The sequence below is a fragment of the Rhinatrema bivittatum genome, chromosome 5 (assembly GCF_901001135.1).
Source record: "Rhinatrema bivittatum chromosome 5, aRhiBiv1.1, whole genome shotgun sequence".
Classification (NCBI taxonomy): Eukaryota; Metazoa; Chordata; class Amphibia; order Gymnophiona; family Rhinatrematidae; genus Rhinatrema; species Rhinatrema bivittatum.
Genome location: NC_042619.1, coordinates 251,625,288 through 251,735,727, shown reverse-complemented (window position 1 = coordinate 251,735,727; position 110,440 = coordinate 251,625,288). Strand labels below are relative to the sequence as shown.

Genomic DNA, 110,440 nt, shown 5'->3' with positions numbered 1-110,440 from the left:
ATTCTCTTGCTCACTGGGCTGATATCTACATTACCTACCTGCCCCTAGTGTTATCATCCCCTGACTCACACTGTCACAGTGCCCTCTTCTGATCCTATCACCTTCTGTCTCACACCCCTAATCACAGCAGCCCCTCCTCTGACCATATTGCCCCGGCTTGCCCCACAAGCCCAAGAACCCCTGTCCATTATTCCACCTTGCACCTCCAATCACAGTGCTCTCTGCCTCCATGAACCCCCTGCTCTCCTTCCCCTGGTGCTTCTGTGCCATGTCCTCTACCCCTTTCACTTATCACCAGCTGGGTTCCTATTACTATTGATCGTAGCACCCCTTTGTGCAGCTTCTGTTCCTGGCACCCATTCTGACTGCATGCCCCGATTCTAGTACCAACAGCATTTGCTCTCAGTCCTAGTGCCCCCTTCCTGCACCTCATTATTCTCGTGCCCACTGCCTGTGCCTCTGATCTAGGAGAGCCTGTCTGAACCGTAACCCTAATTCTCACTGCCTCTGTCCCTGATCCTAACACCCCTAGCTCTTAGTGCCCCCCATTTACACCCCATAAACCCCTGGCTCCCTGCTCTGTACCCCTGGCTTAAGCCCGTTTTCACACCCTCAGCCCTGTAACCCCAGCTGAGCTCCTATTGACCCTGACCCCATGCCCCCCAGTTGTGCTACTAGTGTGTCCCCTGCCTATGCCCCTGGTCCTTGCATCCCCAGCCCCAAATACCCCCCTGGCTGTGCTCTTAGCGACCCATGTTGACATTGCAAGCCTTGCAGCTAGGGTCCTTCTTAGCATTGGCTGTAGAAAGGCTCATAAGCTGGTGGCCACTGATCTCACCCAGGTGGCCTAGTGCCAGGTCCACAGGCTCCGTGTAGATGATCTCCAGTATGAGGTCTTGTGCATGATGAAAGACGAGCTCCGGGCCCTCGGCAATGCATGTCAGGAAGCGGTTGCAGGTGATGTCGAGTTCTGGGAGCCGTGTGCGACAGAAGAGGTCCCCTGGGGAGCCGCGGGGTGCCAGCACCAGCACGGCATAGTGATAGGCTGTGTACATGCAGTACAGGTCTGCAAAGTACAGGGAGGTGCCAGGGTGGAAGAGATGCTGGGCAGGGATCTGGAAGCGGTAGCGGCCGTAAGGGGAGTCCTGTGGTGGCTGCCCTGTATTAAACTCAGTGTTGCAGCTGAAGAAGATGCCACGGAGTGTGCCGCTGATGGGGGAGCCGTGGCTGCCGCTGTTATCTTTCAGGTAGGGCTGCATAACCTTCCCACAGTGCTGCCTGAAGTTGGGGTAGGGAGGAGGGGGCAGAGAGGGACAGGAAGGGGGATAGGGAGAGACATCCAGAGAGGGGGAGAGAGAGATGCCCAGAAAAAAGGGAAAGCCAGAAAGGTTGAAATCTTGTTAGCAATGCAACTGTTCATCATTCCCTTTCATTTAATGTCTAGTTAAACCTTTTGATGGAGAGATCCCTTAATCCGGGAAAAAACTGCCATTTTTCCCTTAATTAGCTGCTCTGGGGTTTAGTAGTAAGTCCTCAGTCTCCAGCAAAAATGCAGATGAAGACTCCAAAAATATCAATAAAAGACTCAGAATCCCTCAGCGAACATACAGTACCTCTCTGGTTCGGCGGCAGACAGTGTTATCTCCTGCAGTCACTGCCTCTACCCTAAATATCTCATTAAGTAAAAGGAGGACTTTGGGATTACCCTTTTACAGCCAGAAATGCATCTGCTCATTTATTACCTAACAGAATAGCTTCCACTTTGTTATTTACAGTGAAATTGAATTTAGGGTGGAATCTCTGCTGCCCAGGTGAAACAGACAAGATGATCAGTGTACAGTGATGTGAGTGGATGGACTGTGTCTCTTGGGGTACCTCTTCCACACTCCCTTGATGTACTGGAAGGTCTCCTGGCATCTCCCACACTCCACTAAAATGTAGGAAAGAATCTTAGGGGTCTCCTACACTCCCCTGACACACCGGAAGTACTCCTGGGGTCTCCCACATTCTGCTAACATGCTGGAAGGACTCCTGGGGTGTTCCCATAGTCCCCTAAAGCAGAGGTCAGGTGGGCAAATTATGGCCCATGGGGCTCATTTATCTAGCCCCTGCTGCCATCCTAAATTGAAATGCAGGTTGTCCCAACAGTGCTGCAGCTCTTAAGCTGTCCATAATGATTAAACATTAAGGAGCAGCTGAACTTTTACAAGGAGGAAAACAGAAAAGCTGAAAAACATTGTACAGGATGTGGAGCATACACAAAAGAAAAAAAACACAATGTTCCATGTTCCCTTGGAGTAGAACAGCCAGGGGAAAAGTTTGGTCCCTGCAGGCAATAGCTGGGAGAAGGGAAGGCTAAGGCTGGATAGGAAAATTGGTTCTTACTTCTTACCTGCTAATTTTCATTCCTGTAGTACCAAAAATCAATCCAGATTCCTGGGTTTTGCCTTCCTTCCAGCAGATGGAAACAGAGAAAGTTTTGCCAACACTGCCACATAACACGAGGTGCCACCTGCAGTCCCTCAGTATTGATCAGTACCCAAGCCAAGATAACAATCATGTCAATACCAAAGAGAAATAACAACCCCCTGAACGAGCAGAGGGAAGAGAAAAAATGTTTAACAACCATGCCCACACCAAGAAAAAATGTGCAGGACTAACAAAACCTGTGACAATCTTCAGATTCTTTAGATTAATAAAAACAGATCGAGTGGATTCTCCCAATCTCCCCTTTCTTCACTGGGGTGGGACTCTGGACTGATCTGTGGTACTACAGGAACGAAAATTAGGAGGTAAGAACCAATTTTCCTTTCCCTGTACGTACCCGGATCAGTCCAGACTCCTGGGATATACCAACTCTTTCCTAAACGGGATGGGACCTTGAAAGCCCTGCTTGTAGCACACTCTCCCCAAACCTCATGGCTTCTGGGGTCTGGACATCCAAAAGATAATGCCAGTGAAAGTGTGCAAAGACTTCCAAGTAGCTGCCATGCAAATCTCTTGCAGCAACACTTGCTGACATTCGGCCCAGGACGCCACCTGAGAATGCGCCCGCAACCCCTCCAGGACAGGATGACCCTTACAGATATATGCTGAAGCAATAGCTTTCTTCAACCAGCGAGCAATTGTGGCTTTTGATGCTTTATGACCCTTTTTTGCACCATGCCATAGAACAAAAATAGATGATCTGACAACTGGAAATTATTAGTGACCTTAAGATACTGCAACAACGCCCACTTCACGTCTAAACTCCACAACCCCCTCGCCTGAGGTGCCAAAGCATCTAAACTCTGAAAAGACAAGAGCTCCACCGATTGATTTAAGTGAAAATATGATACCACCTTTGGTAAAAAGGAAGGAACTATCCTTAAGAACATAAGAAAATGCCATACTGGGTCAGACCAAGGGTCCATCAAGCCCAGCATCCTGTTTCCAACAGTGGCCAATCCAGGCCATAAGAACCTGGCAAGTACCCAAAAACTAAGTCTATTCCATGTTACCATTGCTAATGGCAGTGGCTATACTCTAAGTGAACTTAATAGCAGGTAATGGACTTCTCCTCCAAGAACTTATCCAATCCTTTTTTAAACACCACTATACTAACTGCACTAACCACATCCTCTGGCAACAAATTCCAGAGTTTAATTGTGCGTTGAGTAAAAAAGAACTTTCTCTGATTAGTTTTAAATGTGCCCCATGCTAACTTCATGGAGTGCCCCCTAGTCTTTCTACTATCCGAAAGAGTAAATAACAGATTCACATCTACCCGTTCTAGACCTCTCATAATTTTAAACATCTCTATCATATCCCCCCCTCAGCCGTCTCGTCTCCAAGCTGAAAAGTCCTAACCTCTTTAGTCTTTCCTCATAGGGAAGCCGTTCCATCCCCTTTATAATTTTGGTAGCCCTTCTCTGTACCTTCTCCATCGCAATTATATCTTTTTTGAGATGCGGCGACCAGAATTGAACACAGATTTCAAGGTGCGGTCTCACCATGGAGCGATACAGAGGCATTATGACATTTTCCGTTTTATTCACCATTCCCTTTCTAATAATTCCCAACATTATGTTTGCTTTTTTGACTGCCGCAGCACACTGAACCGACGATTTCAATGTGTTATCCACTATGACACCTAGATCTCTTTCTTGGGTTGTAGCACCTAATATGGAACCCAACATTGTGTAATTATAGCATGGGTTATTTTTCCCTATATGCATCGGAGTCCCCCGAATCCAAGATCCTCAAAAAGGGCTTTCTGCAGGATAAGGTCTGAAGCTCCGACGACAAGCCGAACAAATAGCCACCAGAAAAACCACCTTTAAAGTGAGGTCCTTCATAGTAGCCCTTTTTAAAGGTTCGAATGGTGCCATATACATGCCCTTAAGGACTATATTAAGGCTCCAGGAGGGACACAGCTTCTGAATCAGAGGCACAAATGCTTCAGCCCCTGAAGGAAACACACCACATCTGGATGCGCAGCTAGAACCACTCCCCGAACCTCACTCGCAGGCAGCCCAAGGCCACTACCTGAACCCTGAGGGAGTTAAAAGATAAACCCTTCATCAATCCTTTTTGTAGAAAGGCCAAAATATGTGCCACAGATGCCCACATAGGATCAATACCTAGTTCTTCACATGAGGACTCAAAAACTCTCCATACCCTCACATACACCAAGGAGGTGGAAGACTTTCTAGCTTGAAACAGAGTAGAAATCACTTCCTCAGAATATCCTTTCTGCATTAACCGCTTTCTTCTCAAAAGCCAAGCTGCGAGACAGAAGCGATCCGCCTGATCTGAAAAGTTGGGGCCCTGATGCAGAAGCTTTGGCAGATGAGACAGGCGTATCAGACCATCCAACACCAGGTTGATCAGATCCACAAACCACGGGCGCTTCAGCCACTCCGGTGCTACCAGAATCACGTCGCCCAGATGGAGTTCTATCTGCCACAACACTTTGCCCACCAGCGGCCACGGCAGAAACACAAACAGAAGAATGCCTTGTGGCCAAGGCAGCACCAGGGCATCTGTTCCCTCTGCTTCTCTTTCCCTTCTTCGACTGAAGAACCGAGGAGCCTTGGCATTTTGGTAAGTGGCCAGTAGATCCATGTGCGGTCTGCCCCACCTGTGACCGATAAGGCTCATTGCTTCCTCCGACAGCTCCCACTCTCCGGAATCCAGCTGTTGACTGAGAAAATCTGCTTATATATTTTCCATGCTGGCTATGTGAGAGGCCACTAACAATGCCAGATGCTTCTCCGCCCAAGCGATCAATTCCTGTGCTTCCTGTGCCATCACCCGACTCTTAATGCCACCCTGTCGGTTGATGTAGGCCACTGTCATTGCATTGTCCGACAAGATTCTCACTGGTTTCCCCTGCAACCAAGTTAGAAAGGCCCGCAGGGCCAATCGCACTCTTCTCGTCTCTTAAGCGATTGATGGACCACGCTGCTTCCTCCACTGACCACTGCCCCTGGACAGACTGATCCTGACACACTGCTCCCCACCTGGAGAGACTGGCATCGGTGGTAACAATCATCCAGTCTGGCACTACCAACTCCACTTCCTGCCTCAACTGGTGATGACCAAGCCACCACAAGAGACTGGATCTGGCTAACTGTAAGAGGCAACGGAAGCTGGAACTGCTCCAACAATGGGTCCCAACGGGACAGCAGTGCCGACTGAAGAGGTTTCATATGTGCAAAGGCCCAGGGAACCAACTCCAAGGTGGAAGACATGGACCCGAGCACATGCAAGTAATCCCAGACCCTGGGCTTCTGTTTTCTCAACAATCCGTGGACTTGCACCTGCAACCTGAAAATGCGCTCCTCAGTGAGAAAACCTTCCCCACTTTGGTGTTGAACCAAGCCCCCAGAAAATCCAGGATCTGAGTAGGGGAAAGATGACTCTTGGACATATTGATTATCCACCCCAGTGATCTCAGGTATTGAAGCACCAAGTGCACTGCCTGCTGGCAAAGGACTTCTGACCTTTTTAATCAGCAAATCATCCAGAAAAGGGTGAACCAAGAAGACGTCACTCCGAAGGGCCACTGCCACTACAACCATCACCTTGATGAAGGTCCTGGGAGCCATCGCTAGCCCAAATGGAAGGTGCAAAATTGAAAATGCCTTCCCAGGACCATGAACCTTAAATATCTTTGATGATCAGGCCGAACACAGGGTCTCCATTCGAAATCGAGGAACTTCTGCCTAAGATGGGGCAGAATGTTCTCTCCTTTTTGGGGACTATGAAATAGATGGAATAGCGGCCTGTCCCCTGTTCCTCCAGAGGGACTGGCCGAATGGCTCCCAGCATCCGAAGGTGACGTACGATTTGCTGCAATGCCAGCCTTTTCTCCTTGTAAGCGCACAGGGAGACCATTAACAAGTCTCTTAGCAGCAAGCAAACTCTAAAGTGTAACCTTGTCTTATCACACTTAGAATCCACTGGTCCGACGTGATCTTGGTCCACACCTTGTAAAAGAGTCAACCGAGGAGGCGACCAAGGAGTAGACCAGCCTCACTTCATTGAGTGGGCTTGGCTCCAATACCACCCTGGCTGGAGCCATCTCTATTTGGCTTTCGTCCGTGAAAGGACTGATTCCAGGATGATTGCCTCCCCGAGGACTGTCTCTGAATGCTACTAGAGGCTCTGTAAGGTCGAAAATGCGTATTCCCTCTGAAGCGAGAGTGTGATGGAAAGATCCTTTCCCTGCTCTAGGCTTATCCTCAGGTAATTTATGACCTTTGTTTTCTCCAAGATGTTTGATCAGCTCCTCCAAATCTTGGCCAAAGAGCTGCTTCCCTTTAAAAGGTAATGCTCCCAACTGAGACTTAGATGACATTTCTGCTGATCAATTCCTTAACCAGAGGAGTCTCCTGGCTGATACTTCAGACATCACTGTTCTGGATGAAGTCCTGATGAGGTCATATAGCGCATCCACTCCATAAGCAACCACAGCCTATAAGTGCTTTGCCTTCTTAGTGTTATTATTTGTAAGGGTTTTGGGTGGATCCCTGGACCTGTGGCAGATGACCACGCCCACGGGGGGAAGTCCCGTGAGGGGCCACAGTTCAGGCTCAGCGTAGGAGACACACACACACTAGTTCTTTTATTATACAGGATTGGTGAACCACCAGAGGTGGCAGTAGTGAGCTGGAAAGTAGCCCGGTTGGGCTTGTAGTCCCTCAGGCTCTGGAACAGCGATCCCACAATGGCTGTGCTGTAATAGAGAGAACTGATATTGTGAGTAGTAGCAGGATATGCAGAGTTCAGGAATAGAGCCTCGTTGGTAATGTACTCACGCAGCGGTCTCTCAGTGTGGAGCACAGGAGCTGGAGTAAAGGCAGGCCCTCGAGGAGCGAGTACCTGGTTCCAGGGAATAGCTCTGAGAGATAGAGATGGTAACTCACAGATGTTATAGGCAGCGGTGTCTTCCTAGCAGAAGTGGAGTCCAAGTAGCGAGTCCAGGAACATGGGCCCTTGAGGAGCGAGTACTGGTTCCAGACTGTGACCTGAAAGATAAGAAAGAGAGAGAGGCCCCCGAGGAGCGGGTACCCCAAATAGAGTAGGTCCAAAGGAGGCAGAGTTGCAAGGTACGGAGAGCGAATCCCATCCGTTAGGAAACCTTTGCTAACTCGATTAGCTAGCAATCGCATAGGCCTTTTGTATCCTGGATGCATGACGTCATCACAGGGGGACGCCCCTGAGGTTCGCGCCACTGAAGGTATTTGAAGCAGGGCCGCGCGGCGTGCGTGCCCTAAGGCAGCTGAACAGCATGGCGGGAGGCAGTGCCCAAGCCGGTCTGGGGACGCTGGAGAGGACGGCAGGCAGATGCCGCGGCAGCCAAACGTCCGTCAACCGCAGGAGGAGACGCCAGAGAGGTAAGGAGGGCGGAGTGGAGACGTCGGGCAGCGACAGTCGTAACACTTAGCCTCTGTGACAGACATGGGTTTGTCAGCCTGCAATTGCTGCACTCATCGTGGACCTGCTCTCAGCATAAAGCTGCTGCACACTGCAGCATGCATGCCGAGAGCAGATACCTCAGATATCTTCTTGAGATGAACTTCAAGCTTTCTATCCTAGAGGTCCTTAAGAGTGCCAAGCCTGCTACAGGAATTGTCATTTTCTTTGTGACCGCCGAGACCAAAGCATCCACCTTCAGAATCCGAAGGAGTTCCAGTGTGTCCTCAGGCAAATGATACAACTTATCCATTGCCCTGCTGACCTTTAAGCCAGTCTATGGAATGTCCCACTCCTGGAAAAGTAACTGCTTGACAGACTTATGAAAAGGGAACACTTTCGCTGGACCTCAGAGGCCAGCCATGACTGGGTCCACGTCCTCCTGATCTGACTCTGTCATGGACCCTGCCCGCGGGTCCCCCCGCGAGCAGGCCCTGCTCACCTTTGCCTTTTTCTTTGCGGCGCAATGCCGTCGATGTCAGCTCCCCTTCCTGCGCGGCTGGAGCCGCGGACTGGACTTCCCCTGCGGCCTGGAGGCCGCCCATCGAGGCTCCTCTTCACCGCGGCCGGAGCCGCGGACTTTGCCACCGTCCATCATGGCCAGAAGCCGCCACCGACATCACCGTGTTCCCCCGGGGCTGCAGGCCGCATCCCCGGGCACGATTGGCGGCTGGAGCCGCCCCCGGGCCTTTTTGCAGTGGCTGGAGCCGCTGCCGTCTTCGGGGCCTGCCTCCAGGCCCAGCCCTGCGTCTCTGGCGTCTGATGTCGGTGCAGACCACTGTCCGTGGTCCTGCACAACTTCTTCCTGCTTCCTTAGGTGCCGGCGCGCGCCTCTCTACTGGATTTAAAGGGCCAGGCACAGGAAGTGTGCTGGCCCCACCTAAGGAGTGGACTTCCTGCTCTAGCCCTATAAAAGGGTTGTCTTCACAGTACGTCTTCGCCTTGTATCGGAGTTACTTCACTCTGGAGGCTCCTGCCTGCCAGAGCTCCGTCAGGTCTTCTTCATGGAGCTCCGCTTCATCTTGTCAAGTCATGTTCGTGCCTGAGGTCCCTGTCCAGGTGTCCTGGTGTCTCGTCTTGATCTTCTGCTTCCTGATGTTCCAAGTTCCTTGGTGTCCTGCCCTTCTTGGTGTTTGCTTCAGCGCTCCTGAGCCTTCTGGTACCTGTCAGGCCGTGCTCTCTCGGATGATGTCTTTCCCGAGCGTGGAGTAGCCACAGGTGGACTGGTGTCCTGTGCTTCTGAGCCGTCATATCCTGCCAGCCTTTGTGGTGCTTCGGGTGACATCTGGCTCCTTCGTTGAAGTTCTGCCTTGGTTGGATTCTTCCCTGCGCTCGTCCCGTTCTCAGCGTGGTCCGCGACCAGCCTCCTCGGACTGTGTAGGGCGCGCAGTGGGACAGGGTGGTCCGTGACCAGTCCCGCGGGTGGACTGTGTAGGGTGCCCTTAGAGACAGTGCCAATGTCCTTCCGCCCAGCTTCTCGTCTCGTCTGGACTTCGTCAAGTTCCTCATCTCTTCCTGGATGCCGTTGCATCAGTCTTAGTAACATGTCAACGTCTTGTTCCTGATGTCGTCGCATCGACCCTGGTCCGGGATGCCGTCACATCGACCACTGGTCCATGATGTCTTCATATCAGCTTTGGTGTCATGTCTTCGCATTAGCCTTGGTGTCATGTCTTGTGCCAGCCCTCGTCTCTGATGCCGTCCACATCAGCCTTGGTGTCATGTCTTCATCTGCGATGCTGTAGCATTGACCCTGGTGTCATGTCTTCGTGTCAAGGCCCGTCTGCCCTCGACCTCAGGCCAGGCCTGCTGCTCCATGCCGATCTAAGCGGCAGGTCCGAAAGGGCTCAGAATGGTCAAAGGACCATTCACATTCCAACATCATCCTGTTGTTGGCCTTGGGAGCTTGCAGGCCTGGCAGAGGGTAAGACCGTCAGCCATGCTGGATCATGCCGTCAACCCTCGGTTCGGTCCTGGATCCGTCTGGGGTCGGGCTGAGGCCCATGGGCACACTAAAACACCCCGCATGTAACAGACTCCTCTTGCAGGACCTTTATCCCCAATTCTGCCTAAACTGGGTGAATCAGGGGGCCAGCTATTCCCTATGGAACAACCGCACAACCTTGGGATCATCCGCCTCGTCCACCAGAGTGGATTGCTGCAGCACTCGACAAACCCTCGTCACTCCCGCAGCTCGAGATGACCTGAACTTCTTACTTGGCTGGGGTCCCAGGGTTGCCCCCTGCTTAGCTCTGCACCAAACCGTGGACTTCCTAGCCTTATAAGCCCTGTGAAGGAGCAGGACAAAAATCTGAAGAAAAGTCCGAAGAATTACTAGAATCTCTATTAACGGAACAAAGGAGTGGACCGGCCTCACCTCATTGGGAAGATTTTGCTCCTACTGTTCCTTGGGACGAGCCATCTCTGCCAGGCCGACAGCCATGAAAGGGCTGACTCCACGACTGCTGTCTGCCCAAAGTTTGCCTTGAGGAAGAAACTGATGATCTGGATGCCTGAAACATCTGATTTCCCAGAAAAGGAACCAAGAGAGCAGCAAGCTCCTTGACTTCGGCTTATCTTCAGCAATCTATGAACCTTATTCTCTCCAAGGGATTTGATCATTTCCTCCAAATCCTTGCCAAATAGCAACTTTCCCTTAAAGGGCAAAGAACCCAGCTGCGCTTTGGAGGAGACGTCCGCCGACCAAGTCCTCAACCACTACATGGTTCTAGCCAAGGTTGAAAGTAGATCGCTCAATGAGTCTGCACTGTAGGCTACCATGGCTTCCAGCTGCTCCACCTGAAGGGAGTCTGAAGCCACCAAGGACTCATCCACTTGCAATTGCTGCACCAGTGAAGGCCCGCTCTTAACATAAAGCTGCTACATATAGCCGCCATAACTCCCAGAGCTGAAACCTCAAATATCTTCTTGAGATGATGTTCAAGCTTCCTATCCTGAAGGTCCTTAAGTGCTGCAGTGCCAGTCACTGGGATAGTAGTCTTCTTAGTAACCGCTGAGACTGCAGTATCCACCTTAGGGACCCTGAGAAGGTCAAGCGCCTCTTCCAGGAGAGAGTATAACTTGTCCATCCCTGATGGACCTTGAACCCTGTGTCTGGAGTATCCCATTCTTTATGGATCTACAGCCCCCAACTGAGTGCCCTCCTGGGGAGCCTCAATACCCAGTTCCTCCAGAACTACAGGAATAAGGGGGCCAATTCCTCCTTGCGGAACAAGCGAATCACTTTGGGGTCATCCCTTTTGACCATCAGCATCTCCGCCAATGCCTGTTCCGGGTCCTGGTCTGCATCTGGGTCCACTCCTTGAGGACCCTTGGCGAGCAGGTCATCTTGGGTTGAAGCCTCAGAAGAGGAATCTATCGCAGGCTGGGCTACCGAGGTTCGCCGGAGACTTTTCAGCCTCGTGACCCCCCACCTGCTCCGAGCCCCTAGGTTTCATGGCAGCCAAGGTCCCTGCCTTCTCAGGGGCTTTGGGCTTCTTAATCGCCCTGAAGAGAGCCCCCTTTTCCCCATGTCTGTTAGTAGATCTCCTGGCCTTAAAGGCCTTATGCAGCAGGAGAATAAAATCAGAGGAAAAAGAATCTGAAGCCTCCCCAGGTTCTCCATCGAAAGAAACATCCTGCTCCCTCACGATTCGGACCCCTCTGGAAGCACCAGCCTGTGGATATAAGGGAGGAGGGAAATCCCCCTCCCCCCATGGGAAAAGCAAAAGCAGCGAAAATGGCCTCCATTCCTGCACTAAACTGGTACGGGTCCTCTGGGGGCTGCTGCACCAAGGAGAGCCTCCCAGGCTTTCGGTGTGAGGATTGTTTCTCCCCCCCACCCTCCCGGAGTGCTTCCCGAATGCCCTCCCCACCGGGGAGGCACCTGTAACAGATGCCGCCGCGTGAAAGCCATCCCACAAGCGGAGCAGGCTGAACTACATGGCATTGGGAGCAGCAGGGGGTGGTGAAATCGGCAGGGGGGCGGTGAAACCAGCAGGAGAAAGACACCGGGGGGGGGGGGGGGCCGGAGAGAGAGAGAGCCTCCACAACGGGCAAACGGGACCCCAGCCACCGCACTGCCTACCTGCTCTTTTTCTTCCTGACTTTTCTCTTTTTTTACCAGGAGAACAGGCTGCAGGCTCAAAGAGATCCCTCTCAGGGTGAGTGAACCAGGCTCCCCGGTGTCAACCCTGACTGGCCACCAAGAGAGCGAGCATCTGAAGGTCCCCGACCCTTTGCTCAAATGCCTCAACTACCAGGGGGGATGGTCCCACCAGGACCTGACTACCCCCCTGGGAGGCTGTAGAATCTTCTGCCTTTAAACTGTTTTTTTTTTCTTCTTCTTCTTTTTTTTTCAGTCAGACTGCAGGTTTTGCACCTCCACCATCTGCTAGAGACAGAGAAATATTGAGGGACTGCAGGTGGCATCTCATGGTATAGGGCAGTGTCAGCCAAAACTTCTCTGTCTCCATCTGCTGGAGGGGAGGCAGACCCCACGAGTCTGGACTGATGCGGGTACGTACAGGGAACTGCTGTTATGTTCTATGGAAGAGAAGAAGAGGGGAAGGAAGAGGAAGAAGATGAGTGGAGACTGTAGGGAAGTGGAGGTCAGAGAGGGTAGGATAAAGAAGGAAAGGGTAAGGGACTGAGGGTGAGATGAGCTAGAAGAGAGCAAAGGGGAAGGGTGACTCATCTACCTCATGCAATCATCCAGTCAAACATGCACACAGAGGAGACACCCCCCCCCCCCCCCCGCCAAACCCCTGGCGGTCACCAACTAGATCTTAGAGAGGACCAACCCCCACACACCATTCCTGATTCTTGGTACAAGCAAAGAAAAAGGTTGCCCACCCCTGACCTAAAGGACCCCTGGGGTCTGTCATACTCACCTGACGTGCTGGAAGTATTCCTGCTGCTGATTCCGGTAGAAAACAGAGAAAGGTAGCATGCGTCCTGCCATGGCCTCTGCCTTCTCCTGCAGCAGCTGCAGGTGCTCCTTAGCATAATCTGAGAAAGAAGGCAGAAGAGCTAGAAAGTCACAGCACCGTCTGCTCATCTATTAACTCTCACATCTGACTCAGACTGAATAACTGGCCCTGATATGGACCAGAAGGAAGCAAGAATGTAGCACAGCTTCCGGGGGAGTTGGTGGGGGGAAAGCGTGTGTCTTACAGTACAATTAAGGGTCTTGTATTGATTCCTTTTTTCCTCACTGGACCATGGACTTACTAAATAATTGAATAAATAGGGTGCGGGTTCTTGTAATCTGCATTCCTTCCCACCAGAATCTGCAAACAAACTCACCTCCAGTGCAGAACTCCACCGTCTCACTCCAGCCAGACACCTGATACTCGCCATCACTCTGCTTAATGGCAGTCTGCACTGCCACACTGTACTCTGTCCGGGGACTCAGGAACCAGTGGCCCCTCACTGTCATGGGCAGTGGCACCGCCTTAGCTACCAGCTTAGTGGGGACATCCTGCAGAAACCAGAGAAGAAACCTGTTATCAGGTTTTAGGCCTGGCCTATTACATCCACAAAGTCACACCCATTATAGCCTTGCCAGAGTTTAGGGATTATGCATTCTGCATTTTCACTGGAGGTCAGTGATCATACACAGAGCTGCAATTCAGTCATGCGTCCTGCAGCTTTGCCAGATGTCAGTGATCATACAGAAATCTGCAACTCAATTACACACCCTGCTGCCTCGCTGGAAGTCAGTGATCATACACAAATCTGCAACTCAGTCATGCGCCCTGCAGTCTTGCCACAGATCACCGATCATACACCAACCTGCAACACGGTCACACGCCCTTCAGCCTCACTGGAGGTCAATGACCATTCACAGAGCTGCAATTCAGCCACACACACACTGCAGCCTTGTCTGAGATCAGTGATCATACACAAACCTGCAACTCAGTTACACGGACCCTGGCTCGCCGCTGCCACAGGCCTCTCCCTTCTCCGCGGCTCAGGAGCCGCCACCGACGCTGTCGGTTTCCCCGCTATTGATGTGGCCCCACGCCACCTCGGACCACTGCCACTTGCTGCTCCCACACGGCCCAATGCCGCTGTGCGTGGCAGGAGGGGCCGCTGCAGTCTTTACTCTTCGTGGCATGGAAGCCACAGCCTTCTGGCTCTTGTCGCGGAAGGAAGCCACCACCAACCCTGCCTCCCCGTGCGGCAGGGGAGCTGCCACTGATCCTCTTCTTCTCGTGGCAGGGACGCCGCCAGCGATGCTGCTGTCTCCACCTATCCTTGGGCTCCTGCATAGGCGCATGTGCGCCTCTTCTCAACATTTAAAGGGCCAGTGGCAGGAAAAGCCTCGCAGCCCCAACGGATGATGTCATCAACCAGTTCTGTCACTAGCCCTATAAAAGGGCTCTCCTCCACTTCCTTAGCACCTTCACATGGATACTCACAGTTGTCTGTGTTTCCTTCACCGTGCAAGGTTCTCCGTGGTCTCCGCCTGTCTTGATGGTCTTCATGTTCGATGTCCTGGTCTCCTAGTCTTGTTCTTTGATGGAGGTCCTTTGTCGTCTCTCTGGTGTTCTTGATGTTACATGTTCCTGATGTTCCTCGTCTTGATGTTCCAAGTTCCTGCTGTTCCAGTCCTGGTCCTGATGTTCCAGCTTCCGGCTTTGTCCCGCTTCCAGGTTTCCTGCTCTTCCACCTTTCCTGGCGTGCCACCGTCGTGGTCCATGACCAGCCCTTGGGGGGCTGTGTAGGGCGCTTTGTGGCACAAGGCCTGTCTTCACATCTGCAGCGCAAGCCTCCAGAAGGCACTTGCTTTTAATGCCGAGGTCTGTTCCTGAATCCAAGTTCTGATTCCTTGAATCCTGAGTCTTGAATTCTGAGTCTTGAATCCTTGAATCCTGTTCCCGGTCTTCGGAGTTCCTTGTTCCTGCTTCCGTCCATGCCCTAGACTCAAGCCAGAACCTGCTATGCTTCAGCGTGGTCTGTGACCAGCCACGGGTGGCTGTGTAGGGCGAGCCTCAGTGCAGGCCTCTCCTGAATCTTCATCATGTTACCAGCTCAAGCCTTCATCTTCTCGTCTGGAGTCTGCTTCACTTTCAGCATAGTCCGCAACCAGCCATGGGCGGCTGTATAGGGCGCACTGCAGTGCAGTACTCACCCTGTACTACTGCCTGAATCTTGAATCCTCATCTGATTCTTCCAAATTCCTCAAATCCTCATCTGATTCTTCCAAGTTCCTCGAATTTTCGTCTGGGTCTTCCAAGTTCCTCGAGTCCCCGTCTGAGTCTTCCAAGTTCTTCAGTTCCATGTTTTGTCATGTTCCTGTCCTCAGCCTCCGTCTGACCTCACACACTCATCGTTCCCAAGCGGTGGGTCCAGAAGGGCTACCGAGTGGCCGGAGGGCTACTCTTGAGACCAGCATATTGTTGCTGGGTCTCACCTGTGCATGCAGGTCCAGTGGAGGTCTGAGCCTGCCTTGTTCCAGTTCCTCAGATGTTCCACATCTCGATCCTGGTCCAGCCTTGTTCCAATTCCAGCCCATGCTTGGACACTCTTGCCTCCCACGGTGTGTATCTTGGGGCTCCTCCCTGAGTCGCGCCGTGGCCCAAGAGCCCACATCCCCCTACAGCAAGTGACTGCAGCCCCGCGTTTGTAACAGTATGCGAAGACGGTTGCAACACATACCCTGCAGCCTCTCTGGAGGTACTACAAAGTCAGTGATCATACACAGAACTGCAACTCAGTCACATGCTCTGCAGCCTCACCGGAGGTCAGTGATCATATACAGAGGTGCAATTCAGTCACATACCCTGCAGCTTCACTGGTGGACAGTGATCATATACAGAGCTTCAACTCAGTCACACGCCCTGCAGCTTCACTGGTGGTCAGTGATCCTACACAAAAAGCTCAGTCACACACCCTGCAGCTTCACTGGTGGTCAGTGATCATACACAAACCTTCAGCTCAGTCACACGCCCTGCAGCTTCACTGGTAGTCAGTGATCATACACAAACCTGCAGCTCAGTCACACGCCCTGCAGCTTCACTGGAGGTCAGTGATCATACACAAACCTTCAGCTCAGTCACACGCCCTGCAGCTTCACTGGAGGTCAGTGATCATACACAAACCTTCAGCTCAGTCACACGCCCTGCAGCTTCACTGGTGGTCAGTGATCCTACACAAACCTTCAGCTCAGTCACACACCCTGCAGCTTCACTGGAGGTCAGTGATCATACACAAACCTTCAGCTCAGTCACACGCCCTGCAGCTTCACTGGTAGTCAGTGATCCTACACAAACCTTCAGCTCAGTCACACGCCCTGCAGCTTCACTGGAGGTCAGTGATCATACATAAACCTTCAGCTCAGTCACACGCCCTGCAGCTTCACTGGTAGTCAGTGATCCTACACAAACCTTCAGCTCAGTCACACGCCCTGCAGCTTCACTGGAGGTCAGTGATCATACACAAACCTGCAGCTCAGCCATGTGTCCTGCAGCCTTGCTGAGTCCCCAGCATAGCAGAATGGGCAGTTAGAGGTGAATTGGGATGGGGATTTCCCTAGCCTAATGGTACACAAAGGCTTTACCTTGCTTTTCTTTCTGCACCCCCTGTCCCACTGGCAGGGCCCAAAAACACTTTCAGGGTTCAGACTGTTCCCACAGCAACAGAGAACATGGAGCAGTCAGGAGACAAACACCATATTAGCCAAGAAAATATATTAAATAGAGCATTACCATAGCAACCTTCATTCTAACAAGGCTGCAAAAGGATTGAGCTCCCAAGGGATGCAGCTAGCAACCAACTGGGGCTTCCAGTTAAAATCTAAATCTCCAAAAGTCAGAATCCTTAATTTTTTTCTCTTAGTTGAAGAGAAATTATGAGAGTAATATTTCCTTCTCCCTCCTGCCCACCTTTACCAGGGAATGGGGGAAGTTTGTGGGATTGGCCCCAGACTCCTATTGACTGGGGCAGGGAGAGGCAGGTGGGGTCCGACTGTAAGGAGTGCCTGGGGAGGGGGAGGGGGGGAGGAAACTGACTGCCTCACCCTGTGCTTGAATTTATTCGCATTTTTGTTCTCCTTCTTATTCAGGTCGATGAAATAATGGGTGATTCTTTCCAGGTCGGGAGTCTCGATTTCCCAGGAGATGCGGAAGGAATCACAGGTGATGTCACTGATCTGTATGCTGTGAGGGGTGGACAGCAGCTCCATGTTCCAAGCTGCTCAGCCCCTACAAGACAAAAAGGGGAGAATGAATCATAAGGCAGCTGATCTGCAACTTGGCAAAAATAGCTCATGTGTGTGTGTGTGTGTGTGTGTGTGTGAGTGTGTGTGAGGGGGTGGGAAACAGGTGGGATACAAGTGCATGCTTCGGTGAGAATGCAGGGGTCAGGGAATGTGTGTGTGTCAGCTGGGGTGCTGGTGTGACAGTATGGATGTGAGGGCATGCTTTTGGTGGGTAGGAGGTCAAGACATGGTGCTAGCGTGAGTGCGAGGGTTTAGAGGTGATGTGTAAGTGTGGCTATGAGGGTATGCATATGGTGGTTTGGGGTGAGGATATGTGTGTTGGAGTGGTGGTGCGCCAAGTGTGGGTGCAGAGGTTTGGGGTAATGGGGTGTTTGTGCTGTGGTAAGGGGTGAGCATATTCGTGGGCCTGGTGCATGGAAGTAGCCAGTTAAAGATGAGGATATGTGCAGTGGACTGGGATGAAGGCGCACTTGGGTGGAGGGGTTGGGTCAGGATGTGTATGTGGGTGTGGAGGCGATGGTGTGGGTATGGTGGTTTGGGATGAGGCTATATGTGGTAGAATGGGGTGAGGTTGTGTGCAGGTGAAGAGATAAGGGTGAGAGTGTGGAAATGGGGACCTGGAAAAAATGTGTGAGAGGTGAGGGAGGAGACTGCTGTGGGAGAGAGAGAGAAGATTGTGTGAGGGGTGAGGAGATGTGTGGAGACTGAGAGTTTTTATCCTGCTGCTTGGAATTTGCCTGTGAAATGCAGTGGTGGCTGAGGCCCTGTGCACTCTGCGCCACTGACTGACTCAGGGCAGATCTGCAATGACTGAGGAGCGCTGAGGGTGCACACAATAACCTTCTTAGACAATGCATTCCTCATCCCATTCTCGCTCTCCTCGCCATCCCCCGTCACACTCATCTCTTCCTTCTCCCTCTTGTTCTTCTTACTCTTCATTTCTCTGTCTTTCCTCTTGTTTCTCTTCCTCAAGCTCTCTCTCCCATCAGTCTTTGTAACCAACATTAATTTAATTATCTTTTTCCCATATCTAAAACTGCACACTCCTACTTTCTCAGAGCAGATGCTGCGGTACAGGCGGCAGTGCCAGTGAGCACATTTCTGGGTGGAAAGTGGACAGATTTTCAGCAGATGGTACTGAGGTATGTGCGGTGCCAGCAGGCATTAGTTATAGAACTGCTTGAAGAGACTCCAGGAAACACACACTGACTCTGTATAAGATGCCAGGAAAACGTGATGCACGCCATGTAACAGGAGCACGTGGTGCACACCATGTAACAGGAAGAAATGGTGCACACTGTGTAACAGACATGCACGCCTGTAACAGGAAGACGTGGTGCATGCCATGTAACAGGAAGAAATGGTGCACACTGTGTAACAGACGTGCACGCCTGTAACAGGAAGACGTGGTGCATGCCATGTAACAGGAAGAAATGGTGCACACTGTGTAACAGACGTGCACGCCTGTAACAGGAAGACGTGGATAACACATTGAAATCGTCGGTTCAGTGTGCTGCGGCAGTCAAAAAAGCAAACAGAATGTTGGGAATTATTAGAAAAGGAATGATGAATAAAACGGAAAATGTCATAATGCCTCTGTATTGCTCCATGGTGAGACCGCACCTTGAATACTGTGTACAATTCTGGTCGCCGCATCTCAAAAAAGATATTATTGCGATGGAGAAGGTACAGAGAAGGGCTACCAAAATGATAAGGGGAATGGAACAACTCCCCTATGAGGAAAGACTAAAGAGGTTAGGACTTTTCAGCTTGGAGAAGAGACGACTGAGGGGGGATATGATAGAGGTGTTTAAAATCATGAGAGGTCTAGAACGGGTAGATGTGAATCGGTTATTTACTCTTTCGGATAGTAGAAAGACTAGGGGACACTCCATGAAGTTAGCATGGGGCACATTTAAAACTAATCGGAGAAAGTTCTTTTTTACTCAACGCACAATTAAACTCTGGAATTTGTTGCCAGAGAATGTGGTTCGTGCAGTTAGTATAGCTGTGTTTAAAAAAGGATTGGATAAGTTCTTGGAGGAGAAGTCCATTACCTGCTATTAAGTTCACTTAGAGAATAGCCACTGCCATTAGCAATGGTTACATGGAATAGACTTAGTTTTTGGGTACTTGCCAGGTTCTTATGGCCTGGATTGGCCACTGTTGGAAACAGGATGCTGGGCTTGATTGACCCTTGGTCTGACCCAGTATGGCATTTTCTTATGTTCTTATGTTCTTATGTGGTGCATGCCATGTAACAGGAAGAAATGGTGCACACCGTGTAACAGAAAAACTGGTGTGCCATGTAACAGGAAGACGTGGTGGACACTGTGTAACAGGAAAACGTGGTGCAGGCCATGTAACAGGAATACACTATGCAAGCCGTGTATCAGGAAGATGTGGTACATGCCATGTAACAGGAAGACATGGTGGACACCGTGTAACAGGAAGACGTGGTACATGCCGTGTAATAGAAAGACTGGTGTGCTGTGTAACAGGAAGAGATAGTGGGCCGGGTAACAGGAAGTCATGGTGCATGCTGTATAACATAAGAAGCATCATGCTGTATCAGACCAAGTCCATCGAGCCCAGCATTCTGCCTCTGACAGTGGCCAGTCTGGGTCACAAATACTCGGAAGATCACCAACAGTTGATCTATTCTTCTCTGTCAGTCCCAGGGATAGGCATTGGCTTTTCCAAGTCTACCTGGCTAATAACTGTTTATGAATTTTTCCTTTAGGAACTTGTCCAGTCTTCTTTTGAGCCTCATGATGTTAATTGCATCCTCTGGCAACAGATTCCATAACTTGATTGTGCACTGAGTGAAAAAATAGTTTCTAAGATTTGTTTTAAATCTGCCGGTTGCTAGTTACTTAGAGTGTTCCCTCATCCTAATGTTGTTTGAAAGGATAAATAACCCTTCCCTATTTATCTGTTCCACCCCACCCATGATTTTATAAATTTCAATGATATCTCCTCTCAGTTTTCTCTTTTACAATCTAAAAAGCTCTAATCTGTTTAGCCTGGCTCCTAAGGGAGCTTTTCCATCCCCTTTATCATTTTGGTCAATCTCCTCTGTACTTTTTCTCTGTCTGCTATCTCTTTTTTAAGATGGGGAAAACAGAACTGCACACAATGCTCAAGCAGGCCGAAGCAATATTGGCTCGCGTAAAATGGGCGCTCATGATAGCCCCTGTTCTCCTAACGCGCGCCCAGCCACCTGTCCTGGGCGCGCAATGCATTATTTAAATGAAGGGTCGCACTAAAAAGGACGTGCGAGGGATAAATTGTGCGTCCCTAGCGCGTCCATGGCATCGGGCATCCAGGAGAAGTGGCTGTGCAAGGGTTAGGAAAACAGATGCTCGATTAATGGGCCTCCACTGGCAAAACCACTGGCAAAACATTTTTTTTTCATGCTGCTTCCTGTGGTTCCTCCTACTTGGTATTGGGACGATACTAAGTAGAGGAACCACAGAAAAGCAGTATTTGGAGCTTTTTTTGTGGCTTTGTGGGAGGTTTTTTAAGACAGCTTGGGCTGGTATTAAGTTTTCCGTGTTAAAACATGTGCATCGGGCGCATGGTGATTTTTGTACATCGGGGGTAACAGCTAATAGCCTCATCTACAAGCATTTGCATGTGATGAGCGCTATTTGGACGCACATTTTGGACATGCTAATCCCCTTATTGCATCGGGTGTTAGCTTAGCATGTCCAAGAGCTCGTTAGCCTGTGCACTAGGCTCAGCACACGATATAGCATTGACCTCAAGGTGCAGTCGCAATATGGATCTATACAAAGGAATTGTGGTATTCTCAGTTTTGTTCTCTATTCCTTAAATAGACCCGGACATTCTATTTGCCTTTATGACCATCGCTGCACCGTGAGCTGAAGATTTCAAGGTATTGTCCACAAGGACTCTGAAATCCTTTTCCTGGATGGTGACCCCTAACTTGTAGTTGGGATCATTTTTCCCTACATGCAGGGCCGGTGCAAGGGGATTGGGCGCCCTAGGCACCTTCAGCTTTGCGCTGCCCCCAGCCGCAGCCCCGACTCCCCCCCCCCCCCAAAAGAAAACTTACAAAATACCTGGTGGTCCAGGTGGGGGCCCGGGAGCGATCTGCCACTCCTGGGGCCTCGGCTGCCACTAACCAAAATGGCGCCGGTGGCCTTTAGCCCCTACCATGTGACAGGGGCCAAACAATGGCACTGGTAGCCCCTGTCACATGGTAGGGGCTAAAGGCCACCGGCGCCATTTTGCTTAGTGGAAGCCGAGGCCCTGGGAGTGGCAGATCGCTCCCGGGCCCTCCGCTGGACCCCAAGGGGGGAGTTGGGAGGGTGGCACAGTGAGGCGGGGGCTGGCAGAATTTTGAAAGGGCACGTTTGCCCTTTCAAAATTCTGCTGCCTGCCGCGGCGCCCCCTAAATCGCGGCGCCCTAGGCACAGGCCTAGTTTACCTAGTGGTTCCTCTGGCCTTGCCTACATGCATTACTTTGCACTTGTCCACATTAAATTGCATCTGCTATTTAGAAGCCCAGTCTTCTAGTCTCACAAGGTTTTTCTGCAGTTCTTTACAATCTGCTGCTGTCTTAACAACTCAAAACAATTTTATGTCATCTGCAAATCTGGTCACCTCACTTGTCATTTCTTTCTCCAGATCATTTATGAATATGCTAAATAGCATGGGTTCCAATACAGACCCCTGGGGCATACGATTTTCTCCATTTGGAAAACTGAACATTTAGTCCTACCCTCTGCTTCCTGTCTTTGATCTAGTTACCAATCCATAACAGGACACTGCCTTCGATCCCATGTCCTCCCAATTTCCTGAGGAGTCTCTGTCAAATGCCTTCTGAAAATCCAAAGATACTATATCAACTGACTTGCCTTTATCCACATGTTTATTTACCCCCTCAAAAAAAATCTAGTAAATTAGTAAGGCAAGACTTCTCTTTCCAACAACCATATTGGCTTTCTCCCATTAAACCATGTCTATCTATGCAGTCAGTAATTCTGTTTTTAAGAATAGCTTCTACCATTTTGCCTAGTACCGACATGAGGCTTACCAGTCTATAGTTTCCTGGATATATCCTGGAGCCCTTTTTAAAAACTGGCATCACATTGGCTATCCTCTATTCTTCTGGTACCATGGTTGTTTTAAATAATAGGTTGCCAATCACCATAAACAGGTAGGCAATTTCATTTTTAAGTTCCTTCAGAATTCTGGGGTGAATACCATCCGGTCCTGGTGATTTGTTATTTTTCAATCTGTCAAAACTGAGTTATGTCTTCCAGTTTCACTTTGATTTCATCTAGTTGCTCAGAGTTCTCACCATCAAAAAATGTTTCCAGTGTGGGTATAACCTCAACATCCTCCTCAGTAAAGACAGAGGCAAAGAGTTAATTAATTTTTCTGCTATTTCCTTATCCTCCCTGATTATTCCTTTCACCTCTCAGTCATCTAGCAACCCAAACTGACTGCATCACAGGCTTTTTGCTTCAAATGTACTTGAAAAGGTTTTTATTATTTGTTTTTAACTCTTTTAGCTTTTTTTCAAATTCTCTTTGAGCCTTCTGAATTTCTTGTTTACATCTTATATTCTTCTCTGTTTTCCTCATTTAGGTTGGCTTTCCATTTTTTGAATGATGCCTTTTTGGCTTTAATTGCCTCTTTCACCTCATTATTAAACCATGCCGGCAGTTATTTGGTTTTCCTTCAACCTTTTTTATGCATGGAATACATTTTGTCAGAGCCTCAAGGATGGTAATTTTAAACAATATCCATGCCTCCTGAAAGATTTTAACCTCGTGGATTGCACCTGTCAGTATTTTACTAACAGGTTTATCAGTCTCCTTTTTATAGTTAAATATTGCTGCAGTAGTTTTCCTTAGAAGTCACCCTCCAGTGATTATGTCAAATTGTATTACATTATGATCTCTGTTGTCAAGTGGATCTACCACCTTTATCTCTTTCACCAGGTCCTGCGTCTGCTAAGAATTAGATCTAATGTAGCTCCTCCTCTCGTTGGTTCCCTGGTCAGCTCCTGCATGAAGCAGTCATTGATGCCATCTAGGAACTTTGCTTCTCCTGCAAGTCCAGATGTGACATTCACCCAGTCAATACTCGGGCAACTGAAGTCTCCCATTATTATTCTGTTGCCCATTTTACTTGCCAGCCTAATCTGTTAGCATTTTACAGTCTGTTTCCTCACCCTAGCCAGGCAGGCGATAATATATCCCCACTATGCTCTTCCTTTCCAACCTTTGAGTTTCTGTCCATAAGAATTCCAGAATGTGTTTGTTTCCTGCAAAACTTTTATCCTGCTTGACTCTATGCCATCCTTAACATACAGTATAGTGCCACCCCTCTACCAATTTTATCTGCCCTGTCATGTTGATTTAATTAGTACCATGGCAACACAATATCCCATTAGTTACTTATCCTCCTTCCACCAGGTCTCTGAGATGCCTGTTATGTCTATATCTTCCTTTAGTGCCATACATTCTAGCTCCCCAGTCTTAATTTTCTAAGACTTCTGGCATTTGCACATAGACATTTTAAAGTAGTTTTATTTATATTTCTATTTTTATATATATGCACAATCTGCTTGTTATCAGATGATACAGGCAGTTTGGAGTCATTTTTATCTGTGTGGTCTGTATTTAAATAAATCCAGTTTTTTTTCAGCTTTTAGAACCACCTCTCTATTTGGACATTTTAACTTACTTGGTTTGCCAGGGACCTTTGAAGATACCTCCCTCCAAACCATTTGCTGCTGAGCGACTGTTGGCTTTCTCCCATGTTCTAATTTAAAATCTGCTCTCTTTATTTTTAAAAGTTAGTGCCAGCAACCTGGCTCCACGCCGGTTAAGATGGAGCCCATCCTGTTGGAATAGGCTCCCTCTTCCTCAGCATGGTCTTCCTTTCCTAACAAACCTAAAATCCTCTTCCCTGCACCATCGTCTCAACCATACCCTGAGGCTCTGGAGCTTGGCCTGCCTGTATTACATAGCACAAAGACATGGTGAACACTGTATAACAGGAAGACATGGTATATGCTGTGTAACAGGAAGTGATGTTACACACTGTATACAGTAAGTGATGGAAGCGATTCAGAGAAAGGCAACCAAAATGGTAAAGGGTCTGCATCAAAAGACTAAGAGAGGAGACTACAGGACCTAAATATGTGTACCTTGGAGGAGAGGGAGAAACAGAGAGATATGATACAGACTTTCAAATATCTGAAAGGAATTAATGATGCACAAAAATCAAATCTTTTCCAATGGAAAGGGGTCATGATATGAAACTGTAAGGGAGTAAACTCAGGAACAATATCAGAAAATATGTCTTCATGGAAAGGGCGGTGGATGCAAGGAATGCCCTCCCAGAAGAGGTTGTGATGACAATAATTTTCTGGTTGTTTAATAATTTAATATCTACATAATAAAAAATTAGAAGATTTAGATAAAAGAGTTATTCAAACTGAAAAAAATATCCCAGAATTTGGTAAAATCAGAAATGATAATAAATGGAAGATTGGAAAGTTTAGAGAATGTTTCTAGGATGTGTAATTTAAGAGTGTTACACTTTCCTGTGATCAGTCTGACTTCTCCGATGGAATTATTTAGCTCTTATTTACAGAAGGTATTAGATATTCCAGAGTCAGCACTTCCAGTGATCACTAAGATCTATTACCTTCCATAAGAGATCAAGGAGAGAGAGGCCAGTCTGATCTGTCGGATATTTCTCAAATACTAGAACTTTCAAGTGAGACAGAAATTTCTCAGAGGAGGCCAATCATAGGGCCTCATTTTCTAAAGTGTCGCAGGCCTGTGATACTTTAGAAGATGAGGGGCGGGGGGCCGAAACGGGGGGCGGGCCTGTGCTAGCCGGCAGCGATCGCACCGTCACGCTGCGATCGCTGCCGGTTTTGCACCTAATAGCGCCACCATAGGAGGTGTAGCTATTGGGAGCGAAATAGGCAGCGAAAAGGCACTTACCTTTTCGCTGTCCGTGGCGTCGGCGCAGAGTCGGGCCCGGTGACGCCCCGACTCCTCCTCTTCCGGGGCCGACTCCGCCCTGACTCCGCCCCCATCCTGGTATCGCACGCGATAAGGGACTTTTCGCATGCGAAAGGTCCCTTATCGCGTGCGAGCGGCTTGGAAAATGAGGCCCTTAGTGACGTTTGCATTTGTATCAGAACGTAATAATATTCTGAGGATGTTTTTCCATAAAAGACAATCATTATTTTATGGCCAAAAGATCTGGGTTTACCCAGATCTGACTAGAAGTACACAAATTAAGAGAAAACATTTTCTTATGTTAAGATCAGAGGTGTTGAAATTGGGAGCGAAATTTATGCTAAGATATCCATGTAAATGTGCCATAACATATAAAGATGCTAACTATGTCTTCTTTGAGATAGACCTGTTGAAAGGTTTTTTGAAATCTCATACCCAAGATAGCACACTTGTAATCCGTGTATAAGATGGTTATGTATAAAAGCTTGGCAATTAGACTAAAATGATTGCTACAGTATTCCCTGTTTGATTATCTTAAAGCCTGTTCTCCTTTGCATTATATTTATTTCCTATATTTCAGTACACAGATTGTACTATGGAATTGATTTTTTGTTCTTATTTTCTTATATTTCCTAATAAGTGTACGATACTACCCTAGCAAGAATGTATACTTGTTATAACTTGTTAAAATTCTGAGAAATAAAAAATTATAAAAAAAAACAAACCCCAAATTCCTCGTGAGGTTTCTGCAGTTTTGCTCCAGCACCTCCTGAATTTAGCAGAATCATGCTCTTGAAGAATATGGCCATGCAAAAGCCCTGCTGTTCTTGGGGTTATGCATTTAAATAGTCTATTAAGCAACCTCTTCCTAGCATCATCATAACAAGACTAGAATACAAAGGAAAACCTAGGATATTCCCAGCAGTACATCTGTGATATTTAATCAGTAAAAGAAATATTTCTTTACATATGCAATGTTTTTTTTTTTGCTATTTAAGAGGACAACTGGCAAAGGAATTTGCCTGGGTAGTAAAAGAGGTAACCTGGTAAATTCCCCTGGCTAAAAACTGCCTTTCCCTCAGTGGCTGAAACAGCATGAATGGTTTTTACTGCAGCTTAAAGGGGTGGGGGGCTCTACTTTCCTGCCCATACTCTGCACCTGCTATAAAATAGATGCAAAGTCTACTTGTGGTCCTGCTGGTCCCAAATCTTCAATGGGAAACTCTGTGCACCTGTACTACTGCTTTAAAACTGTGGTTGGGACGTCCAGAACCTGTCTGCTCAGGCTTTGCAGAACCTGCCCTTCGGGCTGCGGCAGTACCTTCTCCTCAGGCACTGAAGAACATGCCCTTTGGGCTGCAGCAGTACCTTCTCCTCAGGCACTGAAGAACATGCTCTTTGGGCTGCAGCAGTACCTTCTCCTCAGGCACTGAAGAACATGCCCTTTGGGCTGCAGCAGTACCTTCTCCTCAGGCACTGAAGAACATGCTCTTTGGGCTGCAGCAGTACCTTCTCCTCAGGCACTGAAGAACATGCCCTTTGGGCTGCAGCAGTACCTTCTCCTCAGGCACTGAAGAACATGCCCTTTGGGCTGCAGCAGTACCTTCTCCTCAGGCACTGAAGAACATGCTCCTTTGGGCTGCAGCAGTACCTTCTCCTCAGGCACTGAAGAACCTGCCCTTTGGGCTGCAGCAGTACCTTCTCCTCAGGCACTGAAGAACATGCCCTTTGGGCTGCAGCAGTACCTTCTCCTCAGGCACTGAAGAACATGCTCTTTGGGCTGCAGCAATACCTTCTCCTCAGGCACTGAAGAACATGCCCTTTGGGCTGCGGCAGTACCTTCTCCTCAGGCACTGAAGAACATGCTCTTTGGGCTGCAGCAATACCTTCTCCTCAGGCACTGAAGAACCTGCCCTTTGGGCTGCGGCAGTACCTTCTCCTCAGGCACTGAAGAACATGCTCTTTGGGCTGCAGCAGTACCTTCTCCTCAGGCACTGAAGAACCTGCCCTTTGGGCTGCAGCACTACCTTCTCCTCAGGCACTGAAGAACATGCCCTTTGGGCTGCGGCAGTACCTTCTCCTCAGGCACTGAAGAACATGCCCTTTGGGCTGCAGCAATACCTTCTCCTCAGGCACTGAAGAACATGCCCTTTGGGCTGCAGGCAGTACCTTCTCCTCAGGCACTGAAGAACATGCCCTTTGGGCTGCAGCAAGTACCTTCTCCTCAGGCACTGAAGAACATGCCCTTGGGCTGCAGCAGTACCTTCTCCTCAGGCACTGAAGAACATGCCCTTTGGGCTGCAGCAGTACCTTCTCCTCAGGCACTGAAGAACATGCCCTTTGGGCTGCCGGCAAGTACCTTCTCCTCAGGCACTTGAAGAACATGCCCTTTGGGCTGCAGGCAGTACCTTCTCCTCAGGCACTGTGAAGAACTGCCCTTCGGGCTGGCAGCAGTAATCCTTCCTCAAGGCAGGCTGAAGAACCTGTCCTTCGGGCTTAGGCAGTACCTTCTCCTCAAGGCAGGCTGAAGAACATGTCTTCGGGCTTACAGGCAGTAACCTTCTTCCTCAGGCACTGAAGAACATGCCCTTCGGGCTGCCAGGCAGTACCTCTCTCAGGCACTGAAGAACATGCCCTTTGGGCTGGCAGCAGTAACCTTCTCCTCGAGGCACTGAAGAACATGCCCTTTCGGGCTGCAGGCAGTAACCTTCTCCATCAGGCACTGAAGAACATGCCCTTCGGGCTGTCAGGCAGTACCTTCTCCTCAGGCACTGAAGAACATGCCCCTTTGGGCTGCGGCAGTACCTTCTCCTCAGGCACTGAAGAACCTGCCCTTTGGGCTGCGGCAGTACCTTCTCCTCAAGAGGTGCAGAACCTGCCCTTTGGGCTGCGGCAGTACCTTCTCCTCAAGAGGTGCAGAACCTGCCCTTTGGGCTGCGGCAGTACCTTCTCCTCAGGCACTGCAGAACATGCCCTTTGGGCTGCGGCAGTACCTTCTCCTCAGGCACTGAAGAACCTGCCCTTTGGGCTGCGGCAGTACCTTCTCCTCAGGCACTGAAGAACATGCCCTTTGGGCTGCGGCAGTACCTTCTCCTCAGGCACTGAAGAACATGCCCTTTGGGCTGCAGGCAGTACCTTCTCCTCAAGAGGTGCAGAACCTGCCCTTCGGGCTGCAGCAGTACCTTCTCCTCAAGAGGTGCAGAACCTGTCCCTTCGGGTTACAGCAGTACCTTCTCCTCAAGAGGTGCAGAACCTGTCCTTCGGGTTACGGCAGTACCTTCTCCTCAGGCACTGAAGAACATGCCCTTTGGGCTGCGGCAGTACCTTCTCCTCAGGCACTGAAGAACATGCCCTTTGGGCTGCAGCAGTACCTTCTCCTCAGGACTGAAGAACATGCTCTTTGGGCTGCAGCAATACCTTCTCCTCAGGCACTGAAGAACATGCCCTTTGGGCTGCAGCAGTACCTTCTCCTCAGGCACTGAAGAACCTGCCCTTTGGGCTGCAGCAGTACCTTCTCCTCAGGCACTGAAGAACATGCCCTTTGGGCTGCAGCAGTACCTTCTCCTCAGGCACTGAAGAACATGCCCTTTGGGCTGCGGCAGTACCTTCTCCTCAGGCACTGAAGAACATGCCCTTTGGGCTGCAGCAGTACCTTCTCCTCAGGCACTGAAGAACATGCCCTTTGGGCTGCAGCAGTACCTTCTCCTCAGGCACTGAAGAACCTGCCCTTTGGGCTGCAGCAGTACCTTCTCCTCAGGCACTGAAGAACATGCCCTTTGGGCTGCAGCAGTACCTTCTCCTCAGGCACTGAAGAACATGCCCTTTGGGCTGCAGCAGTACCTTCTCCTCAGGCACTGAAGAACATGCCCTTTGGGCTGCGGCAGTACCTTCTCCTCAGGCACTGAAGAACATGCCCTTTGGGCTGCAGCAGTACCTTCTCCTCAGGCACTGAAGAACATGCCCTTTGGGCTGCGGCATACCTTCTCCTCAGGCACTGAAGAACATGCCCTTTGGGCGGCAGCATAACCTTCTCCTCAGGCACTGAGAACCTGCCCTTTGGGCTGCAGCAGTACCTTCTCCTCAGGCACATGAAGAACATGCCCTTTGGGCTGCAGCAGTACCTTCTCCTCAGGCACTGAAGAACCTGCCTCCTTTGGGCTGCAGCAAGTACCTTCTCCTCAGGCACTGAAGAACATGCCCTTTGGGCTGCGGCAGTACCTTCTCCTCAGGCACTGAAGAACCTGCCCTTTGGGCTGCGGCAGTACCTTCTCCTCAGGCACTGAAGAACATGCCCTTTGGGCTGCGGCAGTACTTCTCCTCAGAGGCACTGAAGAACATGCCCTTTGGGGCTGCGGCAAGTACCTTCTCCTCAGGCACTGAAGAACATGCCCTTTGGGCTGCGGCAGTACCTTCTCCTCAGGCACTGAAGAACATGCCCTTTGGGCTGCGGCAGTACCTTCTCCTCAGGAGGTACAGAACCTGCCCTTTGGGCTGCGGCAGTACCTTCTCCTCAGGAGGTACAGAACCTGCCCTTTGGGCTGCGGCAGTACCTTCTCCTCAGGCACTGAAGAACATGCCCTTCGGGCTGCGGCAGTACCTTCTCCTCAGGAGGTACAGAACCTGCCCTTTGGGCTGCAGCAGTACCTTCTCCTCAGGAGGTACAGAACATGCCCTTCGGGCTGCGGCAGTACCTTCTCCTCAGGAGGTACAGAACCTGCCCTTTGGGCTGCAGCAGTACCTTCTCCTCAAGAGGTGCAGAACCTGCCCTTCGGGCTGCAGCAGTACCTTCTCCTCAAGAGGTGCAGAACCTGCCCTTCGGGCTGCAGCAGTACCTTCTCCTCAGGAGGTACAGAACCTGCCCTTTGGGCTGCGGCAGTACCTTCTCCTCAAGAGGTGCAGAACCTGCCCTTCGGGCTGCAGCAGTACCTTCTCCTCAGGAGGTACAGAACCTGCCCTTTGGGCTGCAGCAGTACCTTCTCCTCAAGAGGTGCAGAACCTGCCCTTTGGGCTGCGGCAGTACCTTCTCCTCAGGAGGTACAGAACCTGCCCTTTGGGCTGCAGCAGTACCTTCTCCTCAGGAGGTACAGAACCTGCCCTTTGGGCTGCAGCAGTACCTTCTCCTCAGGAGGTGCAGAACCTGCCCTTCGGGCTGCGGCAGTACCTTCTCTTCAGGTGCTGCAGAACCTGCTCTTCGGGCTGTGGTGGTACCTTCTCCTCAGGTGCTGCAGAACTTTTCCCTCAGGCTGCATCAGTATCTTCCCCTCAGGCTGCAGCATTACTTTTTCCTCGGGCTTTGCAGAATCTTCCCCTCAGACTGCAGTACTTTCTCCTCAAGCTGTGAAGGACCTGCCATTAGGCTATGGCAGAATATGCACCCTTGGGCTGTAAAGCAACCTTCCTCTCAAGCTGCAGCATAGGTTTTGCTAAAGTGGCCCCTTACATTGCTTCAGAATCTGAATCTGCCCTCAGACTGTCCCAGAATCTGGCTTTGGGAATTTGATTTCTTTCATCCGGAAAAGAAATCTCTTTGTTTGCATCTCTCTTCTCTCCCTCACATACATCCTCTCAATTTCTCTATCTCTCCAAGACCCTCCAATCCCAGTTTTCTAGCCTTAGTTCAGCCTCATGGTCAGCGGTCACTACTCTAGTACCGTTTTATCACATTCATATAATTTCACCTATTAGACGAAAACTTATAGTCTACCCCTCATTAGTGAGTCAGAGAATCAAATTGTATGCTCTGCCCTCCTGCAGACTCATATGCACACACATGAACTCGCCTACGCCCTATGTTTAGCAGCCAGCTCCATGTCACTGCATGCAGAGTACCGATATCTTAAAGCAAAAAATTAGTCCGCAGATACACAAGGGCTAAAACCAGCACTGGCTCAGCTTGTCCCAATTACACCAAAACGTACACACACATCTCCCACACATATTCCATCTCTAACACACTCTCTGTCAATCTTCTGTCATCGTCCCTCCCATACACACACACACACACACAAACTCCACGCTTTCTCACTGATACACAATCATCTGCACACATTCATTAGCATACACAGTCTTTCTCTGACACTCACACATGTACACTGTACCTTCTTTCCACTTGTCACCCTCATTCCTTCCTTACCCTCTCGCAACCTCCCAGTCCTCATCCTACCCTGTTCCTTCCACCCCTCTGTTTCCCCAATTCCCATTTTCCAGTATTTAAGCGACAGAAGCCCAGGTGCAGAGTCTAGTTACCGCAGGGTTGCCTTACTCACCACTTTTTGCTTCTTGCTTTTCTGCTTTTCTCTTGATGAATTCTTTTGTATCTAGGAAGTGGAAGCTTTTATCTAGAGCCTCAGAACGAGCAGCCCACACAACACCTTATTCAAAGCATGATGCATCAGGATTTAACTGTGTAATAGCAAAGCTACAGTTACTGCACCAGAAGGAAAAAAAAATCGCAATAATATGGACATCAGAGCACTCGCCCTTCCCCCCCCATACCCAGGTTTATCAGTACACCTCACTGTACCCTGCTGCACCCCAATATTCCAGTACTGAAATCCTCCCACACAGCTCTACCAATGCATCCCACTCCTGCCCACAGTACCCCTTGATATTCTCATGTTGACAGCCTCACACACAGCTCTATCAATGTACCCCACTCCTGTCCTGCAGTACTCCTTGAGAGTCCAGTACTGAGACCCCAACACACAACTCTGCCAATGCACCTCACTCCTGCCCTACTAAACCCTGTTCTTCTAGCACTAAAGCCTGCTCATAGCTCAACCAATACACCTCAGTCCTGGCCTGCGGTATACTCTATTTTAGTAATGAGACCCCACACAGCTCTAGCAATGCACCTCACTCCTGCCTTGCAATACGCTCCGATATTTTCAATGCACCTTACTCCTGCCTTGCATCACCCCCCCCCCCCCCCCTCAATATTCCAATACTGAGAGTCACACACACAGCTCTGGCAATGCACCTCACACCTGCCCTGCAGTATACTCTGATATTTTATTAATGAGTCCCCACACAGCTCTACCAATGCACCTCAATCCTGCCTTGCAATACGCTCTGATATTTTCAGTGCACCTCACTCCTGCCCTGCAAGTACCCTCTACAATGAGCTTTCCCCCTTCTTTCCAGTGTCTTCAACTGTTACTCATATTCACATGTACAAACAGCAGTCATATAAGCTGCTCCCATTTAGAATTATGCAAATAAAGCATCATTTCTGCACAGGTACACCCACATATGCTCTTCTATTCCCATATATATTCTAGGTTTAATACTTCAAGAAATATATATATACTACTATAAGCACACAGCTCCTGATACACACCCACGCTTTACATATGAGCCAAATGTGAACAACTGCACCCAAGCAGACATATGAACAATCATACCTTTTCACACATGTGCACACTCACTGTTTCATCTCCCAACATGATGAGGATATAATCCTCTGCAATGCCAGGCGTGCACAAGTAACAGATTATTAAGAGGATTGAGTTCTCTTTAGCACTGGAAATGACCCCATCCTAGGGGAATTTCGGGCATCCTCTGAAGTCCTAAGGCAGACCCCTCCTTTGGGTACAAACAGACAGGTCAGCTACTCCCCTCTCCTGGATATTTCTGCTCCTTGGGTGCCCTTCCAGTACATGCACAGTGGCTCCCAGCATCTCACTGTTAGAGAGATATAATGTGGATCTGTCAGTTCAGCGGGTTCTGCAGATCTGAGCGCTCTAAGCAGAGGAGGCCTTACCTGGCTCCTCGATGAGAGGCTGATGCTGGAGAAGGATTCCAAGGTCGTACTCGATGCCTCGAGCGCGGGAGCAGGCTTTAGTCTGATGAGGGAAGGAAGAAGCAAGACCTGAAGTGGAACCTTCAGCGGAGAGCAGAAATAAAACCTCCTTTGAAAGAGAGGTACTTCTTTGCCAGTGCTGTGGTCATTCCCAGCTGCTTCACGTGCTCCTCACTGCAGCTGTGAATTCCATTCCCAATGCTATACGATGCAGAAAAAAGAAAGAAAGAAAGAAAGAACAGGAGCAACTGAAAAAAAGTACAAGGGCACCACCAATGGTGTGTGAGGGCCTGCCCAACAGCATCCCAGAGAGCTGAAATCAGCAGCAGCAGCAGCATTTAATATCCATGCTGCTTAACAAATCTGGTACTCGAATATTGTAAACTGCAATGATATGATGTGTACTTCTATATCAAATAATATGGAAACATCATATATTGAAAGCTGATATTGCTCTATTACTCTTCAGTTTGCTGAAAAAGCTTGGGAAACCTCAGAACGTTTTTTAATGTCTCACTTTAAAAACAGCCGTTACACTGCCTTTTGCCGCGTTAATTGCTTAACACTGCCTTTTGTTGTATGTGTTGGCTTTATTTTTAAGTGTATATTACAGCCCACAAATTGGCGTGGAGCTGTATAATTTTTAATCATTGGTTTCCAAGCTATAACATTGAAACTGAAGCAAAGATGTTGAATTTTTTAGTTTTTTTTTTTTTTAGTTTTTTTAACCATTTTTTTAAAACATTTTTGACTTGATTAAGACACTAGCACTTATCATTTGAGAAGAAACCAGCACTTCAAAACCGCTAGTGTCTTAAGTCAAAAATGGTTAAAAAAAACTAAAAAATTCAACATCTTTGCTTCAGTTTCAATGTTATAGCTTGGAAACCAATGATTAAAAATTATACAGCTCCACGCCAATTTATGGGCTGTAATATACACTTAAAAATAAAGCCAACACATACAACAAAAGGCAGTGTTAAGCAATTAACGCGGCAAAAGGCAGTGTAACGGCTGTTTTTAAAGTGAGACGTAAAAAAGTTATGAGGTTTCCCAAGCTTTTTCAGCAAACTGAAGAGTAATAGAGCAAAATCAGCTTTCAATATATGATGTTTCCATATTATTTGATAACAAATCTGGTATACATGCAAATACTGACCAGTGTAGAATTAATAAAGCAGGTTAGAGTTTGCTTCATGCTAGCAAGGGGAATTCCACTTTAACTTACTTTCTACCCCTTATTTTATTTATTTATAACTTTATGAATTGCTTTATAGATCTTATAATAAAATCTTTCAAAGCTGTCTGTGCTTGTGAAGGCTGAGTCACAAGTGATTAACCCGTCAATAATGGTAGGGTGTGCCCTGGAAAGTGGAGTTCTTCTCAAGTCAATGTGTCTAAGCAGGTAAGGGTAAGCTATTGTTTTCAGGAGGGGATTCATTTCATTGTGTAAACAGAATGTGCTACATTAAATAGTCAATATTTTGTACTATGCTACAACTATTTGTAAGCATGAAAGAAGTGGTGACTGTATCTGATGATGACCCTAAGGTGACCAAACAGGTGGGTAGGGCAACGACAAAAACCAGATAGATGCTTGGCTGCATAGGGAAAGGAATGGTCAGCAGAAAAAGGGAGGTGATATTGTTCTTGTGTAGGTCCCTGGTGAGACCTCATTTGGAATACTGTGTACAATTCTGGAGACCATACCTTCAAAAGGATATAAACAGGATGGAGTCAGTTCAGACAGTGATTATTGAAATGATCAGGGCTCTTCATTCTAAAGTGCATGGGGACAGACTTAAAAGATCTAAACGTATACCCTACAGGAGAGGTGAGAAAGGGGAGATATGTTAAAGACATTTAAATACACCCAAGTACTCCATGCACAGAGGGTGATCATCTTTTCAATGGAAAAGCGGCTCTAGAATGAGAGACTATGGGAAAAGGGTGAATGGAGGTAGATTCAGGAGTAATCTAAGGAAATATTTATTTATAGAGAGGGTAGTGGGTGCATGTAACAGCCTCTCCATGACGATGGTGGAGACAAGAACAGTTATCTGAATTCAAGAAAGCAAGGGATAAACGCAGATGGAGTGGTAGAGATTGTAAAGCTGAGCGGTTGATGTGGATGGGCAGACTGGATAGACTATATGGTCTTTTTCTGCCGTCATGTTTCTATGAACTATGTGGGCCAGGTTTTCTAACCTACGTGCGGGCGTAGATTTGTGCCCGCAACCCGGCGCCGGGTAGAGTGCAAAAATCTATGCCCGATTTTATAACATGCGCACGCAGCCACACGCAAGTTATAAAATCTGGGGTCGGCACGCACAAGGGGGGTGCACACTTGTGTACCTTGCACGTGCCGAGCCCTAGGGGAGCCCCGATGGCTTTCCCCGTTCCCTCCGAGGCCTCGGAGGGAACTTTCCTTTCGCCCCCCGCAACTTCCCTTCCCTTCCCCTATCTAACCCACCCCCCAGCCCTACCTAAATCCCCCCATTTTTATTATTTAAGTTGCGCCTGCCTTTGGGCAGGCGTAGGTTGCGTGTGCCGGCGCGCGATTCCCCGGTCTAGCAGGCCTTCAGAGGCCTCTGGCCACGCCCATGCCCCGCACCAGACCAACCACTCCCCACCCCTTTTTTCAAGCCCCGGGACATACGCACGTCCTGGGGCTTGTGCGCGTCGCCGAGCCTATGGAAAATAGGCTCGGCGCGTGCAGGAGCAGGTTTTTGGGGTTACACACGTAATATACGTGTGTAACCCTTTGAAAATCTGCCCCTAAAGTTCTTTATACTATTGATGATTGTCAGGAACTTTATTTTATTGTTTAATTTTCTTGAATGTGAATAAATAAAAAGGATTCTTTTGCCACAATGCATGAGATCAATAGCCAGAAAGTGCTGGCCCACAAGTTTTGAACCTGCTCTGTTCATGGTGCAAGCACTAAGGAGGCAGAACCACAAAGATATCAGATCTTCAGCAGTAAGGGATATGATTTCTAGCCTAGTGATTAGAGCAGTAGGATATGACTGAGGGAAACCAGGGTTCAAATCCCACTGTTGATCTCTGTAACAGTGGGCAAATCACTTTACCCTCCGTTGCCTCAGGTACAAAATTAGATTATAAGCCCTCTGGGGATAGGGAAATACCTCTAGTACCTGAGTATAATCCACTTTGATGTGCCAAAGGAATATAAAAATCTAAATAAATACATTTCTCACTATACTGCTTCAGTGGACTCTGTTCTGATAGTGGGGCAGGGGTTGTGAGCCGGCCAGGAAATGCTGATTCAGTGCAGTGGTATATCTGTCTTGGGGATACTTTATTCTGCTTTAGGTGACTGTGGACACCATCCTATAATAAAGATGAACCGGTAGATGAGGTGTATTTTGATTTTCAGAAGGCGTTCTACAAAGTTCTGCATGAGAGGCTTCTAAGAAAACTAAAAAGTCATGGGATAGGAAGCAATGTCCTTTTGTGGACTGCAAGCTTGTTAAAACACAGGAATCAGAGAGTAGGATTAAATGTTCTGTTTTCACAGTGGAAAAAGGTAAACAGTGGAGTGCCTCAGGGATCTGTACTTGGACCGGTGCTTTTTAATATATTTATAAATGATCTGGAAAGGGGTAAGACGAGTGAGGTGATCAACTTTGCGAGTGACACAAAATTATGCAGAGTAGTTAAATCTCAATCAAATTGTGATAAATTGCAAGAGGACCTTGCATGACTGGAAGAATGGGCTTCCAAATGGCAGATGAAATTTAACGTGGTCAAGTGCAAAGTGATGCATATAGGGAAAAATAATCCTTGTAGTTACACAATGACAGGTTCCATCTTAGGAGTTACCACCCAGGAAAGAGATCTAGGTGTCAGAGTGGATAATACATTGAAATTGTCAGCTCAGTGTGCTGTGGCGAACAAAAAAGCCAAACAGAATATTAGGAATTATTAAGAAGGGAATGGCAAATAAAATGATGAATGTCTTAATGCCTCTGTATCACTCCATGGTGAGACCACATCTTGAATACTGTGTGCAATTCTGGTCGCCGCATCTCAAAAAAGATATAGTTGCACTGGAGAAAGTGAGAGAAGGGTGACCAAAATGATGTGGCATGGAACAGCTGCCCTATGAGGTAAGGCTAAGGAAGTTAGGGTTGTTCAGTTTGGAGAAGAGCAACTGAGGGAGGATATGATAGAGGTCTACAAAATCATGACTTGAAAAAGTTAATGTAAATCAGTTATTTACTGTCTCAGATAATAGAAGGTCTAGGGAGCATTCCATGAAGTTAGCAAGTATTTATTTTATTTATTTAAATGCATTTATTACCTGCCCTTCCTACGTTCAGAGTGGGGTACAATGTGGAACATATACCTTCAACAGAGAGGAGGGAAGGTAATGTGTTTAGATTTTAGACATAGCAACTCAAATGGGGCAGGTGTGGAGACATCTACCAGGGTAAATTTCAAGTGGGATTTAAAGAATATGGCCAGACCCCCTCCTGTGTCCTATTATAGTGTAACCGTCTCTTTTTTAGTCAGTAAGGAGGTCCAGACAACTGATCCGTAAAGATAGACTTTTATTGCCAGCAAGATGCAGCTAAGACAAAGGCTCAGTACAACTGCATGCCCCTCCCCTCCAGGAGCAGACTCTTATGCACTTTACAGTTCTTATCTTTTACACATGCGTTCTAAGCATTGCTGAGCAAGCATATTCCGGCTGAAGGGGCTACTGACCCCCTCCCTAGACACCCTGGAACTTTCGTGAAACTTCTCCCATGTTCTGCAGGAGAGGCTGCTGGGACTTGCAGTTCTGGAAAGGAATTCGCGAGTCTGCAGTAATACAGCCCTTCACATAATACATCCATTGTTCTATTCTAGGTTACAGCAGTGAAAGCTTATCAGAGAATAAGAACAGCGAAGCCAAAAAATGAAAATGTGCAATGTGCTGACAGAGAGTTTCTCAATGTCCTAATTACAGCTGTATTGCAGACTGTAAGTAAACCCGTCATGAAGCAGGGAATTCTGGTACATGAAGTCCTTTGTCAGGTTGAAGCGTTCAGACCCCTTCATTCCCCCCTTTGATACTTATCATTCTTTATGAAAAGTATCACACCATCACAACGCAACTGTGGAGCTGAAAGAAACAGAAACAAGAAAAATTAGCAATTTGAGTTCTCAGGGGGCCCTAATTTCCCAAACAGTCCGATGGTTTCTTCACGGGTTTGAGACGGATGGGCCCTAATGGCTCCACCCCCCTTTGTAGCCCGAACTTGTCATGTATGGGAAGATGGCCCAGGATAAAACATGAGGATGGTTAATGTACAGTGACAGAAGCTGCGTGGCTGTTTTGCGTTCAGCAATGTCCTTCATCACCCGACGAAGGCGGTTTGAGCAAGAAAGGAATAATTCAGGGTCCTAAAAAACAAAACAGAATTAAACTGGCTGGGATAACAAACAAGCTCTTAAATCCACCGATCATGGAAAACCAACCACGGAATCCATTGGTCCAGTCCCAAGCACTATTCCATTGCTGGACAGGGACGTGTGCCATCTTGACCATGCGATCAGTGATGTCTTGGATAACCTTGTTTTGGTCATCTACCTGTAAACAACAATTGGAGAGGTTAAATGTTCCACAAACCCTCCTTCCTGGGCCAGAGGATAATCTAAAACCAATCTATTCTGGTACACTGCAGTCATAATTTTGGTATTTTGTTTTGCCCAGAGTTTAAGAGCGAAAGCAGTCGTTGGTGATGAGCTCCAGGACTGCCTGAAGCCTGATGATTCGATGCAATTAATACTGCTTGGAAGGGTTCCCGAGTTGCCCCTTTTTGCTGCTTCATCTGCTCTCTGATTTCCTTGACAATAGGGTTTGATTTCCTGGTATGTGCTTTGTAATGCATTACAGCCACCTTGCGAGGTAGCCAAACTGCGTCTAGTAATTCACGTACTTCTGATGCATTGTTCAATTGTTTTCCCTCTATAATGCTCCATGCACTTGAATTGTAAGGAAGGCATATTTAGAGTCTGTATAGATATTTACAGTTTGTCCTTCTGCCAACTGCAGAGCTCGAGTAAGGGCAATTAGTTCAGCTTTTTGTGCAGACGTTCCTGGGGGAAGAGGTTGAGCCTCAACGATTTCATCTTCGGATACAACAGCATATCCAGCAGAACGTATCTCATGAATGATTTGGCTGCTCCCATCAGTGAATAAAGTCCAAGCTCCTTGCCAGGGTTGATCCCTCAGGTCTGGTCTACTGGAATGTATTGTAGCCATGACTTCTTCACAATCATGGGCAACTGGTTCAGGTGCCGGCATAAGAGTGGCCGGGTTCAAGTTTTTGCTGTCTTGTATTTGAATTTCAGGAGTTTCACATAGTAAGGCTTAATACTTGACGAGACGTGAATTAGTCATCCATTTTGGTCCATGGGTCTCTAGCAGTCCTTGAATGGTGTGGGGAGTTGTTACATTCAGAGTTTGACCAAAAGTTAATTTGACTGCTTCTGGAATTAGTAAGCATGCAGCCGCAATGCTTCGAAGACAACCTGGCCATCCTTTTGCAACATTGTCCATTCCTTTTGACAGATATGCAACAGGTCGTTCCTATGATTCTAGAGTTTGAGTCAATACCCCAATGGCCATTCCTTTCTTTTCATCGACGAATAGATGGAATGGTTTCATTACATCTGGCAATCCTAAAGCAGGTGGTTCAATTAAGGCTTCTTTTAGTTGACGTAAGCTTGCCAGTTCGTTTCCTTCCCATTGGAAGGGTTGAGATTCTGCCTCTTTACCCCGCAGCTTGTCGTATAGGGGTTGGGCCATAACAGCATAGTTAGCAATCCACAGCCTACAGTATCCTGCAGCTCCAAGGAACGCCCGGAGCTCTTTCTTGCAAGTGGGTACAGGTTGATCTCTTATAGAACTGGTGCGAGAAATCCCCAGACATCGGGTTCCTCCACGTATTTGGAAGCCTAAATACTCTACTTCCAATTCACAGATTTGAGCTTTCTTTTTACTTGCACGATACCCTTTTGAGTACAACATCTTTAGCAGCTGAAGAGTGGATACCGCACATTCGAGGTACGTCTCTCGAAACAACAGAAGGTCATCCACGTATTGTATGACTGGCCCATACTTTACTTGATACATCTTTAAGTCTTTTGCCAGTTGCTCACCGAACAGCGTAGGTGAGTGCCTAAACCCTTTAGGCAACCGAGTCCATGTGTACTGCTGCTTTACTCCAGTATCTGCATTTTCCCATGTGAAAGCAACAATCTTTTGACATTCCTCCGCCACCGGGACGGAGAAGAAGGCATCTTTGAGATCAATGACACTGTACCACTTCGATGCAGGAGAGACTTGGGCAAGGATTGAATATGGATTTGGCACGAGGGCTACTAGATCTTCTACTTGACTATTCACTTTTCTTAAGTCTTGTACTGGTCGATAGTCATTAGATCCAGGCTTCTTTACTGGCAACAAAGGGGTGTTCCAAGCAGATCGGATTCGCCGAAGAATGCCCAAATCATACAGTCGTTGCAGGTGTATCTGGATTCCTTGTCTGGCCATATATGGAATGGGGTATTGAGGTTGATTAATCACCTGTGCATTCTGTTTCATCTCTATCCATATGGGGGTAGCGTCGATAGCTATTCCTCCCGGGTTCTGCTCGGACCATACTTTAGGCACGCTATCCATCAGTTGTCTTCGTTTATGTTGAGGGGGGTGTTGTTTTCATATCGATGTTCGATGGTTCGTTCGACTATGGGAAGATGTAGTCTCCATTCTTCTTGGAGGGGACAGATGAGTATCACTGGATGGTCCCCGAAGGAGGCTTTAACTTCCCCTGTTGGTTGAAATCTCAATGTGGTCTGAGGCTTACACAGCAGGTTCCATCAGATAAGGGATACCATGGTCCCGCCTACTTGTATAGTTCATTCTTTCTGCAGAGGGGCAGTGAGTACCTGACCTGAGGCGCCCACTATAAAACAGTCTCTCTCGTCGGGGGGGGCCGATTGGTGCAGTCATGACAGATCGTTGGCCTCTGAGTCCAACAGGCCCCTGATTTTTGTTGTGTTACCTCGTGGATCTCCACCAGAGGGTCAGTGGGGATTCTTCCCTCCCGGTCTCTTCAGGCTGTATGCTCCTTGTCGCCTCCCCCGCCATCTGCCAGTGGGGGTTGTCCGATCTCCTTCCTCCTCGGCCCCTTTGTGTCGGTGCAGGTCCATTTTTGTCGTTAGTATTCACTGCAGGGCTCCCGTATTTCTTTTGCCATTCTTCACAGTCTCTCTTCCAATGGCCTTCATTTTTGCAGTACGCACACTGATTCTTTCCCAAAGGGGGTCTTGTTCCCCCTCCTCTTCGCGGTCTGCCATTGTCTTGGCTCCTTCCCGTCCGCGTGTCCTCGAGAGCGGCGGCTAACAGTCACTTTCTCCTTCATGTCTCTACTTGCTTCTCTCTTTTCTCTTCCACTTCTCTATTTCCACATACCTGGTCTGCTATAGCTTTTAACTGGCTGAGGCTCATGCCCTCAAAGCCTTCGGCCTTCTGCAGCTTCTTTCGGATGTCGGGTTTCTATTATTAAGTTCCTGGTTGCAGGGACGGGCCCTTTTCTTCTCTTCCTGATCCCTGTTCCCATACATCTCAAAATACGATGAAAAGATCACTGTCCATCTGGAAATTGAATAGGTGACCTGCGCCTGGAGGCAAATCAGTTCTGACGAGGCTGAGAAGCTGCAAAACATTGCTTCCTTCTTACTTGTAAGTTTGGCATTGGGTTAATTCAATAAAGTAAACCTGGATCTGCAGGCAAGGATCCAAGGGGGGCGCTTTAGGTGTGCAGGAGTGATGATCAAACCCTTGGAAGCCTTGTATCAATTACATTGCAAACACTAAGAACATATGGTAATAGCCAGAGCCCAGCCCCCACCAGTGGTAAAAGAACATAATTGCAATATATATATATATATGTGGGGGGGGGGGGGCCACCACTTTATCATTTGGGTCGACTCATATTTGCTCTTGTTCCTAATCTTGCATAGTGGCCCCTTCTCTTGCCCACAACTTCCAATAATCCTTATCTTGCGCCTGCCACTGAATCAAAATTTTTAATATTAAGTCTTTGTTTTCTCTGGTTTTTTTTTTAATCATTTCTCTAAATTTCCCAGAGACAGCTTCAAAATAAACTGCGTCAGCAAAAGAGAGTTCATACTTTATCATGCGTTCCAATGTAACTTTTAAATAACAGATAATATATAGGAGACAAGTAAGAACAATAATTAACATGGTATTAGAGAATAGAAAGATAAGCATAGGGAGGACACTGGGATAGAAGATATGAGAAAACTAAAACTTCTGATTAGCAATGCCAGCATGAAACGCACAGCCATATTGAATGCCTACGCACTACGTACTGACGCGCAGTGGGACGCACCACCATTCCACTTTGTACTGTAACAATTAATTTGCTGCTATAAAATGTCTTAAAAATAGCCTGCATCATAAGGCACTAAATGATTTGTAAGGGACCCTTGGTTCTGGTATTTCTTTGCAAGTAGCAATCCTTTGTCAGATTACAGACAGTTTTAGCAAGGACCTTGGAGAATAAATTTAATCAGCAGAAACTCGGAGCTACAATTTCTTTTAATTAACATACCACAATTCTATCTTTATTCACATACGCACACCATGAACTAACTTTCAATAATGTTCTGTTAAAACAAACGAAACAATTTTTCTTTCTCTTTGTCTTCATTCACCCAGGCTAGCCCAATGTCCCCTTTTTTTTTTTTTTTTTTTTTCTTCTCTCTCTGGCTCGATCCCCTCCTCTCTCCTGTAATTATCTCTGCCGTTAACCCTTAACTGCCATCAAGTTCTAAACTTCAACACCAGTAAATGCATTCTTCAGCAATCAAATCAGTATTTTAACTTAACACTGTAAATTAATTAGTTGTATAGTAGTCTTGTGCAGCATCTGTAAACCAAAACTCTTCTTATTAGGGTTTAAAACAATTTAAAAAATCCCTGGTACATGTGCTTGCAATTCACAGATAGCAGTTATCAAAAGAAATAATGCATTTGATCACAAAAAGAAATTTGTCTAACCGATCTACCACAGTAGAATTTTTTTTTTTTTTTTTTTTTTTTTTTTACAGGTACCTTACAGACAGACAGACACTGGGGACTTCCGGTTCCCCATTTTGCGTACTTGAGTTACCATTACGAGGGCGGCTCCCTCTACTAGCTTCTTTGCCCACGACGGAGGATTTTCAATAACTGCAATCCAAGCAGTTATGTACGGTTAATCCTCAGGGCAACCCGGATTCCCTTCTCGTATAACTATATTCTGGACCCTTGTGGCCGTTTGGAAATCGAAAGTCCCTACCGGAGGCCAGTTTACACACAAACTGGGCCACCTATGGGTACATTGTTGAATCATTCCGGGCTTTGTACATTTATGTCTATCGAACACTTCCCTATAGTGTTCCGTCATGACTTTTAATGGAGTCGAACCGCCCCCTCCCATCAGGATAGAATTCACAGACAAAGGAGGGAAGGGAAGACGGATAGGTAAGGGGTCCGTATCCGTCAGACACAAAAGGGTCACTTCACACAACAAGAAACCTATTCCCACTATCGTATGCGTTACTTCTTTTTCCTCTTTTTATGCGCGTGGCTTTCGGAATGCAATTCCTACCAAACCACCGCTTGGGGTGTGATCAAAGCCCCCTCGGTCCCCTCACGGATGGACCGGTTATTTGCTACTCTTTTAGCTATTCTTCACTTTTCCCATCATTCCCATAATACTCGCCTGCAGGGTTCTTCCGATCGTCACGAAAGCCTTCTTCCCAGATCACCAGCCCAAAGGTCTCAGAGGATCTCCGTGGAATGACCCCCTCAGATACCTGATCACTGAACTCAGCGGTGGCCACTCACCAGGCAAGTCTGGGGGATCACTCCGCCACAAAATCCCCTGGACCAACTGGGGGGCTAAAATAGCGTCCCCGGTACCTCCTGGCTGGCTCGCCAAATGTAACCGTCTCTTTTTTAGTCAGTAAGGAGGTCCAGACAACTGATCCGTAAAGATAGACTTTTATTGCCAGCAAGATGCAGCTAAGACAAAGGCTCAGTACAACTGCATGCCCCTCCCCTCCAGGAGCAGACTCTTATGCACTTTACAGTTCTTATCTTTTACACATGCGTTCTAAGCATTGCTGAGCAAGCATATTCCGGCTGAAGGGGCTACTGACCCCCTCCCTAGACACCCTGGAACTTTCGTGAAACTTCTCCCATGTTCTGCAGGAGAGGCTGCTGGGACTTGCAGTTCTGGAAAGGAATTCGCGAGTCTGCAGTAATACAGCCCTTCACATAATACATCCATTGTTCTATTCTAGGTTACAGCAGTGAAAGCTTATCAGAGAATAAGAACAGCGAAGCCAAAAAATGAAAATGTGCAATGTGCTGACAGAGAGTTTCTCAATGTCCTAATTACAGCTGTATTGCAGACTGTAAGTAAACCCGTCATGAAGCAGGGAATTCTGGTACATGAAGTCCTTTGTCAGGTTGAAGCGTTCAGACCCCTTCAATAGGACTATAAAAATGCAAGAAATTAGGTGGGCAGCACTGGTTAAGAATTGGGATGTAATCTTTCAACTAGGCTTTGGTGATACATAGACAGTCATGTGCTCCAGAGGCCAGGTCATAGATGACCGTGGATTTTTTTTGTAATAGATTGTGCATTGATGAGTATGTGCCGGTGGGGCAGGGGCGGCTCAGCTTGTCCGTGTGCTGCCCTCCGGCTCCCAGGGCTGATGGAAGGTCCGAGCTTGTGAGCTGCTTGCTGCTGGTTACAGCCTCTGGTGTTCCTGTAACCGTCTCTTTTTAGTCAGTAAGGAGGTCCAGACAACTGATCCGTAAAGATAGACTTTTATTGCCAGCAAGATGCAGCTAAGACAAAGGCTCAGTACAACTGCATGCCCCTCCCCTTCAGGAGCAGACTCTTATGCACTTTACAGTTCTTATCTTTTACACATGCGTTCTAAGCATTGCTGAGCAAGCATATTCCGGCTGAAGGGGCTACTGACCCCCTCCCTAGACACCCTGGAACTTTCGTGAAACTTCTCCCATGTTCTGCAGGAGAGGCTGCTGGGACTTGCAGTTCTGGAAAGGAATTCGCGAGTCTGCAGTAATACAGCCCATCACATAATACATCCATTGTTCTAATCTAGGTTACAGCAGTGAAAGCTTATCAGAGAATAAGAACAGCGAAGCCAAAAAAATGAAAATGTGCAATGTGCTGACAGAGAGTTTCTCAATGTCCTAATTACAGCTGTATTGCAGACTGTAAGTAAACCCGTCATGAAGCAGGGAATTCTGGTACATGAAGTCCTTTGTCAGGTTGAAGCGTTCAGACCCCTTCATTCCCGCCATGGGATTTATGGTTGGAATAAGGAATAGAAGCTTGAGATTTATTTAATGTTTGGGTACTTGCTAGATTCTTGTGACTTGTTGATTGGCCACTGTTGGAAACAGGATGCTGGGCTTGATGGACCCTTGGTCTGACCCAGTATGGCAATTCTTATGTTCTTATAGGTTGATTTTCATCATTTGTCGCCAGCTGACCTGACTTTTGCTGGCTTTCATGTTTTATTGCTGCTGCAATATAAACTGGTCCTGGAGGATTAATTTTTATGCATAGTAATATCTGCATTATGTAACAGCATGCAGTGTTTAAATATCTTAAAAGAATAAATGCACAAGAAACAAATATTTTTCACTAGAAAGGAAATTCTAGAACAAGAGGTCATGAATTAATATGATGAGGCTCTATGGAGGTCATCGCAGGAGCAACAACAGAAAATATTTCTTCAGAGGGGCAGCATCTCAGGGAAAGTGGTAGAGGTAAAACATTAATATAATTCAAGACAACCTGGGATAAGCACAGAAAATCCTTAGCTGTAAGAAGTGAGGACAGTCAGAGATCAACGGGGGTCTATGGCACTGCACCAGGAAGTAAATTGGACAGAAATTAGATGTGTTTTGGATCCTTATCTGCCATCAGATTCTAGGTTTCGGTGAGGGAGGTCTGAATATTGTTCGATCTTTACCCAAAACACTTCTTGGGGGATTTATCAGTGAGAGATTACGAAAGCGTAAGTTTAGAGGTGTCTAATGTTCTTTTTTCCCTCCTTCCTCAAAATGCCCAACTATGGGGATGTCAACTGACATTTCTTCCCAAACTGGATATTGCTATTTAATAAAAAGCCCTATGTAACATGAATATAAATCAAGAGGGATGAATACAAGGATATAAGTAAGGTATAAATAGAAATGAACTTCGAGGCTTCCGCCCCTCAAACGCAAGGTGGCAGACGGCTTCCGCCCCTCACGCCCATAGATACGGAAAGCTTCCGCCCCTCAAACTCAAGGTGGTAGACGGCTTCCGCCCCTCATATGCATGGCGGCGAGCAGCTTCGTTGCAATGCACGTATGAGTTGACTGCCGGGACTAAAAAGATTACTAAGAACATCTCTGGAGTAGAATAAGTGGTGAACAGACAAAGGGTATGTATGTGACCTCCGGGAAGAAGTCCCGAAAGTAAGGAGGAATAATGAGTGTAATGGGAAGAAGCGATAGCGAGGGGCAGCAGGGGGTATAATGGAAGAAGCCTCAGTAGCGCGGGGCAGTAGAGGGTATAATCGGAAAAAGCGCCAGTAGCGAGGGGAATAGAGGATGAAATCAGAAAAAACCCCAGTGGCGATGGGCAGTAGGGGGAAGTGGTAATAAGAAGAAGCCTCTGTAGTGAGGAGCAATAAGGAGTGTAATGGGAAGCAGCTCTAGTGTTGAAGGGAATAAAGAGGTATAATAAGAGGGTGGCGTGGCTTAGGTTTGAGGCTCTGAGATTTTGCTTCCTTTGCATCACTCACTCACAGCTATCTCATCTCTGCTAATGTTCTTGAATCTGAAGGAAAAATGTCAGATGGCAGTTCACCCCATGACTCGGGCATGCCTGGAGGTCCCCGGTCTTCAATTACAGGGACACGTGGTCTGATTGGGCGAAGGCCATCGACTCCTATCACGCCTGGACGCTTGCCTTCTATTCGTTCCCGAGACCTTACCCTTGGAGGCATAAAAAAGGTAAGTGTATTCAACCTACATCATTCTCTGAATCTTTCCTGCATTGATGTCTGTGCCTAACGTATAATCAATGTATTTCTGGGGCTTCTCTCCCAAGCTAGGTAGAGGAAATATCAGTGGCATGCTGTGACATTTATAGCAGGGATTTCCAGTCTCGCTTCCTCAGTTCCTTTTCCCCTCCCACAGGTACTGCCTGTCTGCCCCCTTCCCCCCTTCTACAGTAGTCTCACTCCCTCACCCCCTCTCCCCTAGATTCAAAAGACACATGGAACACACAAGGCATTAGGCCTGTTGTAACATATAATGGGTGTGGGCATGGCCCTCAGAAAGCCTTGAATAAACAATTGCAATATAGTAAACTTCCTATTCCAAAAACAGCACTAACTGCCAGCACTCAAACTACAACCTTACCTATGAAGAGGCAACCCTGCAAATATTACATGAGGTTCTAAAACAGTAATATACCTCCTATTTAGAAAACAAAACAAGCCAGGTTGCCTAAAATACCTTTAAAATAAAATATATTTACCTAAAAATATTGTACAAAAGCGTTTAAAACTACACAAGTCCCTTCTTTAGATGTCAGATAAAATATTCACATCTAAAGATGGGTCCTATATTCTCAGTAACTCATGTAAAGTATTCTGGATAATACTTATATAGCTATCACAGCCTGCCAACAATACAGTTTACCCGAAGAGACAAATCTGCCATTTCAACATACTAGCTCCCAAGGCTCAACAGCAAGAACCCTACCCAGGAAAGAGCAGCACCGCAAATATTACATCAGGCCCTAGAAGACCAATACACCTCCTATTGAAAAAAGAACAAGATAGACTACTATAGACCCCTAGAAACTATAAACTAGCAGAATCCCTCACCTTATCACACAATCAGAACTCAGACAGACCCTTACCAAAGGCAAAATTAGAGAACAACAAAAAGAAATACAAAATATCAGTCATAAAAATAAACCTTACTAATAAAAAGAATAAATATTTAAAAACCTGATGAATAGAACATCTAAGAATTAAAACTTATAAAAAATGTTTATAAAATTTCCCAAAATACCAATATAATATTTCAAAACAGCAAATATATCAAGTAACATCCAAAAGAGTAGAGGAGTAGCCTAGTGGTTAAGCAGTGGGCTACGAACTAGGAGACCAGGGTTCAAGTCCCGCTGTCACTCCTTGTGACCTTGGGCAAGTCACTTTACCCTCCATTGCCTCAGGTACAAACTTAGATTGTAAGCCCTCTGGGGATAGGGAAATACCTACTAGTACCTGAATGTAATCCACTTTGAAGTGCTGAAAAAAGTGCGACAAGCAGAATATAAATCTAAATAAATAATGAAACTAATAAGGATTTTAAAAAAAATCTCCTGCTTTTCATACCTGGGATGTTTCAATTTCCAGCCACTCTAAGGTTGTTGTGGATTGGAGAGCTGTATTCTCTCACATACACAGGCTTTCACCCACTCGCGCACACGCACACATTGGCTTTCGCCCGCACACGCACACACAGTCATCCATCTACATCCCACACACTGGCAGTCGCACATACACTCATGCTAATACCCAAACCCCCCCCCCCCCCCAACGCACAGGCTCTCAACCTCCCACACACAGCCTCTCACCCATCCACCCAGGTAATCATCCACACACAAAGGCAGTCACACACACCCATAACCACACATACACACACTGGCTTTCACCCACCCAGGCTCTCACTCCCACTCAAACAAAAGCAGTCACCCACTCACACCTACACACACACAGCCTCTCTCACCCACACATATACAGATCTCATCCACTCAAAAACACATACCCAGATTCTCACCCATTCACCTAGGTAGTCATCCCCACACACAATCACACAGGCAGTCATACATGTACATACATCCCCATCCCCCCCCCCCCCCCCCCCCCAGGCTTATACACAGTCACCCATACACATAGCCTGGGCCTCTTCAGCTGCCAGCGGGATGGGGGTCTGTTGGTGGCCATTGTGTCCTCCTATCTTTGGCTGCCAGTGGGGCCGCCTTCTCTCTTTGGCTGCCAACAGGATGGGCTCCACTGACGGCCACCGCATTCTCCTCCTCTTCAGCTGTCAGAGGGATGGAGTCCGCTGGTGGCCACAGCATCAGATCTTTCTCTTCAACCGTCGCAAGGCATGCTTTATGGTGGCCTGCTGAGTCTTGGGGTGGGCAGCAGAAAGAGTCATGTTTATTCAAATGTCATCTCTTGCTGCCGCAGGGCTGGTCTCGCGATAAGAGCTGCGAGACTGGAAGGTGTAGTTAGGTCTGAAGCAGTTGATTAGATCGAGCAGGGTTTTGGTTTATCCCTGCCCAATCCGATGTATAAATTTGGGGTGATACTTAGCACCCTATGGTGACGCCTGTGGGCTAGGGATTCACTGAATCCTTTGAAGGCCCTGACTGCATGCCACTGGGAAATATGTTTCTTGAAATATCTCACTTCTTCCTTTTCTCTGAAGTCTTATCCCTGCTTCTAACATTATGGTGTTATGTGGTATCACAGTGACAGTTGTTATGCATCAGCAGCAGATATAGACTTTATCGGGCAAGAGAATGCATTGCATGTTTCAGTGGCAAGTTCTTACTCAGTTATTTAGAGGGCTGTTTTCGTTAATCTGTGTCAGCAGATCTGGATACTTTTCTTTCCCCATTCTCTTTAGTGGTAATAACTGTTTCAGGTGGTTAAAAGCTTTTTATTGTTTTCCAGAAAACCTTCACACCAAATATAATTAGCAGGAAGATCAAAGAAGAGTAAGTTGCATGTTTTACTTGTGTGTATCCTCCCCATAGCTCCACTCATAACAGGTTTTCTCTAATAGTATTGGGGAAACAAGGTGCTCTGAAGACTGTACAGCATAATCACTGAAAAGTTAAATGTATAGCATCAATGATGCAAACCAAAAGAGAATTTGAAAAGAAGCTTCCTAGTGAGGCAAAAACCCAAACGAAAATCTTTTTTCAACTATATTTGAAGCAAGAAGCCTGTAAGGGAATGGGTTGTATGCCAGATCAGTTCTCGGGGCACACCTAGCCAGTCAGGGTTTCAGGATCTCCATGACTAATATGCATGAGAGAAATTTGCATACAATGGAAGCAGTGCATGCAAATCTACGTCATGCATGTTCAATGTGGATATTCTTAAAACCTGACTGGCTAGGTGTTTTCCTGAAGACCATGTTTTAGAACCACTGTGCTAGATGACAGAGGGTAAAAAGGGGCATTAATGGAAGACAAAGCTATTGCTGAATAACATAACTACCATGCTGGGTTAATCAAAGTTCCATTGATCCCCGCATCCTGTCTTCAACAGTGGACAGTCCATGTCACAGGTTCCTGGCAGATCCCAAATAGTTGATCTATTTTGCTCCCAGGCTTAAGTGATGGCTTTCCCAAATCTAATTGGTTAATAGCTGTTTATGGACCTTTTCCTTCAGGAACTTGCCCAACCCTCATTTTTACTCCACTCTGTTAACCATGTCCTATGGCAACAGATTCCATAGCTTGATCATGCACTAAGTGGAAAAAATACTTCGATTTGGTGGTTGCTAGTTTTATGGAGTATTTTCTAGTCCTAATGTTTTGAAAGAGTAAATAACTATTCCCTTGTTGCTTGTTCCACCTCACTCATGATTTTATAAATCTGTCATCTCTCTCCAAGCTAAAGAGCTGAAAAATTATTTGCTTCTCATTCAGATCTGCTATGGTACCTGAGGATTGGAGGGTGCCCAATGTAATACCCATTTTTAAAAAGTATTCCAGGAGTGATCAAGGAAACTATGGTCTGGTGAACTCAATATTGGTGCTGGGCAAATAGTAGAAGCTACTTTGAAGAACAGAAATCACTGGCCATCTGGATAGACATAGATTAATAGGGCAGAGACAACATGGATTTATCAAAGGGAAGTCTTGTCTCACAAATCTGTTAGATGTCTTTGAAGGGTTAATAAACATGTGGACAAAGGTGAATCAGTTGATAGTGTACCTGGATTTTCAAAAGGTATTTGACAAAGTCCCTCATAAGAGGCTTGTCAGTAAATTAGTCATGGGATAGGAGGTAATGCCTCTTATTGATCCATGGTGCAACCAAAATGATAAAGGGGATGGAATGGCTCCTCTCTGAGGAAAAACTAAACAGGTTAGAGGTCTGTGGCCTGGAGAAGGGAAGGTTGAGAGGGAATATGAGTGAGGTGGAATGGGTAAATAGGTAACCTATTTACCATTTCCAGTAGGATTAGGGGAAACTACATGAAGCTAAAAGTAGAGCTTTTAAAACAAATCAGAGAAAATAGGGGAGGAAGTGACATCACTGGACGGTATGGCTGCCTAAGCCTGAGCTTCCGACCCCTTGGCACTCTTTCTGTTTTCAAGAAAGACCAGCTGTTACTGGAACCCCGATTCTTCCTGTGATATCGATAGCTGATAACCTGAGGATGACAACCAAGCGTAAGCAGACTGAGCTCAAGCAGTTTTCTTTTAGTAAATACTTGGCAGAGCTAATGGGATGACACTCCCGAACAGGAAGGACCTGGCAGCATGGCCAAGGAAATATCTGTGCAAAATCCCTTTCTCAAATTCCTGTACAAAATGACATACCCTCCGGGAACGAATATTGGGACTGGTTCAGCAGGATACGTAGTGCTATGAAAGCACTTAAAACTGAGATTTTGGAAAAAATATTGAATCTTTGGGAGGAGTTCAATGAGCTAGGCCGCCGCGTTGAGCTGGACACTCGTGCTGATGCCTGTGCAGTTTCTCTTGATCACTTAAACTCAGCAAAAAGATCTGCATTCTGAACATACGCTTTTAGCGGAGAAGATCAAGCATCTGGAGAATAGATTGAGACACTATAATCTACGTTTTCGGGGAGTGCCGGAGACTCCCGCCTATGAGAACTGTAGGTTAATAGTTGATTCAATTTGTCAAACCTTATTAAAGGAGTCATCTAATACTGCTAATGCAAATACTGTTGAGGTTCCTACTATTAAATTAGAGCAGTTTCATAGATCGTTGGGCCCCAAACTCAGCAACAGAACCCGTGATATCGCATGCTTTCATAGCTACACCACTAAAACTCTGATATTGGAAATAGCAAGGAAAAATTCTGAATGGATGTGGGAAGGCCATAAAATACTTATACACTGACTTGGCACCCACCACTCTGAGGAAATGTCAGGAGCTTCGGGATGTCACTACCCTAATTAGAGCTGAGAATATCAAGTATAGGTGGACATTTCCATTTGGCCTTGTTTTTACGCTTAAAGGAACCTCACACAGGATCCACTCTATTTCCGAGACTATCAGCGTCCTACGTAAGGCAGGACTCTCTGTAAAGATTGCAGCTCCAAAACGAATGACCCCAATGAACAGCTTGGAAACGCCTGCCAGGTGGCAACGGACTGACAAAGGTGGAAGACTATTACGCCGCCATTCTGGGCCCTCTCCCTTCAGTTTCAACACTGCTCATTGTTGAAACAGAAGAAAAGTATTGAAGATATTTAGGTGAATGAATCGTCTGGTGTGTTCATGATGTGCACAGATTAATCTAACCTTCATTTCTTGTTCTCTATACTTGCTCTCACAGAGGTTCTTTTACATGGCTACTATTTAAGATGTTTTCTACCAGATGGTTTCTAGCTTTTCCATGCTTGAGGGGGGAGGGGATGATATGTGCTTTGGGTGGCCTCTCTGTTTTAGATGTACCTTCTCCTCCTCTCTAGTAAGTGGGATTTGCTTGGGATTGAAAGCAGATCCAGTTATTGGGTAGTGGTTGGTATGGGAGGGTGGGGCAGTGAGGAGTATGGCCTACGGGAGAAACTTTGGCGATGGAATGAGTCATTGTCGGAAACTTTTGTTGTAGTAGCAGTTTGCGCAAGCAGCGGGGTTCCGGTTTCTTTGCTCAGCATTAATAGGAGAGGGGAAAACATTTAATGGTGGCTATGTTTCGTATATTTTGCCTGAATGTAAAAGGGTTTGTTACAGGAAGCGTTAACTTTTTATTCAGGGAGTTATCTTCTTCATGAGCAGATGTGTTTCTTATAGCAGAACAGCATCTGAAAAAAAATGCTGTGAGCATTTGCTTAACCACAGAGATTTTCCCTATAGATTCTCTGCCTCATGCTCTAGAGAAGGGAAATATACTGGGGTCTGTATTTACTCACCCAAAACTTAACTTTTGAGGTGTTGGGATGTATTCAGGAACCCAGAGGTAGAAATCTATATTACTTAAAATGTGGGTGGGAGGAGTCGTATATACCGTTTCTGTCTGCATTTACACCCCTAATCACGATCAGGAATTTTTTGTTGTTTTTTTTTAGCCACTCTGGAAACTGCATTCTTCTCCCATTCTGAAGGAATGCTAATAGGGGGTTTCCCAACATTGGATAATTCCTTTTTCACCACTAGTGGTTTGAAGAGGGCACAAAATGTATTAACTAGAATGATTGGTCCCTGGTTGATATATGGCCTCCAAACAAACTTCTATCAACAAGATACAACTTTTAAGCTTATACATGTACCATCAATAATTGGAAGCAATTAGAACATAAAACATGAAGTTCTTATACTGTCACAAAAACACTACAATTTAACACCAGTTGGAACACAATGTTACAACTTATTACATCAATAATCAGACTAACAATTTTTTATCTATTGTGCCAAGTCCCAAAAAAGATACATAAGGGTAATAATCAAAAAACCTATACCCTCTGTATACAATATGTGGATCAATGTACCACTCTTTTCTTGTTCACAACCATCGCATAGCGTACCCAATGCTTCACATGATGTTCTTCATATCTAATGTATAGATTCATTCCATATTGCCAATAATGATCAATGGGCCAAAATTGCAATACTACATGGTCTTTTGACTAGAAAAAACATATATAGCCACAATCACTGTTGATCAAATGTACGTCCTCCAGCAGATAAAATCCAATCTGCCATGTTCCACTCACGATCTCACAGGTGATGAGATGTCTTCCATAGATGGTTAGATATTCTTTCCTCCTGTGATGGACACTCTAAATAAGTGCTCTTCCCAGTGACCACACTGAACGAAATACTCACCTTTCCCTACATGGGACCCTTGTTTCGCTGCAACGGCTTCATCAGGGGAAGCATAAACTATATAGAAAACATAACATGGCATATAAATATATTCATACTTTCGAAACTCTCAAAAAATGAAAATAAAACGTGAAAACCAACAATAAACTGACCTGGCGTACCGCTTAATGATCACTTATTTTAGTGACACGCACCAATGCCTACAAGTAAATTACAGCTCCATCTAGAAAGTACCTGAAAGCACAAGACGCCAACAATTAATCCGATATCTCTGGATATTCAAGGGTACTTCACTCAGCGATATTCTCTTTTAGTATAACCATACACTGAGGTGGTGCGATTTCGATCACATACAAGAAACGGCCGCCTCTGTGTTTGGTTACACTGAAAGAAAATATCGCTGAGTGAAGTACCCTTGAATAATCCAACAGGACAACAGATTAAAAGTGAAAACATATCATTGTAAACAGCTGAAATTTACATCATTATCCAAGTGTGCTTGTGGACACATTTGAGTATGCAATGATAAGCCCCTGATGCAGCCAAAAGGGCGAAACTCGTCTGCATTATTGTATCCAATAAATTTACTTTCCAAGGCATCGGTATTGCTTTTGTTTTGTTTTTTTTCACATCCATGGCTACTTTAGATAGACTTCCACTTTGCTTCTTGAGACAAAAAACTATATCAACGGACAAAACTTATCTTCAAATAAACAGATGACCAAATATCATGCCGCAGCATCTATGTTCATATAAAGCTCTTCCAAACTCCTCTCTTATCTCAACGAATTCAGTCTTCAAAAATTTTCGTATATAATGCAGCCACTCCACTCATTAAAACATGGCGGAGTTTGTAACCGCAAATGACGTGAACCGACAAGACAAACACTGCCACGTACATGCTTAACCAATCCGATGAAACAACCTGTTAACTACCCAAAACCAACGTAAAGGCGGCCCCAGCTATCAACAAAGGATGTTACCAAACATAAATGTCATAATAGAAAAACAAAAAATCACTACCATGACCAAACAGAAAAACACACCCACTCAACCTACAGTCTCAAAAAAAACAACAAAAAACCATCACCATCCATATAATACACTCATCAACACCAAACCCCACAAACACAACCTAAAAGACGACACATGCCGCTAACCAAATTCTCACTCACCCCGATGAACAACAAAAACACACCAAATCCTTTTTCCCAGTACCTTCCTTACCACGGTTTCTAATAAATCTCATGTCCCCAAACCTGCCTCCACTACTTGCAGCATATCGGCAATATACTTAAGTTCTATCTCTACGCTGATGATGTCCAGATCATCATTCTTATCCACAACTCCATCTCTGATGCCCTAGAGCACTGGGAAAACTGCCTCGCAGCTATCAACTCCCCTGCTCACCAAACTCCACCTTCCTCTCAATACGAATAAAACTGAACTCCTACTTATCTCCTCCCACTCGTCCATTCCCCCCCCCCCACTGTCTAACGACCTCAAGCTTAACCACCTTACAGCGCAACCATTTGTAAAGGACCTTGGCGTTCTCCTTGATCACCAATTAAGCATGAAGAATTACGTTAATTCCATTCTTAAAGTAGGTTTTTTCAAACTCAACGTACTTAAAAAAAAACAAACTCAGACCACTACTATACACCCAAGACTTCCGCACAGTGATCCAAGCCACCATCTCTTCCAAATTGGACTACTGTAACGGTCTCTTCCTAGGGCTCCCCCACTCCACGATAAAACCACTACAAATGTTACAAAATGCTACAGCAAGACTCATCGCAAATACCCGTAAACATGAACATATCACTCCCATCCTCAGAGATCTACACTGGCTCCCCATACTCTCCCGCATTCACTAAAAAACTCTGACCATAGTACATAAATCCATTCACACCCCCAACTCCAAATGGCTTGACATTCCTTTTAATGCTCCCCAGTCTACCCGACCTGCCAGAACCGCCAACAAAGGCATCCTACTTGTACCCTCACTGAAAATAGCTCATCTCTCCTCTACACACGACCGTGCCCTCTCAATTGCTGGCCCCGCTCTCTGAAACTCCCTGCCCCCTAACCTGCGCCTTGAACCATCTGTGATCAAATTAAAAAAGAAGTTAAAAACTTTGTTATTTAAACGAGCCTATCCAGAATAGATCTTCCCCCATCTTGTCATCCCATGCGCCACTACATGGTGATTATACATTCCTTATGTTAAGGACCTTGTTGTTTTTGTTAATCTATATTTCCACGCTGCACTTTGTTACCCCCCTCCCAGTTCCTATTCCCTGTTAACATGTATTTTCCAGCCTAATTGTTCGAATGTAAACCGGTATGATGTCCCCTACTAATACCGGTATATAAAAGTTTTTAAATAAATAAATACTATGGCACTCACACTAAATAGTTTCCATATCTGTGTATCATGAGTCCACTGTTGCATATATCAGTACAAATTATCCTTTGATCTTATATAAACACTGACCATTCAACCTCTCCATTTAATCCCATAGGGAATAATGTCTGCCATTCAAAAATATACCGCAGCTCCCGCTGTTTTAATAACTGTGAGATATCACCTCCTAATGTGTTATGACATTGTTTGACAACAAAAAACTTGTCTTCTATAGTGTGCTGGGCCTTCAGCCAGTGGGACACCAATGGGGCATTCTCTCTAACTGTGCGGATACAACTCTTGTGCTCAATAATGCGTTGACGCACTGTCCTCCATAGTTTGGCCAATATATTTCAATGAGCAAGGGCATACAATAGCATACACCATCTGTTGAGCAGAGCATGAGAGAGATCCTGGTAAAACATAGGGATATTTTAACTTCATATGGACAATATATTAGAATACACTGAGCATTGCCCATAGCAGTGTTGGCCTATCTGGGTGGGATGAACTAACTGTACAAACCAATGCCTCACCAATCTATTTCTTAAGTTCTTGCCTCTTTTAACCGCAAAGATTGGACCATCCTTAAAACCTGGCAACGTCTTCAATACTGGCCAATGTAGCTGAATTATATATTTCATTTATGGCATCCTAGATGAAAAAGGCAAGGAACATGCGATCCTAGAGAGAGGCTCTTTTTCATCTTTAATCAAAAGGTTATCCCAGTTAGCGCATAGGCCCTGCTTAAAGGCTCTCCTGACATTGCTGTATGGATATCCACGATCTATAAATCTGAGAGAATTCTTTAGAACACTGCCTATACCTGTTGGGAGACAAACACAACTGTCTGTATCTTAAAAATTGTCCAAATGGTATGTTCTCCTTGAGTTTCCAGGGATGGAAACTCTGGAAATGTAGAAGGGTATTTCTATCAGTAGGCTTCCTATGGACATATGTGTCATCCCGCTAGTCCAACAGAATGTTGGACCAGCGGGATATATATATATCCCGTTTACAAAATAGCAGGGAAGCACGTCGTCAGGCTTGCTGATGCGGTATAGATACATTCTGTAGTATTGTGTGTGTGGTTTTGAATGGTGCTGAGCGAGAGAGAATTTTTTTCCATTTTTCCTTGTTTTGGATACATGCGTAATCAGATGGAGAAATATTAAGCTCTTCTTTTTTTCTACCTTATGCACCACCATGTCCAAAAAAAGTAATCTGAGATCTATGGATTTGGAAAGTGAATTCCAAATTTTGATCACATGATGTAACTCATGATTTCTGACAATACCTCCAAATCATTAATTCACAGAGAAAACAGATCAACAATATAACACCTCCAAAAACTCACCAGATGAAAAAAACGCAAAGCATAAATAGAGCCTCAAATTGAGCCACATAAAGACCAGCCACTTAAGGAGCCAATGGGGAACACATGGGGATGCCTCTGATTTGATTATAATAAACAGAACCAAAAAACAATAACTCTAATAACCAATTCTGACAATTGCATCAACACCCTATGTCTACTATCAGGTACCTCCAAACTACCAAAAGCATCGGAAATCATGGTAACTGCTTGATCTTGTGGGATGCTTGTGTATAAAGATGTTATATCAGCCGTGACTTAACAGCCCCACCCGAGAAACATCCTTAACCGAATTCAATGCTACAATGAAGTCAGTAGAATCTCTAACATAAGGAGACTTAACTACTAGGTGTTAAAGCATACTATCAATAAATTTAGCAATTGGTTCACCCACTGAACCTATCCCTGCTACTTTAGGTCAACCAGGGGGGGCAACAAGTTTATGTATCTTTGGTACCGTATAAAAATAAGTTTCAATAGGATGTCTGATTTAAATATATAAATTCTTTACTAGTAAGGATGTGGGCCTCCAAATCCTGGTTCAGAATACCTTTAACTGTATGCTGAATTTCAACAGTAGGGTCATGATCCAACACCACATAGGTGTGTGCATCATTCAACTGTTCCAAGGCTTCCTGAACATATTGAGTACTGTTCAAGACCACCACAGCACACCCTTATCTGCTGGGCGGATCACTATGGAAGAGTCGTCTCTCAACTGTTTGATGGCCCCAAACTCATCATTTGATAAATTGAATTTAACCTTCTCTTGAGCCTCCTCCAAAGATTGTAAATCCTGTAATATTAAGGTTTCGAAAGCCAAAATAAAAGGATGGGATCAGGTGGTATCCAAGCTGAAGATTTATATAGCTTCATGTACCCCTGATCAGATACCATATATGAACCAAAATAATTCCTCAGTTTAATATGTCTAAAAAAACAACTTCTGGAGTTAGTTAATAGGTTGTTTCATCTGATTAGTTAAGCATGTATGTGGCTGCGTTTGTCACATTGGTTCACGCCATTTGCGGTTACAAACTTTGCCATGTTTTAAGGAATGGAACGGCTGCATTATTGATGCAAATTTTTGAAGACTGAATTCGTGGAGATAAGAGAGGAGTTTGGAAGAGCTTTATCTGAACATAGATGCTGCAGCATGATATTTGGTCATCTGTTTATTTGAAGGTAAATTTTGTCCGATTTATAGTTTTTTTTTGTTGACATTTTTTTGAACAAGAGGTATTGGGTGGAGCCCTATACAGAGATATCTGGTTCATTATTGGTGTCTTGTGCTTTCAGGTACTTTCTAGATGGAGCTGTAATTTACTTGTAGGTATTGGTGCATGTCGCTGAAATAAGTGATCATTAGGCGGTACGCCAGGTCAGTTTGTTTTCATTTTTGTTTTTTGAGAGTTTGTTTGGAAAGAATTAATATATTTATATGCCATGCTATTATGTTTTCTGTATAGCTTGCTTCCCCTGACTAAGACGTTGCTGCGAAACGAGGGTCCCATGTAGGAAAAGGCAAGGTATTCCTTCAGTGTGGTCACTGGGAAGAGCATTTATTTAGTGTTCAACACAGGAGGAAGAATATCTAACCATCTATGGAAGACATCTCATGACCTGTGAGATTGTGAGTGGAACATGGCAGATTGGATTTTGTCTGCTGGAGGATGTACATTTGAACAACAGTGATTGACTAGAAAAAACATATATCCACAAAAGACTATGTAATAGTGCAATTTTGGCCCATTGATCATTATTGATATGGAATGAATCTATACATTAGATATGAAGAAGATCATGTGAAGCATTGCGTACACTATGTGATGGTTGTGAACAAGAAAAGAGTGGTACATTTTTCCACATTATTTACAGAGGGTATAGGTTTTTTGATTATTACTTGTATGTATCTTTTTTGGGACTTAGCACAATAGATAAAAAAATATTGTTAGTCCTTGATTATTGATGTAATAAGTTGTAACAGTGTATACCAACTGGTGTTAAACTGTAGTATTTTTGTGACAGTATAAGAACCTCATGTTTTATGTTCTAATTGCTTCCAGGTATTGATGGTACATGTATAAGCTTAAGTTTTATCTTGTGTGGTGATGGATGTTTTTAAGGTATGAATGTGGTGTGGTGTGTAGACAATATTGATGTAATTTGAACTGTTATTTTGGTTCAATAACTATAGGCTCTCATTAAGTTTGTTTGTGATTGACATTGTGTTTGACAGTCACGTGTAAATTCGCCCATATTAAATTTACCTGATATGGCATCAACATTTTCCTTCTAGAAACTACATCTTTTACTCCACACCACATGGGTCCTATTCACGCATTGATTTTTTTTCCTTGTGGATAAAAAGGTAATGAATATTATAACAAATGTTGATATTGGTAATGTTACGTGGTCGAACCATGCTCCAATTTGGTTCGATCTTCATTTCCCTGCTTATGATATTGGGAGGCGTTAATGGCATCTGAATGAATCCTTATTGCAAGATGCAGTAGCAAGCCATCAGCTGAAATCCACCTTACTGGAATATTTTCAACTTAATAGTCAGGGGACTGCTTCCTCTATCTGTATAGGGGAATGCTCCAAAGTGGTCATGTGAAGGAGATTGATCTCTTTGGCCTCATATAAAAAGAAGGTACAGGAGAAAACTAAGTCGGATCTATTGCACAAGATCACAACCTTACCCTCACTCCACAAATCTACTCAATCCCCTGCAATATTTAAAAAAATTAAACACAGCTTGGAATGAACTACAGGTTCTTGAAGCTGGAGCTATTGCCTATCAGCTGGAATTAGGCTTGATGGCATATCTTGAAAGGGGTAACAAAGCTAGGTGATATCTTGCCCATCTATTAAAATCAGTGATGACCCAGAACCATATTGCAAAAATAAAATCTGTGGATGGTACTATGGTCACATCCTCTAAAGACAGAGACTGCTTTTCCAAAGTTTTCTCCCAATTATACTGCACAGATTCTGCAATCCGTGCAGAAGACATAGATCTCTACTTGTCTAAGGTTACTTTGCCTGCTCTCACTTTAGAACAATGGACATTTGGATAGAGAAATTTCCACAGTTAAGATACTTCAAGCTATTAAATCTCTTAGAACAGGCAAATCTCCAGGGCTAGTAGATGGCTTTTTGGCAAGCTACTATAAGCACTATGCCTGTTTTAGTCACTCCTTTATCCCAGATGTTTGTTTACTTTAATGATGGAAGTTTGCTAATGGAGAGCAGTAATGTGGTTGGAATAACGGTCATAGCGAAACCAGAGTCCTGGCTGACAGGTTAAATCTGGTTATCCCATCGCTGGTTCACACGGAGCAAATGGTATTTGTCCCCACCAGATTAGTGGCTAATAATATCCACAGAATTATAGATCTTATTTGGTGGGTTCAAAAGGAAGGCATCCCCTCCATGTTACTAATTGTTGATGCTGAAAAAAGCATTAAACATTGGCCTTTTTTTTTTTTTTTTTTTATTTAAAACTCTAGCGAGGATGCAATTTGGAGGTTTCATTATGGACTGGATTAAGTATATAAAGCTCCCCATGCATCTGTGAAGGTCAGTGGTGGGTATGGTCAAAGTTTTCTAGTTGGAAGAGGCACTAGGTTGGGGCACTGATTGTCCCCCTTGCTTTTGCATTTTTTTTTTTTTTTTAAGGACCATTTGCAATCAATGGGGTAGATTTTATAATTTAGCGCGAACGCATACTTTTGTTCGCGCACCAGGCGCGAACAAGAGTACGCAGGATTTCAATAGATATGCGCGTAGCCATTAAAATCCGGGATCGGCGTGCGCAAGGCTGCCAATTTTGGGCAGCCTGCGTGCGCAGAGCCACGCAGCCTGCCTCCGTTCCCTCCGAGGCGCTCCGAAATCGGAGCGGCCTCGGAGGGAACTTTCTTTCGTCCACCCCTCCCCTACCTTTATCGCCGGATTTACGCCTGCGGGCTGCTGGCGCGCCATCACCCGACCCGGGGACTGTTCCGGAGGGCGCGGCCATGCCCCCGGGCCGAAACCACGCCCGTGGCGCCGCCCCCGAAACGCTGCGTCACCCGCGCCACGCCCCTGAAACACAGCGTCACAACCACCATGCCCCCGGCACGCCTCTCCATGCAAGCCCCGGGACTTACGCACGCCGCCGAGCCTATGCAAAATAGGCTCGGTGCATGCAGGGGGGGGGTTTGGGTTAGGTTTTCGGGGGGTACGCGCGTATCCCTTTGAAAATCTACCCCATTGTGCGGGGCGCTGTGGATGTCCTAGGTGTTCAGGTTGGCTCTTTACATTCTAAGTTATCCCTCTTTGTGGATGACATCTTACTCTCTCAGACCCAGTTAATTCCCTGTCGGAGTAATGCACAAAGTGCAGCAATTTAGTGTGGTTTCTGGTTTCAGAATCAATCTTGATAAATCAGAATTGTTAAACATCTCTACCCCTGACTCTATGGTAACTTTGATTCACAGGAAGTTTCCCTTCAAATGGGCCAAACTAACTTAAATACCTGGAGGTTTACATTTCTGCTAAACTTGCAGATTTATTCACATTAAATTATATTCCTTTAGAAAGGAGCATCCAGCAAGATTTAGAAAAATGGGATCAGTGTGGATTCTCCTGGATGGGGGGGGGGGGGTGCATTGTAATTGTTAATTAAACCTAGGAAGGACATTCATTTTATCTTTTTCTGACTCTTTTGATAGCTATCTCCTCAGCTATACTGAAATCTTGGCAACAGAAAATATTTGATTTTATTTGGCAATGCAGATCTCCTAGGGTCTCTAGGGGTGTCATGTATCAACCCGGGGTTCGAGGTGGATTAAATGTTCCCAATTTAGCTTGGTATTATGCAGCCTCTCAACTCCGGGCAATTATTGATTGGAACAGGAAGGTGATGATAAAGCAGTGGATACAATTTGAATAATCCTTTATTGGATCAATGCCTCTACAAGCTTTACCTTAGCAACTGAGAGGAACAAGGAGATCTCTTCTTATCCTACCACACCCACATTGAACAATACCCTGAGCCTGTGCTTTCGTTGGCAGGGAAAATTGGTGGGCCAATGCCAATATTTTTACTTAATGCACCTATTTCATCACAGAGCTTTCATGGTTCTTATCCAAGGGTGCCTTTTCAGATTGGCAGGCTAAAGGTCTGACTCGCGTAGAGCATTTGTTGGAGGGGGGCAACCCTTTTCCGAGCTGGTCTGCAAATTTGGTTTGCAGATAAAGGATTTTTTTCCATTTGCCCAATTAAGGCACTTCTTAACTTCCATCAACATTTGTGCTTCCATAGTCCTGGGGAAATCTCTGTTAGAAACTTATTGTGATAAAGTGGATACTATTAAAGGGACCATATCCAAACTCTATGGATTATTAAATCTGTAACCGCCCCCCCCCCTTCCCAAAACATATTATGGCTTGGGAGAAGGATCTTGGTATCTCACTAACTGAGGATGAATGGGTTCTTGCATTTTTTTCATATTAGTAAGGGCTCTATCTGACCTATCACATTGAAAAATGGTTATAAGGTTTTATTTCAAGGGTACCTAATGCCAGAAAAGATTTATTTATTTATTTAGCATTTTTCTATACCGAACTTCATGGTTAAATACCATATCAGATCGGTTTACATCGAACGGGGGATAGAGAAAACTTGTAACAGAAATGGAACAGTACAAAATAATCAGAAGAGAGCAGTAAGTTACATTAAACAAGGACTATAAACTTGGAGGCTTTACAGCTTAGAAGTAAGAAGAATAAAAGGCCCAAGAAGGGCAATAACTTAAACACAAAAGTTGTAATGGATTCAGATTAAACAGGAAACAATATTATCTGAGGAGTTAGGATAATCATAATAATAGGCAACAAAATAGTAGCATGGTTCCGTAGCTCGTGAATAGGTTGTTTGTCTATTGTGAGTCTGAAGGATCCGAGAAGGCTTGTTGGAACAGCCAAGTCTTAAGTTTTTTTTTTAATGTTAGTAGGCATGGTTCTAGCCTGAGGTCTGTGGGGAGGCTATTCCAGATGTTTGGACCTGCAAAAGAAAAAGCTCGGACCCTAGTTGAGACGAGGCGAATAGCTTTGGTTGGAGGGGATTGTAGCGTTCCTTTATGGATTTCTCTAATTGGTCTGATGGAAGTATGGAGTTTGAGAGGGAATTCAAGGTCAAGATGAAAATAGTTATGGATGGACTTATGTATCAGGGTGAGAGATTTGTGAAGGATTCTGTGGTAGATTGGTAACCAGTGTAGGTTTCGGAGAGTGGGAGTAATATGTTCTCTTCGGTTGGTGTTGGTTAAAATTCTGGCCGCAGCATTTTGAATCATTTGAAGTGGTTTGATGGATGAGTTGGGAAGGCCAGTGAGAAGAGCACTGCAGTAATCTATTTTTGCAAATATTAAGGATTGGAGAACAGTCCTAAAGTCGTGTAAATAAAGGAGGGGTTTGAGTCTTTTCAACACCTGTAGTCTGTGGAAGCAATCTTTGGTAGTCGAATTGATCATGGTCTTTAAGTTAAGGCGGTTGTCAAGGATTACTCCCAGATCTCTTACTTGAGTGAGGGTGAGATGATAACTGTGGTGTGTTTGTGGAGGGTGGTTGTCTGGGTTGGAGGAGATAAATAGTAGTTCAGTCTTAGCGGAGTTGAGGACCAGATTTAGGTTGTTGAGGAGATTGTTGATAGATTGAAGACAATTTTTCCAAAGCGAGAGAGTTTTGGTGATGGATTCTGTTATGGGAATCAGAATCTGAACATCGTCAGCGTAGATGTAATGAATGAGGTTGAGACTTGTTAACAGATGGCAAAGGATGTGTAAGATATATCCTCCTGGGAATGATAGATGCTGGCGGAGCTGTGGAGGACTGAGATCCTTTTATCATATTTAGTGGTTGTTTCCTATAATAGAGGTCTTTTGGCAACATGTTTATGATAGGATGCACATAGCATTTAGGGGTAAAGGCTACATGAGGTCCTAAACATGCGCTGCTGAACATATCAAATCCAGAATTGGAAGGTTGCGCACAGAAATTGTCAGCAGATATTTCTAGCCACAAGGTGCAAAATTGCTGCTGCTTGGAAAGGTCCAATAGCTCCTTCCCTGGCTATTTTTCTCTGTAGACTACATAAAAGTTAGTTTAGCCAAGATTCATGCCTTGTGGTTTAATACCTTAAAATTTGGATGCCGTACATTTCATGGTGAGAGAGACAGGAGTGTATTCTCATAGGGATCCGGCATGCATGATTTAACAATGCAGGCTTACTGCGCTGTGCTTAGCGTTGCCTGGCATGACTGTGGTTATTTTTTGTTATTTCTATTATTTATCTTAACGTTCCACTTGTTGTTTGTCGGCATATCCTCATGACTACATTCAAAGTGCTGCCCTGTACTGCTTACTTGATTTGTATATGACTAGTATTGCTGTATTACTATGTTCTTTTTCTTTTTGATTAGATTTTGAATGCAATACCCCTATGGGTGGGGTGATGTCACCTGGGATGGTGATATGCTTATGGAAGGGTAAAAACAGGACTGAGACATTGTACTTCTTGTTCCATGTGTTCTGTTTATTTATAGTTTTTTTATATACCGCGGCACGTAATGCACATCACCTTGGTTTACAGCAAACAGTAATTCAGCCACAGGCTTTACAATAAACATAAGTGGAAAACGCAAAATGCTTATTTAACAGTAAAACTAGGAGTATAAATATCATATACATATGTGAAACAATGATAATTGAAATAATTAACTTAAAGTCTGTCCTGTAGGGAGATATTTCTAGGGAATAAAACGGGTAGGGAAAGGGGGAATCATGGGGTGGGGGTGGAGAAGGGAGTCGGGGGGGAAGGGAAAGGCAAGGTAGGGTGGAGGAATCAAGAGGAGGTTGAGCAGCGAAGTATGTAATTTGCATGAGTCCCATCCTTCAATGGAAGGCTTTTCTAAACAGCCATGTTTTTAGGTTATGTTTAAATTTTTGGTGGCAAGGTTCCTGGCGCAGTTCCGTGGGCATACTGTTCCACATTTTGGTTCCTGCTATGATGAGCGACCGTTCTTTAGTGGATGCATGTTTAGTTAGTTTAGGAGAAGGGATCGGCAGTCTGGCCTGATGTTGGGATCTGATTGGACGGTTTGTTTTTTTTAAATACAGGTGCTCAGAGAACCATTGCATGTTTTGGTTATAGATGGCCTTATGTATCAGTGTAATAGATTTGTATATGATCCTGGATGCTACGGGTAGCCAGTGAAGAGATTGAAGCGCAGGAGTGATGTGATCGTGGCGGTGCGTGTTGGTGATGATGTGCGCCGCTGCATTTTGTAGCATTTGTAATGGTTGCAACGTGTTTTTTGGTAGGCCTAATAGCAATGCGTTGCAGTAGTCAAGCTTTGATAGAATTGTAGCTTGTAGTACTGTGCGGAAGTCGTGTGGGTGTAATAGAGGTTTGATAGGCTTCAGCATGTGTAGCTTAAAAAATCCATTTTTTTACAGTGTCAGCGATGAATTTTTTAAACGTAAAATTGTTGTCTATGATAATGCCAAGGCTGCGGACTTGTGCAGTAGGAGGGCAGCCTTGGGGTAGGACTGTTGTGTTCAGTGTGGAGTTGTTTGCAGGTGATATGATGAGAAGTTCAGTCTTGTTGGTGTTGATAGCCAGAAAGTTGTCGGTGAGAAGTTTTTTTTTTTTTATTTCAGTGAGGGCCGCATTCCAAGTGTTCAGGGCATTGGAGAGAGAGCTGTTGATAGGTATGAGAATCTGCACATCATCTGCGTAAATGAAGTGTTGAAAACCCAGTTTTGATAGTAGGCGGCATAGTGGTGTGAGATAAATATTAAACAGCGTTGATGAAAGTGCAGATCCTTGGGGTACTCCTTGTGTGAGGCTTCTAGGTTTAGATTCACATCGTCCACTTTTAACACTGTAAGTCCTATTGATAAGGTAGGATTGGAACCAGAGTAGTGCTGTGCCGGTGATACCTATTTTAGTGAGGCGTGTGAGTGTGTTGTGATTTACAGTGTCAAAGGCGGCAGATATATCTAGAAGGGCGAGAATGTATGCATGGCCAGAGTCTAGGGCTTTTAAGAGTGATTCTGATAGTGATAGGAGGAGCGTTTCCGTGCTGCGGTGCTTTCTGAATCCATATTGTGATGGGAAGAGTAATTGATGTTCGTCTAGGTATTCGGTGAGTTGTTTGTTGATGATTCTTTCCATTATTTTGGATAGGAAGGGGAGGTTCGAAACTGGCCGATTTTTGTTGTTGATTTGCACTGTCTTCAACAAAAGTTTTAATTAGAAAAAAAAAATCAGAGAAAATATTTTCACTTGGTACTCAGTTAAATGTGGAATTTTTTGCTAGAGGATATGGTGAAAGCAGTTAGCATAGCTGGGCTTAGAAAGGGTTCTGGCAAATTTCTGGAGGAAAAGTCCATAAACCACGATTTCCTAGCATGAAGATAGGTGGATTCAGGACTAGTGGGTTATGTACCTCTACATGGAGATGGAGCAAAGTGACGTCACAGTATTTATAGTCCTAGAGTGACATCAGCCTGCCAGTATTCTCCGTCTTCAGCAGATGGTGGACATGCATCTCCCTACTGAGGATTGCTTCAAATTTTGGAAGGAGAAATAAAAGGAAAATTAATTTGTCCTGCTCTTCTGTGGTGATACCAAATGGTCCCTCCCCCAGTTGAGAATTTCTAAGGTGATTTCCATGGTCCCTCAGATGTGTGCCTTGGTCCTGGTATCTGGTTTTTCAGTTGGCGTGGACTTAGCTGATTATACAGCTTAAAGGCAGCAGGTGCAGAAGCTAAGCATGGGGGTGACAGGAAATGCCCTCTCCCTCTCCAGCCGGAGACTGTGTCTGTACGCAGCTGGGAAGGGCTGAGCTCGGGTAAGGGTGGTTTTTTTTTTTTTTTTTTTTTTTAAATTAAAGATAAGGGGACTAAGATGGCATCCTCAAGGAGGGACGTGTTTGATCAGCTCCGCTTTGCACGGTTCTTTTCTTCTTTGGCTGCTACCAGCAATTACGCCTCACACTAAGTGTAAGGGTAGACTGAGGGAGGTAGCCCCAGTTTCCCCAGTCGGCCTGATCCAGCAGAGAATGGAGGGCTGCTTCATCGCTGACCCTGGCTGAACTTCAGGTGCAAGAAACGCTGTGACTGCCGGCATGGAGCATATGTCGGCGTCACTTGATTCGCAAACATCGTTGAGTCCTGGAGCGCTGATAACTCCCTCCCTCCCCTTCTGCGACCCAACCCTTGGATTGGACCAACTGGTGGAACTCCTGGGCACAGAGCAGTCAACTCTGGAGGTTGCAGGGCGAATCCCTCTGTTCGAGTTGGAATATCTGAAGTAAGTGAAATTCCAACTACTTTACTTCAGTTGCCGGTTCAACATACTTCAGTTTCGGACTCAGGAAGCCATGGTTTGTCTGCTATGGCGTCTAATCCCACAAGGGAAGGGGAACTTGCTTGGTGGCCACAGTGGTGTGGTAATTGCTAGCAGTTTAGATACGGTTGGCTCTATTTGCAAAGCTAATTTGACTAAGCCTTCTGTTATCACACTAGATTCAGTGTGGTCTGCTATAATAACTGTGGAAAAATCCATTTCTTCTTTAATTTCTTTAACTGTGGACATAAATAATCATATACAATCCTCAGAACTTTTGATTGCCTCACATGCTACTAAGTTAGAGAATATGGAGCAGAGAGTGACCCAAATCCAGAAGGTACAGTCCAGATTAATACAGGGAGATATCTTTCATTTAAAGAGACTTGAGAATATTGAAAATGCTATGAGATATTTGAACCTGAGAGTTCTGAATTTTCCTCAAGTTCTTTGTTTCCCCTCGGGACCAATTTAAAAAAAATATCTCCAAGAGATTTTGAAAATTTCATCGGATGCATTGCCTCCTCTTGCTAAAATGTACTTATCTCTTTTATCAAAAGATATAATCTTTTCAACCATTGGATTCTGCACCTCCCATTGTTGATTTATCTGCTTTCCTGGAATCTTCGGGAGAAGAACAAGTTGAAAAGCGTGGGACATTTATTGGTCGTTTATTTTTCCATCTGATAGAGACTTGGTTCTCAAGTTATTTCTTCGTAACAGACAAGTTCCATATTATGGTCACAAATTGTGGATTTTCCTGGATATAGTAAGGACTACTCAGCAGAGGAGAGAGGAGTTTCTAGTTCTGTCATCAAGCTAGACAAATAGGAGCTCAGATCACAAAACGATATCCATGTAAATGTATTACGAAAATTAATAATGTTAAATATATATATTTTGATCCAGCTCAATTGAAGTTCTTTTTAGATTCTCCTCCTTCATCAGGAAATATAGCCAACTAAATAGTTATCACAATTGTATAAATGCCGAGGCTATCCCTCCTTAATTGCCTAATTTTCTTCTGTTTTGTATTGATATGCTCTTTAGAATCTTGGCTCCCCTAATTGCTTGGTACTTAGGATAATGTACTGATTTATTTCTTTAATATTTTGCTTGTATCTTATCTCTATACTAATATCCTTAACTATTGACAAGTTTGTTTTTGTCAAATTATTATTATAATAAAGAGAAAATGTTAAAATAAAAAAGATACCTTACAGAGACAGTGAAGGAGGGTTATTCCAGGGATTCCCCGGTCTCTGAGCTCGGTGTGCTGTTCCGACGTTCATCCTGCCCTGAGGGAGGTTCAGGGAAGGGGGCAGCCCAGCAGGCTGAGCAGTCCCTTTTGGCTGGAACCCACTCCGAGACTTTTCTACTGCGCGCTATGTGGTAGGCCTATGAATTTGGCTGCCCTCTATTGGACGTCTGTTCAGCGGTGTGTTTTGGTATGCATCCAGGTTTTGGATGCTTAGTTGAGAGTTGGCTTGGGCATTCAGGTTAAGCAGCATCCGGCTTGGATGTGCGCTTATCCTGTGCACACAAATTGGGCATATGTTTGTGTACGCTTAAGTTGAGGCACCTAGCCTTGGAGATATATATATATATAGAGAGATTATAGATACCTATCTATATATATCTCCAATGCTAGGTACCTCAACTTAAGCACCTTGCCTTGGAGATATAGATATAGATAGATAGATATATATAGAGAGAGTGAGAGAGAGAGATATAGATATATCTATCTATCGATATATATATATATATATATATATATATATCTATATCTCCAAGGCTAGGTGCCTCAACTTAAGCGTACACAAACGTATGCCCAATTTGTGCGCACAGGATAAGCGCACATCCAAGCCGGATGCTGCTTAACCTGAATGCCCGAGCCATCTCACATCTTTACCCTTAATCTCATCTAAATCTAAAGATATGTCAGGAGAAACGCCTGATAATGGAACTCCCTTGACTGGTTCTTCAGCAGGGGACGGCAGCTCAGTGGGCACCGCATAAGTGCCTCCTGATTTTGGGATGGATCCTTCTGCCTTTTCTTGGGTAGAATTCTTTCAAGGATTGCAATCCTTTCTTCAGGCACAGTCCTCAGCCCCATCCAATCCTGACAGGTCAGTTTCTCAGACGGTGGCCACGCCCTTTTCTGGTACTACATTTAAGCGCCAAAGTATTCCTTGAGCTTCAAGTGTTCCTGACAGAAATCCGGAGGGCACTGATGATGAGTCAGATCCTGACACTCTGGAGGATGGGGAAATTCCTCTGGGATTAAAACCCGTATAAGACTGTTATGGTTATTTCATAGAGATGAATTGCCGCCCCTGATTTCCCAGACATTGAGCATGCTGGGAGTTCCTGGATGCTGGGAGTTCCTGGAACAGATTCCATGTCTGAGCCAAAGAAAAATCCCATTTTGGTCTCTTTGCATAAAGCCTCTTGTTTTCCCAGTTATGGAGGCCATTCAAGAATTGATTGATCTTGAATGGAAAACCCTGGAGGCAAATTTTAAAGGTGGTTGGACCTTGGAAGGTTTGTACCCCCTGGATCTAGTGGCAAGTGTGTGTCAGCATTTCCTGAAAGTGGATGCACTGGTCTGTGCTGTCTCTAAATGGCAGACTATCCCTATGGAGGGAGGAATGGCCTTGAAGGACGCGCATGATAGGAGACTTGAGTGCATCCTTAAGCAATCATTTGAAGCAGTGGCAATGACTTTGCAGATAGCTTCCTGTTGTTCCTTGGTGGCTTGCTCTTATTTGCTTCTCTCTCAGGAGGTTGATGACTCGAGTATCTTTCAGGGCAGTTATGGAACCCGCCACCGCCTTAGCAGATATGGGCTGCAATTTGGTCCAGACATCAGACAGAAGAGTGGCTTTGTTAATAGCGGCCAGATGCCAGTTATGGTTGAGGAATTGGTTGGCCAATGTGGCATCTAAGGCAAACCTTACAAAATTTCCTTTTAAAGGCTTGAACTTGTTTGTGAGCGAGTTGAAGCTGGCCAGTAAATGGGGTGAATCTCTGGTTCCTCTGTTGCTGGAGGATAAGAAGTAGTTGCTGTGCCCCTTTGATATGAGGAGTCATCTCAAAGGTTTCAAGAGTTTTCATCCCTACAGAGGGACGACCTTTTGGAGTACTCGACCTTTCGGAGTACTCTGCCTTTTGGCAGATCTCAGTCCTTTCGTCCCAGACAGCCTAGGTGGGGGCTCAGGTACAGCAACCTCCTGACCCTCCCAATGAAGATTTGCTGACTCACCCCCAGGAACAGGAGATAAGGGGATGCCTCTCTTTTATCAGAGGTGGGTTGAGATCGCATTGGATCAGTGGATCCTGGAAGTAATACGAGAAGGATATGCGCTGGAATTTTGCAGTGTTCCTCGGGCATGTTCATGGTGTCTCCCTGCCACTCTCTGCAGAAGAAGCAGGCGGTGGAGTATATAATGTCAAGGCTTTTCAGTCTGAGGGCTGTGGTTCCAGTACCCATGTCTCAAGAAAATATGGGTTGATATTCCATTTATTTCATTGTGCCCAAGAAGGAGGGCTCCTTTCGTCCCACCCTGAATCTCAAAGGGGTCAACCGTTGTTTGTGGGTGACTCTCATTTTTGTATGGAAACATTGTACTCGGTGATAATGACTGTGCAGTTGGAGGAATTTCTGACTTCCTTGGATTTGCTGGAGGCTTACCTCCATATTCCTATCAGATTGGAGCACCAATGTTGTATGTGTTTTGTGGTGTTGGGCTGCCATTATCAGTTTTGGGTGCTGCCTTTTGGTCTGTCCACCGCTCACAGAACTTTTTCCAAGATTATGGTGGTGGTGGTGGCAGAACTGAGAGAGGATGGAATCCTAGTACACGAATGGTTGATTCAAGCCAAGTCTCTGGAAGAGAGCCGTTTGACCCGCAAGGTGATCTCTCTGTTACAGGAGCTTGGTTGGGTTGTGAACCTAGCCAAGAGCAGTCTTCAGCCATCTCAGTTATTGGAGTATCTGGATGTGCGATTTGACATGATGCAGGGCAAAGTTTTTCTGCCAGAAGCTCGCATTCAGAAGTTGATGCCTCAGGTGCGTCTCTTGGTGAACATTATATGCCCAACAGTGTGGTCCTATTTACAGGTACTTAGGATGATGGCAGTAACCCTGGAAGTGGTGCCTTGGGCGAGGGTGCATATGTGTCCACTTCAGCACTCCCTGCTGTTTCATTGGAACCCGCAATCTCAGGACTTTTTGATTCGGCTCCACCTGCCGATGGAAGTCTGCTCTCACCTCCAGTGGTGGTTGCAAGCAGATCTGAGAGAGGGAGTTTCCCTGACATTGCCGGAGCGGTTGATACTCATGACAGAAGCGAGCCTCCAAGGTTGGAGAACCTGCTGTCAGAAACTAACAGCGCAAGTGTAGTGGATAGGAAAATTGGTGATTTTGTCATAGATTACACAACACACTTATTTATAAGTATAGAAGTTTTACTTATAAGTCTGAGAATAAGCAATAAAAGCATACAAGACTAGAATTTGCAGAAAAGAAAATTCACAAAAATACTTCCCCTCATAGTTCCCAATGTGAGTCTATATATCTTTGTAGATCTGGGAACACAGCATGCTGAGAAATCAGCAACAGTTCATCAGGCACTTCATTAACTACTGTTAATGTCCAAAGCTATTCTTCTGAGCTGCTGTTCTTCCGATTTCAAGCAGCTTGTCACATGTTGCTCTTTTTAAGTTAATTCTTCTGATCTTTCCTCTAGTTTCTTCTCTGGGCCACTCCCATGTATTCTTTGAGATCCCAACTGTCTGTCACATCAGCAAGCAGTTAGGTATGGCCAAGAGGCTACTGTACTGTTTTCCTCTGATATGTGCAGTTAGCCTTCTGAGTAACTGCTCTTTAATATATCTGATCTCAGAATCTTTTGTTACAAGCAGGCTAAGAAAAATAGCATATTTATTCTCAAAATGTATAGGCCTTATATCAAATAATTACATTAATAATATCAGTGATTTCTCTGCTTCATTAATCTGTTGTGGCACAATATTCTTCCGTAAGCAAAATAACTCCTAAATTTCCCACAGCAAGGGCGCTGGAATATAGAAGAGTCTGTCTGGAACATCAATCGGCTGGAAGCCTGGGTGGTTTGGTTGGCATGCTTGCAGTTGAGCAGCAGACTGCTGGGTTGAGCGGTCTGAATAATGTCTGACAACACGACGGTGGCTTACATCAATCGGCAGGGAGGAACCAAGAGCCAGCAGTATTGCAGGAGATAGACTAACTTATGGAATGAGCGGAAATGTATCTTCAGGTGATTTCGGCATCATACATTGCAGGAAAAGACAATGTAAGAGCAGACTTTCTCAGCAGGGAGAGTCTGGACCCAGGAGAATAGGTATTGTCGGATGAGGCGTTCCAGCTGACTGGATCACTGGGGCCTTCCATTTATAGACCTGCTGGCAACTTCTTGCAATGCAAAAGTTCCTTGATTTCTTCAGTTGCTGGAGAGATTTGAAGTCCTTGGGCTCTCGTTCAGGTCTGGCCAGAAGACAAGCTGCTGTATGACTTTCCCCTGTAGCCCATGCTGGGCAGAATAGTTTGAAGGATCAAAGGCCATGGGGGGTTGGTGCTCCTGGTGGCACCAGATTGGCCCAGAAGACCATTGTATGCAGATCTGCGAAGACGCCTGGTAGAAACCCCCCTTCCTGTACCACATGCAGTCCTTCAGTATTTCTCTGTCTCTTGCAGTCTGGAATTCTTAAAAGAAAAAGATATAGATGAGAAGAAAATTTGGCTCCCCCGAGGTACTAGGTTCCTTCGTGGGCCATCCTTCTGGTGGAGCGGGGTGGTTAATGATCCCTGTCTGGTCTTGGCCCTTTGTGACAGAGGGGATGGATAGGCAGGGGTCCTGGTTCCCTCTCCCCCACTCTGGGCCCTTCACACTCTCGATGGGTCTGGCTCCTCAGTGGCGGCTCTCCAGAAGCAGGGGAGTAGATCTTTCCACAAGTTTTTCTTTGTGCCTGTCTCTCTTAATTTAATTAAAAAAAAAAAAAAGCTGGAGCAGGGAGAGCGGCAATAGCAGCCGTTCTCTGCAGGGCTGACAGGCAGGAAGGAGCGGGCCGAATTGCCTGCCTTTGGGGCCAGGTGAGTGCTGAATTTTGGCACTGGACGGTGGCTGCAGCGATCGCATCGGCACTGTTTAATTTTAGGCCTGACCGCACGTGCAGGCCTAACTGCCCCAACATCCCAGCTCCCGCGCAGCATGGCAAACTGTCGCAGCTGCAGTTTGAGGGAAGCTTGCCTCGATGCAGCCTCATTTTGCTGTAATTGTGCCTCGAGAGGAGGGAGGGGCTGGGTCCTCGGCAGGACCTCCTAGGGGTGGCGAGAAGGTGCAGGCAGCTGGGACGGTTCTGGAGGCTCCGAGGGGGAGGGGGTCAGAGGAGCCAGCGGCCTTTTTGGCAGCACATGCTGAACTACAGGCTGCCATTTGAGGCCCAGGACTCCCCTCCCACACTTCCGGTGGGAAAGGATCCTGCTGGGGGCAGGGAAAGGCTCGAGAGGTAGTGGATCAGGATTCTTCCTCCTCTGACCTGGAGGCAATTTCCATGGGTTTTTACTTCTTCATAAGGCTTATTTAGCCAGGAAGGAGGTAGTGGCAAAGAGACTCTTGCCTAGGAAGTCCCGGTCGGCCAAAAGGGCTAGAGGGCCAATGGAGTCAGGAGGGATCCTGCGTATGATGGGTCTCGGATGAACCCTGGAGGAGGATGATTAGTAAACGGTATGGATGACCCTGATCAGCTAATAGGGGGTTCGGTGGGACCGGACAAGAACCCTGTTGGTGCCTTGGGAGATCAGAGGCAGGATCCAGACCAGGATCCAGTGGACACTTTGGGGGATCCGATGCAGGATCCGGGGGCTCAGGATCCGAATGCGGTTCCGATCGCAGAAGGAGATGACCTGTGAGTGGTCCAGCTGTTCTGGAAGGAGAAACTAGGTTCATTGATCCCCCCCCCAGGTGCTGGAGCAGCTTGGGATTAAAGCCGCCCAAGAAGACTCCAACAAGGAAGATGTGAACTCATTCCTGGAGTGATTGCGGGGATCTCCTACAGCTTTCCCATTGCCAAAGCAGGTGAAGAGGTTAGTGGATCGGGAGTGGGAATCTCCCGAGGCAGGCCTGAAGGTTGCCGGAACAGATCTTGGAGTCATGGAGAATTGCCAAGGTAGATGCAGCTGTGTTTCTGGTTACCAAAAAGACAACCGTCCTGGTAGTGGGAGCAGAGGCCCTCAAGGATGTCCAGGATAGGGATCTGGAGATTCTACTCAAGCGGCTGTTTGAAGTTTCAGCTTTGACCCTTCGTGCAGCGGTGTGCGGAATTCTGATGCAGAGAGCCTGTTTGTCCTGGGTGCAGGTGGCAGCTGACACAGCGCAAGTGGCCCATTTAGAAGCAGGGGTAGCCTATGTGGCCGATGTCTGTATGACATGGTCTGGACTTCTGCCAGGAGTATGGTCTCTGCAGTGGAGGTGTGGAGACTCCTGTGGCTGCGAAACTGGTCAGCAGACATATGGTCTAAAGCCCAGCTGTCAAACCTCCCCTTCAGGGAAGTTTCTCTTCGGGGAGGACTTGGAGCAGCTCGTGAAGCAATTGGGAGAGTCAAAGGGCAATATGCCAGAGGACAGGAAGAGTCCTAGGAAGCCCTTTCTGCCATGAGCCCATTTTTGAGAGGCTAGGAGATTTTGAGCGGGCAGGACCCCTGTGCCAGCATCGCAGAAACAGGGTTTGGGCAGACAGCAGCCCTTTTGGAATCAGCACAGATCCCCGAGGGACAGTGGGTCCCAAGGAAGGAGTGGAGACAAAGTTGGACAATGAAGGTGGGTTGGTCCGCTCCTCCCTGGAAGCTATCGGAGGAAGGCTGTTTCTCTTTTTGAGGAGTGGTCCAGAATCACGTCGGACCAGTGCGTCCTGGAGGTGATAAGAATTGGTTACACCTTAGCATTTTCTCGGCCACTCGGACGCCTTTGTATTCTCCCGCTGCTGTATGAGACACAATACATCAGTTACAATGTCTGTGCGTCATTGTTCCGGTGTTTCTGTGGTGCCAAAGAAAGAAGGGACCTTTCGGCCCATTCTCAATTTGCAGAAGGTAAATGCTGCCCTCTGGGTGCTGTGTTTTTGGATGGAGACGCGGTGCACAAAGGGGAGTTTCTGGTGTCGTTTGTCTTTTCAGAGGCCTACCTTCATATCTCCATTCGGCTCAAACACCAGAAGTTTCTGAGGTTAATGGTTCTAGGAGAACATTTCCAGTTTTGAACTAAGTCATTTGGGTTGGTGATGGCACCATGCACATTCACAAAGGTGATGGTGGTAATGTCAGCGGCACTTAGGAAGGAAGGTATCCTGGTGCACCCGTACCTGGACCATTGGCTGATGCAGGTGAAGTTGGAGGTGGAGTATGGTTGCTCACTCCAGCAGGTACTTCAGCTTCTGGAGGCATTGGGCTGGGTGACGAACCTAGCAAAGAGTCATCTGAGGCCAACCCAATCTTTGGAGTATCTGGGGGCATGCTTCGATACCCAACTGGGGAAAGTGTTTCTAACTTTGGAGAGAGTCCTCAAGCTGCAGAGTCAGGTTCTTTGGTTTCTGCACCTGTTGGTGCCCAAGGTTTTGGATTACCTGCAGGTCCTGGGTCCATTGGCTTCTGTGCTGGACTTCGTACCATGGGCTTTCGCCCACATGCATCCTCTGCAGGGGGCTCTGTTATCCCATGGAATCTGCTGTCTGAAGAATTTCAGCTTCCTTTACCATTGCCAGAGGATGCCAGGTCCAGTTTTTCATGGTGGCTGTTTCAACACAATCTGGGGAAAGAAATGGATCTGGAAAAACCCGACTGGGTATTGTTGACCATGGAAATAAGACTTCTAAGGGCACTATTGCTCGCTGGTTAAAAAAGACGATAGCTTTGGCTTACATCTATAAGGGCCGGTTGGTACCGGAGGGATTGCGAGCGCATTCCACTAGGGCGCAGGCAACCTCATGGGCGGAGTGTCAATTGCTTTCTCCGCAGGAGATCTGTCGTGTAGTGACGTGGTCTCTCTTCACACTTTTACCAAACATTACCGCTTAGATGTGTGGGCTCCAGAAGAGACTACATTTGGGGAGAGTGTATTGAGTGTCGGTCTTTCGCGTTCCCGCCCAGAATAGAGGTACTTGGGTTCATCCCACTCGTCTGGACTGATCCGGGGTATGAACAGGAAAGGAATATTGGTTCTTGCCTGCTAACTTTTGTTCTGAAGTACCACGGATCAGTCCAGAGACCCCCTCCCCATCTGTCAAAAGACTTCCTCGCTTCTGGAGACACCTGAGCTGACTCTGCTGGCATCTGATATTCTCAGACAATTGAGAAGTGTACATAGTTTGGTATAGGTTTTGCATTATATCAAGGGAGCCTAGTATGCAGGGGCTCCAACTTAAGTCTCTGTTCGCCCAAACGTTTATTGGTTTTTAAGGTAGTTATCTTGGCTTGAGTACAGGTCAAAACTGAGGGACTGCAGGTGGCACTTTCGTTTATGTAGCAGTGCCGCAAAGTTTTCTGCCTCCATCACTGGTAAGGATGTGTAAACCACTCATCTGGATTGATCCGTAGTATTCAAGAATGAAAATTAGCAGGTAAGAACCAATTTTCCTTTCATCTTCCGCCACACAGGAATTTGTTGCAGCAGGGGCTTGTCCTTCATGAAGATCTGACTCTGTTCTATCTTACTGTATTGCCCTTCAACAAAGCAAGAGGGCTCACTTGTTGAAGCATGGATATTCTTCTCTGTGATTGCCACCTTGCTACGAGCTTGAACATTTTCCATTTCCTTAGCTTATGTGCAGGTTTGGCAAGTGTTTGAGGCTTGGTGTGAAGATCGAGGTTAGTTTTTCTAGTTCAGTTAAGTTCCGCTCATTTTGGCATTTTTGCCAGATGGGTTAAAGGGTTGGCTCTTAATTCCTTGAAGGTACAGGTATCAGCTCTTGCATGTTTCAGGGGCTAGGTGAATGGTGAATCCTTATCGTTTTATCCTGATGTGGCCCATTTCTTGAGAAGAGTGAAACATTTTCGTCCGTTCTTTTGTGGAGTCTTAATCTGATTTTGGATTTCTTGGTGGGCGCTACTTCTTGACTGCTGCTTAGCCTTTCTTGTGGTTACTGACCTTGAAAACCGTGTTTCTGGTGGCGATTTGTTCTGCATGTTGAATTTCTGAGCTGCAGGCCTTGTCTTGCCAGGAGCCGTTCCTTCAGATGACTTCAGGAGTGATACAGCTGCGTCCTGTTCCTTCATTCTTGCCTAAAGTGGTCTCTGATTTTCACTTGAATTAGTCCATTTCCTTACTGTCCTTGGGTAAGGAAAGAGATGCAGGAGAATATCACCTGTTGCATCCCTTGGATGTCAAGAGACATGTCGTGAGTTATCTGGAGGTTTCTAAGCATTTCTGAAAGATGGTTCACATGTTTGTACCTCATGGTGGAGGAAAACAAGGCTAACCAGCTTCATGGGCTATAATAGCTCACTGGATGTGGCTGCTGAAAAGCCATTGCCTACTCAGGTTAGTCCACTAGGGTACATGCAATGTCATGGGCAGAGGTTAGATTGTCTCCTGTCGATATTTGCCAAGCAAATGTCCTTATACGCTTTTTCCAGGGATTATCGTCTGGATGTGCAGGCCCGAGAGGACACAGCCTTTGCACGTGCGGTGTTGAGTGGATTGTGGGCAGCTTCCTACCCTAATCGGGAGTAGCTTGGGTACATCCCACTGGTCCTGAATACATCTATCCACATGCTAGGAAATGAGAAGTTACTAATTACCTGAATTTCCTTTTCCTTAAGGTGAATAGATGGATTCAGTTTCCCACCCTTGGCTGCCGAATGATTGTGTGATGGTCCTCCTGTGCGGCTATGTGTTCCGGAGAAGTGTTCATCCAGTCCCTAGACTAGTATGCATATGTTCTTGCCTGAGTTCAGTGTTTCTTGTTGGTTGAGTACAGAAATGGTTGTCTGTTTTTAATCAAGAGTTTTGCTAGTTTGTCTACAGTTGCTTTTGAAGAGAATACTGGCAGGCTGATGTCTCTGCAAGACTATATATACTGTGATGTTAGTTTGCTCTGTCTCAATCTGTTGGTAGAGGTACGTAACCCACTGGTCCTTAATCTATCTATCCACCTTAAGGAAAAAAATTATCAGGTAAGTAATAATTTCTCATTAGCCATGCAGACTTGGGACAACCACTGCTCATATCTAATTATGAGTAAGGAGTGGTTCTGTTTGGGATACTGTCGGGTACTTGTGAATTGGTGGCCACTGTCTGAAAAAGGATGCTAGGCTTGATGGACCTTTGGAATGACCCAGTATGGCATTTTTTATGTTGTAACTTTGTACAAAAGAATAAAAACCATAAGTAGATTTAAGCTCATTTTTTAAGATCTTTTTTCTTGCAACTCATCTGCCTCTCTAGGCCAAAAGAGGAAATATCCATCAAGAAAGAGAAAAAGGACAGAGAGAGGGACCGGCAGCGAGATGGACTGGGCCGTGGCAGAGGGAGGCCAGAGGTCATTCAGTCTCATTCTATCTTTGAGCAAGGGCCAGCAGAAATGATGCAAAAACGAGGTATGGAGGAGGGGATGTGAGCTCTTCATGCTCTGCAGGGAAAGGGGACAGGTACAGATGCAGGAGTATGTTTGCATCACTTCACCATTTCACAGTGTTTTAGTATATTATCTGCATTTTGATCAATGTACAGGTACTTGGGGTAATTCTATGGACACGACAGATCTGGGACCTTCTCATATCATTAACATAAAGAAAGAGAAAAGGGAGACTGAAGAGGAAACCAAGAATATTCTTCGTATGTTAGAAAAGGATGATGTAAGTGAGTGCATTGCACAGCTGCCAGTGGAAGGTGTGTGTGTGTGTGGGGGGGGGTAAAACTGACTCTTGCAGATATAGCCGGAACACTATGCCTGTTTGCCCTGCTGCTTGAGAGATGCAGACAGTCGGCACAGCTTAAATGCTCATCCTGCTCTTCAAGACAATCACTGTATTTGGTATTGCTTATCCATTGCCACTTCCTCCTTCTAGTTCCTTGATGACCCAGGCTTGAGAAATGATGCACGGAATAAGCCAGTTCAGCTGCCTCTGGCACACTCAGGCTGGCTATTCACAGAGGACTCTGATGAGCAGGATGTGAAGCCCTGGCTGCCTCATGCCAAGGAAGAAAAGATGGAAGTGGATACGCCTCCTGTGAAAGGTGAAATATCTACTGCCTTTGTCCTTGTCATGTAATGCCAATGGCCACTCATAGGGTCCTGCTGATCACTGCCCAAGCCCACTTGCACTTTGCTTTCACACTGGCAGCCTCCCACCTGCCAACTGGGTGCCTGCTTGCCTCTCAGAAAGTATCCCGCCCACAAGCTATCCTGTGGTGGCTTCTAGAGACACTGGGACCCCCACACAGTCGAGAGTCTCACAGTTCCTAGAAAAGCACTAAATACAAAAAATACCGGGATCATCAACTGATCCAAGATAAGCAGAGCTAAGTGAGTTTATTAACAAAAAATGGAACAGCAAATGGAAAAAGATTCAACTTGCAAACAAGAACAGGTAAAACAACAAGGATTAAACAACAAAAGTTGGATAAGCTTTTCACTGTACTTTCCAGTGCCTGGATGGTTTCAGGAATTGTTTCCTGCCAGAACTGGAGCAGGGTCTCTGCTCTCTCTCTGCTTCCAAGCTGAGATTAGAGAATTCAAACACCTTCAGGGGCATTCTGTCTGAAGGGCCAATTGGGGCGGCATTGGCTTTCTAACCAGTTTTCTGGCCAGTAGCACTGCAGGATGTTTGACAGTTTCCTTGAGGATACTGGGATATGTATGACGTTCATATCTTTCTGTGTCAAGCCAGCATCCCAAGCCTCTGTTTGACCTACAGTGCAGAGGTCAACTACCTCCTGCAGGCCAGCACAGAGGAAATGAGCTCTCTGGGGGAAAAGTGTCACAGGGCAGAGCAATCCTAATGACTAATGAATCACAAACTAATTAGGTGTTATGTCCTGGTGGGCCAGAAAGACATTGTATACTGTAATCCTGGTGGGATAGGATCACTTCCTTTCTTTTTGATTTATACTTATTTTTCATTTCATTAGTAAAGGAGGAGCCCACAGATGATGAAGACATGAAGGAAGTTGCCCCAACTGCAAAGTTAACAGAAGTGAGGAAGGCCCCAGGCCTCCCGCGGGATGTCTCGCTGGCAGAACTGCTACAGACCTTGAGTCTGTCCAGGGAGGAAGAGCTCCTCTTCTTACAGCTGCCAGATACGCTTCCAGGGCAGCCGCCTTCACAGGACACTAAACCAATCAAAACGGAATTACAGAGCGAGGATGGGCAGACTATGCTGGTGAAGCAAGAGAAAAGCCAGGTGATGTTTGGCCATTTACTGATCCTTCCCAATTCTGACACTCCCTGGCACAGTACCTGACGTATGACTGGCATTTCTGTGCCATAGCACCCACACAGGAGATAACTAAATTCTAAGGCTGTCCTCTTCATCATGCTCCATTTAGCATAGACAAGGGCTTCCCAAACCTGTCCTGGGGACCCCACAGCCAGTTGGGGTTTCAGGATATCCACAATGAATATGCATGAGAAATTTGCATATACTGTCTCCACTGTATGCAAATGTATCTCGTGCATATTCATTGTGGAAATCCTGAAAACCCGATTGGCTGTGGGGTCCCCAGGACAGGTTTGGGAAGCCCTGGCGTAGACATTTTGGGGATTAAAAGGAAAAGCACTCTGTTTCTTGTTCATACCCCAGATCAATCCAGACTCCGGGGTTTTGCCTCTCTGCCAGCAGATGGAGACAGAGAAGAGCTTTACTGACACTGCTACTTAACCTAGTATGCCACCTGCAGTCCCACAGTATTTCTCGGTCTCCAGCGGATGGTAGAGTTGTAAAACCTGCATTAAAATAAAATTGAATTGTTTCAGGAGCTTCCTCCTAGGGAAGGGGGTTAAGTCCCTGGTGAGAGCCGTCCTCCCTGGTTGAGGTGGACAAGCAGGGGGTTGGTGACCCTTGGTGGTGGCTTGTCCCTGCATGCTGAGGGGGGTTTTGATTAGCTGGTAGTCCAGTTCCCTCTATCCCCCAGAGAGCCCTCGGGATCCAGCAGCTGCTCTGCAGCATCAGTGAGGTTTGACCAAAAAAAAAAAACCTGTTTAAGGCAGTTGAAGAGAGTTCTTGGCTCCAGCTGGCCCTGCGAGTGGTCGGTGATCACACTAGACACTGGTGAGAGTCGGCGGTAGCTGGGGGGTCCTGGGGTAGATAAGACCGCCGTCGCAAGCGTCAAAAAAGCATGTGTGGGATGTACATGGCACAGGCCAAGAACTGTGGCAGGACTTGCTGCTCATGTGGGGATTTGTGCATGCAGCTGAATAGCACAGATTTGTGCGCATGCTGCATCTCCGGGGAGAAGGCAGCGCAGGTTCAGTTTCCGCGGGTAAAAGAGCAACGAGATTGTTGGGAGCCACCGCAGATCTTTTTCCTATAAACGCGGGAACGTGGCCATCTTGACTGCAGTTGCAGCAGCATGGGAAGCTCCAGGGGAGGTGAAGAATTCCCTCCTTTATAGCCAGCTGTGCAGCGTCCCATGGAGAGGCAGGAAGCTTTTGAGGATGAGGAGGCCTTGATGCAGGAGGATTTTGAAAATTCTTAGATTTTATTTCTCCTCCACAGAGCCTATCTGGCTAGAAAGACATCAAGGGAGATGTGCCTTCGTACTCGGGGTCAGCTGCAAGATAGCTCAAGTCCTGCAAAATGGCCCAAGGGGACCAGCAAAAAGGCATCACCTAACATCCAGAGGGTGCTCGGCTTGGCTGGGCAGCAGGGCGGCGCCATTGAGGAGTCTGAGGACCGAAGATGGTGATGGTCTGCTGGATGGTTCTCCAGGGGGGCGGAGTCCCCTCAGGACTTTTTGGATCTGGAGGAGGTGCCGGTGGCTGAAAGCGATGACCCTATGGTGGTCAGTCTGTTTCGGAGGGAAGAATTATGGCCTTCGATTCCACACATGCTTAAAGAACCTGGGCATCAGGCTTCCTCAGGAAGGAGTGGACCCTATCATGGATGGTGTGAGAGGTCCGGCTAAGACTTTTCCCTTCCACAAGTTTGTAAAGAAGTTGGTCGTCAAGAAGTGGGACATCCCTGAGACCGATCTAAAAGTGGAGAGGGCATTGGCAAAGTTGTACCTGTTATGGGAAGGAGACACTTAAGCTTTTGATGCTTCTGAAGGTAGACGCTTTGGTCTCAGTGGTGACCAAGAAAACCCCCATTCGTGGCAGGGTCTGCTGCACTGAAAGATGTGCAGAATTGAAAACTGGAAGTTCACCTCGGATTTTTGAGGTTTCTGCTTTGGGTATCTGGGCTGTGGTTTCAGCAGTTTTATGCAGAGAGCTTGTTTGCTGGCAGGTTTCCTCCATGAAGCAGGCAGAGTGCTTGGAGGCTGCCTATGTCTCAAATACCTTGTTTAACTTGATTAGGACGCCCTCTAGAATTATGTCAACTGTTTTGGCCAGGCAGCTGCTATGGTTAAGAAACTGGTTTGTGGATGTTTGGTCAAAGTCTGTGAGGGGCCCCTCCCATTCAAAGGAAAGCTTTTGTTTGGGGAGGATTTAGAGCAGCAGGTGAAGCATCTGGGAGAGTTCAAGGGGCATAAATTGCTGGAGGACAAGCCGAAGAGGGGAAAGAAATCCTTTCCTACCCATTCGCGTTTTAGAGACTATAGAAGGTATCAGCAGTACAAAGGCAAAGCTCAGACAGGACCCAGTTCTTTCGAGGTGGGCGAAAGCCAACCCGAGACACCACTGGTCGAGGATCCGGGGGGAGTTAAGTCTTCACAGTGAAGCAAGGCCGGTCCACTCATCTCTTCCGGATGTCGGGGGAGGGGGGGTATTAGCCCACTTTTACGAAGAGTGCACCCGAAACACAATGGACCAGTGGGTCTGGGAAGTGATAAAATAACAGCTACAAGTTGGAATTTGCTTGCCAGGTGCGGGAAGCCTCTATCCTCTTGTGCTCCCCATACCAAACAGGTAGTGGTTTGTGACATAGTAGACCGCTTTTGGTAGCTAGGGGCGATTAGTGCCAGTTCCTCGGGTGGATCAGGGAAAAATCGGTATTCTGTTAATTTTGTGATTCCAAAAAAGGAAGGGACATTCAGACCAATTTTGGAATTAAAAATGTCAAATCAGCCCTCAAAGTACCATGGATTCATATGGAGGCACTGCATTCAATCATAGGGCGAGTTCCTGGTGTCACTAGATCTCACAGATATCCCAATCAGGCAGAAGCACCAGAGGTTCATGAGGCTTATGATTCTGGGAGAGCATTTTCAGTTTTGCACCCTTCCTTTCAGGTTAGTGGCGCAGCACTATGTATGTTCACCAAAGTGATTATGGTGGTGGTGACAGCCCTTTAGAAGGAAGGAGTGCTGGTACACCCATTTCTGGACGACTGGCTCATTCAGGCAAAGTCAGCAGACTTATGTCAGCTGGCAGTACAGCGGGTCCTAGAGAGGTTGAGGGCTCTGAGTTGGGTGGTGAACCTAGTGAAGAGCCATCTAGTACCATCCCAATCCTCGAAGTATCTGGGTATTCAATTCGACACCCAGCTTGGCAAGGTGTTCCTCACGCAGGAGAGGATGGTGAAGTTGCAAATTCAGGTTTGCCACCTATTGCTCCTCACAGTGACCAGGGTTTGGGATTATTTGCAGGTCCTGGGATCTCTGGCATTAATGCTAGAACTAGTTCCGTGGGTGTTCGCGCATACATGGCCCCTTCAGATAGTGCTCCTATCCTGTTGGAACCCATTATCTGATGATTTCAAATTCCTCCTCCCCTTGGGGGGGGGGGGAGTCAAGATCCAATCTTTTGTGGTAGCTTGGTCAGGTCAATCTGGAACGATTGAGTTGGAAATCCCAGATTGGGTGATAGTAACTACCCATGCCAGCTTCCCTGGCTGGGGAGCGGTGTGTAGGGCCAGATCGCGCAGGGCCAGTGATCAAAGGAGGAGGCATTGTGGTCTATCAATTGGTTAGAGATGAGAGTGGAGCACTTCACCTTGCTTTCCTTTCTGCTACGGTTACAAGGTCGGTCCCAGAAAACAACAAGGTAGGCAATCTAAAAAAAAAAAAAAAAAAAAAGCCGTGAGGAAAAACCAAAAGGAATAGATGCCCAAAATGTCTTTTCAAAATCTTTAATGGGTGGAGACATATGAACCAACTGATAAAATTCGCCCGACTCAAACTGAGTTTCGCCACCTTCTAGTGGCTGCCTCAGGGGCTACAAATAAACATACATATTGACACAATAAATCATAAATACTTAAAACATGTATATAAAAACATAAGTGTATAAAAGCAAAATGACTTTAAAATAAAATAAGGATAAAAAAACTTTGAGAACCTCACATCATAGTAAAATAAATGGAACAAAAACCAGAAGACATAATATGAAAACATGCAAATGGAATAAAAGAGCATATAAACAACATCAATTTAAAATTATATACCTCAATCTAAAAATATAACAGACAATTAAGTCAAAGACCTATGTATATTAAAACATTGAATATTACTTTATTGATTAGTTATTATGAGATCAGATGCTTGAATCAAGCTATTTATTAAAACAATTGAAAATGTACCTCAGTAACTTCTCAAATTTGAAAACAATTTGAAATGAATCACATATGACGTGTGTGTTCAAAAGCCATCCGCAGTGCAAACATCTGTAAAGATAACGATAATAAAAAAGAATCAATGAATTCTAGAAAAAATAGTGAATTCTAAAAAATGAAGACATTAGAAAAAAGAAAGGAACCAAAGTAGTATCACACCTTTAATGAAGCTAATTGCACTTAAATTTCTAAACATTTCATTCCCCCAAGGACAGAATGCAAAGGCGGCATGCTTTTACAGTTACAGACAAGAACACTGAGCAGACTGTGTCGATGGTCACTGGGAATTCTCCTTTGTCATTCCCCCATGGATATTAGTGGGCAATGAGTTACGGCGTAAATATGTACACTCTGGCGAAGTGATTCTCATGGCTTGAGTGGCCACATCAGCTGTGATTCATGGATCTAGTAAACTTGGGGGTAGACGGTCAAAAGACATATGAACATAAGAAAAGCCCAGCATTCTGTTTCCAACAGTGGCCAATCCAGGCTGCAAATACCCAGAACATTAAATAGATCCCATGCCAGTAATAGCAGTGGCTAGTCCCTAAATCAGCTTGATTAATAGCCGCTAATGGACTTCTCCAAGAACCTTTTTTAAACCCAGCTACACTAACTGCACTAACAACATCCTCTGGTCCCAGCCAGCGACCTGTGTGACTCCTCGAACCAAGATTTCTACCTTACCTTGTCTTCGGCGCTTCCCGGTTTTGTTCCGGGCGGTCTCCGGCTGCGGGGGGAGAGGGCAAATACCTTCACCGCCGCGCTCGAGGGTGCACCCACTGCCTCTCAGCTGTGCCCGAGATCGGGGGCTAGGTCCTCGCCACGATTCAGCCGCCGGACCAAGGCTCACCTCCGAGGGACCACAGAAATCATCTCGGGAATTCTCAACTGGGGTATCACCACAGGAGAGCAGGGCTCATTTTCAGAGGTAGGTTTTCTTCTGAATTTGGGTTTTCTTTGTTGAATTTGTTCTAACGCTGTGAGAGCATGCAGATAGTCCCTAACTGCTATGGAGATGGAAAATACTGAAGAGCTGCACTTCCTGCAGGGGTATATGTACTAGGGGCTGACAGATTGAAATCTGATCAGTCTCCAACTGCTATCAGGAGTACACTATACCCATTGGTCCTGAGTCCATCTGTCTATACTAAGAAAAACGAAATTATCAGGTAAGTAATTTCTCCAATTTAGTCTTTCTGCAATGGCCTTATGTTCCCTAAGAGCCCCTTTTATCTTGCGGTCATCTAATGGTCCAACCGACTCCCTCACAGGTTTCTTGCTTTGGATATATTTTAAAAAGTTTTTATTATGACTTTTTGCCTTTATGACCAACTTCATTTTAAATTCTCTCTTAGCCTGCCTTATCAATATTTTACACTTCACTTGACAAGTTAAGGTTCGGTCACCTTCCGAGACTGTTGCGCCAGAGTCCCATGCTTTTGGATCAGGTGGATCCCTTCTGTGTTGTGGCTTGGCTTTTGAGAGGAGACGCTTGAGATGGAAGGGGTGTTTTGAAGATGTCATTGCCACCTTACTGCAGGCCAGATGGCCGTCCACAACCTTGGCTTATGTTAGGATGTGGAGAATTTTTGAGGCTTGGTGTGTTGAACTGGGCATGCGGCCTACTTGGGCTTCAATTCCCCCTACCTTGACTTTTTTGCAAAAAGATCTAGTAAAGGGTCTAGCCTATAATTCCCTTCGGGTATTCATGGCAGCTATAGGCTGTCTTCGGGGTAAGGTGCAGGGAGTGTCCCTGGCCTTGTATCTGGGTGTGATTTTTCTTCGCGGGGCAAAAAAACACTTGTGGCCCTCGGTGTGGCTCTCGTGGAATCTTAATTTGGTGCTGAGGGTGTTGTGTGAGGCTCTGGTCGAGCCATTGGGGAGGATGACTAAAAGATTTAAACCTGAAAGTGGCTTTTTTTTTTTTTGGTGGTGATTTGTATGGCCAGAAGAATTTCAGAGCTTCAGGTGTTGTCTTGTAGAGATCCCTTTCTTCAATTTACAGAGAATGGGGGTGTCCTTGCGAATGGTGTCCTCATTCCTGCCGAAGGTTTTTTTGGCTTTTCATCTTAATCAAACAGTGGAACTTCTGCCTTTCTGAATTTGGATTTTTCTGTGCCTCACACGAAGGAATTTTGTGTTGGATGTACAGCGAGCATCGTTAACCTCAAGGTGACTAATAGTTTCTGGAGATTGGATCATCTTTTTATGCTTTGGAATGGACCAAGAAAGGGTTGCAAGGCATCCAAGGCTACTATTGCACGATGGCTGAAGGATGCGATAGGTTTGATGTATATTTGTAAAGGCCGTCTGATGCCGGAGGGTCTAAGACTCACTTGACTCTGGCACAGGCAATATCATTGGCCAAGTGTCAGCTGGTTTCTCCACAAGAAATGTTGCATGGCTACTTGGAAGTTGATATACACTTTCTCCAGGCATTACCTGTTGGATGTCTGCGATCGGGACTGAGGGATTTGGAGAGAGTGTATTACGAGCGGGACTATCATGTGCGTTCCCCCCCCCCCCCCCCCCCCCGTACCTCCGTACAGGGGAGCTTAGATACATCCCAGGAGTCTGAACTGATCTGGGTATGAACAGGAAAGGGAAATCTGGTTCTTAACCTGATTTTTGTTCCTGGAATACCACAGATCAGGCCAGAGCCCCGCCCATATAGTATAGCCCCTCATCATGGCAGTATATAAATGATGCAGAGTGGTTTGTGTGGTTGCAAGATGTTCTGCTTAATGTTGTTGGAACAAGTTTTCCATAAAGGCTCCACCTTTCTTCTTGTTGAAGGGAGTTAAGGGTCTCTGTTATAGTTATTCTCATCTTGGTTTGGGTACAGGTCATACTGAAGGACTGCAGGAGGCACACTAGGTTAAGTAGCAGTGTCAGTAAAGCTTTTCTCTATCTCCATCTGCTGGCAGGGAGGCAAAACCCAGGAGTCTGGACTGATCTGTGGCATTCCAGAAACGAAAATTAGCAGTTAAGAACCAATTTTATTTTCTCTGCACACCCAGTCCCAGAAGCTCGATCACCCCAGTCTCTATTCCTTCCTCTCCCAAGGATTTGAAATTCTGCTGAGGTTACATATATCGGATGCTGGGTCTCTACATTCATGAACATGTACTTATATGCTCAGATGTTCACACCATGTGTGTGAGACTTGTAGGACTGTCATGTGTCTGCACTGCTGCCTGGCTGCTGGGCTAGCTTCCTTTTTCTGTAGAAACATTGGGGCAGAAAAACACTGCACAGCCACGTCCATATGGGATATAAAACATTTCTGCAGGACAGCAGAGTTGGATTTAGGAGTTTGCCACCCCTAGGCACTGTTGCTGCTGTTTTGCCTCCCTCCTCCACTCCCCCCCCCCCCCCCCCCCCCCAACTCCCAGGAAAGGTCAAATGGAGCAGGAGGTATAGGGCACAATCCCACAGTTTGCTGCGGCAGCTCAGGTATAGATTCTGTGGCAAAAACTGGAAAAATCTGAAGCAGATTGGCAAACTTTTCCATCTTTCATATTCTAAAAATTAAGTAATTTTCCAGCCTTGCTTGTATATATGTATAACATTTTTTTATTGGGTGAGGAAAAGGGATCTTAAGTATCAGTACAGGGATGAGATCGCAGGGATGGGCAAAAGAGAAGAAGGTGAGAGGACCAGGGATGGGGAGAGGAAAGGAGGAGTAGGAATGGGGTGAGGAGAAGGTGAAAGGAATGGGGATAGGAGAAGGAAAGAACTAGGGATGTGGGGAGGAATATGAGGAGAGAGGACTGGGGGTGGGGGGGGGGAGGAGAGGTAGAAAGACCTGGGGATGGGAAGGTAGAGGAAAGGGGAAAATAAGGAATCTGAGATGGGAGGGAGATTCTGGAATGGAGAAGGTGGGGTGGGGGGTTCCAGGATCTGGAAAGGAAAGGTTCCAGGATCTGAGGGATAGAGTCTGAGAGAACCTGAATTGCAGTGGGAAGGGGGAAGGAGCCCAGTGGGAGGTATTCCTACTGTGCTCTGGTCCTGTTCCCCCTTACAACTCCTCTGTATCTTTCAATCTGGTGCACACACACCAGCATCAATCCCTTCTCTCTCACACACAAATACTGCCTCCTTGCCCCCCATCTGATCCACTCTCATTTCTTGGCCCCCAGTGATCCCCATTCAGCCCCTCCTAATCTTATCAAAATGATCCCCTTTGCACTCTGTGCTCTAGGCTCAATCCTCTCCCATTTTGTTCCCTGCATGCTGCCTGGGAAGGGAGGGGGCTGGATCAGGAAGCAGAGGGCTGTTCTCTGCTGAGAGAGATTCAGCACAGCTGGAGGGCAATAAATCTTCAGCCAGCCCCGCTGCCACCCTGGGCACAGACCTAGTGTGCCTATTGACAAATCCAGGCCTGCAGGGCAGGCACTTGCACTATGGGAGACCTCACTGAACAGGTTCAGATGCGACAGAAACACTAGGACCTGACCATGAAGCAGTTATTTGGGTAGCAACCTGGAAATGAGAAGCGCAGGGTAATGAGGAATAATAAGGAGAGCCTATAGCACTCAAAGGCTAGGGGGTAATAAGGAATTGTCACTGTAGCATAGATAGCACTGGGTAATAAGGAATTGTAGCATAGGTGGTATGGGGTAGGGAGGAATTATTACTGTGAGATATGAAGCATAGTGTAATAATCTCTTTATGTAAACAGTAATAATTGCTTATGGCATGAAGTTATTGCTGTGCCCTGTAAATCCTTGCTTTTTTTATTTCCTTGTGTCCTGCAGGAGGCGATGTTGGCAGAAAACACCTGTACCCTGGGGGACCTTGGGGAGGGCCAGGTGGGCAAACTGCTGGTCCGTAAGTCTGGGAAGATCCAGTTAGTGCTGGGGAAGGTGACCCTCGACGTCACCATGGGAACCTCCTGCTCCTTCCTGCAGGTAAATTTGTTACCGGGTCTATGTGCAAGACAGCACAAGAGGCAGCTTTTGAAAACGATTGGGGTGCTGAAATGAACACAACTTAGTGCCCCTAGCAAAAAATAAAAAAACAAAATACAGTGGCTCGTATGACTGACAAGCCTGAAGTTAAATGTCCAGAGAGGAGTGAGTAAGGGAGACATGGGGAAGACTCATGTGGCCAAAACATTCAAAGTCCCATAGGTCTTTCTCCCCAACCTCGGCCCATCCAACCCCCTCCTCCCAACAGCCCATCCACACTATTTCTCTCCATCCTACCCTAGCCTGTCTCCACCACTCTCTGTTTTCTCTCACAATCTCCATCTCTTCTTCCTCTTTTCCTTCCTCCCTCTGTTTTTAATTCACCCCCTCTGCATGGGCATACTTTGACTTTTATATTTGGGGCAGGATGTTTAATACCCCTCTGCCTGCTCCACTTCCTGTATCCCACTAGCCTGATCTGCTCTCCCAGTTCCTCATCTCATCCCTCCACTGCCCTACAGGTTCCTGCTCACCTCTCCTCTGCAGGCTTGGTTCACCCTTTGCTGCGCCTTAGCTTCCCTTCATTGGCAGGCTCAGCTCATCACTGTGCAGCTCCCCCTCTTCCACAGGCTTCGCTCACTTCTCTGCTCTGACCTCCATGAGCCCAGGCACACGTCTCTCTCTTTTGGAATTGCTTCTGCCTCCGTGTCCCCTGCAGCATCTCTCCTGGCACCGCAGGTATCGGGCCAGAGCCAGTCCCTTGTCTGCAGAGTCCACATAAGGCACTCTTCAGCAGTCAGCATCTCCCCAGCTCCAGGGCCACAGTTGCATCCTGTCCTCAGCTTGGAAACTGCAGGATATAACTAGGGATTTTTTTTTTAATGTCAACAAGGGGAATGTCGTCCCCCCCCCCCCATTCAAGCCTTGATCACAGCTCTTCTTAATATTGGAGCTGCCAAAGAAGATCAAACTTTGAGACAGATTTTCAGTCTATAGCAGTTCAGGCCACCACAGTTTCCTCCCCCTTACCCATCTTTCTAGTAAAATACTTTATTTACCCCGGTGACTGCATGGCAGGAAGAAAAGGGCAGATACTACCTGCCTCCCACCCTTGACCCAATTTAGCTAGCACAAACCTTCAATAATTTTAAAATAAACAATTTTCCCATCTTTATGGTGTTAGTTTTTAATCAATCCTATCTCTGCTCTTGGCTTTCTTTTACTTTCCTTGGTACCTTCTTATTCCTTTTCTTTTAAAATGTATTTGCTGGTCTTATTTCTTTATTTCTGTTTTTTCCTCTGTATGTGTCTCTCTCCACAGCCCATTATCTTCTCTCACCTCCTAGTCTCACCTCCCTCCTGCTACTTCCATCCCTCTCTTCACACCTCTTCTCTTCACCATGCGGCCCTCTCTTCTCACAATCCTTCTTACCTTACCTCTCTATCGGCCTTCTCTATCCCACACAGCTACTTTTCTAGAACTCTTAATCTCTCTCCCTCTTACATTACCTTTGCCTATCCTCTCATCCCAGTTCCTCCTCTTATCACAGCCCATGTCTTCTCTCAGCTCATGTCCCCTTCTCTCAGCTCTTCATGCCTTCACAGCCTTACTCTCCCCCATCTCCACTATCAGCTCCCTTCCCCTCACAGTTCCTCTCCTCTCCCAGCCAGGATTCCTTCTTTCAGTTTGTCTTTCACACCCTTGCAGTAGTATTTTTGCACGCTTCTGTGCGTCTACAGGAATGTCGGTGGGTACAGTGCATCCAGCTCTGTATACGAATTGTGCACATATGCATCCTATTCACCACTCCCTGCTGTCTCATTGGAACCCATAGTCTCAGGACTATTTGTTTCAGCTCCACTTGCTCTCACCAGCAGTGGTGGTTGCAGGAGGATCATCTTGAGGAAAGGCGTTTCATGAAGACACCAGACTGGTTGATATTCATGACAGATGCGAGTCTCCAGGGTTGGGGATCTCACTGTCAAGAACTAACTGCACAAGGGTGCTGGAATACAGAAGTTATCTCTCTCATCAATCGCCTGGAAGCCCGGGCGGTCCAGTTGGCGTACTTGCAGTTCAGTGGCAGGGTCAGGCAGTCCGAATTATGTTCGACAACGCAATGACAGTAGCTTACATCAGTCGGCAGGGAGGAACCAAGAGCCAGCAAGCGTCGCTGGAAATAGACCAACTTATTGAATGGGCAGAAGGGCATATCCAGGTGATCTCTGCCTCTCACATTGCAGGAAAAGACAACGTAAGGGCAGACTCTCAGTCGGGAGAGTCTGGAACCGGGAGAATGGGTGTTGTCGGACCAGTATTTCAGCGCTTAGTGGATCGCTGAGGCCTTCTGTTCCTAGACCTATTGGCGACTTCTCGCAATGCGAAGGTTCCTTGCTTCTTCAGTTGCAGGAGAGATTCGTTGTCCTTGGGTATCAATGCTTTCGTACAAGTCTGGCTGGAAACCAAGCTGCTGTATGCCTTTCCCCTGTGGCCCCTATTGGGCAGAATAGTTCACAGGATCGAAGTCCACAGGGGGATGGTGCTCCTGATGGCACCAGATTGGCCCAGAAGACCATGGTATGCAGATCTGCGAAGGCTTATGGTAGAGATCCCCCTTCATCTTCTGCCACACAATCTGTTGCAGCAGGGGCCTGTCCTTCACAAAGATCCAACTCAATTTTGACTTACAGTATGGCCCTTGAAAGGGCTCGCTTGTTGAAGTGTGGTTATTCTTCTATGGTGATTGCCATCTATGAGCTCAAAAGTTCTCCATTTGCTTAACCTAAGTGTGGGTTTGGCGAATGTTTGAGGCTTGGTATGAGGATTGAGGTGGTGGTCCTCATTCAGTGAGGATCCCGCTCATTTTGGAATTTTTGCAGGATGGGTTAAATAAGAGGTTGGCCCTTAATTCCTTGAAGGTTGCAGCTCTTTCCTGTTTCAGAGGTCAGGTGAATGGTGAACCCTTATTGTCTCATCCTGATGTGGCCTGTTTCTTGAGGGGAGTGAATTGTCTTCATCCTCCCTTACAGTTACCAGTTCCCTTGTGGAGTCTTAACCTGGTGTTTGGATTTCTTGACAGGTCCTATGTTTTCACCACTGTGTAGCCTTTCCTTGTGGCTATTGACCTTGAAAACTGTTTCTGGTGGCGATATGTTCTGCGTACCGAATTTCCAAGCTGTAGGCCTTGTCTTGCTGGGAGCTATTCCTTTGAATGACTCCAGAAATGTTACAGCTGTGTACTGTTTCCTATTTCTTGCCTAAAATGGGCTCAGATTTTCACTTGAATCAATCTATTTCCTTGCCATCCTTGGATAAGGGAAAAGATGCGGAAGAGTATTGCCTGTTGCATCCTTTGGACGTCAAAATGGTATCTTTTGCTGCAGTATCTGCAGGGCTGCGACATGGAGCTCTCTCCACACCTTTGCAGCTCACTATTGTCTAGACAAGGCTGGACGACAAGACTGTCTTTCGCCAGTCTGTCCTAAGGAATTTATTCCCACTGTAGAAACCCAACTCGTCCTACCTCGACCTGCTGTGAATTTCAGGCTGCCTCATCCTTGCCAACAGTACCCCAGTTGTGCCTGTTGCACATATTGTGTGCTGCTTGGCCTCATTTATATGACTCAGCCTGTAGCTTGCTATTCACCCATATGCGAGGACTACCATCCTGCTTGTCCTGGGAGAAAGCAGAGTTGCTTACCTGTAACAGGTGTTTTCCCAGGACAGCAGGATGTTAGTCCTCATGAAACCCACCCGCCACCCCGCGGAGTTGGGTTCGATAATGTTTTCTTATTATATTTTTCGCTCGTACGTTTGCTACAAATGAGACTGAAGGGGGACCCCTGGTGGTTACAGCGTTACTGGCATTCTCAGTGTGCCAGTCAAAGTTCTAGAAACTTTGACAAAAGTATTCTGTGACAGGGCTCCATCTGATGATGTCACCCATATGTGAGGACTAACATCTTGCTGTCCTGGGAGAACACCTGTTGCAGGTAAGCAACTCTGCTTTACTGAAGGATATTGTTGCTGGTCTTAATATTTATCCACAGTTCAGCTTTTGCAGAATTTACTGCCAGGCTGGTATCAGTGGAGAGGTATATGAGGGGTGACATCAACAAGCTCTTGATCTCCATCTGCTGGTAGGTATGCATAACCCACTTATGTGGACTAGCCTGACTGTTCTAGAGGAAAGGAAATTATCAGGTAATTAGCAATTTCAACTTTTATGGGATATATGGGTTTTAGTGAATCTTGGCGTGCTTTACCATTATTTTCTAATGGTAGTGATTTATATGTATTGTTCAGGTGGGGAGGAAGTATAACTTTTTTTTTTTTGTTTGTTTTAAGATGTTACTATTTTGCTCTCCTAATGAGTTGGGTGTTGTGATCAGCAATATTTAGGTATCTGATTAGATTTATTGTTACATATTTTATTATGTTTTATGATTATATATTGTGCTCTGTTAAGGTATCTTGTTTCTAAATTGTAAACCACTTTGCGTTCCCTTTTTCAAGAAAAGAAGGTGATATAAAAAGCCTGAAAAGAATTTCTACAACAGTACAAGGGCGGGTGGACACTTATCAAACCAAGCTATTTTATGTTGTTTCTACTACATTTTCTAAGGAATTCGTGAATATAATTTTTTGCTTAGTAGTTGTGTGGGGTAGGACGTGTGGATACATAGAATAAACAATGCCTTAATACATTTTACTTCCAGGCTATACAACAACAAAAGTTGAATATTTGGGAAGGGAGATGTAGACTTTCTATATATGTAGAAATGAACTAGGAAGGTTTCATGCAGGATAGTGCAGGGCATTGTGAAGTCAGGATATGCTGCTACATGCATGGCTCCTTGTTATCTACAGTACCTGTTACTTAGATTTGTTTAAAAAAATGGTTTCAAACTTACCATCCAGGTATGTGCTCAAGTTTATCTTTCCAGGTATTGACATTGTTTTGACTGATCTATTTTAGGCAATGTGTGGCTGCTTCCTCTCCCTATGATTTCTCAAATAGCCTTTTCCTTAAATACCCTAGGAAGTATGTTATTAGATTCTCTTCTGTTTGTTTCCTTCTTGAAGGAGCTGGTATCTTTAGGTCTTGGAGATGGACGCACTGGGGACATGACGATCCTGGGCCATGTGAAACATAAACTGGTGTGTTCTCCGGACTTTGAGTCTCTGCTAGAATACAAGCAACGATAACGCTGGGAGGACTCCTGAGCTGCATCGATTATAGATCCCCTCCCCCCCCCCCTTCGTTCTCCTGAAGCGAATTTCTTTTTCTTTCACGGGTGCTACACCGAAACCACTGTCCCCGATTCACAAAGGGTAGCAAATCATGGCCTGATTAAGTAGGATGCTCACTGATGCTTATAAATCATCTGGTGCTGGATGTGGCCAGCAAAATGCTGGCAGCAGGAAAGGACTTTACCTAGCTCTGCAGTGATACTTAGCGAAGGCAAACAATCACCATTTATTGTTTGGTACCTGATGTGAATGTATATAATGTGTTGTAAATGCTGTATGTATTATTATTGATGAGAATGACTGTTCTGAATTCCTGTTTGTTCTATTCTTTCTTCCAAATCCCTGCCTCCCTTTGCTCTCTTTAGCGGGCCGATACAGCGCCATTGGACGTGCATTTTCCCTTACCCCTTATTCAGTAAGGGGCTGAAAACGCGCGTCCAACCTGCTGAACCTAATAGCGCCCTCAACATGCATGTCGATGGCCCTATTAGGTATTCCCGCCCGATTCAGAAAACAAAATGTGCAGCCAAGCCGCACATTTTGCTTTCAGAAATTAGCGCCTACCCCAAGGTAGGCGCTAATTTCTTTGGGCAGTGGGAAAGTGCACAGAAAAGCAGTAAAAACTGCTTTTCTGTGCACCCTCCGACTTAAAAATTTTTTTGAGGTCGGCCTGCGGCTGTTGGGTCGAAAACTGGACGCTCAACTTTGCCGGCGTCCGTTTTCCGAGTCCGTGGCTGTCAGCGGGCTTGAGAACCGATGCCGGCAAAATTGTGTCTGCTGTCAAACCCACTGACAGCCGCCGCTCTGGGCCAAAAGGAGGCACTAGGGACGCGCTAGTGTCCCTAGTGCCTCCTTTTGCCTGTTTCTACGGCCGGGCCTCATTTAAATACTGAATTGTGCCTGTGTCTGGTAAAAGTATGCAAAAAATCCATCAGCAGTGCTAGTAGTTTCTCATTTATATTTTTGTCCCATCAGTTTTTATAGTGTAGTCAGGACTAGCATCATGAGCTTTTAGGTGTACCTGGCAGGGGTTTTTCCTCCATTTTATAAATCTCTCCTAGACAATCCCAGCTCCTTCAACGCCCTTGTCTTTTGGTGGGAGTGGGACTAGAAGGGAAAGCAGCCCTTTGGGAAATTACTTGGGCTTTGCCTAGTGATTAAAGACAGATAACTCTGTTTTGAATTGTCATTCTAAACTGCAGTGCTGGGCCCTATTCTTCCTCTCACCTAGGACAGTTAACCTGTCATGTCTGTCAGCGGAGGTGTAAATCCACCTTCGCTTAGACACAAGGGTTATGGTTCATTGTCAGGGGACAGGTTCAACTTTTAGACAACACTGTAAATGAAGGAAGATAAAGATCCAAAGGGTTCATCAATCAGTCAAGCAAGATGTTTAGGGTTGTAACTGCCACTCCATGCAGGTTACCTTCATGCAGAAATGTTATACCAAAAGTTACTGTGTGTTCCCCTGTTTCTTCATTTCAGTTGGTTTCAGGATCTCCACACTGAATATTTATGAGAAGTATTGGTGTGGATATCCAGAAAACCCAACTGGAGTGTGGCACTTGCAGACTAGAGTTGCCTACCCTAGCTCTAGCTGTCCTTTATTTATCATATCTCCTTTTGAATTCCATTCCCATACTTGCCTTCACCACCTATTCTGGAAGGGCATTCCCCCACCTTACTGCTGAATCTACACTCTTGGAGTTTCATAACATAACCCCTACTGCTACATCTTCTTTCCTTTTGATTTGATTCATGTCCATGATCTACATTTGTTTTTGAACAGAGGGAGTAGGTGTTTACCACCTCTGATCATTTTTTTAAAATTTGTTTTGCAGCAGCTTTAATAGTCCTGTTTTGACAATGGTTATCATCATTGTATCCCCAATAGGCTCAGCTGCTTTGGCATTATCGCTCCCCCCCACTCCCCCCAATATCTTGCCAAAATCTCAAGAAGGGACTGTGCTCAGCTCCTGCCCTTAGCTAGCAGTCAGAAGGAAGTGGAGAGCTCTACATTCTTCCCTTCCATAGGTCATGGGGAATAAAGACTTGAATCACCCTTAACTTTCATTGCTCCAGGGCTGAGCTGGCAGGAGCAATGCAGTCTCTGTTTCTGTATGCTGGTCCAGTTCCTGCAGATCTTTAGCATCTGTTCATTTACAGTGCCAGCATTACTCTTAGGGAATATGGTTTAGGCACACAAGAATTAATCTGGCTGCTGCTTACTCAAAAAGTGAAAGTAATGACACAGGCAGCGTAGGTGCACATAGCCTTGAACAGATGAATGCCATGTTTTCAAAAAGTCCTTGTGCCAGTAAAGAGAAACACCTACCCATATGTTAAAACACCATTAACTTGATTTAGTGATAGTCTATAAAGTCATTAAATTCTGACCATGGGGATGGCAGCAGTGATAGGTAGGAGCAAGCGGTTCTGTACTTTAAGAAAGGGAAAGGTTCTTGTACTGGAATGAGCTGTAGAAGCTCGTGCCAGTATGGCTAAGTGATGCCAAAGGTGAAGAGAGACGTAAGCACAACACTCAGCCACCGTTAGCACAAATATTATTATTATATTACTATTGAAAAATGCCTAGCAGTGCTCGGGTGTATGTGCTGTGGCCCTGGGAATGTATGAGTGGGGGTGTGGTTGGGTGTCTGTGTTCACCACAATGAGTCTGTGCATGTACATACAGGGCTGGGAGCTGCTGATGTAAGCCTGACCGACTGAGAAGGGGAGGATGGGAGATGGGGAAGAGCAGGAGTCTGGGATGGAGGTAGAGTGGGTCTGGGACTGAGGCAGGAGAGGAGGGAGTAGAAGAAGTTGGGGGGGGGGGGGGGGGCAGCTTCCAGGCTTTGTGGAGAAGGAAGAAAGGAAAGTTCCAACAGCGGGAGGAAAGAATCTGAAGTCAAGGGAAAGAGGATCTCAATTGCATTGATGGGGTGGGGGAGGTAAGTGTCACTAGTGTGCTTGGTTCTGGGTCTTCCTTTTATCCCCCTCTAATCTTGGCACAGTTGGCCATCTACACAAATACAAACATCTGGCACCAATCCCATCTCTCTGTTACAGGGACATATCCTTCACCACATTCTCTCTCATCTCCCACCTGCTCTCCTCACACTCCAATTATCCCTAATAAGCTCCTCCTAACCTCCCCAAAATGACTGTCATTGCTCTATCTGCTCCAGGCTCGACTCCTCCCATCCTATTCCCATTCCCTGCACTCTGCTTGAGAAGGGCTGGATCAGAAAGCAGAGAGCTGTTTGTTCACTGCTGCGATTCTGCTCAGCTGGAAGACAGCAAATATTCAGCCAGCCTATTGCCCCCAGAATTTTGCCACCCTAGGCATTGGGCTAGTGTGCCTATTGACAAATTCAGGTCTGCATCCACCAACAGGGGCAGAACAGTAGGCCATTTCCCCTTATTACTCTTTATACAACAAAATTATTCAACTTTTTATTTTACTTCAGTAACAGTAACCTGCTCCCTCCATTGCCAGGCACATTGTGAAATACAAAACCCTGGCAACAAAATATCACTCATCACATACATATAGTGGTTTTGGTATGGCAGGATTGCTAACACCCAGGACTCAAAACAACTCTACCTCTAAAAAGGTAGTTCTGCATATATTACACCAGGCCCTAAAGCACCAATACACCTAGTGGAAAAACAGAACAAGATGGACTGCAGATCTCTACAGAGAAACTACATGCTAAAAGCATCTCTCCCTTTGGTCACACATGCAGAACGCAGACAGAACCTCACCAGAGATAGACTAACCCCAAGATTCATCCAAAAGTGTTAACGCATTGATAATGCCCGCATTAACAAAAAGGGGTGTGTTTGTGGAAATTTTACAATTGCCGTACCATGTGGTAACTTACCGCTTTGCATCGGTAGTATCGCATGGTTGGAGAAAGATTATCTACAAGGCCCTTATAATAGGTAAGTATATCTCTATAGGAAGGCCATCTAATAGGTCGAGGTGAGGTGTTGGTTGTACTGTTCTAGTACAAAATTTCATCGTTGTGAGACTTTCCTCACTCCAAATGATGTCAAATCTTCATCAAGGTGTAGTGTGCTGTTCGTACGTCTCATTCTCTATGTGAAACTGAACCCTAAACCACCACAAACACCTCACCTTGACCTATTAGATGGCCCTCCTATAGAGATATAAATAGGTGCTCACAGTAAGGCCCTCCCCAGAGGCTCTCTCTTGCTACACGCCACTGGCCTTCTCCCCCTCTCCCTCCCAAGCCCAGAAATGGCCAAAATGCAATTCCAAATCACGAATTGTGTTATGGCCATTTCTGGCATTAAAATCGTGCAATCGCATGCATTATGCTATCGCACTGTGCGATATTGCCCCTCATTTAACCAAATCCCACCTCTCCCAAAAATTTGCATTCAGGCCGTGCATTACAATTCTTTTGCATGCATTATGGCGTTAATGTGTTGTGTGTTAACACCATAACGCATTTTGATGAATGACCCGGTTAGTGACTACAAATTTAAAATGTCCAGACAAAAAAGGAAATGGATTCTGGTAAAAAAAAAAAAAAAATGCATTAATTTGCCCTTGTACTGAGCAAAACACAAAGATACAAGAGATGCACATTATCAAAACTGACATTACAATCAAAGTGAAAATGACTTTTTTCTAGCTTTGTTGGCTGGACATTTTTATTTTTTTAATCACATGGGTCCTGATCTCTTGTTCTTGGCTTTCTCCTTGGCTGTCTTCTTCTAACTTCATTTCCAGGGTCATCTGTCCATTTTCTGTTTGTTTTTTCTTCCTGTTTTCTTCTCCTATATCTGTGTCCAACAGTGATTTTTCTTCCACCTTGTATAATATCTTCCCTTTCCAACGTTTCTCATCACTCCCCCATCCCACTCTCTAGCCCATCCTATCATCCCCTATTTCCACAGTCCAGCATCTCCCATTCCTCTCTACTCCCTTTAGCCATCAATATGTGCCCCCCACCCCCCAACATCTCCCATTATTCTTCCTCCTAGCACCCCTGCTCAGTATCTCCTTATCAGTCTTCTGCAACTCCCTGCCCAGCATCTTCTTATAGCTCCTAGGATCCTCCTCACTCACTTGGCATGGCTCAATTGAGCCGGGGCAATTACAGGGGACCGGTGTGCATGTGCAAGAGCTGGGCTACGGCCAATGGATAAATAAAAAGCAAAGGTGGGGGCCTGTCTGTGAACCAGAGCATGCTCAGGCACCTGCCTTCTCCTGCCACCTAGTAAACCATTGAGAACAGTGGGGGTTGCTGCATGCCCCTGTGTTTTCTTCTTTTTTTTTTTTTAGCTGCTTCTTCAGGCCGCAATGCAGCCTTTGTGCAAGCAATATCATTGCCTCCTCTGTAGTTCTGGCCGTATAGCAGGGGAAAAGTGGATGAAAATGGTGGGGAAAGCCCTCTAATATCATTCCTTGCACACCCCCCCCCCCCTTTTCCGGTGACTCCAAATTGAGGTTTTTGCTGTCCCTAGCAGGGGCAGTTCAATAAGGAGCAGGCACAAGTGTCCCTCAAAATGCTCCTCCGGCAGCTGCCAAACATATAGTTAAGGACATACCCATGTGCTTCCCACCCCATATGGGCCAGAAAAGGAGCCTTGAGATGGTGTAGAAAAATGAAATGCAGGGCTGAAGAAGAGAAGGAGGTCCAGCATCCACTGCTGGAGCCCAAGTTGCCAGAGGCCCTGCCAGCGGCCAAAGAAGAGAGAAGGCCCCGTGGGTCACTGGTAGTAGATAAGATGAGGCCCTAGCTGCCTGCTGAGCTCATCTTGCCCACAACCAAAAAAAGAAAGGGAGAGACAGCCTGATTGACAGCACGTATTAGCAAGGTAGAGAATGTGTGTGTTTGTGAGAGAGCATGCATGTATGTGTGTGTGTGTGTGTGTATATATATATATATATATATATATATATATATATGAGACTAGGTACATGGGGAGGGGGGGTCTGAGAGAGTATGTGTGGGTGAGAGAGCGAGTATATGCACTGTATATGAGAGAGAGCATATGTTTGTGTGTGTGTGAGAACTTGGCTGAGAGCATTATTTGAGTCAGACTTCTCTTGAGGGCTTGCCACAAATCAGTAGGCACTAAACAAACCTGATGGTCGCCTGTGAAAACTGAAATCTCACAAGGTTCAGCTATGTTTAATGTTTATCTGGCACAGATATGCAAAAGTTGTAGTTGGTCTCTGATGGCTATATAAACTATGCTGATGACATACAGTTTTATATCTGCGTTCGTCTTCATGCCCTGACACTATCAAGCTTTTTCAAATCTATATATCTGTTGTCAAAAAAATGGTTATTTTGTAACAAACTGGCCCTTAATATGGCCAAAATGGAATTTATCTTGATCCAAAGACCACATATACAAGACTGCAACCTTCAGTGATAATTAATTACGCTGCTTTTACGATTTGTCCCTGTATTGGAAGCCTGGGAGTTTGGATTGACTCAAACCTGTCCTTCCACTCATATCAAAACTGTTATACAATCTGGGCTTTTTAAATTGAGTCCTGTGTGGTTTGAAACATCTAGATCAATCTGACTTCTGGTTAATTGTTCAGGCATGTATTCTGCCACTTTTAGATTATTACAGCTGCTTCAGAACTCAGCCACCCAAGTGATCTCTGGTAAGACTTGTATAGAGCACATCACACCAATATTAAGAGTTCTCCATTGGCTTTGATTTTGTACCCTATCCAGTACAAAGTCTGATAGTATTCAAGCTAATTAATGGTTATACTTCTCTATGGTCTACTGCTCTGCTGAGATTATATTGCCCGACATGGACGTTAACATCCTCTCAAAGAAGTTTACTGGATATTCTCAGTACAACAAGCTCATCTTGCGGACACAAGAGACAGAGCCTTCTCAGTAGTCGCATCCGCATTGTGAAATACACTCCCAGCAGGGTTGCGATTGGTAGATTGTATAAAATCATTTACATTTTTGTTAAACATTTTTCTTTAAACAGGCCTACTTATGAGAGAATCAATGCACCTCAGGTTCTATTATGTGGGCTTTGTTTCTTCGATAACTGATGCTGTTTGAGTTAAGTCCCTTTGCTCTGATGCAGGTCTGGATTTTAGGTTTATTTGGTGTTGAAATATGCTTTATGTAAATTGTAATTATGTATGTTTTTTGTACATGGCTTAGCGCTACAGCATTAGCAATTTAGAAATTTTAATAAAGATCAGTGTGTGTAAGAGCATCTGTGTGTATGTGTGAGAGTATCCATATGTGTGTGTGCGCGAAAGAGAGAAGAAAGTTCCTTGTCCCTGCTCAGCATTCTCAGGGTGACTGGAAATCAAATGTTTCCAGGTATGGAAAGCTGGGATTTTAAAAATCCTTAATTATTGGGTGTTATTTGATGTCTGCCGTTTTGAAATATTTTCACACTTGTGAAATTTTGTATAATTTTTATATTAATTTTTAATTTGCTGTTAATCTGTTCATCAGCCGTTTTGAAATATTCTTTTACTATGTTTTTCTATTATGATTGATGCTTTACATGCCTTGATTTTATTGTTTTGAGGAATGGTATTTCTATTTTTCCATTGTTGCACTAAATACAATCTGCCTTTTTGCAGTTTCTAATTCATATGTTTTCTACACGTTTCTGTTTATACTTTTATGGTCTCTCTATTCTGTATTTGGAGAGGGTCTATATGGTAACTTGAGCATAGTGGCTTGGAAACAGCCAGAGGAAAAAGCAGGCAGACTCTGGCTGTCCCTTAAGTGCACCTTATTTACAGTCAAAACAAAAAAGGCAGCACAACTTAACTTCAAGTCTTAAAACATTTAGTACTGTTCACCTTTACTAAATGTTTGAGACTTGAAGTTGACATAACAGGTTTTGGCATATATTATGTCTCCATGGGGGCCTGTCTAAGCCTTCCAGGCCCTGAGTTTTTAACCTCTGGTGTGGGGCGGTTCCTTTCATCAAGGATCTAGTGTGTGACTCTGTCTTGAGGACTAGGCGAGACTGGTGTTCCCAGTCCTTTACGGTGGTCTGAGGGAGTTTTCTTTATATTCTCTCTCATACCCTCCCCCCTCAGCAGAACCTTGCTGGAAGAACATAAGAAATTTCCATGCTGGTTCAGACCAAGGGTCCATCAAACCCAGCATCCTGTTTCCAACAGAGGCCAAACCAGACCACAAGAACCTGGCAATTACCCAAACACTAAGAAGATCCCATGCTACTGATGCAATTAATAGGAGTGGCTATTCCCTAAGTAAACTTGATTAATAGCCGTTAATGGACTTCTCCTCCAAGAACTTATCCAAACCTTTTTTGAACCCAGCTACACGAACTGCAGTAACCACATCCTCTGGCAACAAATTCCAGAGCTTTATTGTGCATTGAGTGAAAAAGAATTTTCTCCGATTAGTCTTAAAAATGCCACTTGCTAACTTCATGGAATGCCCCCTAGTCCTTCTATTATCCGAAAGTGTAAATAACAGATTCACATCTACGCGTTCAAGACCTCTCATGATCTTAAACACCTCTATCATATCCCCCCTCAGCTGTCTTTTCTCCAAGCTGAACAGCCCTAACCTCCTCAGCCTTTCCTCATAGGGGAGCTGTTTCATCCCCTTTATCATTTTGGTTGCCCTTCTCTGTACCTTCTCCATCGCAACTATATCTTTTTTGAGATGTGGCGACCAGAATTATACACAGTATTCAAGGTGCGGTCTCACCATGGAGCGATACAGAGGCATTATGCATTTTCTGATTTATTAACCATTCCCTTCCTAATAATTCCTAACATTCTCTTTGCTTTCTTGACTGCTGCAGCATACTGAGCCGACGAATTTAAAGTATCATCCACTATTTTGCCTAGATCTTTTTTTCTGGGTGGTAGCTCCTAATATGGAACCTAACATCGTGTAACTACAGCAAGAGTTATTTTTCCCTATATGCAACACCTTCACTTGTCCACATTAAACTTCAACTATTTTGATGCCCAATCTTCCAGGCTTGCAAGGTCCTCCTGCAATTTATCACAATCCGCTTGTGATTTAACTACTCTGAATAAATTTGTATCATCTGCAAATTTTATTGCCTCACTCATCTTATTCCTTTCCAGATCATTTATAAATATATTGAAAATCACCGGTCCAAGTACAGATCCTTGAGGCACTCCACTGTTTACCCTTTTCCAATGAGAAAATTGACCATTTAATTTTACTCTGTTTCCTGTCTTTTAGCCAGTTTATAATCCACAAAAGGACACTGTCACCTATCCCATGACGTTTTAGTTTTCTTAGAAGCCTCTCATGAGGGACTTTGTCAAATGCCTTCTGAAAATCCAAATACACTACATCTACCGGTTCACCTTAATCCACATATTTATTAACCCCTTCAAAAAAAAATGAAGCAGATTTGTTAGGCAAGACTTCCCTTGGGTAAATCCATGTTGACTGTGTTCCATTAAATCATGTCTTTCTATATGCTCTACGATTTTGATCTTTAGAATAGTTTCCACTATTTTTTCTGGCACTGAAGTCAGGCTCACTGGTCTATAGTTACCCGGATCGCCCCTGGAACCCTTTTTAAGTATTGGGGTTACATTGGCCACCCTTCAGTCTTCAGGTACAATGGATGATTTTAATGATAGGTTACAAATTTTAACTAATAGATCAGAAATTTCATGTTTGAGTTCCTTCAGTACCCTAGGTTGCATACCATCTGGTCCAGGTGATTTTCTACTCTTTAGTTTGCCAATCTTCTAGTTTCACAGTGATTTGGTTCAGTCTGACTCATCAACCTTGTAAACCATCTCCGGAACGGGTATCTCCCTAACATCCTCATTTGTAAACATCGAAGCAAATAATTCATTTAGTCTTTCTGCAATGGCCTTATCTTCCTTAAGAGCCCAACCCACTCCCTCACAGGTTTCTTGCTTCGGATATATTTTAAAAAGTTTTTATTATGAGTTTTTGCCTCTATGGCCAACTTCATTTCAGATTCTCTCTTCGCCTATCTTATCAATGTTTTACACTTAACTTGACAATGCTTATGTTTTATCCTATTTTCTTCAGATGGATCCTTCCAATTTTTGAAGGAATTTTCTTTTGGCTAAAATAGCCTCTTTCACCTCACCTTTTAACCAGGACGGTAATTGTTTTGCCTTCCTACCATCTTTCTTAATGCGTGGAATACATCTGGACTGCGCCTCTAAGATTGTATTTTTAAACAATGTTTATGCTTGTTGAACACTTTTAAGCTTTACAGCTGCACCTTTCAGTTTTTTTTCTAACTATTTTCCTCATTTTATCAAAGTTTCCCTTTTGAAAGTTTAGTGTTAGAGCTGTAGATTTACTTATTGTCCCCCTTCCAGTTATTAGCTTAAATTTGATCATGTTATGATCACTATTGCCAAGTGGCCCCACCACCATTACCTCTCTCACCAAATCCTGTGTTCCACTAAGAATTAACATAAGAACATGCCATACTGGGTCAGACCAAGGGTCCATCAAGCCCAGCATCCTGTTTCCAACAGTGGCCAATCCAGGCCATAAGAACCTGGCAAGTACCCCAAAACTAAGTCTATTCCACGTAACCATTGCTAATGGCAGTGGCTATTCTCTAAGTGAACTTAATAGCAGGTAATGGACTTCTCCTCCAAGAACTTATCCAATCCTTTTTTAAACACAGCTATACTAACTGCACTAACCACATCCTCTGGCAACAAATTCCAGAGTTTAATTGTGCGTTGAGTAAAAAAGAACTTTCTCCGATTAGTTTTAAATGTGCCACATGCTAACTTCATGGAGTGCCCCCTAGTCTTTCTACTATCCGAAAGAGTAAATAACAGATTCACATCTACCCGTTCTAGACCTCTCATGATTTTAAACACCTCTATCATATCCCCCCTCAGTCGTCTCTTCTCCAAGCTGAAAAGTCCTAACCTCTTTAGTGTTTCCTCATAGGGGAGTTGTTCCATTCCCCTTATTTTGGTAACCCTTCTCTGTACCTTCTCCATCACAATTATATATTTTTTGAGATGCGGCGACCAGAATTGTACACAATATTCAAGGTGCGGTCTCACCATGGAGCGATACAGAGGCATTATGACATTTTCCGTTTTATTTACCATTCCCTTTCTAATAATTCCCAACATTCTGTTTGCTTTTTTGACTGCCGCAGCACACTGTACTGACTATTTCAATGTGTTATCCACTATGACACCTAGATCTCTTTCTTGGGTTGTAGCACCTAATATGGAACCCAACATTGTGTAATTATAGCATGGGTTATTTTTCCCTATATGCATCACCTTGCACTTATCCACATTAAATTTCATCTGCCATTTGGATGCCCAATTTTCCAGTCTCACAAGGTCTTCCTGCAATTTATCACAATCTGCTTGTGATTTAACTACTCTGAACAATTTTGTGTCATCTGCAAATTTGATTATCTCACGCGTCGTATTTCTTTCCAGATCATTTAAAAATATATTGAAAAGTAAGGGTCCCAATACAGATCCCTGAAGCACTCCACTGTCCACTCCCTTCCACTGAGAAAATTGCCCATTTAATCCTACTCTCTGTTTCCTGTCTTTTAGCCAGTTTGCAATCCACAAAAGGACATCGCCACCTATCCCATGACTTTTTACTTTTCCTAGAAGCCTCTCATGAGGAACTTTGTCAAACGCCTTCTGAAAATCCAAGGATACTATATCTACCGGTTCACCTTTATCCACATGTTTAGTAACTCCTTCAAAAAAGTGAAGCAGATTTGTGAGGCAAGACTTGCCCTGGGTAAAGCCATGCTGACTTTGTTCCATTAAACCATGTCTTTCTATATGTTCTGTGATTTTGATGTTTAGAACACTTTCCACTATTTTTCCTGGCACTGAAGTCAGGCTAACCGGGCTGTAGTTTCCCGGATCTTCTAAAATAGCTCCCTCTCTTGTTAGTTCCTGAACCAATTGCTCCATGAAGCAGTCATTTATTACATCCAGGAACCTTGTCTCGAGCAAGTCCTGATATTACATTTACCCAGTCAATATTGGGGTAATTGAAATCTCCCATTATTATTGCCTTGCCAAATTGGTTAGCTTCCCTGATTTCTCTAAGCATTTCATCATCTGTCTGACCATTATCTAGTAAGAAAAAAAATGAAGAAAAATATATATACTATCTACTTTTAACAAATCAAATAGTACATCATTAATTATAAGGTAAAAGAAGAAAAGTCAATGCTGGGCAAGAGAAAACTATGTGAGAGAACTATTGGAATCTAAATTATACACTCAGGCCTTAACATAGAGTTCTATCTGGAGCTAATACATTTTTTTAACCCTCCCAAACTTAAGTGACCGGGAATGAAGTGGTTGGTCTACGGCCATGAACTGCCGAAGTTGTTCTATTTGAAAAAATATAAAAGTCATCCCTTTTTTTTCAAAATACACTTACAAGGATAGCGAAGTGTAAAAGTATATCCTAGAGAAATAGCATCCTGCCTTAATGAAAGAAATTCTCTCCTCCTAATTTGTGTTATCTGTGCTAAGTCAGGATATATTCTTATTGGTTGACCATGAAAAATTACAGGAAACTTTCTAAAGAAATTACGCATAACACTATTAAGGTCTTGCACAGAAATAAACGCAACTAGTAATGTATTTCTCTCAATTACATCCGTATCTGAATTCTCTAAAAAGCTGGTTAAATTCATAAGAATAGCAGATAAAGCGGCTGCTCCTCCAGTAGAAGATCTACTATTCAAAAATCTACAAAAGTTAATAGATGGTAAATTTTCATCAGAAAATCCAAGACCTTCTCTTAGAAGCCGTTTCAATGTGGTAAAGGCAATTTCTCCAGCATTTTTTGGAAAATTCAAAATCCTGAGGTTTAAATGCCTTATTTTCTGGGATTTCTAAGCATTTAGAGCATGCCATTTGTTCTCTAATTACTACAGCATTAACGGCTTGAAGGGACTGAACTTTATTTTCAGTCTCTAAAACCTTGTTAGATGTCTCCGTGGCTTGCTCCTGAATTCCAATAATGTTTTGCTGAAAGTTGTAATTTAGGGAGTCCATTTTAGTCTCTAATCTTTTCAAAGAATGTCCATGGCCCGCCACTAAATCCCATAGTGCCTCAAGAGTCACCGCGTCCAGTTTAGATGGTAGCTGCTGGTACTCACCAAGTGCATTGGAAAATGTTGAAACTTGACCTCCCATCCACCGAAGCTTCCTCTCTCCAAGGCAAACTTCAGGTTGGGAGGATCTGGAGGTTCCCTCGCTGGTAGCACCCTCAGCTCCTGTAAGGGTAAAATCCCCTGTTCCCGGCGCACTGCAGAGTTCAGCTCCCACTCCCCCAGTCACCTCAACCGCGTCTTCGGTATGCGACTGGGCAGTGACTCTGTCGGGGTCCCGCTGCGCCGGAGGCAGTCTGATGTCAGGGCTGAGGGATGCCTCGTCCATCAGAGCTCCCCGCTCTCCCCACCGGGACTCGCATCGGTTTCACCGGTTCTCCCTTCTTGCTCCGGTTGGCACATAAATCGCAGAATGTCCAGTTGCCCTAAGGGAGGTAAGGATGTGGATGGAAAATCCTAACTTTTCACTTTCTTTTTGATGGCATGGCTCCACTCAGCAATACAAAGTAGGAAAATTCATGGGCAACCTGCACTCTGTGTCCGCTCTACGCTGCCATCTTGCCCAACCTCGTCTCTTGTATGATCTTTATCCTGTTGGACTCTATACCCTCCCGGACATAAAGTGCCCCCCCCCCCCCCCCCCCCCCCCCAAGTTGATCCTCCCTATCATTGCGATATAATTTGTACCCTGATATAGCATGGTTCCATTGGTTATCCTCCTTCCACCAAGTCTCTGTGATGCCAATTATGTCAATCTCATCATGTGCTGCTATACACTCTAACTCTCTCATCTTACTTCTTAGACTTCTGGCATTGGCTTACAGACATTTCAAAGTGTGTTTTTTGTTTGTATTAACAACCTGTTTTTCAGTTGTTAGGGATAATTTGGAAATCAATAGCTTTGGTGATTTTTTACATATAGGCACATGGACCTTATTTCCGTCC

The 110,440-nt window shown here is 45.6% G+C and overlaps 2 protein-coding genes across 6 annotated transcripts; one reads left to right on the top strand and one right to left on the bottom strand.

The window, feature by feature from the left end:
- Window positions 1–601: 601 nt before the first annotated feature.
- Window positions 602–33,199, bottom strand: PHYHIP (phytanoyl-CoA 2-hydroxylase interacting protein). Of its 2 annotated transcripts, none has more exons than XM_029603811.1 (5): window positions 32,972–33,199; window positions 16,988–17,171; window positions 13,270–13,444; window positions 12,855–12,972; window positions 602–1,278 (listed from the first exon to the last, which is right to left on the bottom strand). In XM_029603811.1, the coding sequence occupies exons 2-5, from the start codon at window positions 17,150–17,152 to the stop codon at window positions 744–746; spliced, it is 993 nt and encodes a 330-aa protein (XP_029459671.1). In that variant the 5' UTR covers window positions 17,153–17,171; window positions 32,972–33,199; the 3' UTR covers window positions 602–743. The 2 variants fall into 2 exon arrangements, with proteins under 2 accessions (XP_029459671.1, XP_029459670.1); XM_029603810.1 differs by lacking the exon at window positions 32,972–33,199 and adding an exon at window positions 31,476–31,566.
- On the top strand, window positions 16,994–96,671 carry POLR3D (RNA polymerase III subunit D). Of its 4 annotated transcripts, none has more exons than XM_029603807.1 (11): window positions 16,994–17,105; window positions 18,252–18,330; window positions 46,978–47,147; window positions 49,895–49,938; window positions 60,340–60,411; window positions 79,923–80,074; window positions 80,208–80,332; window positions 80,546–80,714; window positions 81,609–81,880; window positions 90,955–91,107; window positions 96,194–96,671. In XM_029603807.1, exons 3-11 carry the CDS (start codon window positions 46,983–46,985, stop codon window positions 96,314–96,316), a joined length of 1,275 nt encoding a protein of 424 aa, XP_029459667.1. In that variant the 5' UTR covers window positions 16,994–17,105; window positions 18,252–18,330; window positions 46,978–46,982; the 3' UTR covers window positions 96,317–96,671. The 4 variants fall into 4 exon arrangements, with proteins under 4 accessions (XP_029459667.1, XP_029459668.1, XP_029459666.1 ...); XM_029603808.1 differs by having other exon boundaries at window positions 17,008–17,105; window positions 18,247–18,330; XM_029603806.1 differs by lacking the exons at window positions 16,994–17,105; window positions 18,252–18,330 and adding an exon at window positions 45,468–46,573.
- The last annotated feature ends 13,769 nt before the right edge of the window (window positions 96,672–110,440 follow it).

Excerpts from the sequence above, each read along its gene's own strand:
- POLR3D (XM_029603807.1), top strand. The coding sequence starts at position 46,983 with ATGTCAGATGGCAGTTCACCCCATGACTCGGGCATGCCTGGAGGTCCC. Across the intron at positions 80,075-80,207 it reads AGAAATGATGCAAAAACGAG|GTACTTGGGGTAATTCTATG; the intron begins GTATGGAGGAGG and ends ATCAATGTACAG. Across the intron at positions 80,715-81,608 it reads GGATACGCCTCCTGTGAAAG|TAAAGGAGGAGCCCACAGAT; the intron begins GTGAAATATCTA and ends TCATTTCATTAG.
- PHYHIP (XM_029603811.1), bottom strand. The coding sequence starts at position 17,152 with ATGGAGCTGCTGTCCACCCCTCACAGCATACAGATCAGTGACATCACC. Across the intron at positions 12,973-13,269 it reads GGTGGAGTTCTGCACTGGAG|ATTATGCTAAGGAGCACCTG; the intron begins GTGAGTTTGTTT and ends CTTCTTTCTCAG. Across the intron at positions 1,279-12,854 it reads GAATACTTCCAGCACGTCAG|GCAGCACTGTGGGAAGGTTA; the intron begins GTGAGTATGACA and ends CCCCAACTTCAG.